The 144,179-nt window shown below is 44.9% G+C and overlaps 1 protein-coding gene across 2 annotated transcripts; it reads left to right on the plus strand.

The window, feature by feature from the left end:
- The first annotated feature begins 8,073 nt into the window (after positions 1-8,073).
- On the plus strand, positions 8,074-117,831 carry OS9 (OS9 endoplasmic reticulum lectin). 2 transcript variants are annotated; one of them, XM_040425766.1, is made up of 15 exons: positions 8,074-8,267; positions 14,804-14,980; positions 21,745-21,808; positions 22,512-22,588; positions 24,410-24,508; positions 25,794-25,995; positions 40,931-41,080; positions 49,386-49,528; positions 66,026-66,071; positions 68,896-68,984; positions 71,184-71,402; positions 84,165-84,360; positions 95,002-95,163; positions 116,235-116,344; positions 117,468-117,831. In XM_040425766.1, the coding sequence occupies exons 1-15, from the start codon at positions 8,115-8,117 to the stop codon at positions 117,606-117,608; spliced, it is 2,028 nt and encodes a 675-aa protein (XP_040281700.1). In that variant the 5' UTR covers positions 8,074-8,114; the 3' UTR covers positions 117,609-117,831. The 2 variants fall into 2 exon arrangements, with proteins under 2 accessions (XP_040281700.1, XP_040281701.1); XM_040425767.1 differs by lacking the exon at positions 95,002-95,163.
- The last annotated feature ends 26,348 nt before the right edge of the window (positions 117,832-144,179 follow it).

Consider the following 144,179-nt stretch of genomic DNA (forward strand, 5'->3'; position numbering starts at 1 on the left):
CCCGTTCCCCAGACCTGAATCCAATTGAGCACATCTGGGACATCATGTCTCGCTCTATCCACCAACGTCACGTTGCACCACAGACTGTCCAGGAGTTGGCAGATGCTTTAGTCCAGGTCTGGGAGGAGATCCCTCAGGAGACCGTCTGCCACCTTATAAGGAGCATGCACAGGCGTTGTAGGGAGGTCATACAGGCACGTGGAGGCCACACACACTACTGAGCCTCATTTTGACTTGTTTTAAGGACATTACATCAAAGTTGGATCAGCCTGTAGTGTGTTTTTCCACTTAAATTTTGAGTGTGACTCCAAATCCAGACCTCCATGGGTTGAAAAATTTGATTTCCATTATTATTTTTTTTGTGTGATTTTGTTGTCAGCACATTAAACTATGTAGAGAACAAAGTATTTGTAACGCACCAAATTGATCAGTTAGGATCTCAACTGCGGAAACAAAGGACATCCACTTCTACCACACTGCCTAAGTGCTTGGCAGTGTGAATTGCGGCTGCTCAGTATGAACCCCAGGCGGCTCTCTCAGTCTCAAGCGGAGAGTTTGGGGTTAACAAAATCATATACCGCGTAACAAACTAATTGGTAGTTATGAGAAAGAATGACCCCTATTAGTTGTAGGGGGTACAAAGTATTGCTTCTGTTTAAGGTGAACAAGTTCATACACCGCATAACAAACTAATTGGTAGCTATGAGAAAGAATGACCCCTATTAGTTGAAGGGGATACAAGGTATATCATATCATGTCTTCAGATGAGGAGTAGCCTGCAATACCCTATCTCAGCACCGGGGGTCTCCTCTACTCTCTCAGTGCTGTAGAAGTTGTAAGCCAGACTGTGGCCAGATACTTGCAGTTAGAAGGTCAGTGGCGTGGGAGCCAGTGGACGTAGGTGGGGAGTCCTCCCTGAGGTATTTGGGGTTCCAATCCGGAATCGGCGTTTGCGTCCTCTAGATGAATGGCGTGTACAGGGTGCGCACTCCAAATTAGTGGAACACCCTGTACAGCCCCTGGCTGCCATTTATTGGCCCGGAGAGTGGGTGGGCGGAGCCACTAGATGGCCCGGCGGCCGTTGCGTTCCACGCTGGAACGCAACTCGGCGTCTTATTACAGAGGCCGCTGCGTTCCACGCTGGAACGCAACCAGCGTCCCATTACAGGCGGCCGCTGCGCTCCAGCTGGAGCGCATCCCAGCGTAGCCTTACAGTATTTCAGAAGAATATTTAATTAATTCAGATCTAGGATGTGTTATTTTTGTGTTCCCTTTATTTTTTTGAGCAGTGTATTTTGTCAAGTCCCTTTTTCCAATTGCTTACCCCAGCCACTCTCTATGAACTCTTGCTTTACTTTTGTTCATTTAGAAAAAGCCGACAGATGAAGCAGTACTGTAATGACCGGCGTCACGCAAAGGGAGGGAAATGGGAAGGCCCTGTCCAAGGGAGAGGGAAAGGTGGTGACCCCTGACTCTCCTTGCGGCTGGCACCTGACTGCCCTGACGTCCCTAGACGGGTTCCTCACCCGTACGCGGATCATGTGCCTAAACCCTGGCTTTCCCTAAGATAAGCCCTACGTAGTGAACGGGGCGGTGGGATCACTAGTCCGCACCACTGACACTAAGAGGAAAACACCAAGGAGAGGACAGACAATACAGACAAACATATAATCCCAGGTGGGCGACAACAGCAGACCACCAAGGCCCACAGGGATCCGGAGGGTAACGTTCTGGAACAACAACGAGGGATCACAGCTACACAGCTCCAGTGGGTCAGTATAGAAGTCCAGGCAGGAAGCTCTATATCTGCAACCAGAGAAGTGGGAAAGGGGAATATAAGGAGGTTGGGATTGCTGGACAAGAAACAGCTGAGGAGGAGAAGCTATGGATCCCTGAGTGAGCCAAAAAGGATTGCAAGGCAAACCCAGAAAGCTACCATTACGAAACAGCACTGTCTTTGTACATCGAACGCGCAGCCACCCGCTGCGACTTCCTGACCCCGGGTATAACGGAGTCAGACGTGGCTCTTGACACCCTCGTGACAAGTACATACTGTCCTTGTCAGGTGAATACTCTAACCACAGCTTATTTTCATACCACACCTTCTAAAATGATCGGCCTTCAGTATTTTGGGGAATTCTGAGGACAGGTTGACATGATCCTCTATCAACACACATTTTCACATAGCTGGAATTACATGTGAGATGAAAAGCTTTATTATGGGCTGGATCTGTTGGATATTTTAAGGATGAAATTTTTGACATGACCTTTTGTACACTACCAGGGGTGTAGCTATAGGGGGTGCAGAGGTAGCAGTCGCTACCGGGCCCAGGAGCCTGAAGGGGCCCAAAGACACTTGTGCCGCATAAGAAGACACACAAAGCACTGAGGGAAGGGGGCCCAAGCTGAACTCTTGCACCGGAGCCCATGAGCCTTTAGTTACGCCCCTGTACACTACTCACAGCTTCCTCAGCCACATCCTCTTCTATTACTTCCTCAAGCCCAACATTAGCCACTGTTTCCCTTCCTGTGGCCTCTTCCTCTTCAACACTAACAGTGACTTTATGATTATCTTTGTCAGTTGTTGCCTCCAAAGTCTTCTCCTGTATTTCATTTGTTACTTGAGGGATCTCTCCGTGCTCTCAGGAGTAACACTGTCAATATCTGGGTTATGTGTTCTATCTTGTGATTTGGTACCTGAATTTAACCCTGCATTTAATGATCTACTACTATGGGCTGCTTTCTGGCGCTCTCTATCCTTCATTTTCCGTATCCTCTCGGTTTTTGGCATTGTGCTGCAGGCATGATTAAAATTAATTGTTGTATCAAAAGTGAGATAACCTTCAGCTTTACACAGTCAAATAATAGAATACTAAATAGCCAGCATACATTAATGTATTGATCAAAGAGAGTAATAGAGAGAGAATCTGAACTCGATACAGTAATCTCCAGACATGATGCCACACTGCCTGCCCACATACATAAGGCCACACTGTCAGCCAACCCCACATTTTATTATGCCCACATACATAATACCACACTGCCTGCCCACATACATGATACAACACTGCCTGCCCACATACATGATGCCACACTGTCTGCCCACATACATGATACAACACTGTCTGCCCATATACATGATGCCACACTGCCTGCCCACATACATGATACAACACTGTCTGCCCACATACATAAGGCCACACTGTCAGCCAACCCCACATTTTATTATGCCCACATACATGATGCCACACTGTCTGCCCACATACATGATACAACACTGTCTGCCCACATACATGATGTCACACTGCCTGCCCACATACATGATACAACACTGTCTGCCCATATACATGATGCCACACTGCCTGCCCACATACATGATGTCAAACTACCTGCCCACATAAATGATACAACACTGTCTGCCCACATACATGATGACACACTGCCTGCCCACATACATAATACCACACTGCCTGCCCACATACATGATGTCAAACTACCTGCCCACATACATGATACAACACTGTCTGCCCACATACATGATACAACACTGCCTGCCCACATACATGATACAACACTGTCTGCCCATATTCATGATGCCACACTGCCTGTCCACATACATGATGTCAAACTACCTGCCCACATAAATGATACAACACTGTCTGCCCACATACATGATGACACACTGCCTGCCCACATACATAAGGCCACACTGTCAGCCAACCCCACATTTTATTATGCCCATATACATAAAACCACACTGCCTGCCCACATACATGATACAACACTGTCTGCCCACATACATGATGTCACACTGACTGCCCACATACATGATACAACACTGTCTGCCGACATACATGATGCCACACTCAGGGCAGTTTCTAGGGAAATTTACCAAGAGGGCGAACATCAAAAAAACGCCCCCCCCCCCCCGATTGTGGGCGGATCTCTGCCGTACCCCATTGTAGTTGATGGGGGCGGCGGGCATTCAGTCTGCAGTGCCGGATACTGTGAATTCCGGCAGGCTGCTCTCAGCTGGAACAGCCTGCCAGAATCACTAGCGCAGTTGTGAAAGTAGCCTAAGGCCTCTTTCACACGGGCGTTGCGGGAAAATGTGCGGGTGCGCATTGTAATGCGTTTTGCACTCGCGTGAGAAAAATCGCGCATGTTTGGTACCCAAACCCGAACTTCTTCACAGAAGTTCGGGCTTGGGATCGGTGTTCTGTAGGTTGTATTATTTTCCCTTATAACATGGTTATAAGGGAAAATAATAGCATTCTGAATACAGAATGCTTAGTAAAATAGCGCTGGAGGGGTTAAAAAAAATACAAAAAAATTTAACTCACCTTAATCCACTTGCTCGCGCAGCCGGCATCTCCTTCTGTCTCCTTCTTTGCTGATTGTAGGAACAGGACCTGTGGTGACGTCACTCCGGTCATCACATGATCCATCACCATGGTAAAAGATCATGTGATGACCGGAGTGACGTCACCACAGGTCCTGTTCCTACAATCAGCAAAGAAGGAGATGCCGGCTGCGCGATCAAGTGGACAAAGGTGAGTTAAATTATTATTATTATTTTTTAACCCCTCCAGCGCTATTTTACTATGCATTCTGTATCCAGAATGCTATTATTTTCCCTTATAACCATGTTATAAGGGGAAATAATAATGATCGGGTCTCCATCCCGATCGTCTCCTAGCAACCGTGCGTGAAAATCGCACCGCATCCGCACTTGCTTGCGGATGCTTGCGATTTTCACCCAACCCCATTCATTTCTATGTGGCCTGCGTTACGTGAAAAACGCACAAAGAGGAGCATGCTGTGATTTTCACGCAACGCACAAGTGATGCGTGAAAATCACCGCTCGTGTGCACAGCCCCATAGAAATGAATGGGTCGGTATTCAGTGCGGGTGCAATGCGTTCACCTCACGCATCGCATCCGCGCGGAATACTCGCCCGTGTGAAAGGGGCCTAATACAGCCCCACATACCTCTTACATCCAGTGATGTCTCCTTTGATGTAGATGTTCTCTTTCTTTATCTTCTCCATTCAGACCAGACCGCCATGAAGATTTATTTCAGCCATCTCTTTTCTCTGCAGAGTTTGACAGACATCTTAGTTTCCTACTTTTCCATCATCCTCCCACCTTCTCAACATCCCATCATGCACCCCCAAACTATACTGCATAAACTGATAAACCCCTTGAAAATACTAGTTACACACAGATAGCGCCCCCTTCAATAATTATTGGAACACAATGCTCTAAAAAATAACTGCACCCAGCAAATAGTATCCCTGACACTAATAGTATAACCATAACGTCCCCCAAAAATAACTGTGCTAAGCTGATACTGTGCCAGGGTGCCCCCACAGTAATAGTGCTCCCAAAAATCCCAACAATAGTGATAATACTGTGCCAGAGTGCACTTAGTAGTAATAGTGCTCCTACAGTGCCCCCAACAGTAATTGTGTCCCAGAAGTACGGTAATAATGCTCCCATAGTCCCCCAGTTGTAATAAAGCCCACCATAATACCCCTGGTAGTAATAATTCTATTTATATTGTGCGTCAGTGCAAAAAATGCCCCGTTGTGTGTCAGTAAATAAAGACAAAAAAAAACAACATCTTAGTGCCCCCAGTAGACCCAATGTTCCCAAAATACACTCATGTGTTCCAATGACACGTACTGTGTGCCACTAGAAAAAAACAATTAGTGCCCCCAGTTGAGCTTAGGTGCCCATAGTGCCCCTATAATTTGCGACAGTATAAAATACTCCTATATAGTGCCTCCAGACGATGCCCCATAGTGCTCCTCCCCTGTCCCGATAGTGTCCTCTATAATGTGCCAGTATAAAATGCCCCTATAGACTGCCCCACATAGATGCCCCCATAATGCTTCTCTCCCCCTTCCCCATAGTGGCAACAAAATGGTTGCCAGTATTAAATGCCCCTATATAATGCCCCCATAGTGCTCTTCTCCCCGACTTCTCCATAGTGCCCCCCATAATGCGTTCCAGTAAATAGGGTCCCCAGTAAATGCCCCCATAGTGCTCCTTTACCCCTGACTTCTCCATAGAGCCCCCCATAATGAGAGCCGAAAGAGAAGACGTCATCGGCGCAGGCGCACTGAGGTAGTGCTGAGGAGGCGATCGTCCTTCTCTCAGAGCGCCTGCGCCGAATGAAGACAGGCGCGGGATTTGAAATGCTGACAGGGCCAGCCGGAGGAGGAGAGCGCTCGCTGGCCTTGTCAATCAACAGGAGGAGGCGGTGGTTTTTTAAAAGGAGGATGCGGCGGCTACCAGCAAGTAGACTCCCTACTTGCTGGTAGTGAAGTCATTTGCATATTTTAAAAGATTGATTTTTAATGAAACGAAGCCACAGAACAAGGTAAGAGCCCTATATAGGGAATAGTCGTCCAATAAGGATTTTAATATGCCCAAAAATGAAAAATGTGTTTTGGGGGTGACAGAAGCCCTTTAAATATACTGATTTTGTTCAATAAAGTTTGATATCTTATTAAAGTAGTACAAATAGAAAAACTATATAAATTGGGTATCGTTTTTATCGCATTGAGCTACAGAATAAAGATAATGTATAATTTTTACCGAAAAGTGCACTGCGTAAAAACAAAACCCCCCAAAAGTTGCAAAATTACGTTTTTCTCTTATATTTCCCCACACAAATATGACTTTTTTGGTTTCACCGTACACATTATGGTAAAATGAGTGATGTCATTACAAGACTCTACAGACTCTAATATGCAAAGAGACAAAGCACTACCACCCCCAGTATGCAAAGGGCAAAGCACTACAACCACAAGTATGCAAAGGGACAAAGCACTACAACTATTGTTCCTTTGCAGACTTGTTTGGTTCCTGGACTTTAAATTGTATACAATATATTACCAGGGCGGGCACTGAGGGCAGACAGGCACTAAAGGAGCTTAGGCAGCAGACGGAGTCACACAGGCCGGCGCTTGCTCCCCTGCATTAATCCTGATGGGGGTCACATGACGTAGCAGACGTGCGTCACGCACCTCCGCTACCCAGGCAGCCCCTGCGCTAGCCTTAAGGGACCCTGTCATCCTGTCCCTGCACTGGTGAGCGGGCGGACTGGTGAATGCATTGTACTGGTGAATAAATTGCGCTGCCGCCGGCGGGATGGAGGGGGGGCGCGTGCGTTCTCGTGGCGCGTTTGTAGTGTGTCGGCTTGGGTCAACATTTAAAAAAAAAGGGGGTATTAAAGGGACAGGGGCTCAAGCCCCCTTTGAGCCCTATGTGTGCACGTCTCTGTTTTCCTATGAACCAGACCCCCCCCCCCCCCCCCCCTCTTCAGAGCAGGGGGTGCCTGGTTTAATGCTCGGGTTCTCCCATTGACTTCCACCGAGCATCCTGGGGTGTTCTACTCGAGCACCCAACACTATTGCCTACCCGTGATTTTAGGTTAAAAGTTGTCCAGAAAAACAAAAAAAAATTCTGGTTGGCAACCCTGGTGGTGGTAGTAGATACGCTCCACTAGCGCCCCCACCTGACGCACGGCTGTGATCACACCTTGTGTTTTTTTTTTATGTCATGAAAATTTCACTGAATTCTATTCAATCGTATTGGTTTTAGCAAAGGTGTGCGTTTTATTTTTCAACTACTGCTCTTTGCAATTTCACAAGGGCAATGAGTGTGACCAAAACCGCAGCATTTCCAAACGCAGGTGTTTTTGTTTCTCTCGCAGTACGCCGAGATTCTCGTAGCGCAAGGGTTAAAGCGAACCCCTCCTCCTATTGGTTCAAGTCATCATACAGTCTAGCCTATCAAAGCCTCAGTCTTGGCGAGCCAAAACAAGCCCACGCCGGCTCTCCCTCCGCCAATCAGGAGTGACAGAGTGGAGTGATTGACAGCACAGCTTACTAATCAAAATACAGGTTTATGCCAAAGCCCACTCTTCGGGCGGGGCATAGATAAGGAAATGCTCTGTGAGAGGTTACATGTGATTGACAGGTGTCTGGGCCAATAGAAGCCACACCTGTCAACCTTCTGGCCAGTCAGCCTAAAGCAGATGGCGAGTGGGCGGGGTCTGGGAGTTTAGAGGAAGGCGCATGTTGTTGTACGAAGGGAGAGAAGATGGCGGTACCCGGGGTTTGTGCTTTCGGTTTTGGAGCTTTATGGCTGCTGTTTGGCGTGGTGTCGGCTTCCATAGGCTTCCTGAACTTAGAGGAGCTGACGGAGATGAAGTACGGGATAGAGATTCTGTCGGAACCGGTGATTAAAGGCCAGGTAATGCAGGGGAGCGGCGCAGCAGCTGTCACCTGTGTGTACATATGATGGGAGGGATCCGTCTCTGTGGCTCACTTGTGTTCCTCATGTGCTGACCTGATCTTAGGTGTCACGTGTAATGTGCAGTCAGATATTGTGGAGTAGCATGCCCCACATCCCCTGATCACCAGGTACTGATGGTGGGTTAGAGGCCACGACCCCAGCTGGCTAAGGGTCTGTTCACACTGGCATCATGGCCACGGCACATCGATTGCTCCAGCAAGTCACCAATGGACCAATGACATAATGACGACTTCCTGAAAGTTTCCATCATGAATAATGCTGCATTCTTCTCTGGGTAAAGTGGCGGCTGAGGCTGTGAAGGTTGGAGTCACACTGGCACAATGGCATGCCCCAGGGAGATGATGACTCAGGGTTGGCATCAATTGTGTGGCACCTCTCAAAAGTTTGGTTAGGCGCAGCCTTTGCATAATTCCGATGGACTGGTAATACCGTGACCTAGCAGTGAAGCCGTGAACAGGATGGATGAGATACAGGTGCCAATCGCTACTTGCTGGGAGTCAGAGCCGGTTCAGACAGTATTGATGGCCCGTACGCTGGTGTATGACTTGGATATTGAGGCTCTATCCTGAGGATAGGTCTATAATATCAGATCAGTGGGGGTCCGACACTCCGCACCCCTATCGATCAGCCGCCGGACACCTTACATTGTATAGAACTGGAAAGAAAAGGGTCCATCCACTGGGCAGTGGCCATTCAAGCTGAGCCGAGGTACGCTGGTGCCGGAAACCACAGTGGTGGAGCTTTCTGTCTGCTCCATAGTTTCCGTCACTGACAACCTGCGCAAAACTGATTGGTCGAGTTGCTTGGTGTCAGACCTCCACCAATATCTTATAAACAGATCCGGTTGTATTATCTTTAAAATGGCCAAGACGGATCCGTCATGAACTTCATGGAAAGTTAATAGGGAATGGATTCGTTTTCTATTGTGTCTGAGAAAACGGATTCGGCACCATTGACTTGCATTGTGAGTCATGGCGGATTTGCTCTACGTGCCGTGCCGGACAGAAAACTGCAGCATACTGCGCTATGGGAACACAACCAAATGGAACAGAATATATTCTGGAGCACTTTGTTCTGTTCACTTCCGTTTTGTCCCTATTGACAATGAATGGGGACAAAACGGGAGCGTTTTTCTCCGGTATTGAGATCCTATGACTGATCTCAATATAGGAAGAGTTGAACGCAAGTGTGAAAGTAGCCTAACCCGACAGAGGCCAAAAGACTGTCCTGGTGCCCTTCAGTGGGCCACTATATGTCACTATACCATAAAAAAGGTCTAACATGGTATAGTAGACTGCACCGATCCAATAAAAAAATGTATACATCTTATGTGTGGTTTTTTTTTTTTCCCCACTTTTGACTGAGTGATGAATCTCACTGGGTGCCTATACAGCGAGATACCTCGCAGGCCTCTGTAAGAGATATACGGCAAAGGCAGGTGATTGTCATGTGAACAAGGCCACTTGCATGTAAAGTTTGGGAAATATGATCTCCTGTATGGCTTCTTGTGTTAAAAAGGCGGATCAGATCCCGGAGCAAGGAGAGGGGAACCGTTCCTTTACGTTTCCAGGGATCTGCTCTCCAGCTGTTCTGCAACTACAACTCCCAGAATCCTCTTTCACTTCTATGTGAGTTACAGGAACAGTTGAGTAAGTGTGAATGCTGGGAGTTGTAGTGTTAGAGCAGCTGGAGTGCGGACAGTGGCTGATCTCTGCTTTAGACAATGGTTTCCTTCTCCCATGTGCAGACATCTGGTCCGATGAGACATCCATGAGAGTCGATCTCTATGTACGGTGGAGCTTATGAGAATGGTGATATAAACGAAGGATGTCTCAGTCTTGTCCTAGGCACTGTTAAAGGGGTTGTCCAGCAAATGAAAATTATTTTAAACCAGGTCACCATGGCATAAGAAAACATACTCCCACTCCACACCTGACGCGGTCCGGGGTCTCTGCTTTCTGGTCCGGGGTCTCTGCTTTCTGGTCCGGGGTCTCTGCTTTCTGGTCCGGGGTCTCTGCTTTCTGGTCCGGGGTCTCTGCTTTCTGGTCCGGGGTCTCTGCTTTCTGGTCCGGGGTCTCTGCTTTCTGGTCCGGGGTCTCTGCTTTCTGGTCCGGGGTCTCTGCTTTCTGGTCCGGGGTCTCTGCTTTCTGGTCCGGGGTCTCTGCTTTCTGGTCCGGGGTCTCTGCTTCCTGGTCCCCCTCGACGCACAGGAAATTCCGCTCAGCCGATTAATGTTTATTCACTGGACAACCCCTTTAATACAGTCTCCCCCGGCAGCTGCCGGCCACATGTACCTGCCCCAGACACTGTAGAAGTATAACCTATGGACAGGATACGAGTGTGCCCCATATCCATGCAGGAGACCACAGAGCGTTTGCTCTTTGACCTTCACTGATTTATTTTACTATTAGATGTTCTGGTATCTAAATTAAAATGAAATGAAAAAAGGGAAGTGCGCTGTGCGACTGTTGAGAAGGAAAACAGGTGTTGTTTGGTTTTGCTCTCTCCGTCATGGTGGTAAAATGTTCATGTTTGCTGTGATACAATGTGAGGGGTGCCGCTGTGTAGTGATGCTTGGCACTGTTTCATGGGTGAAATGTCGTCCCTTTTGAATCCATGTCTTACTGTAACCCTTGGGTCCCCAACCACTTCAGTTATTGTGAAACTACACTTGCTCTGCCATCGTTGGTACTCCTGTAGAAGTGGATGGAGCACGCTGGGAGTTGTAGTTTCCCAACAGCTGGTGTGACAGAGGTAGCAGAGCCCCTTCAGAGCCTTCATGGGGTACACTGGGAGTTGTAGTTTAATACCAGCTGGTGTGGCAGAGGTAGCAGAGCCCCTGCTGCTATTGGCTGGAGCCCCCACCCACCCCCGTCTCCGGATGTTTTGGTCTGCATGATGGGATGATGTGCAGGGATCAGGAGTGGCGCTGGTGCCGGGGAATGGGGTAAGTATATCCTATATGAGAGGCCCTGGCATTGGGGGCATCATTAGAGGGGTATTAAAGGTGCCGTTGTGCCATTAACAATACAGAGCGACCAAATAGTGCGGTCTTCATTAGTGTAATTAGGAACCTGTACGGCCGTGTGGGCACACCTTGACATCTCAGCAGGTTGATGAAACCACTGTTACAGCCTAAGGCTACTTCCATACCTGCGTTCGGTGCGGATCCGTCTCGTATCTGCACAGACGGATCCACACTGATAATGCAAACGCTTGCATCCGTTCAGAACGGATCCGTTTGCATTATTCTTTCAAAAATAAAATCTGTTTTCAATTGCACCATATTGTGTCAGTGAAAACGGATCCGTCCCCATTGACTTACATTGTAAGTCAGGATGGATCCGTTTAGCTCCCCATCGTCAGACTGTCCCCAAAATGCTGCAAGCTGCGTTTTAGTGTCCGCCTCAAAAGCGCAACGGAGACCGAACGCAGCCAAATTGATGCATTCTGAGCGGATCCTTATCCATTCAGAATGCATTAGGGCTGAACTGATCCGTTTTGGGCCGCTTGTGAGAGCCCTGAAACGGATCTCTCAAGCGGACCCAGAAACGCCAGTGTGAAAGTAGCCTAAGGCATTGTGGCCACATGACTTACCTGCTCCTGGAATGTATCCAGACATCGTGTGCTAAGATCATCACACAGGTGCCAGGTCTGTCTTGTGACTATACGTATTGTTGGCTTTTCATTCTTATTACATTTGCATTAACCATACCAAGTTTCCCTGAATGTGCACATATATATGAATACACGTACAAGGCTGACGGGGGGGGGGGGGGGGGGGGGAGATGTTACCAAACACTATGAGCCATAGAAAACTCATTCCCATACCGCCAGCCCATGACTCGGTCTTGGCTTGTAAGTAGATGGCTTCCTGCTCTCTTCTATGTCAGTAGCTATAAGGAGGGCTCTAAAGAACGCTCTTCCAGAGCTCCTCTGGTCGCATGGGTAGCTTTACAGAAGATCTCCTGAGGGTAGATCTACCGGAGGTTTGGAAAAATTTGGATTGGTAGCGCAGTACAATGTAGGGATAAACGGAACCTGTCCCAGTGAGGACAGTATAGTGACAAACCCATTGATTGCAGCGGTCTGTCACTATAAATTCAGTACTGATATAATACCGACATGCCGGACCTCGCAGTGTGAGGGAGATGGGTCCGATGACATGGCCTCCTGACACCGACAGACAGGTGTGTCCCCTGTGCAAGGGCCTCTCTCAGCAGAAGCTGACTGACCTGTTACATGTGCACTTGGCATCTATGTTGGCCCCATGGTCATATGTGCCCGCATTCCTGAGAAAAATGAAGTTTTACTATATGGAAATGAGCTGCAAGATCCAAAACGTTGCCCAAACAGCACTTTACATCGACATTTATGGCGTTTCAGTTCCCAATCAACCTAGTAATTTAAAGGGTGTTGTGTGTCTCAGATGGCATGAGCTGGGCACAGCATATTGGGTACTGAAGTGCCGGATCTGTGGAAAACTTGCAGTTTTTATTTCTTATAGTCCCATGCTCATTAAAGGGGTTATCCAACCACTGTAATGCCCCCCCAAAATTCCCGGGCACCACATACAGGTTATACTTACCTCCTCCCCCCGCCCGGCACCCGTGTCGCTCCTGATGCCTCCCTAGCATCGCGGGTGATTCTAGCGAGGCTCGTTCCTGTCGCGACCTGCTATTGGCTGCACCCCTGTCACCGGATGTTTTGATCTGCATGACGGATCCACTCCTGCGCCCTGTTGTGTGTGTCAAGGCAAAAGATTAGGGCCACATGTAGGGTGTTTTTAAATTGTGGGGTGATTTTCTCCTGTTACCACTTGAAAAAATGAAAAATTTGGGCGTTTCTTGTGAAAATAAAAAAAAATTCTAAATTCTATAAAATGCCTGTTGGGCCAGGGTACTCGCTGCACCCCTCTAAAAAATTTCTTGGGGACTGTAGTTTCTGAAATGGGTTAACTTTTTGGGTTTTCCACTGTAGGAGTACCTCCAGATTCTCTACAAATGCATCCCCCCCCTCAATCCACATTTTAGTAAGCCTTCTGTATTCAGAATGCTATTATTTTCCTTTATAACCATGTTATAAGGGGAAAATTAATAAAATGAATAGAACACCTAACCCGAACTTCAGTGAAGAAGTTCGGGTCTGGGTACCACATTCAGTTTTTTTTTTTCTCACACACGTGCAAAACGCATTGAACTCGTGCGGAAAAAAATGAACATCGGAACGCCATCTCAGTCAAAACTGACTGCAATTGCGTGCCTACTCACATGGCTTTCCCGCAATGCACATGCGACGCATTTGAAGCAAATCCGGGACGCCCGTGTGAAAGTAGTCTAAGTGTTTTCATTGGTGGCAGTGGTGGGGCTCCAATCGGTTACCATTAGTGTTGAGCGAACTTCTGTTTTAAGTTCGGCGTCTAAAGTTCGGCTTCCGGTTAGCGGAGAATCCCGATATGGATTCCGAATTCCGTTGTGGTCCGTGGTAGCGGAATCAATAATCGGCCATTATTGATTCCGCTACCACGGACCACAACGGAATTCGAAATCCATATCGGGATTCTCCGCTAACCGGAAGCCGAACTTTAGACGCCGAACTTAAAACAGAAGTTCGCTCAACACTAGTTACCATGGCAGCCAGGACGCTACTGAAGCCTTCCACGGTAAGCTCCCTGCTGCTGTGTACATGTACAGGGCAGCATGGAGAGTGTGAAGTCCTATTCATCCTAATAGATCTCTATTAGGGTAAATAGGACAAGGGTTCTAGGCCCCCAAGGGGGCTAATAGTTATTTAAGGCTACTTTTCACACTAGCGTTTTTTTTTTTTCCGGCATAGAGTTCTGTCCTAGGGGCTCAATACCGGAAAAGAACCATGCATTCTGAATGGAGAGTAATCCGTTCAGGATGTCTTCAGTTCAGTCATTTTGACTGATCAGGCAAAAGATAAAACCGCAGCATGCTACGGTTTTATGTCTGGCCCATGACACCGGCATTTTTTTAAACTGATCAGGCATTTTAAAGACTGATAAAAGGAACCTGATCAGTCTTACTAATTCCATAGTTGGCATACAGTTCTGGCGACAGAAAAAAAAACACGAAAAACCGCGATTCGCTTTTTAAATTTTTTTTATTATTATTATTATTATTTTTTTAAGTCACCTTGTCCATTTTTGTGTGGTATCGAGTATCGCAATACCTTTTTTATAGTATCGAAATCGAATCAAAATTTTGGTATCGTGACAACCCTAAGGCTGGGTTTAAATTGTGTGTTTGTTGTGAACCCACCCTAGAGTTAGTTTCAATCTCGTAGAATCCTAGTTTGCTCGTTCATTGGTGATCTGTAGACAACTGCAGCGCGTGCAGTCATGGTTCGGTTAATAATGGAAGCCGTACCCGCAAATGAAAATAGAAATGACCCCTTTTTAATATTTAACCACTTTCATTAGTTTCAATTTCATTATTTTATTTTTGCAGATCAAAGCTGACAACATTGTTACCATCGCCTCTAAATACAAGCAGAATTATGAATGTAAGCTGCCTGCCGTGGCTGTGAAATTTCATCAGGAGAAGGAAGACGACCCTCAGACCTACTCAGGACTTGGAATATCTGAACTTCTGAAACCCATGGAGGCAGCACCTTGTGTAACAAAGGTATAGTTTAGGGTACTTTCACACTAGCGTCGTTCGGATACGGCAGGCATTTGGAAAGAAAAATGCAAACTGAAAGCTGTTTTTTCCGGATCCGTTAGACTGTATTTAATTTTTCCCAAAGATCAAAAGGGAAAATAGCTCCCTCTATGTCCCGGGGTATGAGCGTACTGGAAAACCGGATCTGGGAATGCAGGAATTTCTGGAACACTTGGTACTGGATCCGGCATTAATACATCTGTATTGTACATCTCTAAGTGCGGTATTGTTCCGGGATTTTGGCTGGAAAAAATACTGCAGCAAGCTGCAGTATTTTGTCCGGTCAAATACCGTACAAGGGACAGAACTGAAGACATCCTGATGCATACTGATTGGATTGCTTTCCATTCAGAATGCATTAGGACAAAATGGATGCGTTTTTTTTCCGTTTTTGAGACCTTTTACTTGATTTTAATACCGGAAAAGAATAACGCTAGTCTGAAAGTACCCTGAGTGTTAGTCTTTGTGGCTGTTTTATTGTCCTCTTTTTGACATCCACTCCTCAATTTAACCATGACAATATTTATATTTTTTCCTTTACTATCATTAAAGGGGTTGTCACATGGCAACGATCTATCTCCTGTCCATAGGATCACTGGTCGGACCCCCACCAATCTTTTTATCTACTGTCCTGTGGATCATATGGTCGTGTATGCTGTCGCTCCGTTCCACTCTATCGGACGGTCAAAGGTAGCGGAGCCGATGTACTGTCTCTGGCAGTCCCACAGAATAAAGCTGCTCCATACATTCACAGCTGCTGCTCCATTCAAATAGAGGAACATAGGACCTGTTTTTCAGATTGGCGGGGGCCCCAGTGATCAGATTCCTGCCAATCAGACCCTTATCCCCCGTTCTGTAGATTTTTATATTTTTTTATTTCTTCAGGAGGCAGCCACCTAACACCAGTTATTAGGTGCTGACAGCTGCCAATGTGGGAAAAGAAGTGAGATCTTGCAGGTTAAGGCTACATCCACACAACATTGAAAAACGGACATGTGAGGGACGTTTTTTAACAGCCGTCACACGTCTATTTTAAGACGAATGGCAGTCTATGAGGTTATTCACACAGCAGTTTTTTTTTTTTGACAGCCAGTGAATAACGGACGTAAAAAAATAGAACGTGTTCTATCTTGTCCGTTTTTCACAGGTTGACTGCCCTCATACAATTGAATGGGTCTGTTTTTAACGTCCGTTTCTCAGAAAGGCATCAGTGAAAAAAAACATCAGTTAAAAATTGACTTTTCTGAAAAAAAAGCCAAAATTCCAGTGGTGAAGTGAAAAGATGTGCTCTTTGTAGCGGGTCTATTTTGCTGGGTACATCACATCATTTTAGTCAGCCAAGAGGGCCCCAGATAGATTAGGGGAGATATTTCCCTCACCACCTCGATGATGGAGGCGGACATCCGCTTTGTGGTGGCATCCATTTCCATCGGAGATATATTCACAGATAACTTTAAGGCCTCTTTCACACGACCGTATGGCTTTTTCAGTGTTTTGCGGTCCGTTTTTCACGTATCCTTTCTGTTGTGTTTCCATTTCTGTTCTGTTTTTCCGTATGGCATATACAGTATACAGTAATTACATAGTAAAAATTGGTCTGGCCATAAAATTTTCCATAGATGGTTTCGCAAAAACGGGACATACGGATGCATTTCCGTATGTGCTCTGTTTTTTTGCGGACCCATTGACTTGAATTGAGCCACGGAACGTGATTTGCGGGCAATAATAGGGCATGTTCTATCTTTCAACGGAACGAAAATACGGAAACGGAATGCATACGGAGTACATTCTGTTTTTTTTGCGGAACCATTGAAATGAATGGTTACATATACGGAACACAAAAAACGGCCTGTAAATAGGAAAAAATAAAAACTGTCAAATAAAGATGACACCGGCTCCTGCAAGTATGGGTCATTTGAGCATGTTTTAACATGGCAGAAACGGAGCATTTGCCTCAAATTAAATATTTCAACATGAATGCTTCAAATCCCATTGTGAAGCAGACTGGGATTCAGGCCTCGGGTTGCACACGTTGAAACTGTTTGATTAGCAAACCCCTCCATCTAGATTGTTTGCACACAGATGACCTATATCTGACTCTTTGGTTAAAAAAGAATGATTTAGTTCTCAAAAAACGTACCTGGCACTCAGGCCCTAATTGCCCCAGAAATATATGCTGCTGTGTTTTTGTATCACTGGGAAGGCATTCCCTAGAGCAGGCATGCACAACCGCGGGCCACATGCGGCCCCTAGAGCCATGGTTTGCGGCTCCTGTCCTGCTGGGCAGATACACAGCTGTGTTTCTTCCTGGATCGCTGCGCAGCGATGGATGACGGCTCCTGCAATGTAGCAGGAGCAGGATGGGACCGGGGAAGCTGATAAACTGCATCTGCCTTCTCATCAGTGCTTCTGCCTTCTCCTCAAGGAGCACTCTGCAGTTTAGAAATATAAGTAAAAAGAAAATACATTAAAAAAAAAAAAAATAAAAAAAAAAAGGCCACACCAACCAAAACCATCTAATTATAATTGCATATTTAAAGAATGAGCAATAGTTTTAATTAAAATGGCTTTTTAATATATATTTTTTCTTTTTAAAGTCATCTGTCATGTAATATAAAGCTGAAATTTTGGTAGCCCAATAAGGGAAGTTACAAGTGTTTGAACAACGTGTGCTAAATCGCAAAAAAGTGCCTGGTCATTAAAGAGGACCTTTCACCGGTTATTACCCTATGAACTAACTATACAGACATGTAGAGCGGCGCCCGGGGATCTCACTGCACTTACTATTATCCCCGGGCGCCGCTCCGTTCTCGCGTTATGCCCTCCGGTATCTCCACTCACTAAGTTATAGTAGGCGGAGATTTCAGTCACTAAGTTATGGTAGGCGGAGTCAGCCCTTGTTCTGCTGTAGCGCTGGCCAATCGCAGCGCAGAGCTCACAGCCTGGGAGGTTCTTTTCTCCCAGGCTGTGAGCTCTGCGCTGCGATTGGCCAGCGCTACAGCAGAACAAGGGCTGACTCCGCCTACCATAACTTAGTGACCGAATATACCGGAGGGCATAGCGGCAGAACGGAGCGGCGCCCGGGGATAATAGTAAGTGCAGTGAGATCCCCGGGCGCCGCTCTCCATGTCTGTATACTTAGTTCAGAATGTCAGGATCGGTGAAAGGTCCTCTTTAAGGCCTTTTCAGGCCTGGTCATTGAAGGATTAACCAGTAAGTGCTTTCCCCGCTAGTAGGGCCTCATGCACGCGACCGTACTTTATTTTGTGGTCTGCAAAACACCGATACCAGCCATGTGTGTTCTGCATTTTGTGGAACGGAGCAACGGATGCAGACAACACACAGAGTGCTGTTCACATCTTATGCGGCCCCGTTGAAGTGAATGGGTCCGCCTCCGAGCCGCAAAAAAATGCGGATCAGATGTGGACCAAAACAATCGCCGTGTGCATGAGCCCTCACAGAAAGTGCTTACTGGTTATTGCAGGGCACCTACAAGAAGAAGAACCAGTGAAGGAAAGCACTCATTTGTGAATAGGAGGCAGGATGGAAGGAAATGTCGCCACTTAAAGAGGACCTTTCACCGATTCTTACCCTATGAACTAACTATACAGATAGGTAGAGCGGCACCCGGGGATCTCACTGCACTTACTATTATCCCCGGGCGCCGCTCCGTTCTCCCGCTATGCCCTCCGGTATCTCCGCTCACTAAGTTATAGTAGGCGGAGATACCAGTCCCTAAGTTATGGTAGGCGGAGTCTGCCCTAGCGCTGGCCAATCGCAGCGCAGAGCTCACAGCCTGGGAGGTTATTTTCTCCCAGGCTGTGAGCTCTGCAGTGCGATTGGCCAGCGCTAGGGCAGACTCCGCCTACCATAACTTAGGGAACGGAGATACCGGAGGGCATAGCAGGAGAACGGAGCGGCGCCCGGGGATAATTGTAAGTGCAGTGAGATCCCCGGGTGCCGCTCTACCTATCTGTATAGTTAGTTCATAGGGTAAGAATCGGTGAAAGGTCCTCTTTAAAGGTGTTTCCCAGTAAAAATAATTTTTTAACAAGTTTCTGTAGCATGGTCCCTGAAACAGAAGGTTCCTACTTTCCTGCTCTATGCTGCTCTCACTGTCTCCATCTTCCAGTCCCGGAGCGTCTCTCCAGCAAATGACTTCAGTGGTGAAACGATGTTTGTGGCCACATCACCACTGAAGCCAGCCAATATTACTTTATTATAAATATATTCCCAATTACCTTTCATTAGTTATAATGGCTCGTTTTTGTCTAGGGAGTAATCATCAGGGGAAATAAAATGGCCCCCGTCCTGTTAGTGCACACAAAACCTGTCCTAATCACATAGGAGGACAAGTTAATTCAGAACACTGAGGGAAAGAGCTGCCTCATCCTCCTCTCTGCTCTGCTTGTCAGGAATTATTATCCCGAATAGTTTAATATGATCCTCAGTTGAATCTCTGTAGGAATGGAGCTCATGAAGAGACATGAAGTACAGAGAGGAGGATGGCGGTGTAGATAATGAGCAGCAGCACTTGTATGCAGTCTCCATTACCACAGCCCCACATTACCACAGTCTGTCCTGTTCATTCCTCTCTGTACTTTATGTCTTCTTCAGCTGAAGAATGGAGTTCATATTAGCTGTATTTAGGATCATAATCCCTAACAAGCAGAGGAGGATGAGGCAGCTCTTTAGCTCAGCGTTGTGAAGTAGCTTGTCCACCTGTGTGATTAGGACAGGTTTTGTGTGTACTAATAGGACAGCAGCCATTTTATTTCCCCTAATGATTGCTCCCCAGACAAAACGAGGCATTATAACTAATGAAGGTTATTTGGGAATATATTCCTAATAATGTAGCATTTCAGTATTTTCATTTTCTTAATTCCTGGAGAACCCCTTTAACTTTTTTTAGCGGCCCCTTGAAATAGAGCAAAAAAGGTTGTGCAACTCTGCCCTAGAGATAATTTTTACCCCTTCCTGACGTGGCGATTTTTTTATTTAATTTTATTTATTAAAAAAAAAAAAAAAAAAAAATATATATATATATAATTATATTTTTTTTTTTTCCTTCCCCATTTTTCCTTTTTTCATTTTTCATTCACTGCCTTCCCTGAGCCGTAACTTTTATTTTATTTTTTCCCATTTACATAGTCGTATGAGGGGTTGATTTTTGCAGGACAAATTGTAATTTCTAATGGCACCGTTGGCACCGTTTAATATCACATACAATGTAGTGGGAAGATGGAATCCAAAATGGGGTGGAATTGGAAGAAAAAGCAATTCTGTCACAGTTTTATGGGTTTTGTTTTTACGGTGTTCCCTATGCGGTAAAACTGACCTGTTACTTTCATTCTCTGGGTCAGTATGATTATAACGATACAACATTTGTATCGTTTTTCTTGTGTTTTAATACTATACATTTTTTGCAGTTTTCATATTTATTTTTAATTTTTTTTCTTACTTATGCTCATATTCTGACTCCTATAACTTTTATTTAATTTTATTTTATTTTTTTCTGTTTACAGTGTTCACCATTCAGGATAAATACATTTATATTTTAATAATTTGGGCATTTTGGGACCCGGAGGGCGATCTTTATTTTTATTATATAGTAAGGGTGCTATTTTGAAATTTGTTTTATATTTTTTTTTTAAACTTTTTCGCTTATGCCTTACATTGCAAAGAATTATCATTGCAATGAATGGTGAATTTGCTATGCTCTTATGAAGCCCTGCCACCTGCAGTCCTCTATAAGAACTACAACTGTAATTGCATGGGTTTCTTCAGAGAACCTGGCTATTGCAGACAATGAACAGCTTCCCTGATTGCTGCGTGGGGAGGGGGGGGGGGGGGGGCGTTCAGGCCCCGGGAGCGCAGCGCACTCAGAGAAAGCAGCCTCCAATGCCGTGGTCACAATTGAGAGGTTAGATGTCTGTGATCGGCATTCTCATTGATCGCAGACATTAGCCCTGGGTGTCTGCTATGTAAAATCCGGCAGCTATGGCACCCACTCCACTCAGGAGCGGCCATTATCTTTAAGACCCGATTTCAGTAAGGGATTAAACAGCAGCAGCGGGTCTGCTTTTTTTTTTTTTTTTTTTTTTTTTCCTGTTGGTCTGACAGACATGAATAGGAGGTGTCACCCTCCCAAAATTGTAATTTAATGTCCTCTATATTTCCTCTCCAAAAATCTATTAATAAGGCTGCCCTGACTATATGACAGTCATTTAGTTACTTTAAAAGTATCATAGGTGCCCGGGGGCTCACGTCAGCAAGGATGGCAGATTTAATTTAAAATGGATGAATACTCTGTTCTAAAACACAAAAAACAGTAATCCGTTTAATCTCAAGTGAAATGAACTAAGATATATGACTTATTAGTCCTTACTGAACTAAATATCCCACTTTTTTTTTTTAGAGGGTTGGTCATTAGTTTTCTGGTCTCCGAATGGAGGCTTCTGATATCTTACCTGAGGCATCCCTAAGAATCACAGGAATAATGCTTTAGAAAGCACAGTTTGCAGGAATCCATGATCTGCAAACAGTTTTTGTTCTAGGAAAAGGACAGCTATCTCAACAGCTATTGGGTGCTGGGTGCTGCCTCTCCACTGCTATCAGAAAAAGAAGCGAGATCTCGCAAGACCACGCTGGGTGCGGCAACATCTCGCCCGATATGTATTTGTCATGGGCTAATAATCTATTATTAAATGTCATACTTTGTTTTTCAGACCAAAGACTGGTGGACTTACGAGTTCTGCTATGGAAAGCACATCCAGCAGTACCACATTGAAGGTATGTTGTGTAGTGAATTGCAGCGCCACTTTTCAGTATCCTGTAATGTGGTCTATCCTGATGTATACCGAGTCGTATAGCTTATGGCAGTGGCTTCCCATAATAATCTGGCGTTGGCACCACTAGTGCTTGCTGGTAGTAGACATATCCTATCCCCAGAACAGTGACCGTTTTGTGGTGTAATATCAGTGTGTCATATCAAACTGAAAAATGTATCTGCCAACTGATATTTTACAATTTTGTGTGTGTCTGCCTTTAATGTGTTAATGAGCTCCTGACTATTGCTCAAAGCTGAATGTGCCTTACGTCTGTTTTTCATGGCAGCCCTTTCCTTCCCCTGTTTTCTGCATCACCGCATCCGGATGCAGGATGTTTACATGGAGAACTTCCTGTTTTCATCCACTTCCTGGTGGGGTTTCTAACCAATCCCAGCATGCTTTGCTCTGTAAAGCATTTGTAGTTTCCAGGGAAGGTACTGTGTTACTGCACAGAGCAGCATCATGGGAGACGTACGGCCCCAGGCTGTATGCCGTAGGTAAGTTCACTTAATAACAAGTACTAATCTGGTCTGAGGAAGAGAAGCCGAGCTCTGTGATATAGAGGGTTATGTGGTTTGGGGCAGGATTTCTGAGGGTAAATGAAACTGGTTCATGATCACATTGATGTATTTTTCATTGGTGCATATTTATTTTATTTTTTTCAGAATCTGAACTAAAGGGAGACATATTGTATCTTGGCTACTATCAGTCTGAGTTCGACTGGAATAATGAAACTGCGAAGGTGAGTTGTGTGGCCAAAATCCAGAAAGCCGTCACAGCATCTACTGTAACTACCAAATGATGGTCACTTATGCTGTGCCTGAATGTTTCTATTGTAGCAAGTAGAAAGGATCGGCACTCGACTCATCATCCGCAAACTCCAAGTTAGTAGCAAAGGAATCCCAGCGGACAACAGCTTCAATTCATAAGCTTGATATTTATTCCATCAATATTTACAGTAATTGGACACGTTTCGGCCCGTCCAGCCTTCGTCAGCAAATGTTTGCTGACTAAGGCTGGATGGGCCGAAACGCGTCCAATTACTGTAAATATTGATGGAATAAATATCAAGCTTATGAATTGAAGAAGCTGTTGTCCGCTGGGATTCCTTTGAATGTTTCTATTGGTCGTGGGACTGCATTAAAAACTACCATAAAAGTCACAAGCTGGGGCCAGGGCTTTGAGAAGTTTTATGTGATGTGATAAAGCAGTCTGCCACCCATACCGTGCCTGTAAGAGCTTCATGTTCCTACCCAGTGCTGTCCTCTTCACCAGTGACAACCTGTGCTCATTTACATTGGCTAATATTTGAACAGAGCACATATCCGCTATAAAGGTACATGACGTAAACTGTAGTGAAGTGAAGGGGGTTGTCGCACTTCAGCAAGTAGCATTTATTATGTACAGGAAGTTACTACAAGGCACTTACTAGTGTATTATGATTGTCCATATTGCCTCCATTGCTGGCTGGATTAATTTTTCCATCACCTTATACACTGATCGTTTCCATGGTTACGACTAGGGATGAGTGAATCGACTTCGGATGAAACATCCGAAGTCAATTCGCATAAAACTTCGTTCCAATACTGTACGGAGCAGAAGCTCCATACAGTATTAGAATGTATTGGCTCCGATGAGTCAAAGTAATTTCATAAATTAATTTGTACTGTGTAAAAAAATCCCGAACTCTGGTTCAGTTGGAACCGAACCAGAGTTCAGGAAATTTTTTTTTTTTTTTTTACAGTACAAATTAATTTGTAGCAATAACTTGGGCTCATCGGAGCCAAAACATTTTAATACTGTACGGATGTTTGCTCCGAAGCCAATTCGCTCATCCCTAGTTACGACCACCCTGCAATCCAGCAGCAGTGGCCGTGCTTGCACACTATAGGAAAAAGTGGTAGCCTAGGTGCACTCCCACAGTCCCAGCTACCAAATAGGAAACAATATGGATAATAACAATACATTAGGAAGTGCCTTGTATTATCTTACTGTACATGAAAAAGGCTACTTGCTGAAGTGAGAGAACCCCTTTAATCTTCATACCAGTGACTGTATTTGTGAGTTATCCCTTCCCTTCTGATCCTCAGATGTGTCATGTGACCAAGACTTAGAGCGAAGGCCGTCAATCACTGATAGGACCGCCTCCTTGTCTTTAAAGCCCAGAACGAGCAGTCATTTAAATGAATGAAGTACAAGTTTACTGAGTCTTTTCCCATAAAACTATACATCAATCTGCTCAGCTCCTCCTGCTCTATAATATGCTGCCTGCAGCTCAGACACCATGTTCAACATGACAGGTTCCCTTTAACAATGGAGGATGTATTCTGGGTCACTCATGGAGGGGGTGTAGAGAAGAATAGAAATCCGCAGCGCTCCAGAATGATGAAAAGTGTAAAATTCTTTTCTTCACCTCTATGTGAACGGGTGTAACGTTTCAGTCCTATGGCAGGACTTTTCTCAAGCAGTGAATGGTGTAGATACTGTAGAGTCTTCACTAGATATGTGTGTAATAATGAAGCTTTCTGACCCGATGGCTGACATGTGGTTTTCTTCTGTTAAGGCATCGAAACATCACCGACTAAAACGTTACCACAGCCAGATGTATGTGAACGGCTCCAAATGTGATCTGACCGGCAAGCTCCGCGAAACAGAAGTTAGAGTAAGAATACGATTTTGTGTTGTGCGATCCTCTTTCCCCGTTGACAAATCAAGTAATGCGATCGTATAACCTACCTCATGCTGAATAAAATCATTGCACTTGCTTATATTTTATCTGTGCTCCAATTAAAGGGGCTGTGCCAGTAAGCGCAGATTAGTATAGCAAAAAATCCCAATCCTGGTAAAAAAGTATCAATAATTGGATACCTGGTGCAACCATAGTCAGGATGCATTTCACTGCCATAAGGAATGATGGGACAGCAGGAAGTGGGATTCAAACCTGGGGGATAAGAGAACTGCAAATGAGGTCAATAAAAAAATACATCCAAGGAGGAATGGGAGCTTAGAGTACTTTATGGCACAACGCCTTTTAATATGTAATTTTGATTATAAAAAAATGGCTAGTCTTTCAGGTGTACCAGTAGTTTTTATAGTCTTCTTAAGATACTTGTACATTTTCAGTAGCTGCTGGCCAAACACTCGTTCAGCTGACTCCTCCGTACACATGCATGTTTTGCGCGACGGAGCTTGAGTTCATAGTAGGGAGTAAGCTGCTGCCAGACACCTGACAGCCTTTCTCCCTTGGAAACAAAAGGATCGGGCATTGAAATTCAACATGCCCTATCCTTATTTCCCTTTAGGCCTCGGGCACCGGCTGCGTGCACCCCACATCACGAACGCAGACCTATTCCCTTGAATGGGTCCGCAATCCGGAAGGTCCGGTGGTTTCTGTCATTGCTTCCGCATGGCAAAAAAAGGAGTGCATGCACGAAACCATTCAACTTAAATGGGTCTGGATCCGTCTGTGGAATCCACACGGATGTTGCCAGTGCATTGTGGACTGCAAATCCTTATTTTATTTTTATTTATCTGTAATCTACTGTCATTGTAATGTCTTTATGTTGGAGTTTTTGTACTCTGTGCTGCTGTAACACAGAATTTTCCCATGGTGGGGCTATTAAAGGATTTTCTTATCTTATGCGGACATACGGAATAGAATAGCACACAGTATTCTGTTGGTGGATTTTGTGGTCCCCTCAGAAATGAATGGGTCTGCCTCTGATCCACAAAAATGCGGAAAGAAAAATCCGGTCGTGGGGATGGACCCTTAAGATGATCAGTTGGTAAGGTATAAAGGTTTTGAAGGGAACTACAGATTGTTGATTGGAGTTGTGGAGGGAATTCACAGGCAGACACTCCATGCAGTTGTTGCCCTTGGTTTGCTATAAAAGCCTATGTGGTTTTATTAGACATGAGGTAATGTGTACTTTATTATTTCATTGCAGTTCGTGTGTGAAGAAGGCTCAGGAGACTATATTGCTCGTGTGGATGAACCTCAGTCTTGTACATATGTACTAACCATTCACACCACCCGTATCTGCAATCATCCATTTTTGCGTCCCGCTTCAAATGGCTCACCACAGCCTATAAGATGCCATCCGGCTCTAAGCCCTGAGCAGTATGTGGAATATGTGAAAGCACAAGTGTGTAAGTATGGCAGTGTGGCATCTATTAATTACACTTGAGGATATTTATTATATATATATATATATATATATATATATATATATATATATATATATATATATATATATATATATATATATATATATATATATATATATATAAAGAAGACCGGCACTCGCTGTTGATAATTTCTTCGTATTTATTCAGTCACATGTACAGGCAATAAGTGACGCGTTTCGGTGCTAACCGCACCTTCCTCAGACTTATCATCATACAAAGAACATTTCATGTTTAAATAGAGCGCCCAAATACAGGGAAATGACATCACACAGAAAACCACATCCACCAATCAGTGTTAAAACGAAAACATATGAGTTCCTTTAAATTCACTTTAGTTTGTTCCTTACTTCTTTCTTCCTTCATTATGTTCGCTATAAATAATACATAGAAAAAAATCATTTATTTTCTTACAAAGGATATTTTTATCAAAAAATTATTATTTTCATTATTTTGTTTTTTATTTTTTATTTTTATTTCTTGTTTTAAAGTTTTTTATTTGTTTTTAATTGCACTATTGCAATACTCAAAAATATAACATTGTAGAAAAATTATTATCCTGGGAAAAAATATTATTATACCAAGGTGATCTATCAGAGGAAGCTTTGTACATTATACTCCCGGTTGAGTCCGTGGGGCTCAATCGTTCGTAATCGATGTATCCAATAAGCCTCCCTCTGCAGCAATAACTTGTTCCTATCTCCACCCCGACGTGGAAGGGGTACACTGTCTATAATCTGGTAACGCAACTGTGCCACTGTGTGTCTATGTGCATGGAAGTGGAATGGTACAGGAAATAATAAATTTTGCTTGCGGATGGTGGACTTGTGGTTACTAAGTCTGTCTTTCATCCTAGTGGAAGTCTCTCCCACGTACAATAGACCACAGGGGCACTTTAAAATATATATAACAAAACGACTGTCACAGGTGAAATTTTTTTTTTTTTTTTTTATAGGTATGCGTTCGCCAGATTGTGGATGTGTAAAGTGTGTACCCTTGATTACACTAGAACAGTGTACACAATTTAAACAGGGAAAAGTTCCCATTTTAGGAGTAGCCAGTACTCTCTGTATAGATCCGGTTTTGCTACTTCCAATGTCCGCCCGTACTATCTTATCACGTATGTTTCTGGCTCTTTTGAAGCACATCATAGGTGGTAGTTTAAACTCCACTACTTGTGGGTACAACTTTGACACTACATTCCAATGTTTATTTATTATCCCTCTCAATCTCTGAGACCATGGATGATACTGAATTACAAGTGGAATCCGTGGTTCTTTTGGGGGCTTATCCTGTTTTATCTCGACTCGGTTCCTTTGTTCTTTTTAAAAGTGGGACACTGCCTTGCCGCTGTTAAGTGCCTTGCCTCTGATACAGCAGGTTGTAGGTTCAGGCCCCATCAGTCTCTTTTATCTCTCTGCTGTATCCTGGCCCCTGAAGCCCCCTGGCCTTCCGCGTCGCGGCTTCTCTGGGGCGCTATCGCGATCGCGGCCGTTTTTTCGGGCCGCGCTCCACTAATTTAGTCCCCGGCTTTTCGGGCCTACTAGGCCGCAACTTCCCGCCCACTTTCTAACCTTCCCGGGCTTTCTCTGTCACCTCCCCTCCGTGGGGGGAGCCTGGGAGGGGCCTCTCCTGCCTGCCAGTCCAGCCCCAGGTTCCTTCTCTCTCTGAGGGGCGTTTCTTCCTCTGGCTGTCGGCTCCTGCAGCTTGGGGTGCGCTGCGCAGTTACTGGGGTCTGGTAGGCAGCCTCTGGCTGAATTTCTCCACAGGCTCTTTTCCTTCCCTCCCCTCTCTATTGCTGCATTCTCCTGCAGCCCTTCCACTGCTCTTTAGCTGCTGCAGCACCTCTTGGGGGGCGTGACATCCGGGGTCAGATAGGACAGCCCTGCTGCTCTATGGGGCCTCCTCTCCCAGCCTCCCTATCGGATCGCCACGTATTTTTCGTGCGTCCGTTGTCTTCAGAGGTTTCCACGTGGTCGCCTTGTCCCCCCCTCCCACCCTTCTGTGTGTAGGTCCCCCCTGAGTGGGCTCCCTCCATGTCGTTCCATGGGAACCTTGCCTGACTCGCCCAATCCCTGGCGGAGTCGCTGGAGCGCTACCTACAAATTGCGGTCTTTTTCCCCCCCCTGAACCACGCTCACGCTCAGATACAGGGTCACGCAAGGAGTAGCCCATGGACCAACCTCGGGTGGTCTCAACTAGCTTCCACCCCTCCTCGGGTCCCCCAGGTCAGGCCGGAGGCTGGTGACGAAGCCTTCTGTCAGTTACCGCTGGGGACACCTCTGCACCGATTCCCTCGGAACAGAGAATCAGGCGGTCTTCCACCGTGCAGAATCCCTCTGCGTGGTCAAGTCAAACGTGCATGGTGGTACCTACCCTACCAGGTTTGGTGCCCCTCTAGTGGACTTTCGGATGGCGCTCTCCTAAATCCGCACTGGTAAGGCAGCCGTCACCGTGCTTAGCAACTGGGACACCTACGCGGTGTCTCTGGTATGTACGCCCTTGTAGGCTGTGCACGACAGACCTTCCTGGTTCCCCTATCCAGGGGCTATGTTCTAGGCAAGCTGATAATTCAGGCAAACGCCACTTGTAGGGTTGGCTCCCCTTCCCGGCCTCTAAGGGTTCTTTTGTAGTGCCTGTACCAGAGAATACAGGCCGGCTTCTATGCTGTGGCGATTACATCTGTCTGTTTCCAGCTGCCTTGTTATTTCATAGGTAGAGTTCCTGCTGACTGGTTAGATTTTCCATGCGGCACTATTTCCCCCCTACCGGGCGAAATACACAGGCCGTCTTCAATTGCCGTAGCAATTGCACCTGTCTGTTTCTAGCCACCTTGCTCCCTTCATGGGTAGAGTCCCTACACCATCTCCTGATGCTGTATCCAATATCCCTGGCGGGCTCTATTGTGTTCCGTGCGGCACTATTTCTCCCTTCCCGGCGAGATTTAGAGGCCACTCTCAATTGCTGTGCAATTGCCTCTGTTTGGTTCTAGTGGGCACCAGGCTGCCACCTTGTGCCCCTCATTTTTATTTACCTTCTCTACCTCCAGGGGCTGTCGCCGTTGCTCCTGTCTGGCTTTAGGGTGTACCTTGCGGCACTATTTCTCCCTTACTGGACGAGATATTGAGGCCACTTTGTAGTGCCGTTGCCACTGCAACCTCATCTAGAGTGCACCAAACAGCCATCTTACTCCCTTCTTAGGTGAGTTCCTGCACCGTCTCTGATGCTGCAGCCGTTACACCTGTCGGGCCCTATGGTGTGCCATGCAGCCCTGTTTCCCTCTTTTAGGTGAAATAGAGGGCATTCTTCAGTTGCCATTGCACTTGCCTAGTTGTGGTGTGCACCTGTCGTTCCTTGTGGTACCGTGCGGCCCTATTTTTCCCTTCCCGAGTGAAATATAGGTGCCATTGCTAACGTGGCAGCCGTTGCACTTCTCTGGTCCTAGGGTGCTCCATGTGGCCACATCGCTCTAATCTTAGACCTAGTACCTCTGCCATCTCCAGATTCTGTACCCATTGCACCTCTATGGTCGTTTCTCTGCACTACACAGCCTTATTTCTACCTTACAGGTTGAGGACCTGTACCCTCCAAATGCAGTCGCATTCCTGGATGCTGTGGCTTTGTTTCCACCCTCCTTAGTGTGCAACATGCAGCCACTTTACCTTGGTTTTGGGCATGTATTTTTAGTACCCACGTGCTGGGCCCTATGGTGCAATCTTGGCCCATACAGTTTCTGTATTACTGAGTGTTTCCTTCCCCGGGCTCTAATCTGTGCTGCGGATGTTGGTTACTTCCCTTTTCGGCCATCCTGGTTCAGCACGAACATGGTAGCCATATCTGGCAGGGGTGGGCCAGCCCAACCTCCTCCTTGTCGGTCTATTACTACTTCTGGTGTACCCAGTATATGACTGATCTGTTCTGATCTGGTGGGTGGTCCACATACAACCACGCTCCACCATGGTCAGGTCGTTGTTGTTTTTTTTTGTGCTAGGGTTGCTATTGCCATCCCTATCAAATACTACTTTCGGCTGCACTCTGCGTTCCCCATATTTTAAAGGAGTACCGCGTTTTCTATTACAGGGCGGACCATTCTTGGTGGAGTACAGTGATCTCCACTGGATCTTCTCCTTGTTGGGATACGTAGCTTGCTGTGCACCGGCCGCTGCAGCAGTTTTCGGCCATCACTGGATGTCCTCCGCCACACGGAATCCGTCTGGGGTCAGCGACATTATCCTCGCTGGACGTCCTCCCTGATGACTGTGTAATGAAGTCAGGCGGCACAGCGTACTGGTTGAGGGGTGCTCGGTTTGTGTGGAGGTAATCCCAAAATCAGAAGAATGAAAGAAAACCGGCACTCCCAAAAATCTTTGCTGGTGATAGATTTATTGGTCACTCATATGACGCGCAGCGTTTCGGCACTCACTCATACTGCTGCTCACTTCTTATTTGAAAAAGGCACCTGTGAGTGCCGAAACGCTGCGCGTCATATGAGTGACCAATAAATCTATCACCAGCAAAGATTTTTGGGAGTGCCGGTTTTCTTTCAGTCCTCCCTGATGAGTCAGGGACAGAACCTCTGAGCGTCACACACCTGCCTGGTAGGTGAATTTTCTGCTGATTGCTCTGACATAGGACAGGGTTCCGTAGTTCCTTCTGGGTCCGGATGTTCCCTTATATTCTCTGCTTAGTTGAACTATCTAACAGAGGGCAGTCCATCGGGACCTTGCTATTGTCTGCGCCCATCCGGTACTCTCTCCCCCTGGGAGCCTTCTGTATGTCGGTCGCAGCTGGTTTCTACATTTCGTGTAGTCATTCCCGCTTCTTTTATAGCGACTTCACCATTCCTTATGCATATGGGCGTCTGTTGTTTTAGTGGTACAACCCAAGCCGCTGTATTTGCCTTCCCCGGGACAATGTATGCTGATTGCTAGCCGCTATTCTTTGAATGGCTAGTTGTCCATGGCCAATTCCTTCTCGTAGGGTGGTTCTTTTTTTATTTTTTCTTGGATATTCTGGTTTTTGTTGTCCTCTGGTGGTTCGGTTCCTTGTGAGCCCATTGCGGGTACTCCTTTCTGTCCCCGTTCATTTGACCACACAGATTCTGTAGGATTATTGTTGTTTGGGAGGGGCCTGGGTTGATTGTTCCCCTTGCGGGTTCAAATAGCCTTTTGGACCTCATGGGGTTCATGTCTGTCTTCCCATCCTCCCACTTCAAGTACCTGGTGTTGAGTGGTTTAGTGCTACGGTTTGCATTTCCACCTTATGGTATCCTTCGGGAGGGACTTCCTCATGTTTGTAGAACCTTCCTCCTTAGACTTTTGGGAGTACTCTCCTTTTCCTCCCATGTCTCTCAGTCCAGTGCGTCCCTGCTGAGATTTCCTTGCCCTGCATCTCCCTGATACTTTATTTGGCCGGAGTTTCTCCGGTCTTGCGCTTCTCAGCGATATTTTGTTTTCAGAGGCTCGTTCCTCGTCTCCTGGCTTTGGGATGCAGGTTTTCTCTTATTTTTTTTCTTTGTACCTGGCCCTTACTTCCTACCCCCTCCCTTTCCAATAGGACGTTTAACTTCATCCCCTGCTTCGCGGTGGAGGGAGTCCTGCTCCCTTCATCTGTGAGCCTTGCTATTGCTTCCCTCACTCCAGTGTGCCCCTGCTGAGATTTCCTGGGCTTGCATCTGGTTCCCTTCTTCCCTGTTAATTAGTTTCGCCAGAGTTTCTCCGGCCTTGCGCTTCTCAGCGATATTTTGTTTTCAGAGGCTCGTTCCTCGTCTCCTGGTTTGGGATGCAGGTCTTGGCTTTTCTCTTTTCCTGGTTTTTACTTCAACCCCCTCCCCTTCCTGGGGTTGGCGGTTTCCCTTAGCGCCTTTAGGATCTTTTCCTTTCAATGGGGCGCTTAATTTTTTCACCTGCTTTGAGGTGAGAGGAGACCCGCTCCACTCACATGTGAGCCTTGCTATAGCTTCACTCTCTCGTTTTGGCCTTCAGTGATTCCAATTTCCCTTGCTCCCCTGGCCCTTCAGGGGTTCTCCTCAGGGTGTCTGTGCTTTCACCTGAGGCAATTGGGATGTTGGGTAGATCCGATACGCGACGCTGTCCTTCTTTCCCTCCAGCCTTTGGCTGAGCTGGGTGTTCCTTTGCCTTATTCTTGCATTGGGACCTTCTCCCAGGCATTTGTCCTGGGGTGCTGGCAGTCGTCACTGTGGCCTCCTTGGTGTTTCTCCCTTGTTATGAGGCTTCCTGCCTATTCCGTGCTTTTCTCCTGTTGGGTCACATGGTTCTCCCGCACCTGTATGCCCACAGGTGGCATGGTTGTTCTTCCCACCCTCGGGGACTGCTTTGGGACGTCCCATGGTGCTGTGTCCCTTAATGCCATGCACGAGAAAATTGGATTTTTTGTACTCACCGTAAAATCCTTTTCTCGTAGTAGGCATTGGGGGACACAGATCCCTCCCTATGTTGTTTTACTTCAGCTTCTCCGGGCTGGTCTCTTGATCTTTCCCGGTACGGGAGTTGTTGGTTCCTTGCCTTTCTTCTCTCTCCTACTGCTTTTGGTACAAACTGAGCTGCCTAGTGTCTGTGGAGAGGGTATAGCCCAACGGGGAGGAGCCAACACTTTTTATGTCTAGTGTCGCCTCCTAGTGGTAGTTGGACATATACCCATGGCCCCAATGCCTACTACGAGAAAAGGATTTTACGATGAGTACAAAAAATCCAATTATTGCTGGAACAAAGGCACATCTTGAAATAAGGTACTAAGTGCTATTAGGCCATGTCTTTACTTCAATAGCGATTATCCTGGTGACAGTTTCCTTTTAAAGCTCTCCTACAGCAGCGGAAAAAAAATGGCTGGGTTGTTATAGAAACCTGCGAGCTTCTATTGGTTGATAAGGGTCATGTGAGCAAGCTAATGCATTTTTGGGGAATATCTCAGGAACGGTAAGTCCTAGAGAGCTGAGACCTGTTCTAAAACCTTCCCGGACACCTGATGTAGCAAATTTTGTGATTGTAAATGCGACGGTGCCGATTCCTTTAGCAGACATATACACATACACGAAATGTACACGGGCGTCGTCCGTATTTTTTGCGGACCGCAAAATACATACGGTTGTGTGCAAGAGCCCTTACTCTGTGAATGATGGAATTATCGGCACCTTGTGGAAGGAATTAAAGGGCATCTGTCAGCAGATTTGTACCTATGACACTGGCTGACCTGTTACATGTGTGCTTGGCAGCTGAAGACATCTGTGATGTTCCCATGTTCATATGTGTCCGCATCGTTGAGAATTCTTTTTAAATATATGCAAATGAGCCTCTAGGAGCAACAGGGGCGTTGCCGTTACTCCTAGAGGCAACTGCTGTGCTCTCTCCACTTTGACAGGGCCAGGTGTGATGTTTTAACTACCTGGCTCTGTCAAAGTGCGGAGGGCATGGCAGTTGCAGAGAGTGAGCAGAGCCTCTAGATGTTGCTCCTAGAGGCCTTTTTATTGTTGTATTGCACTCATTTTATCTTACTGATAAGAATGTGGCTTAAAATAGGGTTTGACCTTTTAGTAGTTTAGAGATTAGGTTTATTAGATCGGCACAAAGTAAAAAGTACAATTCTCACATCTCAAAATAGTTAACCCTGCTCAATATATTTGATGAAGACCAGTTGAAAAAAAAAATAGGATTTTTCTCGTGCATGCCATTGGGGGACACAGCACCATGGGTATATGCCCGGCTGACACTAGAAACAAAAAAAGTACGGGGGCCCTGTAGTCCCCCTCCCCCTCCCTCCTCTCCATTTTTCTCCCCTCATGGGCCCCTAGTAGCCTGAGGCACTTGTGCTTCAGTGGTACCTCCATTCTGATCATCCTCAGCTTCATTTGACGGCGTGGCTGTTGAGACCGTGGTCCTGAAGTCTCGTGGTCTCTCGAACTCTGTCATCCGGACGATGCCTGACGCTCGCAAACCCCAGGCAGCCCGCATTTACTATCTGACCTGGAGAGCGTATTTTGCTTGGTGCGAATCTGGTCGATTTTCGCCCTCTCCGATTTTCTGTCCCTAACATTCAGGCCTTCCTCCAGGCCGGATTTGATAAGGGTCTTCGTCTGGCTTCTCTCAGGGGGCAGATTTCGGCCCTCTCGGTCCTTTTCCAGCGTCCTGTGGCCTCGCGGCCCCAGGTTAGGACTTTTCTCCAGGGAGTCGCTCGCCGAGCCCCTCCCTTTCGCTTCCCAGTGGAGCCGTGGGACCTAAATCTCGTTCTGGACGCCCTTCAGTCATCGCCCTTCGAGCCCTTGGCGGAGATCTTTGTCTTTTTGTCTCATTTAAGGTGGCCTTCCTCGTGGCGGTCACCTCCATCCGCCGGGTTTCCGAACTTGCGGCGCTTTCTTGCCGTTCGCCTTTCCTGGTGTTTCATCAGGACAAGGTGGTATTGCGTCCTGTCCCCTCCTTTCTCCCGAAGGTGGTTTCCTCATTTCATATTAATGAGGAGATTGTCCTTCCTTCTGCCCCAATCCTTCTCACTCTTGGGAGAAGTCCCTCCATTGCCTGGATGCTGGATGTGGTTTGGGCTCTTCGCCTGTATCTTCGCCTCATGAAACCCTTCCATCGTTCGCACTCTACAAGGCCCTGTCGGGACTACAAAAATAAAGGTTTGACTGCCTCCAAGGCCACCATTTCTCGCTGGGTTCGGTCGGCCGTCAAGGAGGCCTATGTCGCGAAGGGGCGGGCTCCCCCTTCCAGGTTGACCGCACATTGGACTAGGGCGGTTGGGGCTTCTTGGGCGGTGCGTCATCAGGCATCAGCTTCCCAGGTCTGCCGTGCCGCCACCTGGGCGTCGGTTCACACTTTTTCTAAGTTCTACCATATTCATTCCTTGGCTTCTGCCGATGCCAGTCTGGGACGCAAGGTTCTGCAAGCGGCTGTGCTTTAGATTGGTTGCATGGCGCTTTTTTCTTGTTTCCCTCCCTCGGGGACTGCTTTGGGACGTCCCATGGTGCTGTGTCCCCCAATGCCATGCACGAGAAACTTTTATTTATTGTACTCGCCGTAAATTCCTTTTCTCGTAGTCGGCATTGGGGGACACAGATCCCTCCCTTCTTGAGTTTCTTCTTGTTTTGAAGTTACGGCTTTTGCCTGGTTTGGTTGTCGGGTTTTCCCCGTTGAAGATTTGTTGGCTTTTCAGTTTTTGATTCAGGTGTGGCGTTCCTACTGCTTTTGTACCGACTGATCTCTCTCGGTCCTGGCAGAGGGGTATAGCCCATCTGGGTGGAGCCAACACTTTTTTTGTTTCTAGTGTCAGCCTCCTAGTGGCAGCTGGGCATATACCCATGGTGCTGTGTCCCCCAATTCCTACTACGAGAAAAGGATTTTACGGTGAGTACAAAAAATCTAATTTTAGCCCAAAATTAGTAAATTGCAATTCTAAAAAATATTGCCTCAGAAGGTGTACGTAGCCTTTAAATTCCAGGAGTAATGTTAGTGTCGCGCCATTTTCTGTTTCTATTGAACAGCCTTTCTATAACCTCCTCTGGAAATGTGCCAAGGTAGACACACTCGTTCAGTCTTGCCTCCCTCTCTCTGTGGATGGACCCCTGGTGTGGTCTTGAAGCTGAAGCTTCTTCTTTGCTTCTCGGAGGAGAAGCTGAGCCTCTTAGATTGAGACCACGTTACTGTAATTATCCGTACCTGGCATCTCCTCTGAGAAGAAAAGATTCAGCAGCTTCAGAATTGGACAGCTCGCCACACCAGGGGACCACTAGGCTAGGATGAGGGTTGCAGTAGGAGGTGATCAGCTCCCTTTTCCTGGCATCCAGGCCTAATTGCTACCACATCTTCCCCTTATTGTACGGTGGGGAGTTTCCCCCACTGCCCACTGTGACAGCATGTCCAACTAGGTGGCCCTTAAACTGGACCAATGACACATCCAGAATTGGAGCAACTCCAGCACACACCAAGGCTAGAGGAAAATTACTCCAGCCTGCCAGCCACAGGCAGGTATAAACCCAGTGGCCACATCCAGCCAGATGGCTAACCCCAGAGACACCAAACAGGGGAGGAACTAGGAGAAGGGGAGAAAAGCACATACATGCTGAGACAACGTGTTGCCGCTGGCAACCAGCATGCGCGGCAAAAGTGTCAAGGCGCACAACACAGACTGTGACGCATTCATGCAGCTGCTCCATTCATTTTTGTTTGGGAGTTCTGGAGATAGCAGAGTACCTTAACCCATTTTCTACCAGCAAACATGGCTCTAGTTCGCGTGTGAAGAGGGCGTCCTGTCCAGCGGGTCTCTGCTGTTTCAAATGGCAGAAACGCGTGACTAATGACCACTACTGGCAATAATGCTAATCACTGTCATTAAAGCCTTTTTAGATGTCATGAAGCGTCTCTGAAGCGACCAAATGTTTTGAAGCTGCAATTCTTATTTCTTATCCGTATCATTGGGGGTCACAGGCTTGACCATGGGTGTAGCTGTTGCCACTAGGAGGCTGACACGGAGCATAGTTCTGGACACCCTGGAACGTTTCGGATGGATCTTGAACAGGCAGAAGTCGTGTCTTTATCCATCGCAGCAGTTGACTTATCTGGGCATGGTGCTCGACACATTGCAGGCCAAGGTGTTCTTGCCTACAGAGAAGCTGTCCACTCTCTGTCTTCATATTCTCCCCTTGTTGTGGCCAGGTCCTGTTCTCATTCGCTGTGGCATGCGAGCTCTGGGTCACAAAAGGGGCGGAGAAACATGTGTTGGCACTGTCGTAAGTTCACATGCCCGGTGTCGACAGCTGGATCGCTGACTTCCTCAGCCGGGAGTTTCTCGATCCCGGCAAGTGGGCTCTTCACCCACAGGTCTTTTGGGCCATCTGCGAGCGGTGAGGGTGACCGGATGTGGATCTCATGGCCTCCCGCTTCAACAACAAGGTAGAGGACTTCGTCGCGCAGTCCAGGGACATGGCATGCGACACGTTGGTAATTCCGTGGAGTCGGTTCACGTTTCCTTATGTGTTCCCGCCTCTGCCTCTCATTCCGCGCCTCCTCCGGAAGATCAGGGCCGAGGGACTGCCCGTCATTCTCGTGGCCCCCGATTGGCCGCGCCGGGTTTGGCACGCATCTCTAATCGCTATTCTCGCCTACGAACCCTGGCGTCTTCCTCTTTGGGAGGACCTCCTGTCGCAGGGGCCCATCTTCCGCGCGAATTTAGGGTCGCTACATTTAACGGCATGGCTGTTGAAGCCGCCGTACTGAAGGTGATCCAGACCATGACTTGGCCATCATCTTCCCGAATCTATGGGCCGCTCCCCTTTTCAGTCATCCGTTGGATCCTTGGGATCTTAATCTAATGCTCAACGCTCTCCAGTCTTCTGTTTGAGCCTTTGCAGCAGGTGTCGCTTCACTTCCTGCATTACAAGGTGGCGTTTTGGTGGCAATCACTTCCATCCGTAGGGTGTAAGAACTCGCGGCCCCTTTATGTTGATCGCCTTTCCTGATCCTCCATCAGGATAAAGTGGTCCTTTGCCCTGTTCAGGCCTTCCTGCCGAAGGTGGTGTCGGCATTCCATCTAAATGAGGAGATTATTCTCCCTTCATTTTGTCCAGACCCGGCTCATCCTCTGGAGCAGTCGCTCCATACCCTGGATTTGGTACAAGCCGTTCAAATCAATCTGTCCCAGACTGCATCTTTCCGGCGGACGGATTAACTGTTTGTGATTCCAGAGGGGCCGACATGAGGTCTGGCGTCAGTCTTCCATTTCCCGATCGATTTGTTTGGCCATTGTGGAAGCGTACCGTGTTAATACCCGGGCCCCACCCTTCCGGTTGACTGCTCATTCGGCTTGGGCAGTGGGGGCCTCTTGGGCGGTGCATCACGGGGCTTTGGCCCTTCAGGTATGCAAGGCGGCTACTTGGTCATCTTTGCATACTTTTTCCAAGTTTTACAGAGTGCACACCTTTTGCGTCTTCTGACGCTTCTCTGGGGGCGTAGAGTTTTGCAGATGGCGGTTCTCTGAGTGACGGGAGGGTTGCTTGTTATGCCCACCCTTGGGGACTGCTCTGTAATGTCCCATGGTCAAGCCTGTGTCCCCCCAATGATACGGATGAGAGAACTCTATTTTTGTACTTGCCGTAAAATCAGTTTCTCTTCCGTTCATTGGGGGACACAGCTCCCACCCATTCTTTTGTTCATGGGTCTTTTCGGGCTTGTATGGTTCTGGGTTGGTACTGTGATTTTCTTTGCTCCTCCTACTGCTTTTGCACTAACTGGTTTAGCTTAGTCCCTGTAGAAAGGGTATAGCTGAAGGGGAGGAGCTTACACTTTGTGTGCTTAGTGTCGTCCTCTTAGCGGCAACAGCTATTCCCATGGTTAAGCCTCTGTCCCCCAATGAACAGAAGAGAAACAGATTATACGGTAAGTACAAAAATCTAGTTTTTGGCCAACATAAGTAATTATAAATTCTGTATAAATCATGGGTCTTAAAGACTCATGAGGGTTCAGAATGAGAAAAAAAAACTTAAATATATAAAATAAAATATATATTTAAATCGCCCCCTTTCCGTAGAATAAAAATAAATACATAAATAACAAAATATAAACATCATGGGCATCACCGGGTACAAAAACGCACCTACTATAAAAATATCAAAATATTTTTCCCATCTACGGCGAATGTCGTAACGGAAAAAAGGGTCAAAATGGCCAATTTGCCATTTTTTACATTGCTTCTCTTACCCAGAAAAATTTAATCAAAAAGTCACACACTCCAAAATGGTATCAATAAAAACTACAGATTGTTCTGCAAAAAATGGGCCCCCACACAGCTTAGTAGATATAAAATAAAAAAAAGTTATGGGGGTCAGAATATTATTATTTTTTATAAGTTTACATTTTATTTTTACAACATTTAGACATAAAAAAAAACCTATACATATATGGTATCATTGTAATCGTACTGACCCAGAATGAAGGGCATAGGTCAGTTTTGCCGCAAAGGGAGCGTCGTGGGAATAAAACGCTGGAGGAATTGCTTATTATTATTATTATTATTATTATTATTATTATATTACACCCTAGTTGGAATTTGCCACCTGCCCCACAAATTCCCCCCCCCGCTTCCCACTACATTATATGCCATATTAAATGGTGGCATTAGAAAGTACAACTTGTTCCACAAAAAATAAGCCCTACAGCTATGTGAATGGAAAATGTAAGTTATGACTCAGGAAGATGGGGAAGAGAAATTAAAATGAAAAACCTCCCAGTATCCTAACCCTTTTCAAACCTCCGCCGTACATGTAATCCGGAAGTCCAGTCTTTTTAAAGATGGCACACAACTCGTTGTTTATTATTATTATTATTATTATTATTATTATTATAATAATAATAATACGGAAAAGGTCAGGAGCTAATGTCCGCAATCGGCGGTAATACCACGGCATATGGGAGCCTCGCGCTTCCTGGCCTGGGCTACCCTTCCCTGGCTGAGATCGTGAGCGGCCCGTACTTGTAATAGGCCTGAGCCTGTACAAGGCTCCCAGGCTGATTACTAGTATATTCCAATGCTGGCCTGCAGATGGCTGCACTGCTTTGGAATATACTGAGCTCTGTATTCTGTAATCGATTGCATGTTTTAGTCACCTTAAAAAATAAAAAAATAAATTTAAAAAGTAAACCTCATGGGCATCGCCATGTCTGAAAATGTCCAAACGGCGTTACAGGAAAAAAAATCTAAATGGCCGATTCACTGTTTTATTGTCACTTCATCTCCCCAAAAAAATTTGTGAAGTGATCAAAAAGTCATACACACTCCAACATGTTATCAATAAAAACTACAGATCGTCCTCAAAAAAAAATGAGCTCCATAGACATAACTATAAAGTTTACTGCAGTCATAATATGGCGATTGAAAAGAAAAAACCTTTTTCCCAAAGTTTTTTTTTTTTTTTTTTTTTTTTTCAGTATTAAAACAATAAAAACTATATCAATGTGGTATCGCCGTAATCGTACTGACCTGGAGAATGAAGGTAACAGGTCTGTTTTACCACATAGGGAATGGTGTGAAAACCTGTAAAACTGTGGCAGAATGTATTTTTTTATTTTTTTCAATTTCACTCTATTTGGAATTTTTCAGCTTCCCACTACATTGTATGCAATAGTAAATGGTGCAATTAAATAGGGCAGGGAGTGAAAAACAAATGCGAAAACAAAAAATTGCAGGGTCCTGAAGGGGTTAAAACTGGTTGTGAAAGTGGACATTTAATGAACACACTCAAAATGTAAAATTAGAATCATTTCCCGTTCTAGAGTTTTTTGTTTTTTTCCTGACCATGTAATGCTTTCAGACTAGGGCTGCAGCTATCGATTATTTTAGTAATCAAGTATTCTACTGATTTTAATCCAACGATAATAAGAAAAAGCGAATTAAAAGAACGTTTTCTATAAAAACTCATCAGCTCCCGTGCCATTAGTTTCTCCCCCAGTGCCATCAGTTCCCCCTCCAATGCAATTAGTTCAGCAGTGCCACCAGCTCCGTCTCCACAATCAGCTCGCCCCCAGTGCCACCAGCTTCTCCCACTGCCTTCAGTTCCCCCACTCCCCCTCCTAGCCATCAGTGCTCAGCCGCTGGGACCTGACGTTGCATAGCGTTAGGTCATAGTGCCTGCTTACTTGCACTGTGTCCTCACGACGTGTGTATGTCAGGATCCAGTGCAGCGCTGTGGGGGCAGGCGGGTGACCACGGAGCATGAGTAATAGCAAGCTCTTTACTCACTCCATGGTCACATGGCACAAACGAATCATCAATGCAAAAAATTTCCATAGAGGAGTTTTTTTGTTGAGTTAATCGATTTAATTCGAGTAATCGTTTTAGCCCTATTTTAGACGTTAATTTAAAAATATCTACGGTTAAGAACCCACTTTCTTTACAGATGACACAAAGCGTATAGTGGAGGAACTTTCTGAAGAACTGAAGACCCTTGATCGGAAAACATTGCCACTCAAAAGTGCAGGTTCTTCAGATCAAAGAGAACCGCTGAAGACTACCGAAGCCATAGATGAGAATCAGCAAGAGGAGACTGGTAGGTGGCAGCTCTGTGTGCTAAGATACAGATCACTATTTGAACTTAACATAACACTCAGCAAAGTATTTTGGGAAGGGGGGGGGGGGGGGTCATTTATTAAGACCAGTCTTAACCCTTTCATGACCAAGGGTCATTGATGCCCCAGTGTCCAGGTCAAAATTTACAAATCTGACATGCGTCACTTTATGTGGTAATATCTTTGGAACACTTTTACTTATCCACGCCATTCTGAGATTGTTTTCTCGTGACACATTGTACTTCATGATAGTCATATATTTGAGTCAATATATTTCACCTTTATTTCTGAAAAAATCCCAAATTTACCAAAAATTTTGAAAAATTCACAATTTTCCAAATTTCCATTTCTCTGCTTCTAACACAAAGTCATACCTAATAAAATATTTATTACTTAACATTCCCCACATGTCTACTTTATGTTTGCATCATTTTGGAAATGTCATTTTATTTTTTTAGGACGTCAGATGGCTTAGAAGTTTAGAAGCCATTCTTACAATTTTTAAGAAAATTTCCAAAACCCACTTTTTAAGGACCAGTTCAGGTCTGAAGTCCCTTTGTGGGGCTTACATAGTGGATACCCCCGTAAATGACCCCATTGTAGAAACGACACCCCTCAAGTTACTCAAAACTGATTTAAAAAACTTTGTTAACCCTTTAGGCGTTCCACAAGAATTAAAGGAAAATGGAGATGAAATTTCTAAATTTCACTTTTTTGGCAGATTTTCCATTTTATAATTTTTTTTTCTTTAACACATTGAGAGTTAACAGCCAAACAAAACTCAATATTTATTACCCTGATTCCGCGGTTTACAGAAACACCCCACATGTGGTCGTAAACTGCTGTACGGGCACACGACAGGGCGCAGAAGGAAAGGAATGCCATACGGTTTTTGGAAGGTAGATTGTGCTGGATTGGTTTTCTGAACGCCATATGTTTTTTATTTTTGTGCCGATCGTCTTGTGCAGGGGCTCGTTTTTTGCAGAAAGTGTTGAGGTTTTTATTGGTACCATTTTTGGGTACATAGGATTTTTTGATCATTTATTATTACACTTTATGGGGCAAGGTGACCCAAAAATTGGCTGTTTTGGAACAATTTTCATTTATTTATTTTTACAGCGTTCATCTGAGGAGTTAGGTCATGTGATAGTTTTATAGAGAAGATCGTTACGGACGTGGAAATACCTAATATGTATACTTTTTCTTATTTATTTAAGTTTTACACAATAATAGCATTTTTGAAACCCAAAAAATGATGTTTTAGTGTCTTTATAGTCTGAGAGCCATAGCTTTTTTATTTTTTGGGCGATTGTCTTAAATAGGGTATCATTTTTTGCGGGACGAGGTGACTGTTTGATTGGGGGTCATAAGCCTTTTTGATCGCTTGCTGTTGCACTTTTTGTGATGTAAGGTGACAAAAATAGCTTTTTGGGCACTGTTTTTTTAATTTTATTTTTATGGTGTTTATCGGACGGGGTCTATCATGTGATATATTTATAGAGATGGTCGTTACGGACGCGGTGACACCTAATATGTGTATTTTATTTTTTCATTTTTTTATAGGAAAAGGCAATTTTCTTTTTTCTAATTTTACATATTTATTTATTTTCACTTTTATTATTTTCACTTTTTTTTTTTTTATCAGTTCCCTCTTGGATCTTGAAGATCCAGTGGGGCTGATAGTTGTACTATACTTTGCAATGCTCTTGCATTCCAAAGTATAGTACTTCCAGATTGCCTGTAGGTGGCAGCACTGGACGCCTTTGCCATGGCAACCGGACGCTGCAATCACAGCGCTGCAGCCCCGATGGTGGAGAGAGGGAGCTCCCTCCCTCTGTTAACCCCATGGATGCCGCAACCGCGGCATCTATAGGGGTTACAGGAGAGTGTCAGCATAGAGCTGACACTCTCTGCTGATGGCGGCGGCTCAGTAATGGAGCCGCCGCCATCGCACACAGCAGGGGGATCGGGGGGGGGGGCAGCGCTGGAAAGGGGGGGGGGTTGTTCGGGAGGCTGCCCACAATATCGAGGAAGGCTGGGGCAGGAGGGGCGGCTAGAAAATTAATGCAGGGGGCGGACTGCATGCCATCAGCGCAGGAGAGGGGCACAGATCGTCAGGGCACAGAGGGGCATTAAGGGCTTGGAGGGGCACAGATTGGGGGGGGCATGAGGAACACTATCGGCTTTCAGGCTCTGATCTGCAGAGCGCAGATCAGAGCCTGAAACCGGCATTTTAACACTGCCGCAATCCGAATGGTTAGTCTGCACAGACTAACCAATCGGATCGATTGCCGGCAAGGGGCCACTCTGATTGGCCCCTTGCTTGCATTACTGGCCTGTATGCTGTCCGTGACAGCACCAGGGCAGGGGCAGAAGCTTTAATCCAAGCGCTTTGCAGCGCTTGGATTAAAGAGCTGGCTTGACGTCTATACACGTGGTAGCTGCACGGGGCATGTGCAGCTATCACGTATATATACAGATTGCAGTCGTGAAAGGGTTAATAGCCCTTTTAGCTGGTGGTGGATCCTCCAAAGTTATTTTGAGGCGCCGGTTTCTACGTAACTTCGGCATATCCACCTGCTAGCCCATCCCCTTCCCCATTACATTCACTTTTTTACAAAGTGGAAACGGAATCCAGTCGGCACTCAAACCTGTGTTCACGTTGCAGCCGGAAGGAGGAAGCTCCACGTGGAATGTATAAAGAAATCCCAGCAACCGTATCTTTCTTCAGAGTACCGTATATTCTTTTATTTCTTATTCATTCAATATGACGCATTTTGGCACAAAGCCTTTCTCAATACATACATAATCAAAGTAACACCTCACCTTTTTATAAAACATAATGGATCAAACACAAGTGACGTAGCACGCCCAGCAGTAGGCGCTAACTATCACAACACAAATCGGCAACAAGGTTTCACTTTCGTATGTAGCAATAATAAACAAAGAATACCTATTATTATCCGTAGAGAAGTTCAGCGCGACGATAAGGTCTATGGTAAAAAAAAATCAATCAACCTATCAATAAAAAGAACAGTAAACTAGAAACATCAGCAGAAAATGTACTTTATAAACGTGTAATCTCATAATCACGGTTGAGACCCTTGGGGTGCATCGTATTCATTGTGTGAATCCGGTATGCTTCCCTGCGAAGTAGAAGTCTCTTTATATCACCTCCCCCTCCTCGGTCTTTTTATTTGTTTCAAAACTTGAAATCTCAATTGTGACACTGTTTTGTTTTTGTCAAAATGGTGGGGCAGCGGTAACAACTTATGCTTGCATATCCAATCTCTCGCTGCCTGCATTGTTTCCCCCACGTACAAAAAAACCACAGGGGCATTTTATCAAATAGATGACATTTATGGATTCGCATGTTAAAAAAATAAAATAATAAATTCTATCTTGAAGGCTTGTCCCGTATGGGGATGATAAAATTCCGAACCTTTAATGACATGAGAACATTGAAAACAATGGAGGCACGAGAATGTGCCTTTTTTCCCTGTTCTCAATGTCTGCTTCCTACTTCCCAAATCAGCATGTACTAATTTATCCCTGAAACTGGGGTTCTTTTTATTGAGAATTAATGTAGGATTTTTTTAATTCCTCAACATCAGGATAAGGCCTCTTTCACATGACCGTTTTTTTCCCCCGTTTACGGGCCGTTTTTTGCGGTCCGTATACGGTCTGTATACGGAACCATTGATTTCAATGGTTCCGCAAAAAAAACGGAATGTACTCCGTATGCATTCCGTTTCCGTATTTTCGTTTTTCCGTTCCGTTTTAACATAGAACATGTCCTATATTTGGCCGCAAATCACGTTCCGTGGCTCCATTAAAGTCTATGGGTCCGCAAAAAAACGGAATGCATACGGAAGTGCATCCGTATGTCTTCCGTATCCGTTCCGTTTTTTGCGGATCCATCTATTGAAAATGTTATGCCCAGCCCAATTTTTTCTATGAAATTACTGTGTACTGTATTTGCCATACGGAAAAACGGAACGAAAAAACGAAACGGAAACACAACGGAAACAAAAAACGGACCACTGGATCCGTTTAAAACGGACCGCAAAACACTGAAAAAGCCATACTGTCGTGTGAAAGAGGCCTAAGGGTCCATTCACACGTCGGCAAAATTGGTCCGCATCCGTTCCGCAATTTTGCAGAACAGTTGCGGACACATTCATTTTCAAAGGAGCCGGAATGTGCTATCCGCATCCGCGGATCCGCACTTCTGTTCCGCAAGAAAATAGAACGTCCTATTCTTGTCTGCAATTGTGGACAAGAAAAGGCATTTTCTATGAGAGTGCCAGCGATGTGCGATCCGCAAAATGCGGGACGCACATTGCCGGTGTCCGTGTTTTGCGGATCCGCAAAACATATACGGCCGTGTGAATGGACCCTTAGCCTTAGTCAGTATATGCTAATGTTTTCTAAGCATTTTATCAAAACTAGCATTATAAGGCTGAAATTTATGTATAAATGTTATTCTCTGCTGTTTATCTTTTACGGTGACATGAGATTGTAGGTCTAATTTTGCCTTGTCCAAAATGGATTTGGGATAACCCCTCTCCATAAATCTTTCTGTCATCTCCTCTAATCTGAGGTCCTGTCTTATTGGGTCAGAGACTACACATTTAATCCTCTGAAATTGGGATTTTGGTATCGCTCTCTTGAGCGAAGGAGGATGAGCACTGGTGTAATGAAGAATACTATTCCTGTCCGTTTCCTTTCTGAACAGATCAGTTGAAAGATGTTCGTTTTTCATTATAGTGGTGTCCAAAAAAACTTACCATCTGCTTGTCAAAGGTGATGGTAAATTTCAAATCTTCCCATGCCGTATTCCAATAGTCAAAAAAGGAAAGAAGGGTCTTCCATATCCGAATATTTTCTTGATATTGCTCTGTGTTATATACATGTGACTCCTCAAAAGATGACACAAATGCGTTAGAGTAGGGCGGGGCCACATTCGACCCCATCACGGTCCCGGCTCTGCTGCAAGTAATAGTCATCCTCCAACATAAAATAATTCTCAAACTAAAACAAAAACAACATTTGTAGAAAAAATTGTTGTTTGTATGCCAGAATAATCACTGGTTCGCAATAATTCCACCACTGCCTGTATTCCTCCGAGGTATAAAGACTCACAACGTCTATGGTTACCAGCCAGCTTTCAGGAGGGATAGAGTGAAGATCCGCAATTGCTCTCAAGAAATGTGATGTATCCAATAGGAAGGATCGTGTGTTCTTAATTAACGGTGTCAATATCTTCTCCAAAACAATTGACAAGGGGGACAATATTGAATCCAGCGAGGCCACAATCGGGCGACCAGGGGGGTCCAATAGTGTTTTGTGCACTTTAGGAAGCACATATAATACCGGAGTGACAGGTGATTGGTTAATCAGAAAACTCTGCATCTGATCATCAATGACACCCATATTCCCATAACTATTCACCATTTTAACAATCTTCTCTTTTTTATAGAATAAATCGGATCTCTCTCTGTAGGATCTCATAAGTTTCAGTGTCTGATAACTGATGCATCACTTCCTGCACATATTTATTCCTGTCCATAATCACTATGGAACCCCCTTGGTCCGCAGGTTTTAAAATTAAGGATTTGTCCTCCATCAATGCTCTAATGGCTCCTCTCTCTTGTGTAGTTATATTATGTGACATCTGCAATTCCCCTTGCTTGATGTTTCCCAGCTTCCTTAGAAACAAATTGTATATATGTCTCCACCGGATGGTATATTCTCGGTGGCATGAAAGTACTTTTCATCCTTAAACCTAAGTCTGTCAGACTCAATTGTCCTTTTGCCATGTTCTCATGTATTATCTGGTGTGTTCATTATCTCTACCCTGGGCTAAGAGAAATGGGCCTCGAGTCTAACTTTAGGAAAGAACTGTTGCAGATCAATATCTAGTTGGAAACTATCAAAGTTAGTAGTTGGGCTGAAGGTCAAACCTTTCTGCAGTGCCCTCATCTGATCAGGGTTAAGATTCTTAGATGATAAGATTATCACCAATACCTGGGAGCGGGTCTGCACCGCCTGGCTCGCTCCCATCACAGTTCTACTGCCGGTGATTGCGGCCCACCCTCCGCCTCCTCCTTGCGGACGCCTCTCCGGAAAAAAGGACGGGACTCCTGTGAGCCAGCCGATTAGCTCCCAGAGCTGGAGGAATAAAGCCCCGGCTTTGTAAATCTTCTGTATCCAGGGCGCGTTTGGGCCGAAGTGTCTTGTCATCTATATACCCTGTTAGGGATATAATCCTCGTTATCCCGCAGGAACTTGGTTCTTTTCTTTTCCTCAGTATCCTTCTTATATGTAGCAATATAAACATCCACTGTTTCTTTCAAGTTATTAAACTCCTCAGCCGTCAATGAGTCTTACAACTGTCTCTCTGCGCTTGATATCTGTTCTCTAATCTCCGCAACTGACGTCTGAATCCTCTCTATTGTCAACGACATCAAGTCTCTTGAACATTTGTTGATAAAAAAAATGTTCTAAATTGCTGCGGTATTTATTGTCCTCCCGAAAAAAGGTCGGACGTAAATGGACCCGCAATACTCCGCTAATGTGCTGGCATGCAATTCATAGGAGGTCAATCTCCTAAGTTCCCTTTCCCAGCTTCTTCTTTTTTTTTTATACTCGCTGGTAGGGATATTTAAAAAGTCCGTGGAAGATGTCACTTGTGAAAGGATCCTTGTAACATCCGCATCATCAAAGCTTAAAGTAGATGGTATAGTCGTCATCTAAAGATCGGTGCACGCACTAAAAAGACACAAAGTGGAACGGAATCCAGTCGGCACTCATCCAGTTTTTCAGACCTGACATGAGTTGCAGATTGCGGTGCAAATAACCTTTGTGCCGCTATCTGCATCAGAAATACACCTAATATAGGCGTATTTCTGATTTATAAATGACCCCATTGATGTTTTGATGTGTATTTAAAGGGAGTTTGTCATCAGAAAATAACCTGTTTAAATCCCTTTTTATGTTTAACATATTTTTAACAAATTTTTGATTAGATTATTTATTTATTTATTTATTTTTGTAATTTTATATGTATTCCATATATTTGAACAAAAAAGATAAAATCCTGCCGCTTTCTCACTGGCCACTATGTCTAATAATTGGTGCCACTCCTTGGTTTCGGCTACTTTCACATCTGTGTTTTTGCTACATTCGGCACTAAAGCCATTGTAAGTCAGTGGGTGCCGGATCCGTTTTCTTTTGTGTCTGAGAAGACGGATCCGGCACCATTGACTTACATTGTGTGTCATGCTGGATCCGTCAGTATCCCATGATGCACTCAAACACTGCTTGCAGCAGTTTACTGTCCTGCATGGGAACACAACCAGACGGAACGGAATACATTCTGGCGCACTCCGTTCAGTTTTGTCCCCATTGACAATAAATGGGGACAAAACTGAAGTGTTTTCCTCCGGTTTTGAGATCCATTGAATAGAGCTAAACTATGAGAGGGCATCAGCAGTGGCTTCCAGCGATGTCTCTGTCCGGACAGTGCTCCAGTTTTGATCCGCACCACAAGGCGACCACTGACGCCACAACACCAGCAGGCGACATGACCAAGAAGTTCAACAGCACCCCTTGTTATCAGACTAGGCCCCCTTGGCACTACGTCCCACCAACAGCAACAGTGGCAACTATTCAGTACAGCGCCATGTGAACAGATGTCAAAAGCTCACCTTTCCATGTGGTCTCAGGTACTACAACTGAGAACAAGTAGGAGTTTATTAACCCTTATACAGTCTGCTGCTAATTAAAAACACCTTGGCCGAATGGGAGGTGTGCTGATACCATGTTCACTACTTCGTGGTTGCTCTTTTTGCTGTGGTGCTGTACCTGTAGGTGCCACTGGGGCTTAATCTGACAGCAGGGGTACTGTTAGACTGCTGGGTCACTCCGCCTGCTGGTGCAGTGCTGTGGCGTCTGTCGACATCTGGTGCTGCGCCAAATTAGAGTAGGTACCCACTCATGGGGGCCACCCTGCTGTGGTGAGTGCAGTAAGTAGATTACGGGTTGTATACTATTAATTACGCCGAGAACCGATGCTCAATGTACTGAGACGCAATAATAGATCAATACAGGGCATGTGGATGTGCGACCCTTCCTTCCTTCCTTCCTTCCTTCCTTCCTTCATAAATGCAACTTACTGAAGTGAGACAACCCCTTTAACCTTACTAGGCGTATTGGTGCATTGTAGAAGTTGCTCTAATAGAGTTCATATCTGAGATTATAAAAGTGTTATGTTATTTTCAGGATCTGAATCTCCTCTAGAGACTGAGAACAGTGAAGATGAAACGGCTGTGAATCTAGAGCAGGAGAAGACCGAGACGGATCTCTGGAATAAAATAGCCCAACCACAAGGCACAGAAACACAGGCTTCAGATACTGATCCTACGGTAAACCTGGGTGGACTCAGAGGAGATGTACAGTATTACGCCTTGTCCAGTATACGAGGGCAGATTTATGTAGGCTGTCTAGACATGCACCAAGTTTATCAGTGGATCATGGATACATTTTTAGGGCTAGACACTTCTACCTTTTATACAACCATTGGTTGGCTTAGTTGTGCCAGAATTGCGGTGCAATTTTGGTGCAAAATGTCTTTTATTAGACCATGCCCCTTTTCTACAAAACCCTGTTAATTTTTGGATGGAGCAAGTACTTGTAATTACACTGCCCCGCTGCTGCAAGGGAGGCGGCGCGCAGTGTAATAAAGAGGAAGTAGCGCTCACATAGAATGCTGCCTCCTCTCCAAACAGCTGATTGGCGGGATGCTGGGTATCAGACCCCCGCCAGTCGGATACTGATGACCTATCCTGAGGATAGGTAATAAATATAAACTGCTTGCACAACCCCTTTAAGTACAGCACTGACTTCCCAGCTAATATAGTGTACTATTGACACTACATCACTACAGCTCAGTATTAGGGATAAAAAGTAGAGATGAGCAAATCGAATCCAACGGAATTTGATCGGAATTTCAGGATAAATTTGATTCGCCGCAAAGCCGAATTTCTTTGTGTTTTGTGGTAGCGAATCGATTTAACCTGAAATGGTGTAAAAAAAAAAAATCATACTCGCCTCCTCCATTTGCTCGCAACGGGCAAGCCACTGCCATCTAGATTGAAGATCTCGGTCGAAATCCCTTGCATGGAGAAGTATGACGTCCTCTCCGGCCGCACTAGATTTCACTCCAGATCAAGCAAAATGACGGCGGCAAGCCCATTGCAAGTAAATGGAGGAGGCAAGTACGATTTAACTTTTCTTTCTGTTAATTTTACACAGTTTTTTTACTCTCAGATGTTGCAATCCTGTATGAACGCGGCATCTAAGGGGTACAATGATGGGAAGCGGTGCGATTGCACATGCTACTTACAAAAAAAAATGTGCTTCATGATGAAGTCCTTTCTCGCCCATATTCATTGGGGGACACAGGAACCGTGGGTATAGCTATGTCCTCTAGGAGGCGTTGACACTAGATAAAGCTGTTAGCTCCTCCCCTGGCAGCTATACCCCCTCCAGCCTGGAGAGAGAGCTTCAGTTTTTTCTAGTGTCAATAGGAGGCAAGACCTAATTGCACTCCCACAGGGTACAGGACTCTCCATATGCACTAGTTCTCGCCGTGGGCATTAACCCCCCCCCCCTTCTTAGGTGGGGTATTTTCCCTACCACTGGCTTAGGTACTCAACGGTGCCCGGTAATCTTACTCTAGTGCTATATGTGTGCTGCCAGTGGATACGGTGACTGTTCCTCATTGTGTTCTTTTGGTGCATGTTTTTGGGCATGATTATAACTCCTCTGTCTTCTCAGGGGGTTTACTAGCATCACTTGTGTCCTAGAGACTCCCATCTCCATGGGCCTCCATTGTTCCAGTCGGTCATGATATTGTCCGCATCAGTAGTAGTGTGTACACCATTGCACATATATGGTGAGTACGTCCCAGCGAGTCAAGTGCTTCACTGACTGTATTCTCTATCCACCACTCCTTCTCTGGGACAGTGGTTATGCTGGCACTCTGGTAGCAAGCTGCAGCGTGTTCTCCTATACAGGTGCAGCATTTCGCTAATGCTCGAGTTCGTGGTCGCTGTAGTGGGACATCCCCTCAGGTAGGGGCCCTACCCTGGCGCTAGCTTGGCAGTTGCTCCTGTTCAGCGCCGTTCCAGGTAGAGTTTTTAAGGTTGCTCTACTTAAACTGGAGCAGTATGGTACGTGGCTTCTACGGATAGTCTCAGGCCTCCCCCTCAGTTTTGCGCTGACGGGGCAAGCGCTGGCTACTACTGTGGGAGCGGTATTGCATTACCACTACATACTTGGGTTCTGTCTGTTCTGCTCTTTCGCCAGGTGATGGACTCTTCTAGCACTGTGTTCGGTGGCCTTTGTGGGTGGCCCCCTCTTCTGCTGGGGATGGGGCTAGCAATACAGTGTGACTCCCCTTGGCTGGCTTCCTCCTCAGGCAGAGTTTTTTGCGCAGCCAATTAATCCTTGGCTACTTCTCTATAGTGCCGGTCTCAGACGAGAAATGGGCTTGGACCTAGCCTATTCTTCCCCTGTCCTTTTCCTCCTCTGGATCATGGTTCATAGACACCCCGCATGCCCTGGTAGTTCCTATGTTGCTACCTTCCCTCATCTGCATTTGCACGGGGTATTCCTTTGGTGGCCTTCCCTTCCAGACACGCTCCGGTCCCGACTGGTGGGCTGTGGCGCCCTCCACATCCCTCCCTCTATGGGGACTCCTTCCATTGGTCTGGGTGTGCTAACGGTATCTACACGAAAGCTCCCCACCTTCTCTCCCGAGCAGGAGTTTCGGAAGCATATGACATGGACGGCGGGAGTTCTCCCTCCCTTGGTCACTGCCACTCAGAGACGACCTTCTTTCAGGGTCCGATCTTGCATCGGTATTTAGGGTCTTGGCTGACGGCGTGGCTATTGAAACCGTCATCCTGATGGGGAGAAGGTTTTTTTTCGGCGGATGTCATCCGCACTATGATTCAGGCCGGGAAGCCTGCACCGTCCAGGATCTATTATAGGACCTGACTGGGATTCTGTAAAAGCCGGGACATTCCCTCACTCTGTTTTTTTTCCCTCTCCACGATCCTATCCTTTCTACAATCAGGGTTGGACCTTGGTTTAGCCCTTAGTTTCCTTGATGGGTCAGGTGTTGGCACTTCTATCCTGGGGCAGCTTCTATCTCTGGTGCCCATGGAAAACGTTCCTTCAGGGAGTGGCACATTCGGTTCCTCCGTGCCGTCCTTTACCGCCTTGGGATCTAAATATAGTTCTCTCAGCGTTCCAGTCTTCTCCCTTTGAGCCCTTGCGGAGAGATCTCTCCGGCTCCTGTCCTAGAATGTAGTTTTTTCTTGTGACTATCACATCCATCAGACGGGTGTCCGAGTTGGGGGTGCTCTCTTGCAGAGAAGCCCTCCTGGGTCTTCACAAGGATAAGGCGGTTCTCCGGCCCCTTTTCTTTTTCTCCGAAGGTGGTCTCTGTCTTCCACATCAATGTAGAAATTGTCCCTAAGGAAGGGAGTTACGTCAGGGCTCTGATCATTATTGGCGGCCTCCAGTCCCTTCTGGCGTACGGAACACCTTTCTTTTTTTTTTTTTTTTTTGTCATCCGGAGGTTCCACGCAAGGGATTGGCGGCCTCCAAGGTGGCAATTGCACGATGGATTCGGTCTGCAAATGCTGTACCATTCCGCACCCGGTGCGGGGTTCCGCCCTTAGGTGTCACGGCTCGCTCCACTGAGCGGTGGGCGCTTCTTGGGCTCTGAGGCATCGCGCTTTGGCTGCGCAGTTGTGTAACGTGGCTACCGGTCCTCCTTACACACATCCACAAAATTTTACCAGGTGCATACTTATGCATCGGCGGACGCTACCTTGGACCACGTGGTCTTGCAGGCGGCAGTTTCTTAGATACCAGCGGGGACGCTTGCTTCCATGGGTCTGTGGTTTTTCCCTCCCCGTGGGCTGCTTTTGGACGTCCCACAGTTTCCTGTGTCCCCCCAATGAATATGGGTGAGAAAAGGAGATTTTTGTATAACTTACCAGTAAAATCTTTCTCGCTCTTCATTGGGGGACACAGCACCCACCCAGTATTGTTGTCTGGCCACAGTTGTGGCAGTTGCTGGTTTGAACCCCGTTGGGTCCTTCGGCATGGTTGGTGTTATGTTTTTTCTTGGTTGGCTTGCTTCTCCTACGGCTTGTACACAAACTGAAGCTCTCTCTCCAGGCTGCAGGGGGTATAGCTGCCACGGGAGGAGCTAACAGCTTTTACTAGTGTCAACGCCTCCTAGAGGACATAGCTATACCCATGGTCTCTGTGTCCCCCAATGAAGAGCGAGAAAGAGATTTTACTGGTAAGTTATACAAAAATCTCTTTTTGTCACGAAGCAAATTTATTTATTTTTTGTCAAATTTGGCGAAGCAGCTGAATTGAGTTTTCAAAACTTTGCTCATCTCTAATAAAAACCATATCACAGGGTGTTGAGAAAAAACTGTGATCTGTCCTTCTATTTTAGTATCCCCATGAGATAATTCTGGGGCATCTGACAAATCAGATCTGACAGTGCTAGTGTGTGCAAAGCAAAATGGTAAAACCTAGTTGTCAGTCAATTCATTAATCTCCAAGAGGAATAACTGAGGAATGGCACAATGTGGTGTTCTTAAAAAAGATGCTCCAGAATTCTTCTCAGAGTGGACAGGTCCTCTTTAAAGCGAATTAAAAGTCATATGAATAGGTCATAGGTTTAAATGGGACCTAAACCTTTGCTGAAACCACGAAAGTGCAGTGGTGCTTCCCAGAATGCTCTCCACCTTCAGCTTTAAATGGCTCTTGCATGAAGAATACAGTCAGGTCCATAAATATTGGGACATTGACACAATTCTAACATTTTTGGCTCCATACACCACCACAATGGATTTGAAATGAAATGAACAAGGTGTGCTTTAACTGCAGACTGTCAGCTTTAATTTAAGGGTTTTTACATCCAAATCAGGTGAACGGTGCAGGAATTACAACAGTTTCCATATGTGCCTCCCACTTGTTAAGGGACCAAAAGTAATGGGACAGAATAATAACCATAACTCAAACTTTCAATTTTTAAAACTTGGTTGCAAATCCGTTGCAGTCAATTAGAGCCTGAAGTCTGGAACGCATAGACCTCACCAGACGCTGGGTTTCATCCCTGGTGATGCTCTGCCAGGCCTCTACTGCAACTGTCTTGTTCTTGGGGCATTTCCCTTCAGTTTTGTCTTCAGCATGTGAAATGCATGCTCAATCGGATTGAGGTCAGGTGATTGACTTGGCCATTGCATAACATTCCACTTCTTTCCCTTAAATTATTTGGTTGCTTTTGCAGTATGCTTTGGGTCATTGTCCATCTGCACTGTGAAGCGCCGTCCAATGAGTTCTGAAGCAATTGGCTGAATATGAGCAGATAATATTGCCCGAAACACTTCAGAATTCATCCTGCTGCTTTTCTCAGCAGTCACATCATCAATAAATACAAGAGAACCAGTTCCATTGGCAGCCATACATGCCCACGCCATGACACTACCACCACCATGCTTCACTGATGAGGTGGTATGCTTAGGATCATGAGCAGTTCCTTTCCTTCTCCATACTCTTCTCTTCCCATCACTCTGGTACAAGTTGATCTTGGTCTCATCTGTCCATAGGATGTTCCAGAACTGTGAAGGCTTTTTTAGATGTCGTTTGGCAAACTCTAATCTGGCCTTCCTGTTTTTGAGGCTCACCAATGGTTTACATCTTGTGGTGAACACTCTGTATTCACTCTGGTGAAGTCTTCTCTTGATTGTTGACTTTGACACACATACACAGGGCTCCAGATGGCGACCAAAATGGTCGCCAATGCGACTTAGAATTGCCAAATGGCGACAAGACTTTGTAGTCTTGTCGCCATTTGCACCTAGACCTTCCTCTGCCCTTTCATCAAACATTGCGCTTCACACATCGAATCGCCATCGCCAGCCCGGCCAGAATAGCAACAAACCTGATCCTCCAATCAGGTGTCCGGTCACATGCAGGTGAAAGACTTTGGATTCAGCTCACTGATTGGCTAATCTGGCACTCCTGCATTGTGATAGGCTGTCGCCGATGGGTGGGCGGGGCTTAGGACGGCGGGCGTTTTGATGGACAGCGCAAATAGGCTGCAGTATCCAGTCACTATCAGGGCGCCTGTGTGAAGGTGAGGGAGCTGGGGCGATCACAGTTCCTGGGCTCTCAGTGCCTGGAGTGGGCGGGTTTGGACAGAGCACAGTGCTTGATCGCATGCTGAATGGCAGCCAGTGGCTGGTGCAGGTACAGGTAGTGTTCTCCTGGGCAATGCCCTGTGCAGGGGGTGGGCAGCAAGCCTGTAGTGGCAGCACATGTCTGCCCAGTCACCATGGCAGGGGTCACCAAGGCATTCACCTGGCACTTTCATGGAATGCTGGGGGAAGGCTCTTTAATTCTATTATATCTGTGTGACCAGGCTCTGAGGCTGCTGCAGTGGGCAATCCTCTGCCTCAGTGTGACTTGTGGAGGAAGAGTACTGGACAAGCAGGCGGGAAGGAAAGCTCAGTGACATCATCTGCAATATCTCAGGGAGCAAGTCACATTGCCCTGGCCTTGTGTGGAGAGCCTCCACTCCGAAGTATGTCATTGCCCTTCTTGTCCATCACACGCCCAGCTCCATGTCTGTACAGATGTGCTTTTACTAACTATACCTTTTATTATAGAGAAGCCATGGGGTTAATGTGCCTAGTAGAGGGGCTCCTGCCAGACCGCCTGGCACTGTCCCGTCCCCCCCCCCACTTGTGCCGTTCCTTTCACCATAGTTATGCCCCAGGTCATTAAAGGAGTGGTGAAGATAGCTTCATGTATAGACTGCTAGGTGTCCGGGAACCCCTCCAATAATGAAAAAGTGGCCCCATACCCTATGGCAAGGAAGCCCAGCCTGCGGCCCTCCAGCTATTGTAAAACTACAATTCCCACCATGCCCTGCTGTAGGCTGATAGCTGTAGACTGTCTGGGCATGCTGGGAGTTGTAGTTTTGCAACAGCTGGGGAGCCTCAGGTTGGCCATCCCTGCCCTATGGAGCTCCCTGAAATAAATGCAGCAGCAGGTAGTGTATGCACCTGCCACCCGATTTATTCTCTATTGGACTGCTGGGGATAGCTGAGGACAGTGCTTGGCTATTTCTGGCGGTCGCATAGAGAATAAATGTAGCACCAAGGCGCACGCTTCACCAGCCTCTCCATTCATTTCGTGGTATGGGGCAGTCCTTGTGGTCAGAAATATAAAACTATCATGTGGATTATCAGATTAACAGAATACCCTTTTAAAGGGGTTGGCCCATCTCGCACTTTGGTGGCATAGGATAGGTACGGCCTGTTCTGTCCCCACATGAAGGCGAATGAAGGTGTAACTGATAATGACTTTGTGACTGTCCTACCTTCGTATCCAAGCAGTGGAGCAGACCGGACAGGCAGATGCTCAGGTTAGATGGATCCAGACGTAGACATGAGGATGCAATCAAACGTGGGTTTATTTGATCCAGAGCAGTGACATACGGTTATACAATACAGTAGATGCTGTGATGTGGATGTCTTTCCAGAGGCTAACTGCTGAGGCAACTGCTGGTCAAAAACTGATGCCTTCACAAGCCAAGGTGTGTGTCTCCAGTCACAAAGGATGCAGCACTGAAAAAGGCTACAGGAAGTGACCAGGCCCAAGGCTGCTAAAACCACGCCCAAAGATAAAACTTTATAGACAACGAACGAGGCGTGCAGCATACAAATTCCGGCCAGCAGATGGCAGCAGAGAACAATAGATTTAAACAACATAGGTAAAACAAGAAATAATACAGTGCAGAAATTCAATATGAAAGGAACAGCACACTTCCCGTCTGAAATTCACTTTGGGGATTTCACTATGACGAATGTCCATAAAATATAAACAACCTGTAAAAGAAAAACATGTTAGAATGCAAACATAGATTAGTCCTGTTTTCCAACTTGGAATGGAGAAGATCTGCGAAGCTAGATACAGTCCTGTTCACCCATCAGGGACGTTCTCGATGGGTCTCATCCAACTGGAGAAACGTTCAAAGCGCTGACAACTGAAGCTGGCGGTTTGCTTTGTTCCAGTGACTAATGCACTAACTTCAGCGCGGATTTCTGGATCATTATCCGGATCCTGGATGCTGAAAACTTCCTGTACACATTCGTCTGCCTCTCCAAGCAGAAACTCTGGACCTGTAAGCCAAGTAGAGTTAATAAAGGAACCTATAGACATAGGCCTAGTGGCGTGATCTGCTGGATTAAGTTCGGATGGTACGTAGTGCCATTGTTCAGGTTTGGAGGACCTCCTGATTCTCTCTATGCGGTTACTAACGTACACATAAAATCGCTTGGTCCGATTGTGGATGTAACCTAAAACGACCTTACTGTCGGTGTAATACTGGACTTCAGCTATGTCGACACCCAGTTCTTGTTGTATGAAATCCGCGATCTCCACTGCCAACACAGTCCCACAAAGTTCCAGTCTGGGAATAGTATGATCGGGCTTGGGGGCTAACTTAGCCTTACCAAAGATGAATCCAACGTGATTTTGGTTGTTGGGTTCTGTCACCTTCAGATAGGCAACCGCTGCGATGGCCTCCGTGGAGGCGTCCGAGAACACGTGGAGTTCTTTCCTTATGCTAGAGGAAAGTGAAGTTTTAATATAGCATCTCGGGATGTGGATCTCATCCAAGGCACACAAAGATCGCTTCCAGGCTTCCCATTTTTGCTCTTTCTCGGAGGGAAGTGGGGTATCCCAATCCTTGACTGTTTCAGAAAACTGTCTCAGTAGAGATTTACCTTGTATGGTGATGGGCGCTACAAATCCCAGCGGATCAAATAGGCTGTTTACCACTGATAGGACGCCTCGTTTTGTGAATGGCTTGTCTGCACAACTTATCTGAAAACCGTAGGAGTCGGCCGAGAGATCCCATCTGAGGCCCAAGCTCCTCTGCACAGGTGGACTGTCCAGTCCCAAGTTAATGTCCTTGAATCCTGGTGCATGATCGCCTGATTCGAAGGCCCTCATAACGGCCAGGCTGTTTGAAGCAATTTTGTGTAGTCTAAGTTTAGCTTGGTACAACATACTTTGAGTCCTTTTGAGCAGATCGATAGCCGCTTCTTCAGTCGGTAGTGATTTGAGTCCATCGTCTACGTAGAAGTCCTTTTCTACAAAGTCTCTGGCATCTTTACCGTACTTGGATTCTCCCTCTAATGCAGTGCGCCGAAGGCCGTAAGTTGCCACGGCAGGTGAAGGGCTGTTTCCAAATACGTGTACCCTCATACGATATTCTGCCATCTCTGCGTTGGTGTCGTTATTCTTGTACCACAGAAACCTGAGGAAATTCCGGTGGTCCTCTCTGACTACGAAACAGTGGAACATCTGTTCAATGTCGGCGGTGATGGCAACGAGCTCTTTTCTGAACCTCATCAGCACTCCAACTAGGTTATTCGTCAGATTAGGACCTGTGAGAAGGACATCATTAAGAGATACACCTTGATGTTTGGCACTTGAGTCGAAAACAACCGTAATTTGATTAGGTTTCCGTGGGTGATACACTCCAAATGAAGGCAAGTACCAGCACTCGTCGTTCTTCCCTAAGGATGGAGCTGGTTCTGCATGGTTGTTGCGAAATATTTTGTCGATTAAAGGCAACGATGTGTTCTCTCATCTCAGGCTTGCTGTTCATGGTACGCTGAAGAGAGTTAAATCTAGACAGAGCTTGTTCCCTATTGTTCGGGAGTCTCACCCTGGTAGCTCGGAAGGGTAATGGAGAAACCCAGTGATTGGTTTCGTCTTTAAGGAACTCATTGTCCATTATCTTGATAAATTCTCTGTCCTCTACTGACAAAGCTACTTTATCATCGTCCTTGCTTGTGTGAAAGACTAATCTTCCCAAGTTGTCAGCAAAGTAGGGAGGAATGTCGTCAGGTGGTTGTATGAGGTCTGGAGGCTTCTCTTTCACCTCATAGTGATGAGGGCAAGGCTTAATGCAAGTTGTGCGTCCATCTCCACGCACGTACGTTTTGAATGAGCGGATTTTTGGTTGATCCAAGCATACATTTCCTATGACTACCCATCCCAAGTCCAGTCTCTGGGCGTATGGTGCATAGTCGGGACCATTACACTGTTGACGCACCTTGTGTACCCTTAGATTGTCTCTGCCAAGCAGGAGTAGAATCTCGGCGTTGTTGTCCATAGGTGGGATAACGTTGGCTAGGTGCCTTAGGTGTGGATGGTGAAATGCAGCTTCCGGGGTAGGAATTTCATCCCTATGGTTGGGTATTTGATCACATTCGATCAGCGTCGGTAGAGGTATTTCCGTATTTCCACTGACGGAACAAGCGATGAATCCTTGTGCCCTCCTGCCGCTAGTCTCAATGCGACCCGAGCAGGTGTTTAAGATGTAGGGTTCTGACGGTCCCTTTTATACCAAAGGCTTCAAAGAATTTAGGTCCTGCTAGGGAGCGGTTGCTTTGGTCGTCAATGATGGCATACATTTTTACTGCCTTTTCTGGTAGCCCCTCCGGGTAGACCTTGATTAGGCATATGCGGGCACAACATTTGTCACTCTGGCCCTCCCCACATACGTCCAAGCATGAGCAGGAAACAGCAGTGGCTGTGTTAGCGTGGTTCTGGGGCTCCCCGCCATGACTTTGAGCAGGACTGGTGGTGACAGCAGCAGGTGAATCCCTTGTGAGTGTAGTTGGGTGCATAGCTGAGGCATGTCTATCACTATGACACTCCTCACATTTGATAATGGATTTACAGTCCTTAGCCATGTGCTCCAATGAAGCGCAGCACCTGAAACATACCCCAAGCTCGGTGAGGACTTTCTTGCGCTCCTGTATGGTTTTGGATCTAAACCCTCTGCATTTGTTCAGCGAGTGTGGTTTTTTATGAATGGGACATTCACGATTGAAGGCCTTGTCTCCTGATGAGGTAGTGTACTGTCTACCAGTGGGTACTGCAGATGATGGTAGGTTAGTCTTTCTAACATTCACGCTGCTCTTAAAGTCTGTGTTTATGCACAATACTTTCATACCTTGATGATGGTGTCGCTGAAGCTGTAGTATTGAACTCCAGGAAGTCGAGGCTGGGGTCATTCCTCATCTGGGACTGTTCATCGATGAATCTGCAGAAATGAATAAATGGGGGAAAAGTGACGTCATGCGCTCTTTTGTACCTTGAGACTGATGCCGCCCACTTCTCTTGCAGGCTGTATGGTAACTTCACGACGATTGGGTTCACCCCATGGGCTGTATCCAGGTAGCACAGCCCGGACAGACGAGGGTCTCTTTTGGCGAGCTCCAGTTCCATGAGCAAATCACTTAAATCCTGAAGCTTGTGGACATCCTTGAGACTGATCTTGGGGACGTTCTGCAGTCTCCTGAATAGTGCCTTCTCTATTGCTTCTGCACTGCTAAAGGTGCGTTCGAGTCTCTGCCAGGCTGCAGCGAGACCTGCTTCTGCTTGTCCCACATAGACAGTTCTAAGGCTCTTGATGCGATTTGTGGAGCCTGGGCCCAGCCATTTGATCAAGAGGTCGAGCTCCTGCTCTGCGGTTAGGTTAAGGTTGGCGATGGCAGCTTTGAAGGTTGCCTTCCAGGCTCTGTAGCTCTCCGCACGGTCATCAAATTTTGAGAGACTGGTGTTAATTAGCTCTCTGCTCACCATAAACCTGGCAAACTCAGACATATCTGATTTCTCACTGCTTGTTGCCATGACAACTTGTGATGCCCCTGGGGCGTATAGGTTGCGTGGCGTGAAAGGGTGAGATGCTTCCGGGTAGAATGATGTTGCTGCAGGGTTGAGCTGTGGTCTAGCCTCTGTAGATTCTGATGACTGCTGTTTGAGCTGTGGAGGTAGGCCAGGAAACACCTGGTAGCCATTTTGCTGTAATAACTGTCCTTGAGAGGGCGCGTCTGGGCGACTGTTATTGGATTGCTCGGGTGCTGTGGGTATCGCTGGCCCTGCAGGTAGAGCTGACTTGGATTCAGTGTTGTTGGCTTGGACAGTACAGCACACTGGGGGTGGTGAAGATAACTGTTTCAGTATGTAGTCGCTGGTGCGATCAACTGGATCGTCTATCTCCTCTGGTGGCAAGCAGACTGAATCAAGGCCTTGGCTCAATGCTTGCTCAAGTAGTCTTACTTTTGCTAATGCGATTTCCTCTTCCCTCTCTGATTCAAGGATCTTCATTCGAGCCTCTGCTTCTGCCCTCTTGGCTTCTGCCTCCGCTTCTGCCCTCTTGGCTTCTGCCTCCGCTTCAGCCCTCTTGGCCGCCGTCTGTGCTTCTGCCCTCGCAAGGACTTCTTTTTCGGTGAAGGAACGCCTCACTTTGGATTGCTCTGCATTTATGCGGGCCTCTAGTAATCTGTCGCTCAGGGCGGAGCTTCTAGAGCATGATGATCTGTAGGACCGCGAGGAATGTTTGGATGAATGCGATCTGTGTGATCTGGTTTCTTGCAAATAAGAGATGCGGAGTTCCACTTTATCTTTAGCGTCCAGCACCATGGCGTCTCTTTTTCTGTCTATTGATTCTGCCTTGCATAATTCTGACGGGGCTTCTTCAATATTAGAGTCTTTTAGAAAGGTTATATACCTTGTGGACAGTTTCTTGTACCTTTCATGGGCTGCGTTCAGCCGCCCGACGGTAACTTGTAAGCTGGTGGCATTGCCTGAGGAGGACTTAAGTCCTGATATGAGGGAGGAAACTCGTTCCCATAGCTCTTCCAGGTTGTCACATAGCTCATCTTTCCTGGTGTGATAATTTTCTGTGATCTTTATAGTTGGTTTGAGAGAGCGCCTTGGTCGCGTGACTTGGTCTGCTGGAAGTGTGGGTTCTACCTCCAGCTCTTCATAATGATCAGTATCAGGTTGCATTTGCTTTGTTTCATCACTGGGGAACTGTACGAGGTCCTTTTCGGACATTTTGATTTAAGGTGCGCTGTCTCTTTAAGAAAATGAACTTTTGAATTGGGGGCTGAAAATTGCAGTGCGGCTCAGATGAGGCACCCCGATGAGTTTCCCAAAGTCCTTTTAGTGAATTGCGGGGTTTTGGTTTAAGGGAGGCCCCGCGTGCGTGAACAGTTCTTATATCATGCGAGCAAGGGTTAATATAGGATGTAGAAAGTGGCTTGGTGAGTAGTGGAGGACTTCCAGGCGAGAGTATATCTACTGCGGACACGCCGTGCTTCCCCTTGGGCTTATGGGACGTGCACTGTTGCTGGGCAGATTTGCTGGGAGTGGGCCTGTTGCAGGGGAGGTTCCTGAGTGTGGCACTGGGCTCTGAGGGAACCTGTAGCCGGGCATTGGACATTCAGACGGATATTGACTGGGGTATAAGGCTTTAAGGCAGTTTTTGACTGTTCTGTCCCCACATGAAGGCGATTGAAGGTGTAACTGATAATGACTGTGACTGTCCTACCTTCGTATCCAAGCAGTGGAGCAGACCGGACCGGCAGATGCTCAGGTTAGATGGATCCAGACGTAGACATGAGGATGCAATCAAACGTGGGTTTATTTGATCCAGAGCAGTGACATACGGTGATACAATACAGTAGATGCTGTGATGTGGATGTCTTTCCAGAGGCTAACTGCTGAGGCAACTGCTGGTCAAAAACTGATGCCTTCACAAGCCAAGGTGTGTGTCACTAGTCACAAAGGATGCAGCACTGAAAAAGGCTACAGGAAGTGACCAGGCCCAAGGCTGCTAAAACCACGCCCAAAGATAAAACTTTATAGACAACGAACGAGGCGTGCAGCATACAAATTCCGGCCAGCAGATGGCAGCAGAGAACAATAGACTTAAACAACATAGGTAAAACAAGAAATAATACAGTGCAGAAATTAAATTTGAAAGGAACAGCACACGGCCCCCAAAGTGAACGAGGGCGCACCATGTATTGACTTTTATGGGAGTGCCGAAACTTCCATAGAGGTGATCATGCTTGCGTAGTTCACTGTCCATTCACTTCTATGGGAGTTCTGGAAATAGCCGAGGGCGCCTGCCGCACATTCAGGGGGGTGTCTTCTTAATTTTGGGGGCCCTGTTCTACTTGGTAAATTGAGTGGGCTGTAGCTTAGAAAACCCCATGCTCCTTAGCATCCCAGCTATATTATATGTATTTTAAATTTGGCGACTAAAAATTTAATTTGGCTCCTAAATTTTTCAGGTTAGGAGCCAGAGCCTGCTCGAGATTTTTTTTAGTCTGGAGCCCTGATACACCTACCTCCTGGAGAGTGTTCTTGATCTGGCCAACTGTTGTGAAGGGTGTTTTCTTCACCAGGGAAAGAATTCTTCTGTCATCCACCACAGTTGTTTTCCATGGTCTTCCGGGTCTTTTGATGTTGCTGAGCTCACCGGTGCGTTCCTTCTTTTTTTAAGAATGTTCCAAACAGTTGTTTTGGCCAGGCCTAATGTTTTTGCTATCTCTCTGATGGGTTTGTTTGTTTTTTTTCAGCCTAATGATGGCTTGCTTCACTGATAGTGACAGCTCTTTGGATCTCATCTTGAGAGTTGACAGCAACAGATTCCAAATGCAAATAGCACACTTGAAATGAACTCTGGACCTTTTATCTGCTCATTGTAATTGGGATAAGACACACCTGGCCATGGAACGGCTGAGAAGCCAATTGTCCCATTACTTTTGGTCCCTTAACAAGTGACAATTCACTGATTGAGATATAATTGGATTACGTTCACCTCTAAACACTTTCCCTGATAAATAGAACGTTTTGTATGTGTGTATATTAAAATATCAAACTTTATTAATACACATTAAAATATTGGAACGAGAGTGAATCACAATACATGATAATCACAATAGGAACTATCCCTTGCTCAGCTATAAATGCAACAAATTGGCACCAGATATAAATCAAAAAATCCTCCTTAAAAATACACCCCCTATCGCTTGCTGCGGCGTGTAAGGAGGCAATATCTCTGCCAAAAGGTATAGCTTGCAAGGTAACAAGTCCCTATCAGCTGTAGGGCATCCACCACAACTGTATTAGTGATGTGATGCACCTACAGATAAGACCGGGCACTAGGGAGACAAAAGCTACATATGGGGAGAGGAAAGGGCAGATATGCTGAATACAGTGTTCTGTCCGCGTGCTAATAACTTGCACTCACACTGTGTAAGCTATGATTTCACTCCTGAATCATCCTACTAACTACCCCTACCAATGTCACCCTAATATAAACTATGTGCCCGGGACGGCACAGCGCCCTTCACCTAGCAGCTTCAATTTGTGTGTGCCTAAGTATCGCCCATTTAGCGCTCAACGCGTTTCTTTGTATCAAATCATCAGGAGCTCAGGGCATAGGCAGACAAACAGCACTGCCCGTCTCACATATGGAGGCGGCAGCGTCGGCGCTATAAAAAATTAGAAAGTTTGATTTCTGATTATTATTGTCCCATTACTTTTGGTCTCTTAACAAGTGAGAGGCACATATGCAAACTGTTGTAATTCCTACACCGTTCACCTGATTTGGATGTAAATACCCTCAAATTAAAGCTGACAGTCTGCAGTTAAATTAGTAGAACTACAGGTAACAGCACTCCGCTAGTCAATTGCACAAAGATATAAGCAAACACTGAAAAAATAACTGCTTGGTGGCCATACTTACTGCAAATGCAGCTAGAAGCTCTTTGCGAATATAATTGATCAAAAATATTTCGGGCCCATCTACCGGTCGTCAAGGTCGCTTCTAATCAGATGGGTCCTACTCTAACATGCCTCTCCTGGGCTTACAGCCTACAATCTGGGCACAGTAGTACCAAGCTGCATCCTACGCATGCCTCTCCCAGGTAGCGTGCACCTGCGTTCTCATATTCACTTATTGTGGAGGTGCTGGTTCGTTTATTTTTTCCCCAGTCTGCAGTTAAAACACATCTTGTTTGTTTCATTTCAAATCCATTGTGGTGGTGCATAGAGCCAAAAATGTTAGAATTGTGTCGATGTCCCAAAATTTATGGACCTGACTGTACATCAGCAGAAACCACTATTCACTGTGGGGATGAGTGATTGCAGTGGCGATCCCTCGTCCCCTTAGGTTCTGGTTACATGGCGTCATGTGTCGCAGCAATGTTGTGTGACATTTTGTTTAATGATAGTCAATGGTGTTGACATGCAACATGCTACAACTGCGATGCGACAGTCGCAAAAAATCCATCCAAATCTGATTTTTTTTATTTTTTTTTCATATTATTTTATTTATTTATTTTTTTGTGACTGCCGCAGCATGTTGGATTGCGACACAGTTGACTATCATTTCAAACCAGAATTCATTGCAACAACAATTTGTGCGACACATGTCGCTGTAGCGACCTCATGTCCTCTCTTGGCATGTCTGCGGCTTTAAGCCACAGGTCCATGATCCTTAGCACAACCTCCCATAAAAATGAATGGGAGGCGGAAAGGGACGCGGCCTCCGGCAGGTTTTTGCCGGAATTTCAGATCGGCTGTCCGTGCCAAGATTCCGTTGTAAAATCTATTGTGTGAACGTCTCAATACAGAAAAAGTGATTGCTACATATAAATGCAGCTCTCACCTCTGCGCACGCAATTATTGAAAATTAATGAATTGTTCTTATAATTGCCTATTCAGTTGGCTGATGTAAAAGTTTCATGTGATAGTTTCAGCTGGCAGCAACTTTGGGTCGTAATCCATTGTCACATCTTCAGATAACATTTAGAAATAGGAAGAATTTGCACATGATTTAAATTGAATGTACAATGCATGTGTGTAATCTGATAATCATTGCCTCTGATAATCATCAATAGAAGTCCAGTTATGTATACTTTTTTACCTCTTTCTAGGAAGGAACATTCCCCAGTCTGAGCACTCCAGATGGAAGAACAGAAGGTTTGTGCTTGTTTAAACACCTTTTCCCCCCCCCCCCCCCCAAAGTACCACTTTTTATACAGGCCCTTATAACGGGAATTTCCAGTTTTATTTGGTCTTTCCTTTCCTGCTATTGATCCTTGGCACCAGTTTGTCAGCCTTTGCCTCCTTTAAAGGCGATGTACACCTTCTGAGGCAATTTTTGTTTGATTGCGTTTTACGCATTTTTGGATAAAAATCCTTTTTTTTTTTTCAATTGGCTTTTATTAAAAATATTGACTAGTTAACTGTTTTTTCTAGCTGTGTGATTGGTACTTTCACTCACTTTGTGCTGGTCATCTAAGGGCTCTTTCACACTTGCGTGGTTCTGTTCCGGCATAGAGTTCCGTCATCAGGGCTCTATGCCGGAAGAATCTTGATCAGGATTATCCCTATGCATTCTGAATGGAGAGAAATCCGTTCCGGATGCATCAGGATGTCTTCAGTTCCGGAACGGAACGTTTTTTGGCCTGAGAAAATACCGCAGCATGCTGCGCTTTTTGCTCCGGTCAAAAATCCTGAACACTTGCCACAAGGCCGTATCCGGAAGTAATGCCCATTGAAAGGCATTAATCCGGATCCGGCCTTAAGCTAAACGTCGTTTCGGCGCATTACCGGATCCGACATTTAGCTTTTTCTGAATGGTTACCATGGCTGCCAGGACGCTAAAGTCCTGTTTGCCATGGTAAAGTGTAGTGGGGAGCGGGGGAGCAGTATACTTACCATTCGTGCGGCTCCCGGGGCGCTTCAGAGTGACGTCAGGGCGCCCCACGCGCATGGATGACGTGATCACATGGATCACGTCATCCATGCGCATGGGGCGCCCTGACGTCATTCTGGAGCGCCCCGGGAGCCGCACGGACAGTAAGTATACTGCTCCCCCGCTCCCCACTACTACTATGGCAGCCAGGACTTAAATAGCGTCCTGGGTGCCATAGTAACACTGAACGCATTTTGAAGACGGATCCGTCTTCAAATGCTTTCAGTTCACTTGCGGTGTTGCGGATCCGGCGGCCACTTCCGGCAAATGGAGTACACGACTGATCCGGACAATGCAAGTGTGAAAGAGGCCTAATAAACCTTATCTGTAAACTAGTAAGAGGTCATAAAAATTTATTTAAGCCACATTCTTATCAGTAAGATAAGAACTAAGCTATAATGTCAGAGAGCTGAGATAAGGAGCCCGTCAGCTCCCCAAATGACGGAAAAAAGAGAAAATCCAGAGGCTGCTACTAGAAAATATCAGCCCTCTGCAGAAAAAAAGGCTCAATATTTTTAATAAAGACCATTTAAAAAAATGATTTTTAGCTGAAAGAGTACAACGCAATAATAAAAAAAAATGCCCCCAAAGGTGTGCGTAACCTTTAATGTAGATTCTAACAATAGTTATTTGTCCTTGCCATTTTGTTTACCCCCATCCTCCACCTCCTGTTGTAGGTGGTGACCCTAAGGCCCCTTTCACACGGGCGAGTATTCCGCGCGGATGCGATGCGCGAGTTGAACGCATTGCACCCGCACTGAATCCCGACCCATTCATTTCTATGGGGCTGTTCACATGAGCAGTGATTTTCACGCATCACTTGTGCGTTGCGTGAAAATCGCTGCATGCTCTATTTTGTGCGTTTTTCACGTAACGCAAGCCCCATAGAAATGAATGGGGTTGCGTGAAAATCGCAAGCATCCGCAAGCAAGTGCGGATGCGGTGCGATTTTCACGCACTGTTGCTAGGAGACGATCGGGATGGAGACCCGATCATCATTATTATTTTCCCTTATAACATGGTTATAAGAGAAAATAATAGCATTCTGAATACAGAATGCATAGTAAAATAGCGCTGGAGGGGTTAAAAAAATATAAAAAATAATTTAACTCACCTTAATCCACTTGATCGCGCAGCCGGCATCTCCTTCTGTCTTCATCTTTGCTGTGTGCAGGAACAGGACCTGTGGTGACGTCACTCCGGTCATCACATGATCCATCACCATGGTGATGGATCATGTGATGACTGGAGTGACTTCACCACAGGTCCTGTTCCTGCACACAGCAAAGAAAGGAGACAGAAGAGATGCCGGCTGCGTGATCAAGTGGACTAAGGCTACTTTCACACTTGCGTTCAGAGCGGATCCGTTTGGATCCGTCTGCATTATAGTTTAGAAAAAAATTCTAAGTCTGAAAGTTGTTCAGACGGATCCGTCCAGACTTTACATTGAAAGTCAATGGGAGACGGATCCGTTTGAAAATTGAGCCATATTATGTCAACTTCAAACGGATCCGTCCCTATTGACTTACATTGTAAGTCTGGACGGATCCGTTTGCCTCCGCACGGCCAGGCGGACACCCGAACGCTGCAAGCAGCGTTCAGGTGTCCGCCTGCTGAGTGGAGCGGAGGCTGAACGCTGCCAGACTGATGCATTCTGAGCGGATCCGCGTCCACTCAGAATGCATTGGGGCTGGACGGATCCGTTCGGGGCCGCTTGTGAGCCCCTTCAAACGGAACTCACAAGCGGACACCCGAATGCTAGTGTGAAAGTAGCCTAAGGTGAGTTAAAAAAAATGTTAAATTATTTTTTTTAACCCCTCCAGCGCTATTTTACTATGCATTCTGTATTCAGAATGCTATTATTTTCCCTTATAACCATGTAATAAGGGAAAATAATACAATGTACAGAACACTGATCCCAAGCCCGAACTTCCTGCACCTTACCCGCACCTTTTCCCGCAACGCCCGTCTGAAAGAGGCCTAACAGATTGCTTCTTATTGCTGGGCTTCAAAAAAAGCTTGTTTTTTATTATTTTTGCACCTTAGGTTCATCCAGAACGCTTCGCTATAGAATAATTAGGAATCCAGAAGACCTGGTGAAGTTTATCGCAGACTTGAAGAAAACTCCTAAAAAGGTACTAAATGGCATACTTAATACTGCTTTAGTTAGTATTGGTGCTCTTGCTGTTTGAATTCCGTACTTTGAGCTGCAGGGATTCCGACACCCGGAACCCCCGCCGATCACCCTTTTGAGAATGTAGTGAAGTTCCTGTGAGCGATGCGGCCTTCTCCGAGCTCACCAAGCACAGCACCATACATTGTGTAGCAGCTGTGTTTGGTATCTCAGCTCGGCCCCATTCACGTCTATAGGGCAGAGCCGCGCCTAGGCCATGTGACCGATAAACGGGATGTCACTTGGCCCAGGGATAGTTGCGAGCGCCGCTGCCTTCTCAAACAACTGATCGGCGGGGGGGTCACAGATGTTGGATAGGTCACCAGTGTAAAACTCCCTTAAAACCCCTTTAAGCTGCCCATACATATCAGGAGGTGGTCGTCCGAGCATACATGTTTACCTGATAGAGAGTGAGACCAAGGCACTGTAAGAAGTTTCTACCAGTGGATCGGGCTTAAAATTTACTAGTGTCTGAGTAAGTGGCTTCCGTGGATTCCCAGATTATTCAGTTTTCATGAATGGATTTCTTTCCATTCAAAACAACGCAAGTATGAAAGTAGCCTAACCTCTGCTTTCTAGCAGAGTTAGGGTCCATTCACACGTCCGCAAAATGGGTCCGCATCCGTTACGCAATTTTGCCAAACAGGTGCGGACCCATTCATTTTCAATGGGGCCGGAATGTGCTGTCCGCATTTGCGGATCCGCACTTCCGTTCCGCAAAAAAAAGAACATGTCCTATTCTTGTCCGCAATTGCAGACAAGAAAAGGCATTTTCTATGTGAGTGCCGGCGATTTGCGGTCCGCAAAATGCGGAACGCACATTGCCGCTGTCCGTGTTTTGCATACGGACGTGTGAGTGGACCCTAAGCATGATAGTGGACAGAATATATGATTGTAGCTTAGGGGTGGGCGATATAGGCGATATGCGATATAAATTTGGGCCACGATATGGATTTTCGCCATATCGCCTATATCGCCGGACCGCGATATGATCGCCCACCATTTTCTCCTGATGAGCCGGCGGGCACAGTGGAGGGAGAAGGAAGGAGTCCCTCCCTCCCCACTGTGCGCAGCTGCCGCTGAACACCAATGAGGACAGAGTAGGAGGAGGAGGGGAGGGACTGTGGCCACTGCACCACCAATGAATGTGCCGGCCATATCCCACAGGGTCCCCCTCCTCCCCCCCCCCCCCCCCATCATTGGTGGCAGTGAGCAGTTCCGATCGGAGTCCCAGCAGTGTAATGCTGGGGCTCCAATCGGTTACCATGGCAGCCAGGAGTCACGCTACTGAAGTCCTGGCTGCAATGGTATGTTAGTGAGCAGCATTATACTCACGTGCGCTGTGGCCGCCGGTCGCTCCTTCTTCTGTCTGTGCGGCGGATTGATAATGCTTATAGCATTAGCAATGCGCCGCACAGACCTATGAGAAGGAGCGCCCGGCGGCCACAGCGGACGCGAGTATAATGCTGCTCACTAACATACCATCGCAGCCAGGACTTCAGTAGCGTCCTGGCTGCCATAGTAACCGATCGGAACTGCCCACTGCCACCAATGATGGGGGGGACGGAGGGGGTGGGTTTGAGTTACCGGGGGGGGGCCAGATCAGAGGCTGGGGGGGGGGGGGGGGGCCAGATCAGAGGCTGGGGGGGGGGGCCAGATCAGAGGCTGGGGGGGTGGGGGGGGGGGGCCAGATCAGAGGCTGGGGGGGGGGGGGGGGGGGGCCAGATCAGAGGCTGGGGGGGTGGGGGGCACATAGAGGCTGGCTGCCATGGTCAGCTCCCTGCTGTTGTGTGCACAAAGCACAGGGCAGCAGGGAGTGTAAAGTCCTATTCACCCTAATAGAGCTCTATTAGGGTGAATATGACAAGGGCTCTAGCCCTTAAGGAGGCTAATAGTTATTTAAATAAAAAGTACAAAAAAAAAAGGTTTTAACCCCCCCCCCCCCCCCAATATAGAAAACAATATATCGCATTATATATCACATATCGCACATGCTTAAGATTATATCGCAATATAGATTTTAGGCCATATCGCCCACCCCTATTGTAGCTCCTGTGTGTGTCCATCCTTGGACACTACACTTGCATTTTGATGGGCTTGATTTCAGGTTATTTATAAAGTTTTTAGCTGTTGGTTTAAGAGTTTTTTTATATTCTTGCAGGATGATCAAAGTGATTCTGAGAATAAAGAATTACACAGTGGAGACGATTCAAACTCTGTGCCTGATACACAGGATCCTGAGGATGAAGATGAACAGGCCCTCATGCAGGAGTTTGAGAAGGAATTGGAAAATATTCTGCTTCCCAAGTCTGATGTCTCCCAGATAAAGGAAAATGTGAAAACGGAAATTGAGAAGGAATTTGGTAACATTATTGATGAGGTGAGCCACTTACTTTTGATCTTTTAGCCATGGGAGAGGTGTAAAGAAGCTGGAGGTCATCTACAGTGTCTGAGGGACAGCTTGGACAATTCTCTTCTATTAACCAAAATGACACAAGTTCAGTGTCAAAGAATACTGAGGACTCTCATTTAAGACCTGGCTGTATTCATGAGGGGAACACTTCTCCTACATCTTCTTGCCTTCCCATACTTTCACCAATGACGGCTGCCTGGCTACAAAACAGCTGACAGTGTTATATAGGTGACTTATAGTCTTACACTTTCTTTGCTCCAGCACAACCATCCCCACCTTACCTCTGCAGCAGCCATGTTATCATGGCCTCAGCAGTATTTATGAGCCAGTGATTGGCTGCAGCGGTCATGTACAGTATGTGTGCAGGTCTCTACTGCAGTCATTAACCCCTTAAGGACACATGACGTATCGGTACGTCATGTGTTGTTCCGATCACTGCCGCCCGGCCGGCGGTGATCGGAACAAGGTGCCTGCTCAAATCATTCAGCAGGCACCTCGGCTAAATGCGCGGGGGGTCCCGTGACCCCCCCACCCATGTCGGCAATCGCAACAAACCGCAGGTCAATTCAGGGGGATCAAAAACTTGAATATGCCTAAAATATATATGTTTCACCCCGCACCCCTGAATGATTTGAGGGAGGCGGGCGGTGCGGCAGGCGGGATCGCGATCCCCCGCCTGCCTTCCCTTGAATAATCGTTGGTGTCCAGTGGGTATACCAGGGTGTCAGCACATTGCTGACTCCCTGGTATAAATGGCTGACCTCTGTGATGCGATGTCAGCCGTTTAACCCTTTCCATACCGCGGTCCGTACGTACCGCGGTATGGAAGAGCAGAGGTTAACAGTCGGGAGCTGCTGTGCCTTTGCAGCCCCCGACAGGATGGGGTGACAGAGGGAGGGAGCCCCCTCCTTACCCTTCCCCCGTCTGCGCAGTTGTGGCCACAACTGAGTAGACAGGGAAGGTTCCCATGGCAACAGGACGCCTTCTCGGGCATCCTGCTGTTCATGGTGCTGAACAGATCTGTGCTAAAGGCATAGATCTGTTCAGACAAAGTGTAAGTAAAATACAGTACAAAACACTATATATTGTACTGTACTGTATTATACAAACATCAGACCCACTGGATCTTCAAGAACCAAGTGGGTCTGGGTAAAAAAAAAAAGTGAAAAAAAGTTTTAAAAAAATGTAAAAATCAAAAAACATTTATCACTGATTTAAAAATGAAAAAAATAAAATTCCCTACACATGTTTGGTATCGCCGCGTCCGTAACGACCTGATCTATAAAACGGTCATGTTACTTTACCCGAACGGTGAACGCCATAAAAATAAAAAATAAACTATGATGAAGTTGAAATTTTGCCCACCTTACTTCCCAAAAAAGGTAATAAAAGTGATCAAAAAAGTTGCATGTACGCCAAAATAGTGCTAATCAAACCGTCATCTCATCCCGCAAAAATCATACCCTACCCAAGATAATCGCCCAAAAACTGAAAAAACTATGGCTCTTAGACTATAGAGACACTAAAACATTTTTTTTGTTTTAAAAATGAAATCATTGTGTCAAACTTACATAAATAAAAAAAATTGTATGCATATTTGGTATCCCCGCGTCCGTCACAACCTGCTCTAAACAATTACCACATGATGTAACCTGTCAGATGAATGTTGTAAATAACAAAAAAAAAAAAAAAAAACGGTGCCAAAAAAGCTATTTCTTGTTACCTTGCTGCACAAAAAGTGTAATATAGAGCAACCAAAAATCATATGTACCCTAAACTAGTACCAACAAAACTGCCACCCTATCCCGTATTTTCTAAAATGGGGTCACTTTTTTGGAGTTTCTACTCTAGGGGTGCATCAGGGGGGCTTCAAATGGGGCATGGTGTAAAAAAAAAAACAGTCCAGCAAAATCTGCCTTCCAAAAACCGTATGGCATTCCTTTCCTTCTGCGCCCTGCCGTGTGCCCGTACAGCAGTTTACGACCACATATATGGGGTGTTTCTGTAAACTACAGAATCAGGGCCATAAATATTGAGTTTTGTTTGGCTGTTAACCCTTGCTTTGTAACTGGAAAAAAAATATTAAAATGGAAAATCTGCCAAAAAAGTGAAATTTTGAAATTGTATCTCTATTTTCCATTAAATCTTGTGCAACACCTAAAGGGTTAACAAAGTTTGTAAAATCAGTTTTGAATACCTTGAGGGGTGTAGTTTCTAGAATGGGGTCATTTTTGGGCGGTTTCTATTATGTAAGCCTCGCAAAGTGACTTCAGACCTGAACTGGTCCCTAAAAATTGGATTTTTGTAAATTTCAGAAAAATTTCAAAATTTGCTTCTAAACTTCTAAGCCTTGTAATATCCCCCAAAAATAAAACATCATTCCCAAAGTAATTCAAACATGAAGTATACATATGGGGAATGTAAAGTCATCACAATTTTTGGGGGTATTACTATGTATTACAGAAGTAGAGAAACTTTAAACTTTGAAATTTGACAATTTTTCCAAATTTTTGGTAAATTAGGTTGTTTTTTTTTGTGCAAAAAAAAAAAAAAAATTTACTTCATTTTACCAGTGTCATGAAGTACTATATGTGACGAAAAAACAATCTCAGAATGGCCTGGATAAGTAAAAGCGTTTTAAAGTGATCACCACAAAGTGACACTGGTCAGATTTGCAAAAAATCTGTCTGGGAGGGTCGATTGGTGGTGCTGGAATGGAGAGGGTTTGAAACTGTTCATACACATTTAAAAAAATAAATAAAATTAATAACCTTGTGATGTGTTTCCCCCCCCCCCCCCCCTCTGTAACTAACGGGGAAAGTTGAATGAAAGCAGACAAACCCACAAAAATCAACTGTTCAGTCTGCTGCTGCTATTCTGGTGGTCCCTTCCCGGTCTTTCCTTGCAGAGATGATGTGATATACATTTGGCACAGGTCAGTGATTGTCCTAAGCAGTCACACCGGATGTATGTGAAGTCATCACTACCGGGAAGTAAGCCGTGGGCATCACTAAGGCCAAGTTCACATCACTTTAGATTTCTGTTCTTCTGATCCGTCAGAAGAACAGGGGGAAAAAAATTATATAAAAATATGCAGTACTTTTTCTCCTGTCAAAAACCACTGATTTCTGACGGAACTGATGCAAATTGATCATAACTCATGTTTAAAAAAAAAATAAAAAAATCAGCCATAAGTGCTAGCTGATTATAACTGCTGCTCAAAATAACGAATCAGTTTTTTTGTTTTTGTTTTTTCCTCCTCTTCTGATGGATCAGAGAAAGGGAAAGCTAAACGGTGATGTCAACTTTTTTTTTTCTTTTTTTTTCTTCTTTTAATATACATTTTATCAACTTTTAAATTCCAGACAACCTTATTAATCAGTAACACCCCCCCCCCCCCCCCCGAGCTCCCCACTCCACTCTTCAGTACATCATCTAGTGTTGTCAGTGGTATGGAGGGGGGAGTATGAATTATAAAACTAGTCACAGATTATCTTCAATGAACATCTCTAATAAATTATCCCGGGTATCTCCTCCAAAGCGGGGTCATGCTTGCAGCATTTGTGCTTAGAGCCAGGCTTACTCATTTATTCTTGTGCTTCCACACATCCACTAGGTGGCCCTAGTAGACCTCATTTAGTATTTGATACATGCGGCCTAGCGAATGTTCCAACGGTCTGAGAAAGTGACCTTGTTGACCAGCTGCGTGTTTCTGATATTGTGTAGAAAAGCTAAGTGACTTTTTCACTTTATGTTTATGCTTCTTAATGTGTTGACAGAAGATGGTTGTGCTGCAGTTTTTGTGCCAAATCTGTCCATACGAAGAGAAAACGGCAGCTAGTCACTGTGCTATATTCTCCAGTCCTCTTCCAAGCATCTGTTTTTTAGCGTAATATTGATGGCTAACCTTTTATTATTATACACTGCTCAAAAAAATAAAGGGAACACAAAAATAACACATCCTAGATCTGAATTAATTTAATATTTTTCTGAAATACTTTGTTCTTTACATAGTTGTGCTAGATGTGCTGACAACAAAATCACACAAAATTAAAAAATTGAAATCAAATTTTTTAACCCATAGAGGTCTGTATTTGGAGTCACCCTCAAAATTAAGGTGGAAAAACACACTACAGGCTGATCCAACTTTGATGTAATGTCTTTAACCGCCTCACGTCCGCCCATAGACTATAAACGTCCTATGGGTGGACGTCTATTTCTGACAGTACGTTTTAAAACGTCCTGTCAGAAATAGCAGCTGCACGCTAATCGTGCAGCTGCTGATCGGGTTGCCCGCTGTCAGTGACAGCAGGGCAACCCTAAGACAAGGCAGGGACAGTTCCCAAGTGTCTCTGCCTTCACGATCGCTGCAGACACAGCGCTCACCGAGCGCTGTGTCTGCAGAGCAGGAAGCGCTGTGCGCTTCCTGTTCCGGCCCGGCGGTCATGTGACCGGAGTGTGCAGGAGCTGTGTGAGGTCTCTCAGAGACCTCGATCAGCCCTGCTCTGAGGCTGTACAGCGCTGGATTGCTGCTGTACAGCCTCTCTAGTGGTGTATTTGTCCTGTAACTGGGGCTACTATGTCAGCCCCAGTTACAGGAGAAATCAACTGTGAAAAAAAAAAAGAAAAAGTGAAGCAAATGTCCCCCAGAGGTCTTGTATGACCTTATGGGGGACGAAAAGTGTAAAAAAAAAATAAAAAAAATAAAGGGTTGAAAAAATAAAATAAAGTTTCACATGTAAAAAAAAAAAAGTTCCCAAGTTAGGAATAAAAAAAAAAAAATTTAAAATAGAAAAAATAAAATAAAATAGACATATTTGGTATTGCCGCGTCCGTAAAAACCAGCTCTATAAAAATATCATATGACCTAACCCCTCGGGTGAACACCGTAAAAAAAAAAAAAAAAAACAAGCAATTTTTGTCACCTTGCATCACAAAAGGTGCAACACCAAGTGATCAAAAACGCTTATGTCCCACAAAATAGTACCAATAAAACCGTCACCTCATCCCGCAAAAAATGAGCCCCTACATAAGAAAATCTCTCAAAAAATAAAAAAACTATAGCTCTTAGAACATGGAGACACTAAAACATCATTTTTTTGGTTTCAAAAATGCTATTATTGTGTAAAACTTTAATAAATGAGAAAAAGTATACATATTAGGTATCGCCACGTCCGTAACAACCTGCTCTATAAAAATGTCACTTGACTGAACCCCTCAGGTGAACGCTGTAAAAATAAATAAATAGAAACTGTGCTAAAACAACAAATTTTTTGGTCACCTTGCCCATAAAGTGTTATAATGAATGATCAAAAAATCATATGTACCCAAAAATAGTACTAATAAAACTGGCACCTTATCCCCTAGTTTCCAAAATGGGGTCACTTCTTGGGAGTTTCTACTGTAAGGGTGCATCAGGGGGCTTCAAATGGGACATGGCATCTAAAAACCATGTGGAGTTCCTTTTCTTCTGCGCCCTGCCGTGTGCCCATACAGCAGTTTATGACCACATGTGGGGTGTTTCTGTAAACCGCAGAATCTGGGTAATAAATATTGAGTTTTGTTTGGCTGTTAACCATCGATGTGTTAAAGAAAAAAATTGATTAAAATGGAAAATCTGCCAAAAAAGTGAAATTTAAAAATTTGATCTCCATTTTCCTTTAATTCTTGTGGAACGCCTAAAGGGTTAACAAAGTTTGTAAAATCGGTTTTGAATACCTTGAGGGGTGTAGTTTCTACAATGGGGTCATTTATGGGGGTATCCACTATGTAGGCCCCACAAAGTGACTTCAGACCTGAACTGGTCCTTATAAAGTGGGTTTTGGCAATTTTCTTATAAATTTGAAGAATTGCTTCTAAGCCTTCTAACGTCCTAAAAAAATAAAAGGACATTTCCAAAATGATGCCAACATAAAGTAGACATATGGGGAATGTTAAATAATAAATATTTTATGAGGTATCACTTTCTGTTTTAAAAGCAGAGAAATTGAAATTTAGAAAATTGCGAATTTTTCGAATTTTTGGGTAAATTTGGGATTTTTTCATAAATAAAGGTGAAATATTTTGACTCAAATTTATGACTATCATGAAGTACAATGTGTTACGAGAAAACAATCTCTGAATGACTTGGATAAATAAAGGCGTTCCAAAGTTATTACCACATAAAGTGAGATATGTCAGTTTTGCAAAATTTGGCCTGGTCAGGAAGGGGGCAAATGGCCCAGATGGGAAGTGGTTAAAACAAGTCAAAATGAGGCTCAGTAGTGTGTGTGGCCTCCATGTGCCTGTATGACCTCCCTACAACGCCTGTGCATGCTCCTGATGAGGTGGCGGACGGTCTCCTGAGGGATATCCTCCCAGACCTGGACTAAAGCATCTGCCAACTCCTGGACAGTCTGTTGGTGGATAGAGCGAGATATGATGTCCCAGATGTGCTCAATTGGATTCAGGTCTGGGGAACAGGCGGGCCAGTCCATAGCATCAATGCCTTCGTCTTGCAGGAACTGCTGACACACTCCAGCCACATGAGGTCTAGCATTGTCTTGCATTAGGAGGAACCCAGGGCCAACCGCACCAGCATATGGTCTTACAAGGGGTCTGAGGATCTCATCTCGGTACCTAATGGCAGTCGGGCTACCTCTGGTGAGCACATGGAGGGCTGTGCGGCCCTCCAAAGAAATGCCACCCCACACCATTACTGACCCAATGCCAAACCGGTCATGCTGGAGGATGTTTCAGGCAGCAGAACGTTCTCCACGGCGTCTCCAGACTCTGTCACATCTGTCACATGTGCTCAGTGTGAACCTGCTTTCATCTGTGAAGAGCACAGGGCGCCAGTGGCGAATTTGCCAATCTTGGTGTTCTCTGGCAAATGCCAAACGTCCTGCACGGTGTTGGGCAGTAAGCACAACCCCCACCTGTGGATGTCGGGCCCTCATATCACCCTCATGGTGTCTGTTTCTGACCGTTTGAGCAGACATATGCACATTTGTGGCTTGCTGGAGGTCATTTTGCAGGGCTCTGGCAGTGCTCCTCCTGTTCCTCCTTGCACAAAGGCGGAGGTAGCGGTCCTGCTGCTGGGTTGTTGCCCTCCTACGGCGGCCTCCACGTCTCCTGATGTACTGGCCTGTCTCCTGGTAGCGCCTCCATGGTCTGGACACTACGCTGACAGACACGGCAAACCTTCTTGCCGCAGCTCGCATTGATGTGCCATCCTGGATAAGCTGCACTACCTGAGCCACTTGTGTGGGTTGTAGACTCCGTCTCATGCTACCACTAGAGTGAAAGCACCGCCAGCATTCAAAAGTGACCAAAACATCAGCCAGGAAGCATTGAAACTGAGAAGTGGTCTGTGGTCACCACTGCAGAACCACTCCTTTATTGGGGGTGTCTTGCTAATTGCCTATAATTTCCACCTGTTGTCTATCCCATTTGCACAACAGCATGTGAAATTGATTGTCACTCAGTGTTGCTTCCTAAGTGGACAGTTTGTTTTCACAGAAGTGTGATTGACTTGGAGTTACATTGTGTTGTTTAAGTGTTCCCTTTATTTTTTTGAGCAGTGTATATGAAGTGATGTGTTTTGCTCAGTAATCTAATTTTTTATTTATTATTGAGTGTTTTTTTCCTTTCACACATGAATTATACACTGGAATTTTTTTATTTTTTTTACAGCAGAATATGCTCACAGGTTTTTAGGGCACCTGCATTTTTTTGCCATCTAATGAACAAAATCCCTTTGAAAAAAAAAAAAAAAAAAACTGTCCTGCATTTCCTTGTTCCCATAGACCTTTAACAAACATTTGGAGCTGGTGTTTTTACTGCAGAACACATCAAAAACCACATGTGCAAAAAATTTGGCTAAAAATGGCAGCAAAAACTTGGGTGATTTCACTGACACGGTGTTTGGAAAATCGCCACTACAGTTTTTTTGAGCTAAAGCCAGAATTGGATCTGGCAAGAAGTATGACGGTACATGGTATTGTACCAGAAATACTGAGCCGATGTATTCATATGGCAGCCTAGGGCCTAATGAAAGCCCAGGCCTGCCTGCAGTATATCCGTTTCAGGCTGTATAGCACTGACAGTATAATAAACTGTACTGCATAAGCTGTACAGTTTTTATAGAAGCGATCTAAATATCACCTGTTAGAGTCTCCTTGTGGGACTAGTAAATGGTTAAAAAGTTAAAGTTTTATTGAACAAAAAATATCCATTTTCAAAAAATTCACTTTTTTCATTGAAAAAAGCATTTCAATGGAAATAAAATGGCAAAAACAAAATCCTCACCACATATTTGTTATCACCGTATCCATAAAAGCGATCAAAAAGTGTTATGAACTCCAAAATGATACCGATGACAACTACGAGTCCTCCTGCAAAAATCAAGCCCTAACATAGCTCCGTAGAACAAAAATGTAAAAGGTGAGGTAAACAAATTTTCCTTATTATTATTATTTTTTTTTTTATGTATGGTACTGACCCATACAGAAAGCTATAATGTTATTTATGCAGAAAATGGAATGCTGCAAAATCTAACACAAAAACTTATTGGCAGTATTTTTTTTTCTATCCTCCCCCAAAAAAATGTATCCCCATTCACACAACAGTGAAATAGCCAGAATCCACCCCGATCAGCGGAGCTCCTGATACTTGCGGCCGCTCTCCTCCAGCGTCAGGGCATGCCCCCCCCCCCCCCCCCCAAATATGTTTAACATAAAAATATAATTTAAACGAGGTCATTTTCTGATGACACATTCCCTTTAACTTAGAATAAAGTTCCCTTACTTAAATTAACAAAAAATTGACAGGTTGGGAGCACGACGGCATTCATTGAACTGACATTCTATAATGACACAAACGTGGCAGGGCTCACTATACAGGATCATTCCCAAACTGGTTTTCAGGTGGCTGCTGAGAAGCGCGCGCTAATTTCATTGCAATTTCAAATATGTTCTAAATTGAAGGGATCTGTCCTAATGCCGATGCACCCTATTAGACAAAGCCTTTAAAGTGAACCTATCATGTTGAACATAATAGGGCACTAATCCTTTAGCTTGAAGGGAACCTGTCACCTGGATTTTGTGTATAGAGCTGAGGACATGGGCTGCTAGATGGCCACTAGCACATCCGCAATACCCAGTTCCCATAGCTCTGTGTGCTTTTATTGTGGGGAAAAAAAACGATTTTATAGATATGTAAATTAACCTTAGATGAGTCCAGCGTTCTCTGACTCCGAGCCCAGCCACGCCCACTGTGAAGTAGCCCAGCACCGCCCCGCATCCTCCGAATCTCCTCTTTGCTTCCCGACGTCACAAAGCTAGAGCGCCGTAATCTCTCGATGTGCGAGATTACGGCGCTCTAGCTTTGTGACGTCGGGGAGCAAGGAGGAGATTCTGAGTATGCGGGGCGGTGCTGGGCTCTGGAAACGTGTGTGGTTTTTCCGCAACATGCGCAGGTAGCCTTGTGCTGGAATTGTGGTGCAAAAAGCTATATGTTAAACGACTCCTCTTTTTCTGCAAAAGTCACGCCCCTTTCTCTCAGTCACTGCTCGTGTTGAACCAGGCTCAGATTTCTCTGAACCTAGATGTACCAAATTGCGACACATTTTGCTGCAGTTTACATTAAAGGAGTTTTCCCATGACTAATGTAAAAAATATCACAGATCGTAATAGTAGATGACAATCTCACTCTCTCTAACAAAGCTAGAACCAGCCCTGTACCTCACATGGGTCCAGAGATCTCCCTGGTCATTTCTATGCTAGATTTATATCAAGCTGGCAGCTCAAGGGGCGTGTCTTTTCTGCTGCAGCTCAGGGGGCGTGTCCATGCTCTGCCTATCACAGCTCAGGAGGCAGTTCAAGGATGAAACTGAGCATGTGCGGCCTTCTTAGTGAGCAGGACAAAGAAATAAGAAAGTACAAACAGCAGGTGGCGCTATACAGATTTATTTTATTGAACAACTTGGTGGCTATGCTAAATTTTTAATTACCGTACATGCAATTACAAAAGTACTGAGATCCAGGTGCTGGTTTGAAAACTGTAGAATATTTTTCGTAAACCCCTTTTAAAATGTAGGTGCATTCACACAAATGGGGGCCACTGTCGGATCTGCCAGCAGCATGTCAGGATCTGCACAGACGGAGCATTTTGGATCGCTTGTGAGAGCCCTGAACGGATCTCACAAACGGAAAGCCAAAACGCCAGTGTGAAAGTAGCCTTACAAGCAGTGGCGTAACTAGAACTGACTGGGCCCCACACCAAATTATTGAATCCCCCCCCCCCCCCCTCATGGGCCCCAGTCCTGCAGCTAGTCAAAATCACTCACTCAGACCAGGCCCTGCTGCGACTTCGTCCGTTTCCCACACATATACTGCATATCATGTCACTGTATATAATACTATTGTGGGGGCCCTTTTACAATTTAGTCCTCATCTCAGGTAGACCCTTTTGAGTTCAGGCCCCGCAGTAGCTGCGTCCCCTGCTTCCACTATAGGTACGCTCCTGCCTTTCACAATATTACAGCTATACACACTATACAATGCCAATAAATATAATTAGGGAGAGTTTACATTTCCGTTTAATTTTCCGTTCTTCTGATGTGTCAGAAGAACAAAAAAAAAAAAAAACTGGATGTATCTTGTATAAAAAAAAGATCCTGTAAACAAATGGATCCTGCTGCATCCGTTATGCACATTTGGCATCCGTTTGAGCCATTTCTGAGATCTGTTCTATCAGACGGAAAAAAGTACAGGAGTTTTCTTTCTGTAAAAAAAACGGATCTCAGGTAGAAATGGCTTAAACGGATGCCAAATGTGCATAACGGATGCAACAGGATCCATTTGTTTACAGGATCCTTTTTTTCTGTTCTTCTGACGGATCAGAAGAACTGAAAATGAAATGGAGATGTGGACTCTTGCTTACTTGAATACACAGAATAAAATAGCATAACCAATTTCAAGCAACTACAGGAATAGCATCCACTGGGCAGTGTATTTCCCCTATGCATCCTCAGTATGGGGCGGAATGTATAAATATACAGACATTCATTATATAGTCTTAGGCCTGGTTCTCATTTCACATATGCATTTTATGCATTGAAATTTCCACCAAATGCCTCAACTGGTGAGATAACTAGGTTCTGTTACATATATATATATATATATATATATATATATATATATATATATATATATATATATATATATATATACAGTATAATAGATAGGAGATAGATAATCACACACATACACTTGCCTTTTATGCAGGCTAGATGGATTTGTCAGGCTGTGGAGGATCCAGAAGAGTTTTTAACCCCCCGAGCACATGGCTGGCTGTCTCCTCCTCAGAGAGCAGTGCAGCCCCCCCTCCCCTCCCCCCCTCACTCTGTCCCGACTAGACACTGATAGCGGAGCAAAGAGCACTACTGCCCTGCCGTAATATGACAGTAAGTGAAGAGGAGCAAACTGGGGAGGGGGGGGGGGGGTTCTTAAGGAAGCTCCAGGGAGATTTTTTAAGGTAGCAGCATAGGCTGCTGCTGACAAGAGCTGCTGTTATCTTCAGTGCGGCCCTCCACTATACGCTGCCTGCTGCCTGTGAGGCCAGAAGTTTACATCATAGTACATGCAACCCTGCCCTGCTGACACCCCTTCTAAGCCCGGGCCCCGAAGCAGCTGCTTCCCTGATAGTTACGCCCCTGCTTACAAGTCCAGTGGGTTGTCCTGTTCAGTGAATGACAGCTGGTTATGTGCACGCTTATACATGGAAGGCCAGGGGTAGACTGGAAACTTAATGCAGCTCTGGGAAAACCTAAAAGTGGCCCCCGTGTTGTAGGTGGGCAACACAAGTAGATGTGGCCAAAACAAGTAAGCGGGGTCAGCAATACCATAGTGCAACACAATACCTCTCCAGAAGCTCTCCCTCAGTAGCAGCCATCATTAGCTGTCACATTCTGTCCTCCTTGGGTCAGATGTGGGCCACAGCACCAAGCCAGGTCTAACTTCATCGTGCAGCCTGGATTTCCCCAAATAATGTCCCCTATAGTATGCTCCCTAAGTCCTGCTCCAAGTTGCTGCCTCTTATGCAGCCTAAAGGCATCTTCCCCCTGTGGCCTGACAATTGAATTTAGGAGGGCTCCCGGCAAGGTACAGAAGTACCTGATGCTCCCAGTGTTAATTACCACTGAGAGCATCAGATCATTATGTACCTGGCCAGCGGTAATGAGGAGGTATCGGGCGGCCCCCTGAGCATTGGCCCACTGGGAAAATTCTCTGTAAGGCTCTGGGGAAGGCTGTTAATCATGGATTAGGACCAACTACAGGCCTCCTAAACATAGAGCAGTGATCTACGTGAATAGAACACAAGTTAGTGAATCTGCTCACCACCCCACACACAGATGAGTCTGAGTGCAGAACGTGACAGGTTGCCATTCAGATAACGGGTGTTTTGACTTTAGGAAGTCATTTATCAATGCTTATTGATGCAGCTGACTGTAAATGAACACGGCATGATAATGATTCACACAAGATTTTATACTTGCCGACCAGTAGTTGGGACAGGTACCAAGAAATCGCATAGCTGGAGGGCCACATGTCTTTCCTGTTGGTTACATACAGCAGGGTAACCCTCTATACGTTTTCTTGTGCCGGTGATCTATTCTCTGGCAGAGCAGGAATATGGCGATAGTCTTTCATGATGTTATGCTCATTTAGAAACTATTCAATCTTGTAGGCTCAGGAAGAGTTGGAGTCTGAAGGATTGAAGGGAGAGTTTGATAGAAAACAAGCCTCAAAATCACTTGCCACAACATTGAACAAGTTGATTGATAAACTGGACAATACTGCCGTGGAAGAAGAAGAGGAGACACAGGCTGAGAGCAACGAGGTTACAACAGACGACAGTATTCCTGCTGCCAAAGTTACAACTGGTAGGTTATATAATGCATGTAATGACTGTGACTGTACTAAGTAGAAATGGATGAATTTCTTGAAATTCGTTTTGGGTCCGATTCACAATTTTTTTTTTTTATATATATATATATATATATATATATATATATATATATATATATATATAATATAATATAATATAATATAATATAATATAATATAATTTTTTTTTTTTTAATTCAGACCCAAATCGATTCTAGCCAAATCAAATATACTCTAATCACCCTAAAAATTACTATGGAACATTCTTTGATCTCCTAGGACCTAGAGTAGGAGAGTAGGAGAGACTAGTATGCCACTTTGGGTTCATGGGCAATATATGTGTTGTCTGGGGGTACTCTTTCTCGTAATGATGAGAGCCTAGTATGCGTAGAATAGATGTGTTTTTTTTGTAGGCTATGCAATGCTCCTCTGGGTTTCTGGGAAAGATATATTCAAATTAGCCTTCCTTCAAAAAAAAAAAACAGCTAAGCCTATCTGATGCCAGCAGATGTAAGATGTGCTAATTTTCATATATTTTTACTAGCAACCGTTCTCTGCACTCTTCAGAAGAAGAAATACTACTCCAACCAAGGCCTCTCAGGCAGCGAAACAAATTTTCCTTGCTCAACTGTTAAAGTGCTGGGTTCCTGGTATAAGACACTCCGTTTTCCTTTTTAACATAGCTAAGACAATAGCCAAGTCAGCCTTCTCATCTACCAACAGCTCTTTTTGGACAAAAGCTTTTTATCAGAGCAAAGCAGACCAAAAATTTTTTTTTTTAGCTGAGAGGCCTTGGGTGGGCACTAATTCTACGGTATTATGGACGCCACTTAATATATGTGATGGCTATTGTAGGTTAGGCAGCTTGGAAAATGTATTTGCATATCTTTGGGATTCTCGGAAAGATATTCAAATTAGCTTTGCTGAGAAAAAAAAAAATAGTAATTATTACTGATTCTAATTTTGCATACCTTTTTTTTCTCTGTCCTTTTGAAATTACTGCTGAAATGCATGTTTTTTGTGTCTCTCCTATCTCTCAATCGAATCACAAAAAAATCCATGTTTATAAGAATCTGTTTCCTTTTTTTTATTTATTTTTATTCAGGTTGAATTCTAAATTGGTAGAATCAATTTGCTCAGTTATACTCCTTGTGCTTCATATATCAATTTTTCCATTATTATTATACTTTATATTATTATTTTTTATATATACACAAAGAGTTTGGAGGTAGCCTTGAACTGTTCAATCAGCGCTTTTTCCTCAAGTTTTTCCCCTGTGGTAGCTTCAATCTTTTCAACAAGTCCTTTTTCAGAATAAGAATTTTCTTATCTACTGCCATGCCTGTGTCCTCACATAATGCTTTTCTGGAAAAGAGACATGCAAGCTCATACAAGGAATCCAGCCCTTTCTGGGTAACTACCCTTTAACAACACTGAGCAAAGAAAATGTTCTCGTCTACCTGAGAGGACTTGGTTGGGGTACCATTTGTCCTCATGGAGAGTGCCACGTACGTATTAAGAGTATTGTAAGCCAGTCATCACTTTGGGTTTCTGGGAAAAATATTTGAAAATTAGCCCATCTGCTGACATCCGATAGGCATGGCTGTCTTTTCTTTTTGGAAGGAAAGCTAATTGTGCAAATGCTAAACAGGATGAGATATTACTTTGAAATTTACTTTGATACTTAAAGGGAACCCATGATATCCTTGTGCTGTCCTCACTGAGGGCAGCGTAAAGTAGTGACAGACATTTTTAAATCTGTGGTCATTTATCAGATAAATGAACAGATTTACTGAGAACTTAGTTTAATGCTGCCAGCGTGCGCTAGGTGAAGAGTCACATGCTACCAGAGAAGAGTCCTAATACTGACACCTGACCACCCCCACCCGCCACTTGCAGATAATTGACAGTTCTCTCCTTAGTTTCCTCCCTAGAATGTCAATTATCAATAAGTGGGTGGGGATAGAGAGCTCATGAATAAGCCGGACTCTTCTCTGGCAGCATGTGACTCTTCTCGAGCTCATGCGGTCAGCATTAAACTGTAAATTCTCACCAGATGAGTGACCGATCAGTGAATTCAACGTGTGTGTCAATACTTTGTTCTGCCTTAGCGAGGGCAGCATAAAGAATATAATAATAATAATAATAATAATCTTTATTTATATAGCACAAAGAAAAAAATAAGGGGTTGGGTCAGCACAACCTGCTGCAGGTGCACATCACTATGGCGAAATACATATACAAACGGAAAATGCAAATGTGATCGCACACTGCATCCAGCACTCTGCCCTCCATGCTGGATGAGACATTGGTTTATATTTTGGCCAAAGCATAGTAAGCCACTCACCGCGTCAAGGCTGTCTCATGAGTGGTCCCTAACTCTTGTTCCTACCTGTTCATGGGCCATGACAGCCACATAAAATCCAGGGAATGCAGGTCAGCATGCAAGCCAAGTACACTTTGCTTGTAACCCCGTCCGGTGCTATTACAGCTTTCATCGGATCCAGGGATGCAAGTACCAACACGCATGCTGAACCTACCATATTTTATGTGGCTGTCATGGCCCATGAACAGGTAGGAACAAGAGTTAGGGACCACTCATGAGACAGCCTTGACGCGGTGAGTGGCTTACTATGCTTTGGCCAAAATATAAACCAATGTCTCATCCAGCATGGAGGGCAGAGTGCTGGATGCAGTGTGCGATCACATTTGCATTTTCCGTTTGTATATTTATTTATATAGCGCCAACATATGCCACAACGTCTTACAATTCGGGGGTTCAAGTACAAAGTCATAAATAACTTAGTGGCAAACAGGTCAACAATTTAAAACCAGAGGAATGAGGACTCTGCTCACAAGAGCTTACAATCTATGAGGAGATGGGGGTGACACAATAGGTAAAAAGTGCTTGTTTTATACAATGGTCCCGCCATTATAACACAATGGGGGAGTAGATAGGAGGCTGCTCTGTCCTGCTTCTGAGTGCGTGGGATGTGGTGGATACTGAATATGACAGGTCCCCTTTTAAGGGGTTGTGCAGGAGTACTCGCCCGACCAGTCTGAGACACAACTGTAACCAGGGTCGTCCTGTAAATTAAAGATGACTTTTTGCTGTATTAGGATTCAGGCAAGAAGATAAATCCCTCTTCAGACAGATGTAAATGTGTATTTGATGTAGAGCATCTAGAAATGTTAGGTGTCACTGGCATATTTTGTTTCTTCGAGGAAAATATATATAGGACGGCTTACCCCTTGCTACTATGGTAAGGTGCTGCAATCTTTTGATACACCCCGATCAAAAAATTATGACAAAGAATAAATATAGATTGGCACTCTAACAGTCGGGACCACTAGGAAGCGGTTTAAATAAAAGATTAAAGTTTATTAAAAGTACTAAAGATAAAAATATATAAATCAAATAACATTAATGATCTAAAAAATATTGCAAACACAGATGACGTCCACTAGTGAATGGATAACCCCCTCTGTGTATAACTATTGATGGCTAAAACTCCAAAAATGCATGAATAGTGAAATAAATTCCAGGCTGAAAAAGAGATAATATGTTATCAATAAAAATGTGTTCTATAGCTTACTGTACTTCCACATTAAAATAAGCTGATATATTAAAAATAAAATTGCGATAAATTGCTGTCTAATGTTGTTCCATACAGCGTCTCCAATGTGTCTAATCCTGTTTTTAAACACTCTTTGGTAACATATTATACCGCTTTATGCGGATATTTTTGATGTATTGTACTGCAGTATAGATGCGGTACCGCAGTCCTTTGTACAGTATAGCAGAGTGTCGAAGGCTGGAATGTATGGCCTTTATTGGTTTAAGCCAGTAATTGTCTTTCCGAATAATGTTCAGTAAGTACCAGTCATGTCATTTCAACAGTGACACAATGCATGTGCCGACATATGGAAATATTGAAGATTGTTCCCGGTTTACTACGCAACACAGCGGAGCACCATGATATGGATTATATGTCTTCCACTAATCTGGACCGATGGCTAGCTTCCTGTACCGATAGGCTTTCTCCAAGTGCTCCAACAGTATTCAGCAAGTGTTCACCCTATTTTTGTTAATGTTTGTACATATATCGGCATATAGAGTTATTGTTGGTTTCTCACTGTTTGTGGCGGATAAGCGAAGGAAGCGGTGCCTGCCGTGGCGTCCCACGTGGTCTTCAGCACTTAGCGTCTTACCTCCACACCTGTTCCAATGCAGGACTTACCTTTGCTGCATTACAACAAATAGAACGACATTGGAAAAGGGGGCGACCACATTGCAAGAATGTCAAGAGCGGAATCCAGACGAATTTTCAATTTTCGCAGACTTCTACTAGGTGGGCTGAATGCTGAACTTGAAATTTTGGGCTTTCTCTAATTCTACGGGTCGGTGCCCTCTGTGACGGAGGATCTCAGTCAGGCTGTTTACCAGCGCGGAGATCCTACCTTGGTGGAGAGCCCCCATCCTATATACATTGTTCTGATCATGAATACAAATTAGCTCCATCCCTGACACAGCAGATATACTATAGGGGTTAATATATCCTCTTTCAGCTTCTTTTCTTAGATATTATTCTTTTAGATATCTTTATATCTCTCCATATATATTTCTTAGCCCTATCATTGGGGTAAGAAATAATAAACAATATATCATATATGTAAATTCAGAAAATCATATACTATATATGTTAACTAAGAAAATAAAAAAACATGGAAATCTAAGCGATTGTAACTATGGATGAAAGAATGGGGATGTATCTCGACTCCATTCTAAAACGAATATATCGCATCAAATGTATTTCTGAAATTATATTTTTACATTTTTTAAGTTTTTATGTGATTCGTAAGGACAGCAAACATTGGTACATAAAATATATCAGATGTATGATATAGCGAATTATGAAACTATAGACCAAAAAACACATGGAAATCGCACAAGAACCGCAATATCATAAGATATATCAATTTATATTCCTAAATCCACTCCAGCTTTTCTAATTAAGCAGAGAGCTAAGGCTATCAATTTACCAGACAGTCCAAGCGAGTGCAGCCACTGATGGAGTAAGGATTTACTCCGAAACGCGTCTGGTATCAACTAAGTCGCTCGCAAATATCTCTTCTTTTTGGGATATGGTTAATTGAATTTCTATCGGAAATTAAAACGGAAGAAGCGCTTCACAATAATTTTCCTTACATTTCCCGGGAGCTACGAGATGCCGAACTTACGGCTGGAGTTATCGCAGAGACATTAACAGCTGGCGAAACTTCCCTAATGCCATAAAGATTTGGATTTAACACCTGATATTTTAAAATCACTCACAATAGAGATACAGGCGTGGAGGTAAGACGCTAAGTGCTGAAGACCACGTGGGACGCCACGGCAGGCCCCACTTCCTTCGCTTATCCGCCACAAATCGTTGTCAAGGTATATCTTTTATATAAAATATAAATCTTTTATATAAAAAATAAAATGTCAATAAAATATGGAAATCAGTCAGGAAATCCACTAGGCGGACATAAAACGCCTTTTTGTTTATCTTGAGACTCTAAATTTAATTTATGCAATTAATGAAAACAAAGGGGCCATCAATTATGCAAAATATATGTAATTTATTTATAAAGGAGTAAAAATCCAATATAAAACAGACATTAGATCAATGGATAGATAAATTAACGCAGTACCAACAAACCACCACTAGATGGTGGTGTAACCCACTATCACTTTCTCACCAGCACAGAATTATTTAAAGTTACATATGATAAGATATAAATGCTATATCTTTATCAAACAGACCAATAATTTAATTTATCAAGAGAAACTCAGGATTTTCTGTTTACCATACAGGTTATAAAATGACAAAATACAGGAACAATAAATGTTGTCCCTTGACTCTGTCTCAGCCTATGACAATCAAAAATATATATGATATTAATATGATATTATACCCTACTCAGCAATCAGACTATGGAAATATAATTTCCCAGAGTTTTTCCTCTACTCAGACAATGTCTAATCTCCCATTAGCAATATGCATCTTTGCTAAGAGGACAACTAGTATTAGGGAGGTATTTACCACTATACGTTCCCACAGTATGGAAACTCTTGACTATATGCTGAGAGGAATATCTTATTAATATTACAAGCGATAAATAATATACATTACCAAGACAAGGATGGACAGAGTTTCGGATGGGACCAGTTCTCAGGAGTTCTCTACTGGTCAAAATGTAATTCAAGTTTCTTTTGATATCCTTTATGGATCTTTTCTTTCTTATGAGGACCCTGTTTCTTGTGATCTGATCTGATGGTTTGATCTCATGGTTTGATCTCTTCCCATGTTCCTATCCAGCAGTACTTATCCTCCGTGATATCTTACGTTACCACCTCCTGGATTATGATCTCCCAATCAACTGAGGAGGGTGTAACGTATGTTAATACCACTATGATGTAATCTTAACCCTTGATTATGCTAGAGAAAACAAGTTATAAAATATCATCCATCTACCTCTAGATGGCACTGTTGTACCACATAACAATTTCAAACATTAAGTCTAAATACCTAATAATACGTTCACATGACCTTTTAACCCTTCCAGTATACATCAGTATTAAGGGTTTCTTCCTGACACTTTTAATTACCCATAATCTAGACATGTTGGAGTCACCATCTTCGACGTTTTCTTTATAGACAATGGACAATGGGCCCTTTTACTTGACATCCGGGTTCATTAACTTGCCCACATGGCTGGCTAATTATATTCAGCTCTCCTCATGAAATCCAATTAGTAGGAAGACAACTTTAATACTTTCTAAACCTTAAAAAGTTTATATCCAGTCAGTGAAATATACATGGCATAAAATATATATTCTAAATGAGATTATTTATAGATCTAAAATATATAACACACTGTTACAAATAGATGACATATTATATAATTCATTGGTTAAGATATGTTGCAAATCTAAATACACCACACAGGAATATATAGGATATAATTATGAAGACCTGAATGGGACATTCATACACCAAATGCTTCCTATAAGGTAGACTTTTTCTACATTGCTATTTAAATGGTTATCTCTCAGACACATGTCTGTAGGACCCATTATAGTATTAACAGATACACTAAATCTGCTCACAATAATTTTTAAAAGACAATACACTCTATGTCCGTTACAAACATGTTACCCAAATTGAACTCAGCATGAACTCATCTTGGCCTATTTCAATCCTACAGAAAAGATTTTAGACTGTAGTTCAATCTGACTTTACACTTAAAGGCAATGAGCATTGATATTTAGACTATAATATCTTCAGATAAGACTGTACACTTATGAAAATGCATGACATCGTGAGTAACCAACAATAACTCTATATGCCGATATACACTCACCTAAAGAATTATTAGGAACACCATACTAATACGGTGTTGGACCCCCTTTTGCCTTCATAACTGCCTTAATTCTACGTGGCATTGATTCAACAAGGTGCTGATAGCATTCTTTAGAAATGTTGGCCCATATTGATAGGATAGCATCTTGCAGTTGATGGAGATTTGAGGGATGCACATCCAGGGCACGAAGCTCCCGTTCCACCACATCCCAAAGATGCTCTATTTGGTTGAGATCTGGTGACTGTGGGGGCCATTTTAGTACAGTGAACTCATTGTCATGTTCAAGAAACCAATTTGAAATGATTCGAGCTTTGTGACAAGGTGCATTATCCTGCTGGAAGTAGCCATCAGAGGATGGATACATGTTCTCATTCTGTTTACGCCAAATTCGGACTCTACCATTTGAATGTCTCAACAGAAATCGAGACTCATCAGACCAGGCAATATTTTTCCAGTCTTCAACAGTCCAATTTTGGTGAGCTCGTGCAAATTGTAGCCTCTTTTTCCTATTTGTAGTGGAGATGAGTGGTACCCGGTGGGGTCTTCTGCTGTTGTAGCCCATCCGCCTCAGGGTTGTGCGTGTTGTGGCTTCACAAATGCTTTGCTGCAGACCTCGGTTGTAATGAGTGGTTATTTCAGTCAACGTTGCTCTTCTATCAGCTTGAATCAGTCGGCCCATTCTCCTCTGACCTCTAGCATCCACAAGGCATTTTCGCCCACAGGACTGCTGCATACTGGATGTTTTTCCCTTTTCACATCATTCTTTGTAAACCCTAGAAATGGTTGTGCATGAAAATCCCAGTAACTGAGCAGATTGTGAAATACTCAGACCGGCCCGTCTGGCACCAACAACCATGCCACGCTCAAAATTGCTTAAATCACCTTTCTTTCCCATTCTGACATTCAGTTTGGAGTTCAGGAGATTGTCTTGACCAGGACCACCCCCCTAAATGCATTGAAGCAACTGCCATGTGATTGGTTGACTAGATAATTGCATTAATGAGAAATGGAACAGGTGTTCCTAATAATTCTTTAGGTGAGTGTATGTACAAACATTAACAAAAACAGGGTGAACACTTGCTGAATACTGTTGGAGCACTTGGAGAAAGTCATTTATTGGTCCAGATTAGTGGAAGACATATAATCCATATCATGGTGCTCCGCTGTGTTGCGTAATGAACAGGTAACAATCTGCAGTATTTCCATATGTCGGCACATGCATTTGTGTCACTGTTGAAACGACATGACTGGTACTTACTGAACATTTTTTGGAAAGAGACACTTACTGGCTTAGACCAATAAAGGCCATACATTCCAGCCTTCGACACTCTGCTATACTGTACAAGGGACTGCGGTACCGCATCTATACTGCAGTACAATGCATCAAAAATATCCACATAAATCGGTATAATATGTTACCAAAGAGTGTTTAAAAACAGGATTAGACACATTGGAGACGCTGTATGGAACAACATTAGACAGCTATTTATCGCAATTTTATTTTTAATATATCAGCTTACTTTAATGTGGAAGTAAGCTATAGAACAAGTTTTTATTAATAACCTATCTCTTTTTCAGCCTGGAATTTATTTTACTATTCATGCATTTTTGGAGTTTTAGCCATCAATAGTTATACACAGAGGGGGTTATCCATTCATTAGTGGATGTCATCTGTGTATGCAAAATTTTTTAGATCATTAATGTTATTTGATATTTTATATATTTTTAGAACTTTTTAATAAACTTTTGATCTTTTATTTAAACCGCTTCCTAGTGGTCCCGACTGTTAGAGTGCCAATCTATATATTTATTCTTTGTCTTATTTTGTTTCTTCTCGTTCCCGATCAGTCATTTCTGTTCCTTTTCTGTAAATGATTCTCTTTGTCCTCTTCTCCTTGTGGGCAGTTACTAAAAATTAGCTTTTTACTGACTGAAGAGGTCTCCACTCCTTGTGACCGGTTTAATTAGGGATATCTGGTCTGGGTGATCATAGGTTTTCATGGGATTTTGCTTGAAAGTTCCATCCCCAAATGGTTGAAAGGTATCGTAGTGATGGACCACTGGGTCACTGATTGTACTTGATGTTCTGATTCTAGATAGTGGGTTTATACTAATTCTGTTGTCTGTCCTTGGTGTGGTTGACATGGATAAATAGGGTATGGTGTAAACCACAGGTGATGCATGGTTTGCAGGCTGGTGAGCATTTGTATAAACTGGTTCTATTCTGTATGGATGTCATGTGCTGCATAGTGCAGACTTTTTGGGGGATTTTGTATTACTGTGTTCTGGATTGGTAATATGAGCCAGAACACAGGCTGCTTCTAATTTTGCTTTCGGCTCTTCCTTTCCTTAACCTGCTCTTTTCTGCTACTTCTGTCCTGCTCATTAAAGAGGACTGGTCCCCACTTCTGACATGTCTGTTTTAGTAAATGTATGCCCCATGAAATAATTGTGGATCATCTTTTCTTATAGCTGTGCACTGTGCTATTCCTCTGTTATTTCTCCTAGAAATATATTAAAGGGGTTTTCTGGGAGTTCAATATTGGGAGGTCATCAGTACCTGATAGGTGGGGGTACGACACCGAGCACCACCTCTGACCTACTGTTTGAAGAGGCCGTGGTGCTCCAGTAAGGGCTGGGACTTCCTCGCAACATACCAAGCCCAGCACCGTACCCTGTTTGTGTGCACCTTCACTTGAATGGGACTGAGCTGCATGTACTGTAGGTCATGTGACCGATGAATGTGACATCACTGGCCTAGGAGGAGGCCGCAGAGCTCACCGCAGCGCCACTGCCTCTTCAAACAGCTGATCGTGGGGGTGTTAGGGGTCAGACCAGTCCCCCCCCCCCCCCCACCCTATTAAACCATTGACAACTGGAGTTCTACTGGTTGGCAGTGTGTTCCTGCAGACTCTGAAACTGTCTAATCAGCACTGACCGTGTCAGACTATGTAGAAACACACCCCTTTTGGCCAGAGGAATGGTAGCACCCAACACTTATTTATAAGAAAAGATGTTCCAAGATTATTTCTCATGGGGAATACAAGAATTTACTAAGTTTTTTACTTAACGAGACATGTCAGCAGAGATGATGGGCCCTCTTTAAGTGTCTCACATTGTGCACTTGACTCACCCGAACGGCCATTACCTACTCCATTTAGTTGTACCCTGTTATTTATAATAGTAAATTGATGGGTTCAATTTTCCTATAACCTTCTTCATATTAGATGACCGTTCGGATGGACGTGTAAAAGTCAGGGTCACAAAGATACGACGGGGTAGTTCTGAGCATCCCGAGAGAAAGGAAATGAGCAGCGAAAACCCACAACTGAGACACATTGAGACTGTTGTTAAAGACCTGCTTGAAAAGGAAGGCCTGAAGGCAGAAGGTAGGCTCCTCGTGCTGCTGATCTGGCTCCTCGTGCTGTTTGCCTTTAGTAGGATGTCCTGGTGCAATGGGCTTTTTACCCTTTTATAGGCAGCATTTTGGTATGCGTCCCTGGAAAGTGTATATGTACAGTGTGTAATCTGGGCTATGGAAGCATCTCTACCGCCATGTTCTGTAGAATCCATTGCAGAGGATGTGTTCTCTGTCTGCAAAGTGTGATTACTAGCTCTTCTCTCTATCTACAGTACTAAAAATAACTTTCTCGTACATGACACACCAGAACACTGTTTAGTCAGCCATGCTCTACATGAACTAATATTTGCTGTCGTGAATTTTATCACCACCGCAAGCAATCAGTATTGTAATGGTGTGTTTTATCTACAGTCCGTTTTACCACAGCCTTTATGAATGAGACACTTCAAACGTTAGACACTAGTGGAAAATGAAAAAATGAGAAGTGCATAGATATTGATGACCTATCCTCAGGACAGGTCATCAATATCATATTGTCGGGGTTCCGACTACCGGCACCATTAATGATCAGCTGTTTGGAGGAGTAGCGTCGCTCCTCTTCACAATTACCTGTGTGTAGCGCTGCTTCCTCTTCACAATTACCTGTGTGTCTTCTCATTTGCAGCGACCATGCAGTGTTTTTACAACTGCTCATTCCATTCACTTGCATGGGACAGCAATTAAAGATTTTCTTAGTATAATGAAGGAAAATATAGGTTTTATGAAAGACAGGAGACTAACATTATGCTTGCTCTTTCTTTTTACTTCCAGCAGCAAAGTAGTTAATATAAACAGAGAAAAAAAATAAAAAATATGTAAATCAGCATTCAGGAGTAGCCAATGAGCAGGCAGCGTAGGTTATATAAGGTTTAATCCAACATAGTAATGTCCTTCTTTCTTGATGATATGGTGAAGGATAGCAGGAAAATAAGGAAGATAGACATCCATCGTAAACACAGTCGTTGGAGACTAAATTTGAATTCAATGACCCCATTGAGAACCAAACGATCTTGAATATAATAGGTGTTTTTAAACTAAAAGAAGAAACAAGGGTCTGGTCAATAGGGTGGGATATTGTTAGTCTCCTGTCTTTCATAAAATCTATATTTTCCTTCATTAAAACTAGGAAAATCTTCAATTTTAAGTCAAAACAGGAGACTCCATTATGCAAGTTCAAAGCTTATGTTCTAAGATATGACTATAAACAAATTATTAAGACCTAGTTACTGGTTATTGAACAATACCACGGAAGCGTGTGATTCCGGTCAAAAATAAAAAGTTTTAAAAGTTGATTTTGGAAGTCCAGTTGGCTGCTTTTAAAATGTCAGATAAAGATCCTCCGGCTTGTCTAACTTTAGTAGACATAGCTCCTCTAGTGGAGTGTGCTCCAAAAAGAGAAGTATCCACCCCAGCTAAGGACATAGTTTGAGAGACCCATCTAGCTAGGGTTGCTGGTGACACTGGTAAATGGGGTTTGCAATATGAAATAAGGAGTTGGGATACCGATGGATTCCTGAGAGGTAGAGTTCTACGTTCATAGGATTGTAGACACCTAACTACACAAAGTTTTTCCTGTAAAGAGAAGGCAGGGTAGAAAACTGAAGAGATATTAGTTTTTGTACGACAAACAATAGAAAATTGAACTCCTTGTGGTAGGAATTGTCTACGAGAAATGTCTAACGATCGGACATCTGACACGCGTTTAAAATATATTAGGCATAGTAACATGGTTAATTTAAATAACAACAATTTCAACGGAAGGAGATCATTATCCTCCTAATTTAAAAACAAGTTCAATACCAAATTGACGTCCCAAATAGAATTTATATTTGGGAGTAGGAGGTCTTCGAAACTTAATGCCCTTCATAAGTTTGCAAATTAAAGGGGGTTTGCCTACTGGTAAAGTTTGGATAGGAGAATGAAAAAAGGAGATGGCTGATCACACAAGAAAGGCAGCGGGAGATTAGGGAAATTAACAAGTGGCTCAAGAACTGGTGTAGGATGGAGGGGTTTGGGTTCCTGGAGAACTGGGCCGACTTCACTGTCGGCTACAGGCTCTATCGTAGGGACGGGCTGCACCTCAATGGGGAAGGGGCAGCTGTGTTGGGGAAGAAGATGGCTAGAAGGTTGGAGGAGTGTTTAAACTAGGGACTGGGGGGGAGGGTAATTACACTATAGAAGGGGAAGATAGTGCAGATAGAGACCGGGGGCAAGCTAGTGGGACTGGGGGAGAAATGGAAGGAGGGACAAGAACAGTTCAGAAGAAAAGGTGTAGGGTAAAAAATATACATAAACCTCTCATATGTATGTATACTAATGCCAGAAGCCTGACTAATAAAACTGGTGAACTGGAATTAGTGATGTGTGAGGAGGACTATGACATAGTGGGAATAACTGAGACATGGCTGGATGATGGCTATGACTGGGCAGTTAATGTACAAGGTTACAGTCTGTTCAGAAAGGATCGTCAAAACCGGAGAGGTGGAGGGGTCTGCCTTTATGTAAAGTCTTGTCTAAAGCCCACACTCCGTGAAGATATAAGTGAGGGACATGAACATGTGGAGTCACTGTGGGTAGAGATACATGGAGCTAAAAACAACAATAAATTACTAATAGGAGTCTACTATAAACCACCTAATATACCAGAGTCCACAGAAAATCTACTACTAAACGAGATAGACAAGGCGGCAAATCATAATGAGGTGGTTATTATGGGGGACTTCAACTACCCAGATATAGACTGGGAAACTGAAACTTGTATATCTCATAAAGGAAACAGATTCTTGGCAATAACCAAAGACAATTATCTCTCCCAACTGGTTCAGGACCCGACTAGAGGGACGGCCATACTGGACTTAATATTAAGCAATAGACCTGACAGAACATCAGACGTGCAGGTTGGGGGACACCTGGGAAATAGTGACCATAAAGTAATAACCTTCCAATTTTCATTCAAAAGAGCGTTTCTACAGGGAGGAACAAAAATACCAAACTTCAAAAAAGCTAAATTTAGCCAACTAAGAGAGGCCATAGGCCTAACTAACTGGGACAAAGTCCTCAAAAATAAAAATACAGCCAAAAAATGGGATATCTTTAAAAACATCCTAAAATCTCATTGTGAGAGGTACATACCGTATGGGAATAAAAGGTTAAGGAACAAAAAGAAACCAATGTGGATAAATAGAACTGTAAAGAAAGCAATAAATGACAAAAAGAAAGCATATAAAACACTAAAACAGGAGGGTAGCACGGAAGCACTGAAAAACTATAAGGAAAAAAACAGAACATGTAAAAAACAAATAAAAGCGGCCAAACTAGAGACCGAGAGATTAATTGCCAAACAGAGTAAAACTAACCCTAAAATGTTCTTCAATTATATAAATGTTAAAAAGTATAAATCTGAAGGTGTCGGCCCTTTAAAGAGTAATGAGGGGGGAGTCGCAGAGAGCGACGAGGAGAAAGCAAAGCTGTTAAATATTTTTTTCTCCAATGTATTCACTGAGGAAAATAAACTGTCAGATGAAATGCTGAATGCTGAAATAAATTCGCCATTAAAAGTGTCCTGTCTGACCCAGGAAGAAGTACAACAGCGACTTAAAAATATCAAAATAGACAAATCGCCAGGACCGGATGGCATACACCCCCGTATCCTAAGGGAATTAAGTAATGTCATAGCCATACCCTTATTTCTGATATTTGCGGACTCTGTACTGACAGGGAATGTCCCACAGGATTGGCGCATGGCAAATGTGGTGCCAATATTCAAAAAGGGTCCAAAAACAGAGCCTGGAAACTATAGGCCGGTAAGTTTAACATCTGTTGTGGGTAAACTGTTTGAAGGTTTTCTGAGAGATGCTATGTTAGAGCATCTTAACGGAAATAAGCAAATAACGCCATATCAGCATGGCTTCGTGAGGGATCGGTCATGTCAAACTAATTTAATCAGTTTCTATGAGGAGGTAAGTTCTAGACTTGACAGCGGAGAATCAATGGATGTCGTATATCTGGACTTCTCCAAAGCATTTGACACTGTACCGCATGAAAGGTCAGTATATAAAATGAGAATGCTCGGACTCGGAGAAAACGTCTGTAAGTGGGTAAGTAACTGGCTCAATGATAGAAAACAGAGGGTGGTTATTAACGGTACATACTCAGATTGGGTCACTGTCACTAGTGGAGTACCTCAGGGGTCAGTATTGGGCCCTATTCTTTTCAATATATTTATTAATGATCTTGTAGAAGGCTTGCATAGTAAAATATCAATTTTCGCAGATGACACTAAACTGTGTAAAGTAATTAACACTGAAGAGGACAGTATACTACTACAGAGGGATCTGGATAGATTGCAGGCTTGGGCAGATAAGTGGCAGATGAGGTTTAACACTGACAAATGTAAAGTTATGCACATGGGAAGGAATAATGCAAGTCACCCGTACATACTAAATGGTAAAACACTCGGTAACACTGACATGGAAAAGGATCTAGGAATTTTAATAAACAGCAAACTAAGCTGCAAAAAACAGTGTCAGGCAGCTGCTGCCAAGGCTAATAAGATAATGGGTTGCATCAAAAGGGGCATAGATGCCCGTGATGAGAACATATTCCTACTACTTTACAAATCACTGGTCAGACCACACATGGAGTACTGTGTACAGTTCTGGGCTCCTGTAAACAAGGCAGACATAGCAGAGCTGGAGAGGGTCCAGAGGAGGGCAACTAAAGTAATAACTGGAATGGGGCAACTACAGTACCCTGAAAGATTATCAAAATTAGGGTTATTCACGTTAGAAAAAAGACGACTGAGGGGAGATCTAATTACTATGTATAAATATATCAGGGGGCAGTACAGAGATCTATCCCATCATCTATTTATCCCCAGGACTGTGACGAGGGGACATCCTCTGCGTTTGGAGGAAAGAAGGTTTGTACACAAACATAGAAAAGGGTTCTTTACGGTAAGAGCAGTGAGACTATGGAACTCTCTGCCTGAGGAGGTGGTGATGGTGAGTACAATAAAGGAATTCAAGAGGGGCCTGGATGTATTTCTGGAGTGTAATAATATTACAGGCTATAGCTACTAGAGAGGGGTCGTTGATCCAGGGAGTTATTCTGATTGCCTGATTGGAGTCGGGAAGGAATTTTTATTCCCCTAAAGTGAGGAAAATTGGCTTCTACCTCACAGGTTTTTTTTTGCCTTCCTCTGGATCAACTTGTAGGATGACAGGCCGAACTGGATGGACAAATGTCTTTTTTCGGCCTCATGTACTATGTTACTATATGCTTGCCCTGCGTCGAAAGAATCCGACAGGAAATTTATAATCTGACTTAAAGGTGCATATACGGGATCCAAAGACCGTTGACTGCACCAATCAGACCAAATCTTCCAGGCTGAACTGTAAGAAGATCTGGTGCCTGGAGCCCAGGCGTCAGGATGTTGCTAGCTGATTGTGAAACTTCGAAATCAACTCCTGACGGCCGGAGATGAACCAGGCTATTCAGAGGATGTTGTTGTCCTGTCAGATTTAAAAGGATTGATGGATGAATCGGAAGGATCCGTGGCTAATCTATCGTCATTGTCAGTATCTGGGGAAACCAGGTTTGAGTTGTCCAGAATGGGGTTTTTAATACCAGAGTTGATTGTTGTGACATGGTTAGGAAAAGAGTTCTCTGAATGAGATTGAAAGGAGGGAAAACGTACAAAATTTCTGCGGGCCACGACTGAGAGAGTGTCTGTACCTACAGTCGTGGCCAAAAGTTTTGAGAATGACACAAATATTAGTTTTCACAAAGTTTGCTGCTAAACTGCTTTTAGATCTTTGTTTCAGTTGTTTCTGTGATGTAGTGAAATATAATTACACGCACTTCATACGTTTCAAAGGCTTTTATCGACAATTACATGACATTTCAGGACCTCTGCAATTCGACTGGGCATGCTCTCAATCAACTTCTGGGCCAATTCCTGACTGATAGCAACCCATTCTTTCATAATCACTTCTTGGAGTTTGTCAGAATTAGTGGGTTTTTGTTTGTCCACCGGCCTCTTGAGGATTGACCACAAGTTCTCAATGGGATTAAGATCTGGGGAGTTTCCAGGCCATGGACCCAAAATGTCAACGTTTTGGTCCCCGAGCCACTTAGTTATTACTTTTGCCTTATGGCACGGTGCTCCATCGTGCTGGAAAATGCATTGTTCTTCACCAAACTGTTGTTGGATTGTTGGAAGAAGTTGCTGTTGGAGGGTGTTTTGGTACCATTCTTTATTCATGGCTGTGTTTTTGGGCAAAATTGTGAGTGAGCCCACTCCCTTGGATGAGAAGCAACCCCACACATGACGGGTCTCAGGATGCTTTACTGTTGGCATGACGCAGGACTGATTGTAGCGCTCACCTTTTCTTCTCCGGACAAGCCTTTTTCCAGATGCCCCAAACAATCGGAAAGAGGCTTCATCGGAGAATATGACTTTGCCCCAGTCCTCAGCAGTCCATTCACCATACTTTCTGCAGAAGATCAATCTGTCCCTGATGTTTTTTTTTTGGAGAAGTGGCTTCTTTGCTGCCCTTCTTGACACCAGGCCATCTTCCAAAAGTCTTCGCCTCACTGTGCGTGCAGATGCGCTCACACCTGCCTGCTGCCATTCCTGAGCGAGCTCTGCACTGGTGGCACTCCGATCCCGCAGCTGAATCCTCTTTAGGAGACTATCCTGGCACTTGCTGGACTTTCTTGGACGCCCTGAAGCCTTCTTAACAAGAATTGAACCTCTTTCCTTGAAGTTCTTGATGACCCTATAAATTGTTGATTGAGGTGCAATCTTAGTAGCCACAATATCCTTGCCTGTGAAGCCATTTTTATGCAACGCAATAATGGCTGCAAGCGTTTCTTTGCAGGTCACCATTGTTAACAATGGAAGAACAATGATTTCAAGCATCACCCTCCTTTTAACATGTCAAGTCTGCCATTTTAACCCAATTAGCCTGACATAATGATCTCCAGCCTTGTGCTCGTCAACATTCTCACCTGAGTTAACAAGACGATTACTGAAATGATCTCAGCAGGTCCTTTAATGACAGCAATGAAATGCAGTGGAAAGGTTTTTTTGGGATTAAGTTAATTTTCATGGCAAAGAAGGACTATGCAATTAATCTGATCAATCTTTAACATTTTGGAGTATATGCAAATTGCTATTATAAAAACTTAAGCAGCAACTTTTCCAATTTCCAATATTTATGTAATTCTCAAAACTTTTGGCCACGACTGTAGAAGAAGATTCCTTACCTGCAGAGGATCTTGACCTTGCGAAGCCTCTATTGCCTCTGGCACGCCATGGTCTTCCTCTTGTGGGATAGAAAGGGGGTGGTGGTGTAGGATGTGGTTGGGAAGGGTAGGGGCCTCTAAAATATTGTCTCTCATGGGACCCTCGGCTGGGAAACCGGCCCTTTCATTTCCCAGCCCTTCAAAAAACACGGCCTTGAAAAACTCGCCTTAAAGAAGTTTGGGCTTTATCCAGGGATGAAAATAGCCCTACATACAGTGGATATAAAAAGTCTACACACCCCTGTTATAATGTCAGGTTTCTGTGATGTAAAAAAAATGAGACAAAGATAAATCATTTCAGATTTTTTTTTTTTTTTTCCCCCCACCTTTTTTAATGTGACCTATTAACTGTACAACTCAATTGAAAAACAAACTGAAATCTTTTAGGTAGAGGGAAGAAAAAATATAAAGAAAAATATGGTTGCATAAGTGTGCACACCCTTAAAACTAATACTTTTGTTGAAGCATCTTTTGATTTTATTACAGCACTCAGTCTTTTTGGGTATGAGTCTATCAGCACGGCACATTTTGACTTGACAAGATTTGGCCACTCTTTTTTGCAAAAACACTACAAATCTGTCAAATTGTGAGGGCATCTCCTGTGCACAGCCTTCTTTAGATAAAACTGATTTTCAGTCGGATTCAGGTCTGGGCCATTCCAAAACTTTAATCTTCTTCTGGTGAAGCCATTCCTTCCTTGATTTGGATGTATGTTTTGGCTCGTTGTCATGCTGAAAGATGAAGTTTCTCTTTATGTTCAGCTTTCTAGCAGAAGCCTGAAGGTTTTGTGCCAATATTGACTGGTATTTGGAACTGTTCATAATTCCCTCTAGCTTAACTAAGGCCCCAGTTCCAGCTGAAGAAAAATAGCCCCATAGCATGATGCTGCCACCACCATGCTTCACTGTGGGTATGGGTGTTCTTTTGGTGATGTGCATTGTTGTTTTTGCGCCAAACATATCTTTTGGAATTATGGCCAAAAAGTTCAACCTTGGTTTCATCAGACCATAACACATTTTCCCACATGCTTTTGGGAGACTTCAGATGTGTTTTTGCAAAATGTAGCCTGGCCTGGATGTTTTTCTTCGTAAGAAAAGGCTTTCGTCTTGCCAGTCTACACCATAGCCCAGACATGAAGAATATGGGAGATTGTTGTCACATGTACCACACAGCCAGTACTTGCCAGATATTCCTGCAGATCCTTTAATGTTGCTGTAGGCCTCTTGGTAGCCTCCCAGACCAGTTTTCTTCTCGTCTTTTCATCAATTTTGTAGGGATGTCCAGTTCTTGGTAATGTCACTGTTGTGCCATATTTTCTCCAATTGATGATGACTGTCTTCACTGTGTTCCATGGTGTATCTAATGCCTTGGAAATTCTTTTGTACCCTTCTCCTGACTGATACCTTTTAACAATGAGATCCCTCTGATGCTTTGGAAGCTCTCTGTGGACCATGGCTTTTTGCTGTGGGATGCGACTAAGAAAATTTCAGGAAAGGCCAACTAGAGCAGCTGAACTTTATTTGGGGTTTATCAGAGGCACTTTATATGATGGCAGGTGTATGCGGACTCCAATTTAACATGATTTTGAATGTGATTGCTTAATTCTGAACACAGCTACATCCCCAGTTGTAAGTGGGTGTGCACACTTATGCAACCACATTATTTTATTTTTTTTTTTTTTTTTTTTTTCTTCCCTCCAAAAAAAAAAAAATATTTCAGTTTGTTTTTCTATTGAGTGGTACAGTTTATAGGTTACATTAAAGGTGGAAAAACTTTTATCTTTGTCTCATTTTTGTACAGCACAGAAACCTGACCTTTTAACAGGGGTGTGCAGACTTTTTTATATCCACAGTATTTATTTATTTATGTCTTTTACAAAAGAGTCTCCGAAGACTAAACCATCGGAAGATGGGTTATTATATGGTCTATTATGTACAGTGGCAAGGTATGGTAGTTGTGGGTCTAATCTCATGAGGATAGACCTCTTTCTTTCTGTGCATATAGTTGCATTGGTGTTACCTAATAAACATATTGCCCTTTGAAAAGACCAACCTTTCAGGACTGGTAAGTCCACTGGATCGCTCGAGGTGGAAGCCTGTTCGGCTAAATCTAAGATTTTTGTTAAACGACCGACAGCGTCTAATATTTTGTCTTGGATCGACCTAAAGGAACGATCTACTCCTTTTTGGGGATTTTTTTCCCCCCGATTTTGACACTTTTTTTTTTTTTTACAAGGGTTGGATCAATATCCGGAGTGTCCAAAATTTTATGAGGGAGAGTGGGTCTAGGGCAGTGGTCGGCAAGCCGCGGCTCGCGAGCCACATGCGGCTCTTTTGCTCCTTCACTGCGGCCCTTTGGTTCGGGCTGGCAGGTGGGCGGCCGCGCAGCCATATCGCGCCGCTCAAGCTGCTTGTAAATTGTCCGTCATGCGCCTGCTGCCCCGTCTGTCTGCTCCTTCCACTTTATGAATGAAGCAGGCAGGAGGCGCATGACGGAGCGAGAGATGTCACGCTGCGCACAGCAGCAGAAGGGCGGGCAGCGCGGCTCTAGTTCGGCTGCCCACTGAGGAGGGGTGGAGTGTTGAAGAGGCCGCCGCTCAGGAGGGACGAAATGTCCTGCAGCAGAAAGGTAGGAGCTGCCCCCGGTGTGTGCACTGCACCGGCCCCGCCGCAAGTGTCCCTGCCCCCTTCCTTCCCCCCACTAATACATTACTTACTGGAAGGCACTTATGGGGGATATCTGTGGAGGGCACTTATGGGGGATATCTGTGGAGGGCACTTATGGGGGATATCTGTGGATGACACATATATAGCCTATTATGCTATATATGTGTCATCCACAGATATCCCCCATAAGTGCGTCATCCACAGATATCCCCCATAAGTGCGTCATCCACAGATATCCCCCATAAGTGCGTCATCCACAGATATCCCCCATAAGTGCGTCATCCACATCTGCAGACAAGTTTAAGAAAAGTAAAAAATGATAAAGATAAAATGAAATAATAATCAAGATCCAAATAAAAGAAAGTACATATAAAAAGTATTTAAAAACACACTCTGGGCTAATGCCCACGAATGTAAGGGCGCCGTGCCTGTGCTGCACGGACACAGACCATGGGGCAGCTGCATGAGGATCGTGGACCCATTCACTTGAATGGGGTTCGCGATCCGCATCCGACTGCCCGCACCGCAAAAAAGTAGCGCATGCTGAAGTGAATGGGTCCATGATGCGGGCTGCACACGGCCGTGTGCAGCCCGCATCATGGACCCATTCACTTCAATGGGTCCAGGATCCGGGATATGAGTGCTACAGTGTGCTTCCGTGGTGCTTCTGGCTGTGCCTCCGCACCGCAAAAAAGTAGTGCATGCGCTACTTTTTTGCGGGCACACGGTCGTGTGCATGAGCCTAATAGTCCTCACTGGTACTGTTGATGCAATATTTTAGGTTTTAAAAATGTGGCTCTCGAAAGAAATTCCAATCGTGGTTTTGGCGATATTTGGCTCAGTTGACAAAAAAGGTTGCCCACCACTGGTCTAGGGCATTCTGATCTTAATTTGTTTCTTGCAGATTTTTCTAATGGCTTTTTGAGCCATAAAGAAACAAATTTGGATACTTGCGGTCAGGGTGGATTTGATTTAAATCAAAATGATTTAAATCACGATTTAAATCACGAGTCAGTAAGGCTTGATTTAAATCATAGTTTTCTACATAAAGACAAATTCTTGCTGGTATAACTTATAATATGCAAGTAGATGAAGATTTTTAGAACAACAACTTTTCATATTAGTTTGATTAGGTTGATTCTGCATTCATAGGTTTGTAGAAGTTAGGATTAAGGTTTTTTTCTCAACTCTGTTCATGTTATAACATTTTTGCTGTGAAGAGGCATGTGATCTCTGCTGAGTCAAATCCAGTTTTGAGAACTGCAAAAGTCAACCAAGCATCTGTGATAATATCTTGTAGGCAGAGAAACTGCCCAATAAATCTTACAGAAACCTCTGGAAGAGCATGACATTGTGAATGGATTAATGGAATTTATTTACCAAAAAAATTACACATATAGAAACATAGAATGTGTCGGCAGATAAGAACCATTCGGCCCATCTAGTCTGCCCAATATACTGAATACTATGGATAGCCCCTGGCCCTATCTTATATGAAGGATGGCCTTATGCCTGTTGATTCCCTTTATGTATTTAGCAGTTTCTCTCATCTCCCCTCTGTCTCGTCTTTCTTCCAAGCTATACATGTTAAGGTCCTTTTTAATCTTTCCTGGTAAGTTTTATCCTGCAATCCATGTACCAGTTTAGTAGCTGTTCTCTGAACTCTCTCCAAAGTATCAATATCCTTCTGGAGATATGGTCTCCAGTACTGAGCACAATACTCCAGATGAGGTCTCACTAGTGCTCTGTAGAGTGGCATGAGCACCTCCCTCTTTCTACTGGTAATGCCTCTCCCTATACACCCCAGCATTCTGCTAGCATTTCCTGCTGCTCTATGACATTGTCTGCCTACCTTTAAGTCTTCTGAAATAATGACCCCTAAATCCCTTTCCTCAGATACTGAGGTTAGGACTGTATCACTGATTTTATATTCTGCTCTTGGGTTTTTACGTCCCAGGTGCATTATCTTGCACTTATCAACATTAAACTTTAGTTACCAGATTTTTGACCATTCCTCTAGTTTTCCTAAATCCTTTTCCATTTGGTGTATCCCTCCAGGAACATCAACCCTGTTACAAATCTTTGTGTCATCAGAAAAAAGACACACCTTACCATCGAGGCCTTCTGCAATATATATTAAACAATATGGGTCCCAGAACAGATCCCTGAGGTACCCCACTGGTAACAAGACCTTGGTCTGAATATACTCCATTGACTACAACCCTCTGTTGTCTGTCCCTCAGCCACTGCCTAATCCATTCAACAATATGGGAGTCCACGTACAGCCTTATTCTACATAATTAAAAAACAAATCTTTATTTCATGATGGAATAACCTTTGGATGGTAATATATTTTCCTCAAAAAGCATTTTATATAAAGAAAATCTGATTTAAATCAAAAAAATCAGATTTTTTTGATTATTATTTTAAAAAAATCATTGATTTTTATCCACCCTGCTTGCGGTAATGGTAACCATTCTCCTGACCTAGGATGTTTAATTGTCCCAGGGTCAAAGAAAGGGACACCTGACCCATCTAAAATGATAGGTGAAAAGTTTCTTCTTCCAGTTTTTTTTTTTGTCTCCCTCATCGGAAATGTCCTCATATAAAGACATATTCTCACTGTCCAGAAGTATTATCCTCTTCACAGGAGGATTCAGAAGGGGAAGAGTCCAGCTTAACTCTTAAAGCCTTAGGTGCCAGCTTCGTGCTGACATCCTCAGGGACGGAGGGTTCAACATTAACTGCTTTAACAGTGGTAAGTGTGCTTTTTGAAAAAGCTTTAGATTTGTGCTGATCCCATTTATCTTGTAATTTTGGGATCGTTAAAAAAGCACTTATTTTTTTTTTTAAGGCAGTTTTTCCCCTATTTAAACCTTTCACTAAACGGGAAGTGGATTCCTCCGTAGACCAAAATTGGTCGGACGGGGTTGTAGGGTCTTTGGAATTTTGCGCGGTTTGCGTATTAATAGCCATAGCCACAGATTGTGTGATGATATTTTGTAATGACGACATGGCGGTATCGACCGCACATTGTACGGATTTTGCCACTGTCTCATTGACAACGGATTGGAGGAGGTCTTCCTCTAAAATAACTGAACCTGGAGTTTTAGGTATTTTATTGAGGTTTTCCTTGGACATTGCGGACGAATATATATATATATATATATATTACCACAAATAATGCAGCAGCACAGTCAGATGTGGAGCTCTGGGTGCAAGAAATCCTCACAGAGGCTGGCTTGTCCTCCAAGATATATATTCAAAGAATGAAGAGGCAGCACTTCCAGTTGTTAGGTGATAGGGTGACGACCCCAAACTTTATTCCAGCTACGTTTCTGCCTTCTCAATGAGGCCTTTGTCAAGCTTGACAAAGGCCTCATTGAGAAGGCAGAAACGTAGCTGGAATAAAGTTTGGGGTCGTCACCCTATCACCTAACAACTGGAAGTGCTGCCTCTTCATTCTTTGAATATATATATATATATATATATATATATATATATATATATATATATATATATATATACATACAGTGGGGGAAATAATTATTTGACCCCTCACTGATTTTGTAAGTTTGTCCAATGACAAAGAAATGAAAAGTCTCAGAACAGTATCATTTCAATGGTAGGTTTATTGTAACAGTGGCAGATAGCACATCAAAAGGAAAATCGAAAAAATAACTTTAAATAAAAGATAGCAACTGATTTGCATTTCATTGAGTGAAATAAGTATTTGAACCCTCTAACAAAAAAAGACTTAATACTTGGTGGAAAAACCCTTGTTTGCAAGCACAGAGGTCAAACGTTTCTTGTAATTGATGACCAAGTTTGCGCACATTTTAGGAGGAATGTTGGTCCACTCCTCTTTGCAGATCATCTCTAAATCCCTAAGGTTTCGAGGCTGTCTCTGTGCAACTCTGAGCTTGAGCTCCCTCCATAGGTTTTCGATTGGATTAAGGTCCGGAGACTGACTAGGCCACTCCATGACCTTAATGTGCTTCTTCTTGAGCCACTCCTTTGTTGCCTTTGCTGTATGTTTTGGGTCATTGTCGTGCTGGAACACCCATCCACGACCCATTTTCAGTTTCCTGGCAGAGGGAAGGAGGTTGTCGCTCAGGATTTCACGATACATGGCTCCGTCCATTTTCCCGTTTATGCGAATAAGTTGTCCTGTGCCCTTAGCAGAAAAACACCCCCAAAGCAAAATGTTTCCACCCCCATGCTTGACGGTGGGGACGGTGTTTTGGGGGTCATAGGCAGCATTTTTCTTCCTCCAAACACAGCGAGTTGAGTTAATGCCAAAGAGCTCTATTTTGGTCTCATCAGGCCACAGCACCTTCTCCCAGTCACTCTCTGAATCATTCAGGTGTTCATTGGCAAACTTCAGACGGGCCTGCACATGTGCCTTCCTGAGCAGGGGGACCTTGCGAGCCCTGCAGGATTTTAATCCATTGCGGTGTAATGTGTTTCCAATGGTTTTCTTGGTGACTGTGGTCCCTGCTAATTTGAGGTCATTAACTAACTCCTCCCGTGTAGTTCTAGGATGCTTTTTCACCTTTCTCAGAACCATTGACACCCCACGAGGTGAGATCTTGCGTGGAGCCCCAGAGCGAGGTCGATTGATAGTCATTTTGTGCTCCTTCCATTTTCGAACAATCGCACCAACAGTTGTCACCTTCTCTCCCAGCTTCTTGCTAATGGTTTTGTAGCCCATTCCAGCCTTGTGCAGGTCTACAATTTTGTCTCTGACATCCTTGGACAGCTCTTTGGTCTTTCCCATGTTGGAGAGTTTGGAGTCTGCTTGATTGATTGATTCTGTGGACAGGTGTCTTTTATACAGGTGACTAGTTAAGACAGGTGTCCTTAATGAGGGTGACTAATTGAGTAGAAGTGTCTAACCACTCTGTGGGAGCCAGAACTCTTAATGGTTGGTAGGGGTTCAAATACTTATTTCACTCAATGAAATGCAAATCAGTTGCTATCTTTTATTTAAAGTTATTTTTTCAATTTTCCTTTTGATGTGCTATCTGCCACTGTTACAATAAACCTACCATTGAAATGATACTGTTCTGAGACTTTTCATTTCTTTGTCATTGGACAAACTTACAAAATCAGTGAGGGGTCAAATAATTATTTCCCCCACTGTACATACATACATACATACATACATACATACATACATACATACATATACACACTTAAGGAATATAATGAAAAGAGAGTTTGTAAAATATATAATACCGAGAGGTCATGAATTTGCCCACAGTAATAGGAAGTACATGTAAAGGATATTATGAAGAAATACCACAAGGTGGCAATCAAGTATAGAGAATGAGCCGAGTTGGAAGCAGCTTGTAGCGCTGAAGCTGACGGGAATCCTAACTGGTTAGAATAAAGCCTTTTACTGAGAGGAAAGGGCGCGCAGGCTGAGGACCAGCCGCGTGTGCACACTGCAGATGGTGAGGTAAACTGAAAGTGAGCAGTGATGGCGATAAGAAGGGTAAGGTAACAGAGGAAATGCGCCGAAAAAGCTAAATGATTAAGCCATTAATAGGGGAGAACAGAATGTGGGACCAAATGCATATTGGCTACTCCTGAATGCTGATTTCAATTTTTATTTTTATTTTTTTGGTTCTCTGTTTTTATATTAACTATTTTGCAGCTGGGAGTAAAAAAGAAAGATCAGGCATAATGAAGTCTCCTGTCTTGACTTAAAATTGTAATTACACTGCACTGCCTCTACAAGCAAGACGACGAGTGGGCAGTATTAAAGCGGAAGCAGTGCTTTAGGAGAGCCACTACCTTTTCAAAGCCGCTGATCTGATATTGATGACCTGTCCTGAGGATAATAAATAAAATAAAGATTCATCTATCAGCAACTTGGGAGTGCTGGTCTTTTACCTTTCTCAGTCCTGAGGATAGGTCATCAATAGTTAAAGAGGACCTTTCACCAGAATAAAACCTCTAAACTGAATATACAGACGTGTAGAGCGGCGCCCGGGGATCTCCCTGCACTTACTGTTATCCCCGGGCGCCGCTCCGTTCTCCCGTTATAGCCTCCGGTATCTTCATAGTTAGGCTCCACCCAGGGGAACCTGCCGGCGTCTCCTTCTCCCAGGCTGTAGCGCTGGCCAATTGCAGCGCTCAGCTCATAGCCTGAGAGGTTTTTTTTTCTCTCAGGCTATGAGCTGAGCGCTGCGATTGGCCAGCGCTACAGCCTGGGAGAAGGAGACGCCGGCGGGTTCCCCTGGGTGGAGCCTAACTATGAAGATACCGGAGGCTATAACGGGAGAACGGAGCGGCGCCCGGGGATAACAGTAAGTGCAGGGGAATCCCCGGGCGCCGCTCTACGCGTCTGTATAGTCAGTTTAGAGGTTTTATTCTGGTGAAAGGTCCTCTTTAACTATTGATGACCTATCCTCAGGACTGAGAAAGGTAAAAGACCAGCACTCCCAAGTTGCTGATAGATGAATCTTTATTTTATTTATTATCCTCAGGACAGGTCATCAATATCAGATCCGTGGGGCTCTGACACCCCTGCCGATCAGCTGGTTGAAGAGCAGGCCGAGCTCGTGCGAGCGCAGCCTTCCCTTCTTAATTTACCTGCTCGGCTTCAACATCACAGCGGTTAGCAGGTGTAATTACCAGTTGTCCCATTCACTTCTATGGGAAGGCTAGTGCCTGTACACTTGAATAGGATAGGTCATCATTATTAAAACCACGGAAAACCCCTTTAAGTATCTGCACACACAGATTTGACATGCTTTGGCTTTAAAATCTTCATCAGAGGATGCACGTAATTTAGGAGGAGGCAAGGGCCTCATCATAAATTTAGGCGCATGCTCCACCAGTCCCGTACACCTAGATTTCAATCTTCTTTTACGTCAGGAAAGTGGAGTGAATGCTAGTGTATTCTGTCACTAAAACAGGGCAGTTTATTATTGCATTGTACTTTTGAACTAAATGTTGTTGTTTTTTCTGTTTTTGTTTTTACGTTGAATCCCTTTCTTGGTGCAGCCTTGAGATTCTCTAGTCTCAGGCTGTGAATTTGTACTTTGTTCTGTCAGGCAGATCAGCTGAGGGTTTCTGATCTCTGACCCCCTAAACCAGGGGTCAGCAACCTCCGGCACTCCAGTTGTTGTGAAACTACAACTCCCAGCATGCTCCATTCACTTCTATGATAGTTCTGAGAACAGCCAACAGGTGTGTATGCTGGGAGTTGTAGTTTCACCACAGCTGGAGTGCCGAAGGTTGCTGATCCCTGCTGTAAACACTCATTATAGCTCAATTCTTATCTTACTGATAAGAATGTGGCCTAAATAAGTGTTTATGACCTTTTAGTAATTAGAGATGAGGTTTAGCTCTATTAGGCTACTTTCACACTAGCGTTCGGAGCAGATCCGTCTGATGTTTCATCAGACGGATCCGCTCCGATAATGCAGACGTTCGCATCCGTTCAGAACGGATGCGTCTGCATTATAACTTAGAAAATTTTCTAAGTGTGAAAGTAGCCTGAGCGGATCCGTTCAGACTTTACATTGAAAGTCAATGGGGAACGGATCCGCTTGAAGATTGAGCCATATAGTGTCATCTTCAAGCGGATCCGTCCCCATTGACTTACATTGTAAGTCTGGACGGATCCGCTCGCCTCCGCACGGCCAGGCGGACACCCGAACGCTGCAAGCAGCGTTCAGGTGTCCGCTTGCTGAGCGGAGCGGAGGCTGAGCGCTGGCAGGCGGATGCATTCTCAGTGGATCCGCCTCCACTGAGAATGCATTGGGGCCAGACGGATGCGTTCGGGGCCGCTCGTGAGCCCCTTCAAACGGAGCGCACGAGCTGACACCCGAACGCTAGTGTGAAAGTAGCCTTAAACAGTTAACCTTTTGTGACACTGGCTGAGTATTTTTAATAAAGACCAGTTGAAGAAAAGATTTTTAGCCCAAAATTAGTAAAATGCAATCGTAAAAGAAAAAATTGGCCCCGAAGGTGTCCTTAGTCTTTAATGCTTTTTGACATATGAAATTTTCACTTTATTTGGGGTGATGCCATGTACAGGGACATGTCCATATTCATTGTCTTGTGAGAGATGTTTTCTTGTTTTTAGATATTTTTAATTGTCCACGTCATCTGCTCCTAATAAAGCTAGTTATTTTTTGTATTCGGTGAGGTGTGCCTCTTGAATGTGCTTCCTTTCCTTTGGTTTATGTCAAGTATTCCCTAGTGATTAGAGATTTGAACAGAGTACCCCCAAGGAAGTGAACAGTGATAATTGTCAAAGGTGTTAGGCCGAATGCACGCGGAATCCGTCCCGAATGCATACCACGGCCGAGAGCGGTCCGTGGTATGCTGGGCTGGATTCCTGTAAGAGCAGGAAGCGCACGGCGTCATTGGTTGCTATGACGCCATGCGCTTCATGCCGCCGCTACACTACGGTAGTACACTCTTATAGTGTATTACTGTAGTGCAGCGGCGACATGAAGCGCACAGCGTCATAGCAACCAATGACGCCGTGCGCTTCCTGCTCTTAACAGGAATCCAGCCCGGCATACCACGGACCGCTCTCGGCCCCGGAACACGGCCGTGTGCATTCGGCCTTATTCAGATAAAGATAATGACCTATTAGCGGTTTCAGGGAGCCGCTCACCGGAGCTGTGATTGGCACAGCCAGGTCCTGACAGCTTTCAAAGTACAGCGCTGTACGTTGTATAGTGGCTGTGCTTGGTATTGCAGCTCAGCTCCATTTACGATGTATGGCGACGTCACATGGCCTAGGTAGAGGGCACTGCGCTTAGGGACCTCTTCTAATAGCTTATTGGTGGGGCTCCCGGATGTTGGACCCCCACTGATCTGATATTGACCTATCCAAAGGATAGATTAATATAAATTACCAGATAACCCCTTTAGCAAAATAAGGCTGTTCTCACGCCACTGTCATAGGCTCTGTTCTAAGCCTCTTTCAGCAGTTCCTTCACATTTGACAGAAAGAATACAGCAGCAAAACAAAAGGCACCACATTAGGACTTACTTTGGATGACTTACTATTTAAATTACTTTCTGCATTATCAAACATACAGGAGAATGCAGTACTACATACCGTACCTCACATTAGGGATCGACCGATATTGATTTTTTAGGGCCGATACCGATAATTTGTCAACTTGAAGGCCGATAGCCGATAATTTATACCAATATTCTGGGTATTTTTATTTTTGAGGAAAAAAAATAATTTCCTACACAAATCTGCTGAAAATTAATGTTTATTGTTAACGTGTATTATTATTTTATTTTTTTTGTAAATCTTTTTCATTTATACTTAATATTTTTGTGTTTTTTTTATTTATTTTTTTACTAACTTTTAGCCCCCTTAGGGACTAGAACCCTTGTCCCATTCACCCTGATAGATCTCTATCAGAGTGAATAGGATCTTGCACTCTCCCTGCTGCCCTGTGCTCTGTGCACACAGCAGCATGGAGCTGACTATGGCAGCCAGGGCTTCAATAGCGTCCTGGCTGCCATGGTAACCGATCGGAGCCCCAGGCTTACACTGCTGGGGCTCCGATCGGAGGAGCAGGGGAGAGGGGATCCTGTGGCCACTGCCACCAATGATTAGAATTGAGGGGGGGGGGGGCGCACTGCGCCACCAATGTTTTTACTATTGGGATGGGGGTGGGGGGCGCACTGCGCCACCAATGACTAATACTAGGGGGCTTGAGGGGGGGGGGGCGCACTGCGCCACCAATGTTTTTACTATTGGGGTGGGGGGGCGCACTGCGCCACCAATGATTAATACTAGGGGGCTTGAGGGGGGGGGGGGCGCACTGCGCCACCAATGAAGATACCTCTCTTTCACATACAGGAGGCGGGAGCTGGCTGCAGAATCACATAGCCGGCTCCCAGACCTCTATGAGCGGTAGCTGCGATCCGCGGCACCTAAGTGGTTAACTACCGCAGACCGCAGCTGCCGTTCATAGAGGTCGGGAGCCGGCTATGTGATTCTGCAGCCAGCTCCCGCCTCCTGTATTTGAATTAATGAATGACTCATCTTCATTGGTGGCGCAGCGGCCACAGCCCCTCCCCTCCTCTTGTCTTCCGTCCTGTCATTGGAGGCAGCGGCAGCAGCAGCACAGGGGGAGGAGACACTGCTTCCTTCTCCCCTGTGCTGCGGAGGGAACACAGAACGCGCTGAGAGCAGCGGGTTCTGTGTTCCCAATACGTTATCGGTATATCAGCAAAATAGATGCCGATACCGATAACATTCAAAATCCTCAATATCGGCCGATAATATCGGCCAAACCGATAATCGGTCGATCCCTACCTCACATCCAGTGATTTCTCCTCTATTTTCTTTCCTTATCTCCCTTCTCGGACCAGGCCACAGTAATAACTTTCAGCCATGTCTCATCTCTGCAGAGTCTGTCACACAGACCTCTTGTGTTCCTACTTTTCCATCATCCTCCCCACCTACTGAACACTTTATCTTGCCACCCCTAATATTAGACTGCAGAAAGAGAGTCTGAAAATTCTAGTACCACACAGATAGGGGCCCCTTCAGTGCCCTCAAAATTAATTGCCCCCAGCAAATGGTAACCCTGACAGTAATAGTGCCGTAAACCTAGTGTCCCCCAAAAATAATTGTGCTAATCTGATACTGGTTCCTCCCCCCCCCCCCCCCCCCAGAAATAATGCTCCCAAAAGTCCCACCAATAGTAGTAATTCTCTCCCAGAGTGCTCTTGGTAGTAATAATGTCCCCCATTGTGCCCCAGAAGTAATAATGCCTATAGTAGCAATAATATTCCTCATAGTCCCCCGAATGAAACATTGCTGGGTGCTAGGGCAGTCCCACAAACACCCTCACCGTGTGGCGTGGACCCCAGGTTGAGAACCACTTATCCTGCCACAGTGTTCATGTGATTGTGTATTACACTGTACTGAACACATGGTCTGGTGTCCGCTATAGATATACTGCCTTGGAAGTTGCTGAAAATATAGTAAAAAAAAAAAATATCTCAGCCTTTTGTGACCTTTCCCAATGTCTAAATAGAAGTTATAGTCCTGATTGTGTTCTTTTCTTTTTCCAAACAGGTAAAATAGAGATTAAGATACTTACCGGTGGTTTTGGTGATGATGATGATGGACACTGGCTTTCAGAAGAGGACACAAGGAACCTGAAAGATATTTTTTTCAATATATTGGTATGTCTGTCACTCTAGAGGGAAATTTTATTGCAGAGCATAAGATATCCAGTAATGATTAGCGGGACACTTTTCACATGTTAGACCCCCTTCTCATAGACCTATGCTATAGCAATTGGTAGTCCCCTGGTCTAAGGTCTTAAAGGGGTGGTATCATGAAGACAACACATGGTCACCCCCTCTATGAGCTTCAACACATAGACACACTGTAAGAGTGGCACCAGTTCTGGTGGACCTGAGCCGGCCTTGTAATTCATGCTGTATCTGAGTAAGTTCTGGATTGTTTCCCTTAGGATTTCTTAAAGGGTTTGTTAAAATAAGAAGAATGCCATGTGGGGCTAGCTCAGCTGAATGTAATGCTACCTTTCTCTTTGTGATCTGTTGCTTCATTCTGGAGAAAGAAAGCACTCTTAATCCATATATGTAAATGAGCAGTTAAGTGCACTGGGGGTGGGCCCAAGTCATTCTGTTCAACCTTGCTCCTCCTGCTTCCTCGGCCAGTCCCTTCCTCTCCTTCTCGATTGACAGGGCCATGTGAGACGACCATGCAGGAACCCTTGGTGGCCCGTGTCCGTGCTGTGAACCGCGAATTGCGGTCCACAATGCACGGGGACCTTCTGTGGGGCAGGCGCATGGGGATCGAAGACCCATTCACTTGACTGGGTCTGCGATCCCTCCGTTCCGCAAAAAGAGCAAGAGCAAAAAGAGCATGAACGGAACCCCAGAAAGCACTCCATAGTGTTCCGTGCTTCCGTTCCGCATCTCCGGATTTGCGGACCCATTGAAATGAATGGGTCCGCATCCGTGATGCGGAATGACAACGGAACGGTGCCCATGTATTGCGGGTCTGCAATACGGGAACGGTTCACCAACGGTCGTGTGAACGAGCCCTAACGCTGCATAGTGATCTCAATCTTTCTGCAGCACGTGGATAAGAGTTCATAAAATCCCATTCACACTGATGCTACTGTAAATGCTGCGTTTTTTTTTCCTCCGACAATTCCGCAGCAGAAACTATACAACACCTCTGTCCCATGTGTAACATAAAGAGAAGCTCTTAGAAGAGTTCTAGAGTATAATCTACCTTACAGTTTTTTGTTTTTTTTTTGTTTGTTTTTCCTAGATACAAGGATCAGAAGATGCTCACAAAGAACAGAAGCGACAACAACAGCTTGAGGACAATTATCGGTTTGTTTGGAACCAGAATAATGACGATTCGAAGACCACCAGCACCTCCACAGACTCTGAGGATGTTGATTTCTAACGAGAACGGACATCCAAATGAGACTTCGGATCTTGCCCCGTGGACTCGAGCCTGCTAACAAATCTTTTTGGATGAATGATGCTTCAAGAAAATGGTGGTTTGCGAGCCTGGATGGATCTGCAGAGGCCTCCGCTTCGCCGGCAATAGTTTAAAGCAGTGTTAGATGACTTGCTGGATGCGTGCAAAGCTCAACTAGGAGAATAAAAGAAAATGTGTATTTATAGATTTCAGTTTCCTTCCTTTTAGCTCCGCTGAAGATAAAGATTATAAAAGTGACTGACTACATACTCCTCACCCACTGAGGAAATCGTGTCCTTTAAGGGGGTTTTATGTATTTTATTATGTGCAGCCTATTCATATACTTTTAATATCTGTTTGCTGTCGGTGTATGAAATCCAGATGCTGAAAACCTGTTATGTGCACAGCTTATGTTTACTATGGATGTGTTCAGTGTAGACCAGGGGTGCAGAACCCGTAATGTGCACCCCCAATCATCTGGCCATAGAAATGCCTGTGTGTAGCTGCTCTCTTTTAGTTTCCATAGAGAAGACGAGCAAGTACTAATGGTCCACTATGTAACCACCTCTGGATCCCACATATTTTAGGAGAATGGGATTCCTGATCTTGTTTGGCACACCAGAAAAGGTGCCTGTCTGAATGCGGTTCTCTCCATTGCAGTTTATAGGCGTTGTGAAATGCTAGGCCGTGACCACAACACCCATAGTCTCTAATAGAGAGAGAGACATGCTTGCAAGATCTCCTCCTCTCTAGAAGGCTTAGAACCCCCATTCTCCCAATTGGTGGGAGTCCTTGAAGCAGAATATCTACACCTGTCCAACGTTTTTGGCATATATTTTTCTATGCTATAAATATATAATTTTTTATTGTGCCCCTTGGGACTTGTTCAATATGAAAATGTGGCCCTGAAAGGGTTGTGCACCCCTGGTCTAGACAGTCTGGTGTGAGATAAAGGGATTGTGCAGTGCAAAAATATTGATGATGCATCCTAAGGGCAGGTCACCAGTATCAGATTGGCTGGGGTCCGACACCCAGCACCCCCACCAATCGGCTATTTGAATAGATGGCGACCTTTGTGCGAGCTCTGCTTCCACTTCAAAATGACCTGCACGTCATCACCTGTTCGTCTCATTTAAGTGAATGGGACGAGCAGTTATAATTACACTGCTCCGCTACTGCAAATGAGACCGTGCACAGGTGATTAGGAAGTGGAAGCAGAGCTCACACAAGGGCCGCTATCTCTTCAAACAGCTGATCGGCGGGGGGTGCTGGGTTTCGGACCCCAGCCAATCTACTTCGGATGAAACATCCGAAGTCGATTCGCATAAAACTTTGTTTCAATTACACCAGCCATTTCAGTCTATAATGAGCGACCATAAAACAAGTCAAATGGCGCTAATTTTAAAGGCGTTTTTACATGTGCCAATGCAAACCGTATGGGGGATGAAAGATCACTACTGCAATCATTCGCCCCAATACAGTTTGCTATTATTGGCAGCACATCCGCTGTTTACATGGGGAGATGTGCTACCATTTCCCGTACCACTTGGAACCGAACCAGAGTTCGAGAAATTTGTTTTTTTTTTTACAGTAGAAATAATTTATGAAGTTATTACCTGAAGTCTCGCTAGACTTCGCAAAGTAATAACTTCGGCTCTTCGGAGCCAATACATTCTAATACTGTAGGGAGTTCTCGCTCCGTACAGTATTGAAACGCAGTTTTATGCGAATCGACTTTGGATGTTTCATCCGAAGTCCATTCGCTCATCCCTATTAATGACCTGTCCTGGGGATGCAATATCTTTGCACTGCACAATCCCTTTGAACAGTCTGGACTCCATTTAGGCTACACTGATATGTGAAATCTGAAAAACTCTTATAAGGTACAGGGTCTCCTGGTCGAGATCCAGAGGGTGTAGAAAATGTTGCTGGAGAAAAATCATGCAGATTGCTTTGGCTGTAATCTCCAGTTCCCTCTCAAAGGTCAGACATTGCCTTACCTGTTGGCTACCTCTAGGTGGCGCTAGAAACACAATTCTCTTCTGGATCTAACTTGCATACTCCAGAAGGAAGAAAAAAAGTCTGTCACTCCTAGTGCCCAGGGAGCATTTCCCTAAAGATTCCTCACTGGCTGACTCTCTGCAAATCCGTCCCATCTGAGAATCGGCTGCACGAAATATATGGTAGCAAACTTATCAGCAAAAGAGGGAAATTTGCCCGCATATTGCCCATTGATGGTTGCCTAGATTCATTTGGGAGCACAGCTTTTCAGCCCCCGAATGTAAACAGTTTCCATTCAATAATAGCACGCTTAGAACCATACAAAAGGTAAAAATATAAAACGCAATGGGCCAGATTTATCATTACTCTGACGGCTCACTCCACTTTCACATATGGCTAAAGTCAGTTTTAGCCAAGTCAGATTTATGATCGGCCCTTTAAGACTGTGATTAATGTGGTGTGACGATAGCAGTTTATCCGTCAGTAAGCGGCTTTACAAAAGTCGCACGTCTTTACGAAAAAGTTGCATGTTCTTTTAAAAAGTCACATAAGATAAGCATGGTCCTCACTGGAGTGATTTTGCGCATTAACATAGAAACATAGAACGTGTCGGCAGATAAGAACCATTTGGCCCATCTAGTCTGCCCAATATACTGAATACTATGAATAGCCCTTGGCCCTATCTTATATGAAGGATGGCCTTATGCCTATCCCATGCATGCTTAAACTCCTTCACTGTATTTGCGGCTACCACTTCTGCAGGAAGGCTATTCCATGCATCCACTACTCTCTCAGTAAAGTAATACTTCCTGATATTACTTTTAAACCTTTGCCCCTCTAATTTAAAACTGTGTCCTCTTGTGGTAGTTTTTCTTCTTTTAAATATGCTCTCCTCCTTTACCGAGTTGATTCCCTTTATGTATTTAAAAGTTTCTATCATATCCCCTCTGTCTCTTCTTTCTTCCAAGCTATACATATTAAGGTCCTTTAACCTTTCCTGGTAAGTTTTATCCTGCAATCCATGTACTAGTTTAGTAGCTCTTCTCTGAACTCTCTCTAGAGTATCTATATCCTTCTGGAGATATGGCCTCCAGTACTGCGCACAATACTCCAAGTGAGGTCTCACCAGTGTTCTGTAGAGCGGCATAAGCACTTCACTCTTTCTACTGCTTATACCTCTCCCTATACATCCAAGCATTCTGCTGGCATTTCGTGCTGCCCTATTACATTGTCTTCGCACCTTTTAAGTCTTCTGAAATAATTACTCCTAAATCCCTTTCCTCAGATACTGAGGTCAGGACGGTGTCAAATATTCTATATTCTGCCCTTGGGTTTTTACGCCCCAGGTGCATTATCTTGCACTTATCCACATTAAATTTCAGTTGCCAGAGTTCTGACCATTCTTCTAGTTTTCCTAAATCCTTTTCCATTTGGCTACTTTTAAAATTGTCGCAATAGTAAATCTGTCTAGAGATTCATTTACATAAGAAAACGCGCCCACTTTCAGAAAACTGGCGAGCATAGCGCAGAGCCAATAAAAGTTGCAAATTTTTGCGCGGTTTAAGCAATTGCGCAAAAATTTGCGACTTTTTCACTCCATTACTCTGACTTGAGCTAATGATGAATCTGGCCCAAAGTATATAACAAGGTTGCAGGACTTTACATTATGCAATGATTAAGCATTACATAAAACCGGACAGACCTTTTCATTGGAATAGTGGCTTTTATAGCAATAAACGTTAAGATTTATGAAAAGTAGTGTAAATGAAAATCAGAGTTGTCGTCTACATCAACCAGTCACATTATAGCTTTTATTTTCCTAAATGCCCTTTTTTTCCGATTTTAAGGGCTGAACGAGTATTCGCAAGAACCTTGGTTTTACATGTCGCATCTTGTATTCAGGCCTTAAAGTCCTAGTTGTTGGCAGCACATCTCCCCATGTAAACAGGGTATGTGCTGCCGATAATTGCAAACTGTATTGGGGCAAATGATTGCAGTAATGATCTTTCGTCCCCCATACGGTTTGCATTGGCACATTTAAAGGGATTCTGTCACCAGGATTAACGATATTTATATGTGCCCATTAGTCTCCATGCAGTGTTTAAAATGATCCCTCTGTTTATGCCTCTGTGTGTGTTAGATTCTTATAAAAATCGATCTTATTGATATGTAAATTACCTCTGTCAGGAGCCCAAGAGGTTGTCCCACGATATGTTGGAGCCCAGCACCGCCTACTCAGTTCTTCTCAGTGCCGTAATCTCGCGCAGAGGGAGCCAGCGCATGGGCAGTTGACTCGTCAAAGCCGCTGCCAGTAGTCCGCACGGGCGCAGACTACAGTGTCCACTGCGCCTGCGCGAGATTATGGCATTGAGAAGAACTGACAGGGATAGTGGAGTGAATAAATGAAGTATTAGGCGGTGCTGGGCTCCGGATCGATGAGCGCGGCTGGGCTCCAACATATCGTGGGACAACCCTCTGGGCCCCTGACAGAGGTAATTTACATATCAATAAGATCGATTTTTATAAGAATCTAACACACACAGAGCATAAACAGTGGGATCATTTTAAACACTGCATGGAGACTAATGGGCACATATAAATATCGCTATAGCGTTAATCCTGGTGACAGAATCCCTTTAAAATGAGCGCCATTTGACTTGTTTTACAATCGCTCATTATAGACTGAAAATGGCCGGTGTAAAAGGGCCCTAAGCCGGATTGGCATTTGTGACTGGTCTCTATGGCCATATGCTCCAGTTTGTTTTTGTACTAGTTTTTAGGACTTTTCTATTAATGTGAATAACATTTATGTCCAATTGAGAAACCTGATCATGGAAGAATCCTTTATCCATTGAAATTGCATCCCTTAAATGGGTTGTTCATGCCCAGGGCCTTTCGGGCTGACCCCCTAGAGTGCCCTGGAATCCTACTAACCAGATCCATGCTGCTGGGTTCCTGCCACTAGTGTGGATCTCGGGTCTCCCCACGTCAATATTCGGTTTGATCCAGGTCATGTGGCTGCTGCAGCCAATGATAGGTTACATCTGTGACTTTTCCCACTTAAAGAGGACCTTTCACTACAATAAAAAATATAAACTAAGCATACAGACATGGAGAGCGGCGCCCAGGGATCCCCCTGCACTTACTGTTATCCCCGGGTGCCGCTCCGTTCTCCAGGTATAGCCTCCGGTATCTTCATAGTTAGGCTCCACCCAGTTGAACCTGCCGGCGTCTCTTTCTCCCATGCTGTAGCGCTGGCCAATCGCAGCGCTCAGCTCATAGCCTGAGAGAAAAAAAACCTCTCAGGCTATGAGCTGAGCGCTGCGATTGGCCAGCGCTACAGCCTGGGAGAAGGAGATGCCGGCAGGTTCAACTGGGTGGAGCCTAACTATGAAGATACCGGAGGCTATAATGGGAGAACGGAGAGGCGCCCAAGTATAATAAGTGCAGGGAGATCCCCGGGCGCTGCTCTCCATGTCTGTATGCTTAGTTTACATTTTTTATTCTAGTGAAAGGTCCTCTTTAACCCAGTGACATGACACATGCAGTCAGCCACCGCTGTTGACCAAGCCAAATGTTGATGCATGGAGACAAGAGATCTGCAGCAGTGGCAAAGGTGCGGAAACCCAGCAGCAAGGATCATACCCTCCGCAGATCTGGCCATGCTGGGCAGTCTGCTTGAAAACACCCTTAAATATGACTTATACTGCCAATAGCTGCCGTTACAGTGGACAGAAGGCCCCGTCCGCTGTGTAGTTTCTGGCGATGGTGTAATGCGGCCAAGCTCCCATTTGCTTGCTGAGCTGCAGTGTCCCGGTACAGCCAGTGCTGTATGGTTTCTGGCATCGGTGGCTGCCTAGAACAGCTGATCATTGGGGGTTCAGAGTGTCGGACATCCACAGATCTGATGACCTATCCTGATGAGATGCTATCAATATCTAAGTACCAGTAAACCCCTTTAAATTTTATCAATGAAGAATGTAAGTATTGCTACTGTATAGCTCAGGAATTATTTCAGATATTTTCTATGGTTTAAAAAGACTTGGGGGGGGGGGGGTAGACCTCAAAACTGGTGTAAATGGCTTGGTTGCTAGGGGCACCAGTGTTAATAAATCTCCCACTTGGTGTAGTCCACACTGAAGACCATGGGCGTGTGATTGGAGAACCATTAATTGTCTTGGGTGTAGTATGCTTACAGGAGATACAGCTGCTCTTTTGCAATGTGCAATTTTTATTTTTTTTGTTTATCATGTGAAAGAGAGAGTGGTTATTTGTTTTTATGTTTTTTTTGTTTTTGTTTTTTTTTGAGGTTTTGATTCAATAATTTGTGATAATTTTGTGCCGCATATAGAAATATTTATTACAATAAAATGCTTTTACATATACATTCTTCTTCTTTCTTTTTTTTTTTTTTTTTTTATATTGTGTTCGCAGCAAGTTTTTCTCCGGCTGACTCTGCATTTTTGCCGGGTTCCACATTTATAGTTAATCCCTGTAGCTTCCGGCAATTGCAGATACAGAGAGATCCGGCAGGCTGTTCCCTACTGGAATCTGGGAAACACTAGTGTGAAACTTCATTCTGTGTGATACATGTTCTGTACAAATAGATGGTAGAGGTAGAGAGAAATGTATTGTCTGGCTTTAAAACAAACTAGTATACATACGCTTTTTGGACAAATGTATTGGGACTACTACACATTGGCACAGTTCTGACCTCACCCCCATCAGACACCTTTGGATAAACTAGAATGGATACTGTGAGCCAGTTCCTCACGTCTGACCTCACGAATGTTCTTCTGGATGATGGTCAAAAATCCCCACAGCTCAAAAATAAAGACTTTTTGATGATGGTGAGCTTAAAGAGAATATGTCATCACAATCTAGGACTATTAAGGCGGGTTTACACGCAGCAACCAAAAGGCCGATTGTCGGGAAGGTAGCGTTCCTTCCCGACAGTCGGCTGCTCATCCAGTGAAGGAGACTCTGCATTTACAGCTGAAACTCGAAAAATTAGAATATCGGTCAAAAGTCCATTTATTTCAGTAATGCAAATTAAAAGGAATTGTATTAATGCAGCTTAAAATTAGAATTTTGTGAAAAGGTTCAGTATTCTAGGCTCAAAGTGTCACACTCTAGTCAGCTAATTAATCCATACCCCCTGAGCAAAGGGTACCTGAGATTGTGACTTTGGGGTTTTCATAAGCTGTAAGCCATAATCATCCAAATAAAGGCTTGAAATATCTCGCTTTGCATGTAATGAGTCTATCTCATGTTAGTTTCACCTTTTGAGTTGCATTACTGAAATAAATGAACTTTGCCCGATATTCAAATTTTTCGAGTTTACCTGTACATGCAGCGATCACCACCACAGTATGAGGACGAGCGGTCGCTATAATGATCCATCATCCTCACACGGCTGGTTGGTTTCTAGACGGCAGATCACTGTTTAGACAGCATGATCTGCTGCTCAGGGGCCAACAATCGGGCTGCGTAAATCCACCTTTTATCTGCAGTAATAAATGAGTAACACTGCAGATAAGGAGTCCAGATTGACTTTTTTTTTTTTCTACTGATCCCCCTCCCCCCAACAAATTTAATGCTGTACTGAAATACATTGGCTTCCTCTACAGCAGACTGCAGGGGAATGGGCTGGAGTAGTAAATAATAATTGGTAATCTGGACCCCTTGAGGCACATTTTGCAGACTACTTATAAAAAGTCACACAGCAGTTGGAGAATGAGGCAAGGTGTCTTTGTATCAGGTCTCTGGTTAACATTTCTGTTATGCCTCATGCACACGAACGTACTGTGTTTCCGTGTCCGCTGCGTTTTTTTGCGGATAGGATGTGGACCCATTCATTTTAATGGGTCCGTAAAAAATGCCTGCATCCCTATGTCCGTTCCTTAGCCTTGCAAAAAATATAGAGCATGTCCTATTCTTGTTCATTTTGTGGAAAAGTATAGGCATTGTTACAATGGATCTGCAAAAAAAACGGATGTCACAAGGACATCATCCGGTTTTTGTTTTTTTGGGGTTTTTTTTGCGGACCGCAAAAACATAGTCATGTGCATGTATAAGACACAAAGAAAGCTTCTGTGCGATATCAGGAGCGGTTAAAGCAGCCTAAATGTAGCCTTAGTGCCCTTGCACATGACTGATGAGCAGGCCATATTTCCCAGGTCTAATTAGTATGCGCATGAAAAAAGACACCAATGTGCTGTGAAAAGCCTCACGTCTACCAGGACATGGAACGTTTAATGCAAAAATAGTCACACTTCACCACTCAAAGCTCAAACATAATAAAACATGCAATTAATTTGCCTCTTAATTTCAGAAATGTCAAAAAATATTAGAAATGTTCATAGTAGTATACACTGCTCAAAAAAATAAAAGGAACACTTAAACAACACAATGTAACTCCAAGTCAATCACACTTCTGTGAAATCAAACTGTCCACTTAGGAAGCAACACCAAGGGACAATCAATTTCACATGCTGTTGTGCAAATGGGATAGACAACAGGTGGAAATTATAGGCAATTAGCAAGACACCCCCAATAAAGGAGTGGTTCTACAGGTGGTGACCACAGATCACTTCTCAGTTCCTATGCTTCCTGGCTGATGTTTTGGTCACTTTTGAATGCTGGCGGTGCTTTCACTCTAGTGGTAGCATGAGATGGAGTCTACAACCCACACAAGTGGCTCAGGTAGTGCAGCTTATCCAGGATGGCACATCAATGCGAGCTGTGGCAGGGAGGTTTGCTGTGTCTGTCAGCGTAGTGTCCAGAGCATGGAGGCGCTACCAGGAGACAGGCCAGTACATCAGGAGACGTGGAGGAGGCCGTAGGAGGGCAACAACCCAGCAGCAGGACCGCTACCTCCGCCTTTGTGCAAGGAGGAACAGGAGGAGCACTGCCAGAGCCCTGCAAAATGACCTCCAGCAGGCCACAAATGTTCATGTGTCTGCTCAAACGGTCAGAAACAGACTCCATGAGGGTGATATGAGGGCCCGACGTCCACAGGTGGGGGTTGTGCTTACAGCCCAACACCGTCCAGGACGTTTGGCATTTGCCAGAGAACACCAAGATTGACAAATTCGCCACTGGCACCCTGTGCTCTTCACAGATGAAAGCAGGTTCACACTGAGCACATGTCACAGACGTGACAGAGTCTGGAGACGCCGTGGAGAACGTTCTGCTGCCTGCAACATTCTCCAGCATGACCGGTTTGGCATTGGGTCAGTAATGGTGTGGGGTGGCATTTCTTTGGAGAGCCGCACAGCCCTCCATGTGCTCGCCAGAGGTAGCCTGACTGCCATTAGGTACCGAGATGAGATCCTCAGACCCCTTGTGAGACCATATGCTGGTGCTGTTGGCCCTGGGTTCCTCCTACTGCAAGACAATGCTAGACCTCATGTGGCTGGAGTGTGTCAGCAGTTCCTGCAAGACGAAGGCATTGATGCTATGGACTGGCCCGCCCGTTCCCCAGACCTGAATCCAATTGAGCACATCTGGGACATCATGTCTCGCTCTATCCACCAACGTCATGTTGCACCACAGACTGTCCAGGAGTTGGCAGATGCTTTAGTCCAGGTCTGGGAGGAGATCCCTCAGGAGACCGGCCGCCACCTCATCAGGAGCATGCACAGGCGTTGTAGGGAGGTCATACAGGCACGTGGAGGCCACACACACTACTGAGCCTCATTTTGACTTGTTTTAAGGACATTACATCAAAGTTGGATCAGCCTGTAGTGTGTTTTTCCACTTTCATTTTGAGTGTGACTCCAAATCCAGACCTCCATGGGTTGAAAAATTTGATTTCCATTTTTAATTTTTGTGTGATTTTGTTGTCAGCACATTCAACTATGTAAAGAACAAAGTATTTCAGAAGAATATTTAATTAATTCAGATCTAGGATGTGTTATTTTTGTGTTCCCTTTATTTTTTTGAGCAGTGTAGTTTGATTGGAATTTTTGTAATGAATAGTTAGGTTTTCATATTTGACTGCTTGTACTCTGATGGTTTTGCTGGACTAGGGTTAGAAAAACCGTGCCATACCTGTCCACAGGTTGAATGGGGTATTAAACTTTAATGGAGCCTAGTGACGATACCAGACAATCCACAGACAAGAGTTGGGCCATGTGTTTTTTTAATTTTTTTAAATGCTTATCTGTTTGTGCTACTGAAAAGGAACTTCTACTTGTCAGCCCTATTATGAAGGTAGTCCAAGTCAAAAGTGTGTGGGTAAGATTTATTAAAACTGGTGCAAAGGAAAACTGGTTTAGTTGCCCAAAGCTCTGAAAAATGAAAGGTGGAAACTGGTTATTGTCAACTAAGCCAGTTTTCCTTTGCACCAATTCTGATAAATCTCCCCTACAGTGAGTTGGTATTCACACAGCCAATACATGACGATGATGATACCTAAAAGCCAAAGAGTTAAACGTACACACATACACTCACCTAAAGAATTATTAGGAACACCTGTTCTATTTCTCATTAATGCAATTATCTAGTCAATAAATCACATGGCAGTTGCTTCAATGCATTTAGGGGGGTGGTCCTGGTCAAGACAATCTCCTGAACTCCAAACTGAATGTCAGAATGGGAAAGAAAGGTGATTTAAGCAATTTTGAGCGTGGCATGGTTGTTGGTGCCAGACGGGCCGGTCTGAGTATTTCACAATCTGCTCAGTTACTGGGATTTTCACGCACAACCATTTCTAGGGTTTACAAAGAATGGTGTGAAAAGGGAAAAACATCCAGTATGCGGCAGTCCTGTGGGCAAAAATGCCTTGTGGATGCTAGAGTTCAGAGGAGAATGGGCCGACTGATTCAAGCTGATAGAAGAGCAACGTTGACTGAAATAACCACTCGTTACAACCGAGGTATGCAGCAAAGCATTTGTGAAGCCACAACACGCACAACCTTGAGGCGGATGGACTACAACAGCAGAAGACCCCACCGGGTACCACTCATCTCCACTACAAATAGGAAAAAGAGGCTACAATTTGCACAAGCTCACCAAAATTGGACTGTTGAAGACTGGAGAAATGTTGCCTGGTCTGATGAGTCTCGCTTTCTGTTGAGACATTCAAATGGTAGAGTCCGAATTTGGCGTAAACAGAATGAAAACATGTATCCATCATGCCTTGTTACCACTGTGCAGGCTGGTGGCGGTGGTGTAATGGTGTGGGGGATGTTTTCTGGGCACACTTTAGGCCCCTTAGTGCCAACTGGGCATCGTTTAAATGCCACTGGCTACCTGAGCATTGTTTCTGACCATGTCCATCCCTTCATGACCACCATGTACCCATCCTCTGATGGCTACTTCCAGCAGGATAATGCACCATGTCACAAAATCATTTCAAATTGGTTTCTTGAACATGACAATGAGTTCACTGTACTAAAATGGCCCCCACAGTCACCAGATCTCAACCCAATAGAGAATTTTTGGGATGTGGTGGAACGGGAGCTTCGTGCCCTGGATGTACATCCCTCAAATCTCCATCACCTGCAAGATGCTATCCTATCAATATGGGCCAACATTTCTAAAGAATGCTATCAGCACCTTGTTGAATCAATGCCACGTAGAATTAAGGCAGTTCTGAAGGCAAAAGGGGGCCCAACACCGTATTAGTATGGTGTTCCTAATAATTCTTTAGGTGAGTGTATATATATATATATATATATATATATATATATATACATCACACACACACACATACAGGTGAAACTCGAAAAATTAGAATATCGGGCAAAGTTAATTTATTTCAGTAATGCAACTTAAAAGGTGAAACTACTATATGAGATAGACTCATTACATGCAAAGCGAGATATTTCAAGCCTTTCGTTGTTATAATTTGGATGACTATGGCCTCTTTCACACGGGCGTCACGTTTTGGCTCCGGATGCGTCCCGGGTGCATTGCGGCAAACCCGCACGAGTAGGTACGCAATTGCAGTCAGTTGTTCAGTTTTTATTTGGCGGGTGCAATGTGTTTTGCACGCGCGTGATAAAAAACTGAATGTGGTACCCAGACCCGAACCCGGACTTCTAAACTGAAGTTCAGGTTTGGGTTCAAGGTTCTGTTGGTGTAATTATTTTCCCTTATAACATGGTTATAAGGGAAAATAATAGCATTCTTAATACAGAATGCTTACTAAAATAGGGCTGGAGGGGTTAAAATTATTATTTTTTACTCACCTTAATCTTAACTTGTTCGCACAGCCCGGCTTCTCTTCTTTCTTCAGGACCTGGGTAAAGGACCTGTGGTGACGTCACTGCACTCATCACATGGTCCATCACATGATCCATCACCATGGTGATGGATTATGTGATGGACCATGTGATGAGCACAGTGATGTCATCAAAGGTCCTTTACCCAGGTCCTGAAGAAAGAAGAGATGCCGGCTGCGCGAACAAGTGGATTAAGGTGAGTTAAATTATTTGTTTTTTTATTTTTAACCCCTCCAGCCCTATTTTAGTAAGCATTCTGTATTAAGAATGCTATTATTTTCCCTTATAACCAGGTTATAAGGGAAAATAATATAATAATCGGGTCCCCATCCCGATCATCTCCTAGCAACTATGCGTGAAAATCGCACCGCATCCGCACTTGCTTGCGATTTTCACGCAGCCCCATTCATTTCTATGGGGCCTGCGTTGCGTGAAAAACGCACAAAGTAGAGCATGCTGCGATTTTCACACAACGCACAAGTGATGCGTGAAAATCACCGCTCATGTGCACATCCCCATAGAAGTGAATAGGTCCGGATTCAGTGCGGATGCAAAGCGTTCACCTCACGCATTGCACCTGCGTGGAAATCTCGCCCGTGTGAAAGAGGCCTATGGCTTAGGGTACTTTCACACTTGCGGCAGAGTGATCCAGCAAGCAGTTCCGTCGCCCTGGAAACGGACAGCATTTGTAGACGGATCCTTCTTACAAATGCACTGCAAGAACGGATCCGTCTCTCCGGATGTCATCCGGAGAAACTGATCCGTTATATATATATTTTTTTTTTCACATTTTTACCGGTCTGCCCTTGCGCAGACGTGAAGGACGAATCCGGCATTGCGGTATTTTTTTAGTGTTCCGGAATTCTGGACAGAGATAAAACTGCAGCATGCTCCGTCAAAAAAAACGCTCAGTGTCTGAACTGAAGACATCCTGATGCATCCTGAACGGATTTCTCTCCATTCAGAAAGCATGGTGATAAAACTGATCAGTTCTTTTCCGGTATTTAGCCCCTATGACGGAACTCTATGCCTTCATCCCTACTTAAAATGTAACTGTTGTTTCCGTTTAAAGCCTCTTTCACGCGAACAATACAGATTGGTTCAGGGTGCGTTCAGTAAAACTCGCACCATTTCGCAAGTAAGTTCAGTCAGTTTTGTCTGCAGTTGTGTTCAGTGTTCCAGTTTTTTCTACGCCGATGCAATCCGTTTTGATGCGTTTTTCACACGCGTTAAAAAAAAAACCTGAAGAATTACAAACAACATCTCCTAGAAACCATCAGTGAAAAATGCATTGCACCCGGACTAAATCCAGGTTACATCCGGATACAATGCGTTTTTCACTGAAGCCCCATTCACTTCTATGGGGCCAGGCCTGCGTGAAAACTACAGAATATAGAACATGCTGCGATTCTCACGCAGCGCAGATATGATGCGTGAAAAACAACGCTCATGTACATGGACCCAATGAAATGAATGGGTCAGGATTCAGTGCGGCTGCTATGTGTTCACGTCACGCATCGTACCCGCTCAAAAAACTCGCTCGTGTGAAAGGGGCCTTAAGAGAATCTGTCATCAGATACACTATTAGCAATCCAATTTACCCTCGTCGGTACCTTTTTAAGGGCTCATGCACATGACCGTATATATTTTGCGGTCCGCAAAAAATACGGATGACGTCCGTGTGCATTCTGAATTTTGCGGAACGGAACAGCTGGCCCCTAATAGAACAGTCCTATCCTTGTCCGTAATGTGCACAATAATAGGACATGTTCTATTTTTTTGCGGAACGGAAATACGGACATACGGAAACGGAATGCACACGGAATATCTTCTGTTTTTTTTTGCTGACCTATTGAAGTGCAAATAAAACGGACACGCAAAGAAAATACGTTTGTGTGCATAAGCCCTAATGGTCTTGGTCCTATTTCAATATGTGGCGCCATTGTGTAGAAATCAGCGTTTTTATTTTCTGCTAATTAGCACCTTGGTGCAGCGGTGGCAGTGCTGTTGCACGCGAGGGTCCACCACCTTGAAAAGACCCTATTAATGCAAAATGCAATGAAGGGGATGCACAGTGGCATAATTCCCTACATTATATTTTGCCCGTTTTTTCTTACATACAGGGAGTGCAGAATTATTAGGCAAGTTGTATTTTTGAGGATTAATTTTATTATTGAACAACAACCATGTTCTCAATGAACCCAAAAAACTCATTAATATCAAAGCTGAATATTTTTGGAAGTAGTTTTTAGTTTGTTTTTAGTTTTAGCTATTTTAGGGGGATATCTGTGTGTGCAGGTGACTATTACTGTGCATAATTATTAGGCAACTTAACAAAAAACAAATATATACCCATTTCAATTATTTGTTTTTACCAGTGAAACCAATATAACATCTCAACATTCACAAATATACATTTCTGACATTCAAAAACAAAACAAAAACAAATCAGTGACCAATATAGCCACCTTTCTTTGCAAGGACACTCAAAAGCCTGCCATCCATGGATTCTGTCAGTGTTTTGATCTGTTCACCATCAACATTGCGTGCAGCAGCAACCACAGCCTCCCAGACACTGTTCAGAGAGGTGTACTGTTTTCCCTCCTTGTAAATCTCACATTTGATGATGGACCACAGGTTCTCAATGGGGTTCAGATCAGGTGAACAAGGAGGCCATGTCATTAGATTTTCTTCTTTTATACCCTTTCTTGCCAGCCACGCTGTGGAGTACTTGGACGCGTGTGATGGAGCATTGTCCTGCATGAAAATCATGTTTTTCTTGAAGGATGCAGACTTCTTCCTGTACCACTGCTTGAAGAAGGTGTCTTCCAGAAACTGGCAGTAGGACTGGGAGTTGAGCTTGACTCCATCCTCAACCCGAAAAGGCCCCACAAGCTCATCTTTGATGATACCAGCCCAAACCAGTACTCCACCTCCACCTTGCTGGCGTCTGAGTCGGACTGGAGCTCTCTGCCCTTTACCAATCCAGCCACGGGCCCATCCATCTGGCCCATCAAGACTCACTCTCATTTCATCAGTCCATAAAACCTTAGAAAAATCAGTCTTGACGTTTCAGCTTGTGTGTCTTGTTCAGTGGTGGTCGTCTTTCAGCCTTTCTTACCTTGGCCATGTCTCTGAGTATTGCACACCTTGTGCTTTTGGGCACTCCAGTGATGTTGCAGCTCTGAAATATGGCCAAACTGGTGGCAAGTGGCATCTTGGCAGCTGCAAGCTTGACTTTTCTCAGTTCATGGGCAGTTATTTTGCGCCTTGGTTTTTCCACACGCTTCTTGCGACCCTGTTGACTATTTTGAATGAAACGCTTGATTGTTCGATGATCACGCTTCAGAAGCTTTGCAATTTTAAGAGTGCTGCATCCCTCTGCAAGATATCTCACTATTTTTGACTTTTCTGAGCCTGTCAAGTCCTTCTTTTGACCCATTTTGCCAAAGGAAAGGAAGTTGCCTAATAATTATGCACACCTAATATAGGGTGTTGATATCATTAGACCACACCCCTTCTCATTACAGAGATGCACATCACCTAATATGCTTAATTGGTAGTAGGCTTTCGAGCCTATACAGCTTGGAGTAAGACAACATGCATAAAGAGGATGATGTGGTCAAAATACTCATTTGCCTAATAATTCTGCACGCAGTGTATATTATTGATATTACCCGTAATAGGTGAAGATTTTCTGCTGAATCCTGCTGCTTGGCTCGAGATGAAGATGAAGCTGATTGGTGAACAGCCAACAGTCGTCTGGTGAGACCTATAAAAAAGAGAACAGTCAGTGCGCATTCATGGACTGGAATTCACAAACATCCCCCCGGGTCATGGAATTTGCCATGGGTCATATTTATGGATTATTACCGTATGTACTTGTTTTTCTTGCTGCCATTTAATTAGGGCGGGGGTTTGGTATACAGATGAAACTTGAAAAATTATATGCATTACTGAAATAAATGAACTTTGCACGATATTCAAATTTTTCGAGTTTCACCTGTGTATATATACACTTTTTGACACTGTCCTACTGCTTTGCCTCATTCAGTGAGCACTATATTAGCTTGCTCTGTGGTCCCACCCCTAATACTGATTATTATGTTATGTATTTATTGTATTTGCCACATGTTATTTATTACTTTTATTGTGATATACCACTCTGGCATATCCTCACCAATATGTGCATTTGGTACAACTAAGGCTACTTTCACACTAGCGTTCGGGTGTCCGCTCGTGCGCACCGTTTGAAGGGGCTCACGAGCGGCCCCGAACGCATCCGTCTGGCAGGCGGATGCATTCTCAGTGGAGGCGGATCCACTGAGAATGCATCCGCCTGCCAGCGTTCAGCCTCCGCTCCGCTCAGTGAGCGGACACCTGAACGCTGCTTGCAGCGTTCGGGTGTCCGCCTGGCCGTGCGGAGGCGAGCGGATCCGTCCAGACTTACAATGTAAGTCAATAGGGACGGATCCGCTTGAAGATGACACTATATGGCTCAATCTTCAAGCGGATCCGTTCCCCATTGACTTTCAATGTAAAGTCTGAACGGATCCGCTCAGACAACTTTCACACTTAGAAAATTTTCTAAGTTTTAATGCAGACGCATCCGTTCTGAACATCTGACGGATCCGCTCCGAACGCTAGTGTGAAAGTAGCCTAATAAAGATCATTTTGTATTTATTATATGGTATGAATAGGTGTATATTATATGGTGGCATGTTACAGTTTGTAAGAGGAACATGACAACGAAACCCTGTTTGTTCTACAAAAGTAAACTTTGCTCACCGCAGGGTTCATTCAGTTCAGTTCAACTGCGTCAGCGGAGACAAAACAAAAAATCTCCCTTAGGCCTCTTTCACACGAATGTAAGGGCTCTGTGCCCGTGCTGCGGACCGCATGCGGCGGTTCCGCAATACACGGGTCACCAGCCGTGTGCGTTCCGCATCACTGAATGGTGAATGGGTCCGCAAATCCAGAGATGCGGAGCAGAAGAACGGAACCCCACGGAAGCACTACAGAGTGCTTTCTGTGGTGTTCCGTTCCATGCTTCCGTTCCGCAAAAAGATGGAACTTGTTCTATCTTTTTGCGGAACGGATGAATCGCGGACCCCATTCAAGTCGCAATTTGCGGTCCACAGCGTAGGCACGGAGGCCTTACGTTCGTGGTCAAGAGGCCTTAGGGTACATTCACACAATCAGGCCTCTTGCACACGAACATTGTGCATCTGTTCCATGCATTGGGGACCGCAATTTGCAGTCCCCAATGCACAGGCAACGTCCGTGCGGCGGCCGGGACGGATCGAGACCCATTCAACTTGAATAGGTCTGTGATCCGTCCACACCGCAAAAAAATAGAACAAGTTCTATATTTTTGTGGTGCGGAGGCACGGACAGAAACACCTAGGAAGAACTCCGTAGTGCTTCCGTGGGGTTCTGATCCGTGCTTCCGTTCCGCATCTCCGTGATTGCGACCCATTCAAGTGAATGGGTACGCATCCATAATGCGGGAGTGCACATTGGCCGCGGGCCGCAATACGGCCACGGGCACACAACGTTCGTGTGCAAGAGGCCTCATCCTGCCGCCCAAAACACGGGGAACTGGCTGTGTGAACTCCACATCGTTGTGCGAACCCATTGCCTTTCAATGAGTCCACTATCTGCAAGATGTAGAAAAAGATAGGACAGCTTCCCTAGGTTTCTGGGTCTGTGTCTCCGCACCGCAGAGGATAGGGCATGTCCTATCTTCCCCACATCTTGCAGATCGCAGATCCATTGAAGGCAATGGGTCTGCACAGCGATGTGGAGTTCACATGGCCCAGTGCCCATGTTTTGTGGACCTGCAGTTTGCTTTCCGCAACATGGGCACGGCGGCAGCACAGTGGTATGAATGTGCTCTTAGGCTACCTGCGGAATGCTCGTGGATGTTCGTGTGGAAAGTCATATGAGATTTCAAAAATCTCACGTACGCTTTGCTTTTTCGTGCCATGTGGAGATTAACTCTGTCGTGCAGATTTTAAAATCGGCAGCAGTATGTGTAAATTTCACCCTTTTCAATGCAGGGGTGATATCTACGGCAACACAACAAAACACATGCGGTTTTTAGTGTGAAAATGCATGAAATCCGCACGGAAATTCATGTGAGATTTGTACAAGATACCCCTCACCCTTGTGCAGATAGCTCTAAACCCTCTTGTTGCTACAGAGCAGTAAAAGGTGTCTGCAAATCATTACAAAGTTCAAGCAAATGTTTATCATGCAAGATCCCATAGAGAATGCACAGTATGTGCCTCATAACTGGAACATGGTGTGTAACCTGTGCTCATGCACACAAACGTTCCATTACGTTTTTTTTGCGGCCCATATGCGGTACCAATCACTTCAATGGGGCCTCAAAAAAGCGGAAATGACACGTGTGCAGTCCGTGTCCGTATGGCCGTTCCACAAAATAATAGAACCTGTCCTATTATTGTCTGTATTATGGACAAGGATAGGACTGGATTTTTCTTTTTCCACTAATACAAGCCACAAAAGGCTTTAGAACATATAATTGCACCGCTGAACGGCAAATATATTTTTCTTTTTCCACTAATACAAGCCACAAAAGGCTTTAGAACATATAACTGGACCCCTGAACGGCAAATATACACTGCTCAAAAAAAATAAAGGGAACACAAAAAGAACACATCCTAGATCTGAGTTAATTAAATATTCTTCTGAAATACTTTGTTCTTTACATAGTTGAATGTGCTGACAACAAAATCACACAAAAATAAAAATATGGAAATCAAATTTTTCAACCCATGGAGGTCTGGATTTGGAGTCACACTCAAAATTAAAGTGGAAAAACACACTACAGGCTGATCCAACTTTGATGTAATGTCCTTAAAACAAGTCAAAATGAGGCTCAGTAGTGTGTGTGGCCTCCACGTGCCTGTATGACCTCCCTACAATGCCTGTGCATGCTCCTGATGAGGTGGCGGACGGTCTCCTAAGGGATCTCCTCCCAGACCTGGACTAAAACATCTGCCAACTCCTGGACAGTCTGTGGTGCAACGTGACGTTGGTGGATAGAGACATGATGTCCCAGATGTGCTCAATTGGATTCAGGTCTGGGGAACGGGCGGGCCTGTCCATAGCATCAATGCCTTCGTCTTGCAGGAACTGCTGACACACTCCAGCCACATGAGGTCTAGCTTGTCTTGCATTAGGAGGAACCCAGGGCCTACCGCACCAGCATATGGTCTCACAAGGGGTCTTAGGATCTCATCTCCGTACCTAATGGCAGTCAGGCTACCTCTGGCGAGCACATGGAGGGCTGTGCGGCCCTCCAAAGAAATGCCACCCCACACCATTACTGACCCAATGCCAAACCGGTCATGCAGGAGGATTTTGCAGGCAGCAGAACGTTCTCCACGGCGTCTCCAGACTCTGTCACGTCTGTGATATGTGCTCAGTGTGAACCTGCTTTCATCTGTAAAGAGCACAGGGCGGCAGTGGCGAATTTGTCAATCTTGGTGTTCTCTGGCAAATGCCAAACGTCCTGCACGGTGTTGGGCTGTAAGCACAACCCCCACCTGTGGACGTCTGGCCCTCATATCACCCTCATGGAGTCTGTTTCTGACCGTTTGAGCAGACACATGAACATTTGTGGCCTGCTGGAGGTCATTTTGCAGGGCTCTGGCAGTGCTCCTCCTGTTCCTCCTTGCACAAAGGCGGAGGTAGCGGTCCTGCTGCTGGGTTGTTGCCCTCCTACGGCCTCCTCCACGTCTCCTGATGTACTGGCCTGTCTCCTGGTAGCGCCTCCATGCTCTGGACACTACGCTGACAGACACAGCAAACCTTATTGTCACAGCTCGCATTGATGTGCCATCCTGGATAAGCTGCACTACCTGAGCCACTTGTGTGGGTTGTAGACTCCGTCTCATGCTACCACTAGAGTGAAAGCACCGCCAGCATTCAAAAGTGACCAAAACATCAGCCAGGAAGCATAGGAACTGAGAAGTAATCTGTGGTCATCACCTGCAGAACCACTCCTTTATTGGGGGTGTCTTGCTAATTGCCTATAATTTCCACCTGTTGTCTATCCCATTTGCACAACAGCATGTGAAATTCATTGTCACTCAGTATTGCTTCCTAAGTGGACAGTTTGATTTCACAGAAGTGTGCTGACTTGGAGTTACATTGTGTTGTTTAAGTGTTCCCTTTATTTTTTTGAGCAGTGTATTTCTCTTTTTCCACTAATACAAGCCACAAAAGGCTTTAGAACATGTAACTGGACCCCTGAATGGCAAATATATTTTTCTTTTTCCACTAATACACGCCACAAAAGGCTTTAGAACATATAACTGCACCGCTGAACGGCAAATATATTTTTCTTTTTCCACTAATACACGCCACAAAAGGCTTTAGAACATATAACTGCACCACTGAACGGTAAATATATTTTTTCTTTTTCCACTAACATACGCCACAAAAGGCTTTAGAACATATAACTGCACCGCTGAACGGCAAATATATTTTACTTTTGCCACTAATACACGACAAAAAGGGCTGTAACTTTAGCACTTCACCACACAATGGCTAATAAGCCCTTTTTTCCCACTAATACAAGCCAAAAAATGCTTTAGAATATATCACTGCACCGCACTAGGGCAAATAAGACATAGAAATATTTCCTTGTAATAAACCCTGTTAATGTCTGTATCAAACAGCACTTGCACCCTAATAAGAATGGTTTGCTGGAATTAAAGAGCAGTCATGGCCGGACTGGGGGCGCAGCCTTAGGGGAGGGCATCATGACGGGGGTTTGGTTTAGGGAGACCCCAGTGTGTAGGTTAGGTGGAGTTAGAGGGGATGGGAGGAGGAATCGTTGGAAGTGGGGGGATTGGGTGGTTTAAGTTTAGGGGTGTGGCTATGGGGTTAAATAGGGTAGCTGAGGTGAGACCGGGGGCCATTTTGTCAGGATCCAAAAGAGCTGGTACCTTGTGCTTGACCTGGTGACCGAAATGGAGCAGCTGGAGGAGACCATCGCTCGTTTGAGGGCAGCAGCGGAGGTCTGCGGCGCCGACTGGATTCAGGCGCAGGTACAGCAGATGCTCCAGGGGGCGGCTGAGGCTCCAGCTGGGCCTCAGCCAGTGTTAATCCGGCCGCGGCGGGCCAGGCCGCCGGCGCGCTATAGCCCGCAGGCTTCTCAGCCTGCCCAGCCCCCTCCCAAGGCTCAGCGCCGCAAGCGGAGCCCCTCAAGGGACCCTCCACGCCGGGGGTCGGCGGGGAACGCTTCCTCCAGTACCCCCCGGTGTGGGAGGAATCCGAACAGTAGGCAGAGCCTGCGAGGTGGCCGTGCCCGGTCACCTCGTTCTGCGGTGGTTAACGGCGTGGGAGAAGGACCAGGAGCGGGGGTCGTCATCCCAGGACCGGAGGTTGAGACCCCTCGGCGTGGACAGGTCGGCGGGAGGAGCGGGGCTGCTGCAGTCGTTTTCGGTGTCCGGCAGCAGGCCCCTGTCTTCAGTGAGGTCTGCGCAAGGTAGAGGAAGCCCCGCCCACTCCATCGCAGCCCAAGAAGATGGAGGGTCTAACGTCTCTAGCCTGGGCCTGGCTAGGGGACTTGAAGATGAGGCGGCAACGCAGAGGAGGGATCAGCTGGAGTCCGGATTGTTGGCTGGTGGGGACACAGCACCCAGGCAGCCAGGTGAGGCCTCTTGGGGAACACTAGCACAGTTTGTTGGGGGGGCTGGGGGTGTTGGGGGGTCCCCAGTAGATGTTAGCAGGTGTTTAGGGCAGTTGTTGGGGGGGGCTGGCAGGTTTGCTTGCAGGATGGGGTATGGGGGGGGGCGTCTCCGTTACCAGCGAGGGTGTCCGGGCCCTCTGGGGGAGCGAGCGCGGTTGGGGGGGCCAGTGTGAGTGGTGGGACTGCGTCGTCGTCGGTGCAGACGCAGGCGGGGGGGCGCGGTTGAGGAGGAGACGGTTCGGTTGGATGATAGGGCAAGGGGTGAAGTTTATGTGTGCTTTGAGGGCCCATTAGGGGCTCATTTGAAGCAGGAGGTGAGGGAGAAGATTTGGAGGGGGGAGTATGTAGAGATTTTTTCTTTGCTTCCTCTAGATAAATTTAATTTGAATAGGGTGAGACGGGATGAGGGTAAGGAGGAGGAAGAGAAGCGAAGATACCGCCTGATACCGCGTACGTTAGCAAACTGGCTGCAGGCGTTCGCGATATTAGCGAGCTTAATTGGGGAGAAGGCGCCGGAGTGCTGTTCGGCGTTGTTCTGTTATTTGGATGCAGTTGGGGAGGCGTACAGGGTGTATGGGGGAATAGCGTGGCTGCGGTACGATGAACAGTTCCGGCAGCGGAAGGCGGTGCGGCCGGAGATTAAGTGGGATCACAAAGATATAGCTTTGTGGTTGAAGGTTACTGCGCCGGTGAGACAGGGTCAGTCCTTTCGGGGGGAGGCAGGAGGTAGTGGGCAGTCTAGTGTTGCATCAGCTTCAGCAAAGGGGCTGTGTTTCGCATTTAATGATGGAACATGTAAATTCGGAGCTAAGTGCAAATTCAAGCACGAGTGCTCAGTGTGTGGAGGGGCTCACGGTGCAGCGCGATGCTTTAGGGGGACCAGACAGAGGGGGGGGGGGGGGATTTCAATAGCAAAGGGGGAGACGCCGGTACGTCTGGGAAGGATGGGCCCGTTTCTAGACAGGTATCCGGATAGAGAGGCGGCGGCATTGTTGTGGGAAGGGTTTTCAGTTGGTTTTCGGATCCCGTTTGTTCAGTGTGAAGCGGTTTTGCTTAGGAAAAATTTGAGGTCAGCGTTGGAGCATCCGGAGGTGGTGGCTGAGAAACTGGGCAAGGAGGTCAGTCTAGGCAGGATGGCGGGCCCCTTTTCAGCTCCACCATTGCCGAATTTGCGGGTGTCACCGTTGGGGGTGGTTCCGAAGAAGGAGGTGGGTAAGTTTCGGCTTATTCATCATCTGTCTTTTCCAAAAGGCTCGTCGGTCAATGACGGTATTGACCCCGCCTTGTGTTCGGTGGTCTATACCTCATTTGATGCGGCAGTGCAGTGGGTTAAGAAGTTTGGGAGGGGGGCGCTGTTAGCAAAGACTGACATTGAGGCGGCGTTTCGGTTGCTACCGGTGCACCCAGACTGTTTACACTTGTTGGGATGTTATTGGGGGGGGGAGAGTTTTTTGTGGACAGGTGCCTGCCTATGGGCTGTTTCCTGTCCTGCGCGTATTTTGAGGCGTTTAGCTCATTTTTGGAATGGGCGGTGGCGGACTCGGCTGGGTGTGAGTCCATCATTTATTACCTAGACGATTTCCTATGTATTGGTCCGTCGGGTTCTAGGGTGTGCGCTTTATTGTTGCATACTTTAGAGTCGTTGTTTGGGGTTTTTGGGGTCCCGTTGGCTACGGACAAGACGGTAGGGCCGGTTACGGAGTTGAGTTTTTTAGGGATAGTGATTGACTCGGTTAGGATGGAGTGTAGGTTGCCCTTAGATAAGTTAGAGGATTTGAGGGGAGAAGTGGCAAGGGCGTCTCGGTTAAAAAAACTGCAGTTGCGGGAACTTCAGTCGCTGCTCGGGAAACTCAATTTTGCTTGCCGAATCATGCCTTTGGGAGGGTGTTCTGTAGGAGGTTAGCTATGGCAACGGGGGGGGGGGGGGTGATTTCGCCACATCATTATGTGCGTTTAGGAAAGGAGTTGAGAGCGGACTTGAGGGTGTGGAGTTCCTTTCTGGAGCGTTATAACGGTCGCTCGTTGTTTATGGGTGATGTGGTGAATTCTTTCGATTTCGAGTTGTTTTCGGACGCAGCGGGTAGCAAGGGTTTTGGGGTTTATTGCCGGGGGCAGTGGTGTGCGGGTCAGTGGCCTGACAGTTGGGTAGAGCGAGGCTGAATAAAGAACGTGGCTTTGTTGGAGCTGTTTCCTATTGTGGTGGCGGTGGTGTTGTGGGGTGACAAGTTCCGAGATAGGAAGGTACGGTTTCACTGTGATAACCTAGGGTTGGTGCAGGCGATAAATGGGTTGTCGGCTTCGTCGGAGTTGGTGGTGAGGTTGTTGCAACGTTTGGTGTTGGAGTGTCTGTTGATCAATGCATGGGTGGTGGCGGTTCATGTGCCGGGAGTGGATAACGGGGTTGCTGACGCTCTTTCTCGTTCACAGTGGGACTGTTTCCGGCAGTTGGATCCAGAGGGGGAGGAGTTTGGGAGGGAAATGCCCGAATTGTCTATGGGAGGTACTGGAAGAACGGTAGCAAATCTTATTCAGGCATCGCTGGCACCTAGGACGTGGGAGTTGTATCGGAAATCATGGCAGTACTGGGAGGATTGGTGCAGTAAGTTGGGTGTGGGGGAAGGGGAGTTAGAGGTTCCAATGTTGTTGTTTGTGGGGCACTGTAGAGAAGAGGGGTGGTCGGTTTCAAGGATGAATAATTGCATGGCCGGATTGGCATTCGGTTTTAAGTGTAGGCAGCGGCCGGATGTGACTAAGTCATTTTTGGTAATGCGGGCGTTGAAAGGGTGGCGAAGGGCGGGTACGGGGGGGGATAACAGGAGAACGGTGTCCTTCGGGTTGTTGTTGAAGTTGGGGGAGCAGCTGGGGGGGGGGGTGTTTTTCCGCCTCAGTGGTTCGGTTGTTCCGGTTGGCATTTTCCTTGGCGTTTTTTGGGGCGTTAAGGGTGGGGGAGTTGGTGAGTCCGTCAGTGCGTAAGGCTGGGGGGTTGCAGAGGGCGGATGTGGAGCTGTTCCAGGACAGACTGGAGTTCGTTATTCGCCGGTCCAAGACAGATGCGGAAGGTCGGGGTCAGAGAGTGGTATTGTTTGGGGTCCCGGATTGCGCCATGTGCCCGGTGAGGAGTTTACGGGATTACTGGGGGGACAGGAGGAGCGGGATGTTGCCGTTGTTGGTGCATGAGGATGATTCTTTTTTGTCGCGTTTTCAGTTTGCGGCGGTTTTTTTCAAAATGTCTGGTTCGTTTGGGCTTGGGGCCGGAGGGGTACTCGAGTCATTCTTTTAGAATTGGGGCGGCAACGGAGGCGGCAAGGTGGGGGTTGGGCGACGAGATTATAAAAAGGATTGGTCGGTGGGAGTCTGTGCGGTTTAGATCGTACATTCGATTGCATAGTCTGTAAGGGAGCGGCCGGCGGGGGACGGGGTAGGATAGGTAGATGGTGTTATGCAATGTCATTATTGTTTGTTCTTGGGTTTGTTTCTCGTTGTAGATGCAGTGCCGGCCCTAGTTTGGATCCTCGGGCATTCTTATGTCTTTTGGGGGGCTGTCCGGGCAGCGGTTCGGCCGGACGGTCAGCAACTGGGGTTCTCGAGGGCGGTGGTGAGGTGGCTAGGGCGAAGAGGTATGGTTTGGGCTGGGGTGTTGCCGGAGGTTCACAGGTTCGTAAGGCAAGACAGGGCACCCGAGGTCTTAGTTCTGCACGTGGGAGGTAATGACCTGGTGGCGCGGCCGTTCCGCGAGTTGTTGCAAGGGATAAAATTTGACTTGCTGCGGTTGTGGGTCTTGTTCCCGCGGATGGTGACGGTCTGGTCCGATATTGTCCCTAGGAAGGTGTGGAGGGATGCTCGTTCAGTGGTAGGTGTTAATAGGGCACGGGTTAAGGTGAACCGGGCAATGGGGCGGTTCATGGCCAGGAATGGTGCTGTAGCAGTGAGGCATTTGGAGCTTGAGAAGGGTGTAGGGGGGTTCTGGCGGGCGGACGGGGTGCATTTGAATGCGGTTGGCTTGGACATTTGGAGCCTTGCAATCCAGGAGGGGATTGAAGTAGCCTTGCGTTTGTGGAGGAACGCGCAGACTTAAGGCGGTCAAGTCTGTGCGTTGGTGGCGGGGGGAGGTCCTTGAAGTTGGTCATATTCACAGAGGAGGATGCTGGGAGGGCTCCATGGTTGGGGCTGGTCTCCCAGTGGTGACGGATTTTAAAGGGGCCATTCAGTGGTGCTTCTGAGCTGGAGGACAACGGCTGGAAGCAAGATGGCTAACCCACTGGGGTATTTGCGGTTGTTTGGGGGCTTCAAGGACTTCCCCTCGGGGGGGGTGGAGAATTGTTATTTATTATATGTTATGTTTATATGTTAATAAAAGACGGCTGCTGTGGCTGATTTATTCCAAGCCAGGTGTCCGTGTGTCATTTTGGGGCATGTTGAGATGAGGTATGGGTGAGGGTTGGATACGGGGTTTGGAGTGAATAGAAAGGGGGTATGGTTAAGGGTCGAACGGCGGATAACCAATACCACCGTCAAGTCATGGCCGGACTGGGGGCGCAGCCTTAGGGGAGGGCATCATGACGGGGGTTTGGTTTAGGGAGACCCCAGTGT

Source organism: Bufo bufo, chromosome 3, assembly GCF_905171765.1.
Source record: "Bufo bufo chromosome 3, aBufBuf1.1, whole genome shotgun sequence".
NCBI classification, from domain to species: Eukaryota; Metazoa; Chordata; class Amphibia; order Anura; family Bufonidae; genus Bufo; species Bufo bufo.

What these genes read in the sequence shown, in the direction of transcription:
- OS9 (XM_040425766.1), top strand. Translation starts at nt 8,115, where the DNA reads ATGGCGGTACCCGGGGTTTGTGCTTTCGGTTTTGGAGCTTTATGGCTG. An exon ending in AACCGGTGATTAAAGGCCAG is followed by an intron (nt 8,268 to 14,803) that starts GTAATGCAGGGG and finishes TTATTTTTGCAG; the next exon opens with ATCAAAGCTGACAACATTGT. An exon ending in GGAATAATGAAACTGCGAAG is followed by an intron (nt 22,589 to 24,409) that starts GTGAGTTGTGTG and finishes TCTTCTGTTAAG; the next exon opens with GCATCGAAACATCACCGACT.